Source organism: Onychomys torridus, chromosome X (assembly GCF_903995425.1).
Source record: "Onychomys torridus chromosome X, mOncTor1.1, whole genome shotgun sequence".
Taxonomy (NCBI): domain Eukaryota; kingdom Metazoa; phylum Chordata; class Mammalia; order Rodentia; family Cricetidae; genus Onychomys; species Onychomys torridus.
In genome coordinates this window covers 20362727-20497727 of record NC_050466.1, presented here as the reverse complement: position 1 = coordinate 20497727, position 135001 = coordinate 20362727, and the positions used below count along the sequence as shown (strand labels likewise).

General features: G+C 40.7%; 3 protein-coding genes and 1 pseudogene across 6 annotated transcripts; 2 read left to right on the top strand and 2 right to left on the bottom strand.

The window, feature by feature from the left end:
- Positions 1-4231: 4231 nt before the first annotated feature.
- Atp1b4 (ATPase Na+/K+ transporting family member beta 4) lies at positions 4232-21103 on the bottom strand. 2 transcript variants are annotated; one of them, XM_036175720.1, is made up of 8 exons: positions 21041-21103; positions 16768-17026; positions 12969-13097; positions 12608-12712; positions 8766-8962; positions 7620-7676; positions 5092-5187; positions 4232-4393 (listed from the first exon to the last, which is right to left on the bottom strand). In XM_036175720.1, exons 1-8 carry the CDS (start codon positions 21101-21103, stop codon positions 4232-4234), a joined length of 1068 nt encoding a protein of 355 aa, XP_036031613.1. The 2 variants fall into 2 exon arrangements, with proteins under 2 accessions (XP_036031613.1, XP_036031614.1); XM_036175721.1 differs by having other exon boundaries at positions 16780-17026.
- A 9784-nt stretch (positions 21104-30887) lies between these two features.
- Positions 30888-52525, top strand: LOC118574034 (annotated as a pseudogene).
- A 19825-nt stretch (positions 52526-72350) lies between these two features.
- On the top strand, positions 72351-126240 carry Tmem255a (transmembrane protein 255A). 3 transcript variants are annotated; one of them, XM_036174449.1, is made up of 10 exons: positions 72351-72585; positions 79203-79345; positions 88403-88465; positions 90880-90969; positions 98000-98068; positions 99793-99864; positions 100273-100361; positions 108455-108617; positions 115736-115879; positions 126121-126240. In XM_036174449.1, the coding sequence occupies exons 1-10, from the start codon at positions 72528-72530 to the stop codon at positions 126223-126225; spliced, it is 996 nt and encodes a 331-aa protein (XP_036030342.1). In that variant the 5' UTR covers positions 72351-72527; the 3' UTR covers positions 126226-126240. The 3 variants fall into 3 exon arrangements, with proteins under 3 accessions (XP_036030342.1, XP_036030340.1, XP_036030341.1); XM_036174447.1 differs by lacking the exon at positions 126121-126240 and adding an exon at positions 123975-126113 and having other exon boundaries at positions 72356-72585; XM_036174448.1 differs by lacking the exons at positions 98000-98068; positions 126121-126240 and adding an exon at positions 123975-126113 and having other exon boundaries at positions 72356-72585.
- Positions 126241-127475: 1235 nt separating this feature from the next.
- Positions 127476-133979, bottom strand: Zbtb33 (zinc finger and BTB domain containing 33). The gene is made up of 2 exons (XM_036175383.1): positions 133814-133979; positions 127476-131454 (listed from the first exon to the last, which is right to left on the bottom strand). The coding sequence occupies exon 2, from the start codon at positions 131450-131452 to the stop codon at positions 129440-129442; it is 2013 nt and encodes a 670-aa protein (XP_036031276.1). The 5' UTR covers positions 131453-131454; positions 133814-133979; the 3' UTR covers positions 127476-129439.
- Positions 133980-135001: the final 1022 nt, after the last annotated feature.

Genomic DNA, 135001 nt, shown 5'->3' with positions numbered 1-135001 from the left:
CACATTCATCAATCTTGTCTACCTTCATTGGCCCTAACACACATTCTCATTCTCCCTCTCCCTCTGTCTCTCCCTTCCCCAAACTTTTCTGCCTGGAGAAATGCAAGTATAAATCACATTTCTGCATGATTTGAATTACTTTAATATATACAGATATTGTAAGGGAAACTCAGTAAAAGAACAGACTCTAATGAAGAGACAAGAACAGGAAAATGTGTTTTCCCTTTCCTGGATACACCCCAAATCAAACCAGATCAACCCAAGAGATCTTTGACCAGGGAAGCTTCCAAATCAATAATGTATCCATGCTGCAGCCCAGCCTCTAAGTTGAATAAAACTCTGGGACTATTTGTCTTTAATTGTTATGTCCATGAAAGATTTGCTTTGAGAGACACTTTGTGTGGTTAGATATACATGGAAGACACTTATCCAGTGTAGTCAGATTTTTCTTTGGCCACCAGCTCATAAATAATGACATAGAAACTTATTATTAATCATGAGAGCTTGGCCTTTAGCTTAGGCTTGTTTCAACTAGCCCTTATAACTTAAATTAACCTATTTCTATTATCCATGTTCTGCCATGTAGTGTTACCTTTCTTCCATCTTGCATCTCCTGTTTTCTCCCCAAGTCTGGTTGGTGACTCCACTTTTCTTCTTCCCAGAGTCCTCTCTGTGCCTGGAAGTTCCACCTATACCCCCTGCCTAGCTGTTGGATGTTTAGCTCTTTATTAAACCAATCAGAAGGCACCTTGGCAAAGACATCTTCACAGTGTACAAAATGATTATTGCATAATAATCTACGCTTCCACTGAGCATTTGCAGAGTTTCTATTTAGATCTTGTTTCCATCCCCCTATCTCAAAGCATCATTCAGTGTGCCCATGTCCTATATAAACAAACAGAACAATTTATTTCAGGATTCAACTTTGATAAAGGAAGATGCTGGCCATGATGGGGGACAAGGCAGGAAGATTGTGACTTCAAGACCAGCCTAGGGGTACAGAGCAAGTTCCTGTTTAGAAAAATAAAGTGACAAGGTAAGGCTGCTATGACAAAGTGTTCTTTTGAGAAAATGGAGAAGGGATAGAAAAAAGAGAAATGCCCTTAAATAAAACAGCTTTTAGCTTCATGTCCCTATAGATGAAACCCTAAGAGTTAAAAACAATATTAAGAAGAAAACTAGTCTTGAATGACTAGGTTATCAGCTGTCAAGCTTCCCCCACATATGGCTTCCTGCCCAGTATCCCTGTGGTGGAAAAACCAATGATAAGATCCAGAAAGAAAAATTCATACATTGCTTTTTAATTTCATTTATTGTTGTCACCAATTCCCCAAGACAATATTAATATTTTCTACATGAAGACCCCGAGTAAATGGATGCCTAAGAAAGATTACTTTAGAATAATCATTTTAGAGGAGTGGAAAGTGAAAAATTACACACAAAGTACAGCAAGAACAAAACCATGAAGCCATGTGGAAGTACTATTTCTCGTTGACAATCAAGTAAAACCAAGTGCATTGCAACAGATGGTATACAAATCAAACCCTGGTACAGCACAGTATGGGAGCCTGGTTAAATTAATCAACTAGAAGTTTATTGAACAGTTAGACTCTCACATGAATGAATACACCCATTAATCCAGTTCTGTATAATATCCAGTTTTGTATAAGAAAGCTATCTTTCCATGTTCCAGCTGACAGCCCAAACTGTCTAAATTCTTTTCAATACTTCTTTGAAACTGTAGACATGATATCTGCCACTGAATGAGAAACACACATGACAAAATCGTTTCTAATTTCTTATCTAATTGTTAAACATATTCAACAGGACCATGTATTATGTATAAAATATAGCACCAGTAGTTGGATTCCTGTAAAATGTTAACTATCTTAACTCAAGTTTGACATATTTCAGAATGTTTGGGATATGATTTTTCAAAAGATGGTACTTCCTGGTAAGCAGTGGCTCTGAGTGGAAAGAGCACTGGACCTGGAGTCAGATGCAATGCAGGTTGCTTTCCTTAAAGAGCCTTTCCAGATCTGATGGTGTGTACTCTTTTGTTATTAAATCTTGAGAATTTGATAGAGGTCACTTTGAAATGGTCTCAAGTTGTTGTCTAGGAAACTTGAACCTGTTGAGGAAGTAGGTCTGGAGGAGTCAGTTTCTTTGTGTCTCTGTGTTATGTAGCCCTGCTGTCCTGCTCACCTTCAGTTGCTTGTTAAATTCGGTTGGCCCCTCTCTAGTCTATGGAGAAGATTTAGATGGGGTCTGGAAGGGACGTCTCCAAGAGCAGTAGCAGTCCATTCTTCCATGAAACCCCGAGAAAAGCATCATGTTAGGAGCTAGATCCGTGTCTTCTAGTTCCCAAGCTCAACTGGCTCAAGTTCCCAAGATTAAATACTTCCTAATGAGTTCGCTTAACCAAATGTTGCTTTTCTTCTCAGCTTTCCTTCCCTTCTACTCTACATGTGTTTATATCTCCACATCAGTGTCTGACCAGAGGAAACCATAAGCTAAATCTGTCCCAAAGTGATCTCAACAACTTCCTCTCCAATCTCTTTCTCTGTTATATCCAGTCACAGTAACAAAATCACTATGCCATTGTTTTTAGCCAAGCTCAATACCCTTCCCCCAATTCCAGTCTTGGTCTTGTCTCCCCTGTCTTCAATTCACCCCTTGTGTTATTACTGCCCAAGGGCTCTTGATAAAATGCAAATGTTCTCCCAGAGATTCCCTGATTGAAACACTTTAAAGACTCTCTGTCACTCAGCATCCCTGAACATTCATGCAATTCTCTCTCCCAGCCTTTCCTCTGAGCTCTCATGTGAACTATTCAGAATTACCAAAGCATGAGATTTCTTCAAACTTGTGGCTCTGAATGTGTAATTTTCTCTGTTACTTTCTCAGTCGGAGAGAGCTTGTCCTTCACATTCCTCATAGCACTTCATCTCTTGTCTTCCCTCATCAGTCTTCCAGCTCCCCGTTTTTGGAGACACTAAACATTGTAGTGTAGATTCAGACTCTGCAGGCTTCAAGTAGAATTTTAGTTTGCTTTGGACCCTGAGACACTCTGCTGTTCTGTAATGCTTGCCTCCTCTTTTTGTTCCAGCCCTCCCCCTGGTGGAGGCATTAAGAAGCAATTGGAATGGTCACATGGCCAAAGAAAAAACAAAGCAACTTGGCTGATCCACAACCTGGATAAACATCTGCCTCAAGTGATTTTTAAAGTAAATGCAAAACTGGCTAACGAGCATTGGCTTCAGGGAGGCCTGGCAGGAGCTTTCTCTCTTGCCATTTGTTGGTTGGAGAATGCTAATTTCAATCCCCAAGGTTGTAGCTGGGGAGTCAAGGCACCCATCCCTGCTGATCTCATTGAAAAACCACACAACTGTCAAGCAAATGGGCCAAGAGGATCTGACCAAAGAAGGTTTTTCATGTTTTCTCTTCTGCTAGGAGTTGAGAAAAACTTGTTTGCAAGAATTTTTTGCCTTTGGTTGGTTATACTACAAAGCAATCAACAATCAGCACACCCTTATACTAACAGTTCTCCTCAGTTCCCCCCCAAAAAAAAGTCTCACAGAAGCTCTTCATTTTTGGCCTCCCCCACCCAGATCAATAACCTGTCAGCATCGCCTGCTGTCCTGGTGGGAAATAATGGAGTCTTGAATCAGTACTGAGTTGCCTATGGGAGACAGCCAAATTTTCAAGAGCCCTTCCCCCCATATAAAGTTCTGTAGGGAGAGTGGCTTTAGGTATAGTATAGTATAGTCTGGGTTCGTCTGGTGTTGGTTTCTGAGGAAAGACCTTAGAAGGCAGTTTTGAAAGTGAGGTAGGGGGCAGTGTTTATAATATCCACCTGGCTGGGAATAATATCACCTCTAAAACCAACATGTTTTTAGAAAACATGATAGATATTGTCCTGACAATGGTGAAGGCTATCAGATACTGTTTGTGTATATAGTGAGACTTTTAGCAGCAAGAATAGGTTTGAATTTGAGGGAAGGAGAGGAAATTAATATAGTCTATTTGTCATCGGGAGAGATGACCTTCAAGAAAAAGCCAAGCAGGTCCCACAATATCACTTCATACACACGTCAAAGGCAAGGAAAGATGATCTGCTGTCTTAGGCGTCCATCTGGCTGTGTCTTAACTGAAGAAAAAGGAATCGAGGGGGCTATCAGGGCTAACAAAAACCAGAATCATAACTGCTGGGAGTGGCCCCCCGGAGTACCTAGGTTTTTATGTTCAGGGTAAAGATTATCTTCCCCACAAAGCGATCATTGATGACATCATTTATGATGCCTTTGCCCTTCAGTTGGCACTGGACAGGCACTGCCTGGTTCTTCACCACATCCGTAAAATGCATTGCCACCAGGGGGGAGGTGTAGTTAACCTGCAGGCAAAAGAACAATGAATTCTAAATGGGCCAAGATGGCAGCAAGGTGGGGTGGTGGTCAGCGACTCAAGGCAGGTTAGGATAACCTCAGCAAAGGGAATTGTGCGGACTTCATGATGCCATGTCACAAATTATCACAGCAACCAACATGCTTTCCCTGCTTCAGACAAATTACATGGCTCTCTCATAAGTCAGTGTCAAGATGTCTGACTACCCTCTGGGGGGAAGCCAATTCTGACTCAGAAGGATTTGATTTTATGGCTATCAGACCATAAATCAAACTAGAAGTAGTATATGTCAAGATCCTATACTGGAGATGAAGCCCTCACTGGCCCACAGGTATGTATGATCCCTTGGACATTAAACACACTGTTAATAATCTGCCTTCTCTTGGCTTTGTTGCTAATTAGATGTGTGATTTTGGGAAAGTCTCTTTCCCATTCTGAGCTCCAATTTTCTCATCTGAAAACTGAAGTGCTTAGATGAGACTGTATATGACAGTCTTTTGTATTTGGAAAGATCTGTAGTTGTTAGGAATGTGTGTGTGTGGGGTTCCCTCCCCCACTCCCATTATAGTTTACAGCTACTCATCTGTCTGTTACTACCACTGCTCTCTAATTCTCTCAAATCCCAGGCAGCCCTTCCTTTGTCTCTGAGCCCTTTATGAAAGAGAGAGAAAGAAGGATACAGCTTACGTGAGTCAGTTTGCCATAGTAAGGGTAGTAGCGGAGGTCAAAAGAAGCCGACTCTGGGTAGTAATTGATGGATCGAATGTCGTTTTCATCACCTTTCTGTAAGAAAAAGCAGATAGATGTAAGATGTTGGGTTACAGAGTAAGTTAGAATCTAGCTTAAATGGATTTGGGCTCAGGTAAAATTAGTAAATGGGGTGGTGGTGGCGCACGCCTTTAGTCCCAGCACTCGGGAGGCAGAGCCAGGTGGGTCTGTGAGTTCGAGGCCAGCCTGGTCTACAGAGCAAGTTCCAGGACAGGCTCCAAAGCTACACAGAGAAACCCTGTCTTGAAAAAATTACTACATGACTCTCAACCAGTTGTCCCAAACCTAAACTCAGAATTGGGTAGAGCTCAACACTGACTTGTCTGCAGAGAAACATTTCCAGGATGTGATTATGCCTTGGCTTTACAGTTCAAAGAAAATCATGTAGAAAGCCTGGGTTATTGAGGGCAAAGTTACTTTGTATGGCTCTGTTCTGGTTTCTTGGGAGAAGGGCTTGAAAGGCCTTTGGGTACTTGGTGCTGTTCTAGAAAGAGCCTATGATTGTAGCCCATCTCCAAAAAAAAAAAAAAAAAAAAAAAAAAATCAGTGTAGCACCCCTCCTCCGCCCCCCTTGAATTTTGCAGCTGAAGCAGATATACATTAGGGAGCATTTCCTAAGTCCTCATTGTAGGTTCAGTTCTATTGGAAGTCAATTCCACAGGAACCTGATGTATAGCCATACAGTCTGTAGATAGCTCACCTGGAATAATGCTTCACAGAATTCAGACAGTAAGCCAGAGGAACGAAATAGTGGAAAACACTAAACAGGGCTACCCTTAATCACATCACACCAGGAAATGGAGGGCCCAGGAACCCTGGCTGTTAAAGGCAGGGGCAGTCTGGGGGCTCATATGGACAAAGGGTGTATCTCTACTACCCAATTACTCATTAGGGCCATAGGATCACTTCTGTCAATATATATATTATAGACAATATGCTGTAGTAGTTTTTGGTACAAACTGTGCACCCTGTAGTTCAATTTTGGTTATCATCACATCCTGCTTGATTGCTACAAGTGTTTATGGATTTGGCCAGTATTAATTATTTTTAAAAAGTGTATTGAAGTTAATATTTCTATTTTTTAAAAGGACCATTCTCAGTAAGGCTCAGTATATAATAACTTGGAAAATGAACAGCTTACATTAGGGAAATGCAAATAGAATTTGGCCCAATTAATGTGTTAGATTAAGAGCTAGGGATATGGCTCAGTGGCACAGCACTTGCTGTTACTTTAGACTGCATTGCTCTCTATGACTTATTCATATATTCAAAAGCGAGTGAATTTATCTTTAATGATGGCCTGTGGGATCAATTCCATTAGTTTGTAGTCATATCCCACATGTGACTTTATGCACACACACGTACATCTGAACAGAATGAATGCTCTTCTCTTCTTACCTTGTTCTGCTGGCAAATGTTGTCTGACCTGATGAAGCTCATCTTCCTTATGATCACTTCCCACATGGAACTGACTGGTTCTCTCTTCTGTGTCCCCATGGTTCCTTTCAATCTGCCTGGTAATATTTCTTGGCCCTGATTTCAGTTATGTTTACCTCGACATTCCCAACAGCTAGTTAAACACTTGTATATAATAAGTGACCAATAAACACTTGCTGAGTGTGGCTGAGTGGCTGCTGTCTTTGGCTGTTTTCTGATCTGCTCCCCTGAAGACTAGAGTTGTCTGCTAGTTCTGACAATGGCTATTACTGCAATGTTTGCAAGACAACTGTCCAAGGCTAGGGGATACAGATGATGTCACTGAACAGAAGGGAGCTACTGCCTGTTTAAGAAGCAATGCCAAGATCGAGGGCTTTTGCCTACAAAGGAGCTAATTGGTGCAGATGAGATAGAGATAACGGTCCCTTGAAGGACAGTTAATTAGCATATTAATGGACTTCTGTTTATACTTCCCTTGTAGTCATTTGTTATTGCAACACCCAGTGCCACTGGTCATTGCTGTAAAATGTGAAATTCAGTTTTAAAATCAGGAACTAATGACTCTAATGAAAGCTGCTTGTTTAGTTCAAAGAAACAAGCCATTAGAGCTAAAAGCAAGAGTGTAAACAGAATCCCAATTAATGTCTTGGCACAGTGTTGTTCCCTGCTGTGGCCTCTAGCTGCGGTTCAGTCTCTGGCTTTCACAGGTGTAAATCACACACACACACACACACACACACACACACACACACACACACAGAGAGAGAGAGAGAGAGAGAGAGAGAGAGAGAGAGAGAGAGAGAGAGAGAGAGAGAGAGAGAGAGAGAGGCACAGACACACACACTGAATGCTTTTTGGAAATAAGTTCTTAATGCATTAAAAGGAGGAATAATTATGAAAAACACTAATGCTTTTCCTACTCATCACCCATGTAAAAGTCTATGGAATAAAAGAACTATCCCGGTTTGCCTGAAACAAAAGTCCTAACCATACTTAAAAGGATAGTTTACCTGAACTTTGCAGGACACCTTCACAGGATCTCCAAGCTCAGGACGAAAGCCTACAATCTGGTGAAAGAAAACCAGTGTTTGCTTAATTAATTAATTAGTTAGTTTGTTTGTTTGTTCGTTCATTTATACTTATTTATAATTATTGGGTTTTTCAAGACGGGGTTTCTCTGTGTAGCAGCTCTGGCTGTCATGGATCTCGCTCTGTAGACCAGACTGGCCTCGAACTCAAAGAGATCCACCTGCCTCTGCCTTCCAAGTGCTGGGATTAAAGGCATGCACCACCATCACCCAGCCTATTTATTTATTTTTAAAGAAACAAATTTCACAGCAAAAGTGGAATTTTTCTTCCTGCTTTTGATCATCACTCCTCACACATAAATTTCATCTACTCCCCCTTTCAGAAATGTTACAAACAACTTCAAAGTTGCATAGCCCAGCTTGCTCCTTGATATATTTGTGTCTTAGGTCCCAAAACAGAAAAAACTGCAAAATAACCAAAAGTATATCAAGAACTAAGGAGGGCATGATTAAAAAAGGTGCATTTAGTGCTCCCTTTGGCAGCACATATACTAAAAAAGGTACATTTAAAACATTAATTATTATTTTATTTTTATGTGTATGTGTGTTTGGGTTGCATGCATGATGCCTGCAGAGGTCAGAAGAAAATGTTGGTTCCCCTGAGACTGGAGGTACAGACAGTTGTGAGCTGCCAGTGCTTTTAACTACTGATCCATCTCTATGCCCTGGAACAGTGCATTTTTAAGTGACAATTGCTTTCCATCATGTCCCCACGTCAACCCTGTGTTCCAAACGTCTCAGGACACTCCCATTTCATTTTTGAGACACAGTCTGACCTGCATCTTGAGACTCTCTTGCCTCCTGAGTGCTGAGATTAGAGACACACTCTATTACATTCAACTAGTGTCCCTCAAGGGGCAGCTTTGTGTATGGGAAAGAAGGATGACAATAGGAAATGCTCAGGAAAAAAATTAATTGGTCAGTTTGTCTGGTTGTTTTCATGTTTGATGCTGTGGATAAAAACGACTAAACCTGCAGTGTGTGAATACCAGAGTTCAACAGACATGTGTTTTCTACACTCTCCTACCCTACTCATCCATCACCAACAGATCCCAAGGGCTGAGATACCCGGTTCATCTTGAGGAGGATGCAAGGCTGTCCAGTAGAGTATCCAAAAGTAGGGTCCTCCAGCCCAGAGCAATTCTTCAGGAAGGAGCGTTTAAATTGGCAGGCCTTCTTGTCCTCATCTTCATCTCCATCTTGGATGAAGTATTGTCCCGGAGGACAATCTACATTCATTTCCTCTTGAAGACTGTCATTATAGCCTACAGCATATGTGGGTGGCAAAGGGTCATGTTAGAGAGGTGCTAGAAGGGAAGCCCACGTTTCCAGTGCTTTTCTCTAAGTCCCTTTCCTCCCATACACTTGTGCTCCTTCAGAAGTCCTCTTGTTCTGCCTTAATCCTTGCATACTGGTATTAGGTACCGAAGGGCTATTCCTAGCATCATCCCTCCAGGTAAGTGGTTCTCAACTTTCCTAATGCTGTGACCCTTTAATATAGTTCCTCATGTTGTGGTGACCTCCAACTATAAAATTATTTTCGTTGCCTCTTCATAAGTGTAATTTTGCTATTGTTGTAAGTCATAATGTAAATATCTGATATATAGGATATCTTATATACTATACCTAAAGGGGTTGTGACCCACAGGTTGAGAACCACTGCTCTAGGAAGCCTTCTTGCCTCTCAGCCAACCTGATGATATAATCCATTGCTTCTCTTTTCCTCGGAACTTTCAAATGTCCATTTCAGGATTATAGTTATTTTATAACTTTTCTCTATTTCCCATTATTTCTTTGTGGATATGGCAAACAGCAAAGTTGGAGTGGCCATCTCTTCTATTCTGAGAGAAGAATGGACCTCTATTAGTAGATTTTGGAAGAGGGGGTATATCATATCAAGGCATAGTATATGTCAACTTAGGAAATGTCTCCCTTTGAGGTCACTAGTGTGATCACTATTTGAGCCCTCAGATTCCCTAAAATTGGGCTTTGGGAATTTACTGCATCATTCTAGATGGTGGATCTTGGTGAACCCTCTTGCACCCAGACATGCTGTCATGTCTAAAGTTGCTCACTTTTTCAGAAAAGATTGTACCTGTGACCCACCAGAGGTAAAACTCAGAAAAGACTGCAGCCTCCACATCTAGACAGGTTGTGACTTGGATATAATGTTATTGAGATGTAACGGTCATTTCATTTTATTTCTTAAAATTCCTTGACTTTTAAACACTGAATTTCATTCAAGTTATTATACAAAAATAGGTATCATTATAGTATTTTCACACGTAGATACTATTTTGTCTTTGTTTATCTCCCTCTATTGGGAATTTTACTTGCAGTCCTGGGTCTTGTACATAATAGGAAAATACTCTACCACTAAGCTGTGTTCCCAGCGTAGAGAATTTTAGATGTACACCAAGTATGACTACATTTTTATTTTTATCTCGATGAAACTACATTTAATTCAAGGATTTGTTTTAATCTTTTTAAAGGAATAAGAGCTATGCTCAAATGATAACTTTTAAAATAGGAACTGCACTCACATGGCTCAGCATTTTTCTCGAGGTACTTCCATTAAAAATGTGACGTGGGTATTGCATTTACTGCAGCATTCCCATCCTCATAGGAGTGAAACTGATGCTCTGGTCCTTTGGGGAAAGACATATCTATTATGTTTTCTTATTTTTCATGTGTATGTATTATGTACATGGTGTGTGTGTGTGTATAGCATGTGTGGGCACACCCATGTGCCTGTGGAGGCCCATGACTGATGTTGGGAATCTTTCTGGATTGTTCTTCCACCTGATCTACTGAGGTAGGGGTATGTCAATGAAACACTGAGTTCAACAATATGGCCAGTCTCACTAGGCAGTCTCCCATGTCTCTTCCTTCTGAGGCTGGAGTTATAGGTTCTTTCCCATATCCATATAGCATATGTGGATTCTGGAGAGCTGAACTCTGGTCTTCTTGCTTGCTTGGCAAGTGGCAAGTGCTTAACTGCTGAGCCATCTTCCTAGTCACATGGCATCTATTCTTTAGAAGTAAGCCAGTGCCTTCCTGTTGTTCGCTGCCTTCACTGTCGGGTCAAATTTGGTATTTCCCCATCTGCTATCTTATTGCAGGGATTTCCTCTGGCAATATGCAAACTTGAAATAGCTCATAAGCATTTTTAAAGAAAGACATTATGCTGACTAAGACGCCCAAAATACTTTTGTGGCCCAAAATAGAACTACATGGATCAGAAAGAACCCAGCTCTGTCATTCTACAGGTGCCAACTCTGAAGCTGTTTCATCTAAATAGCAGTGAGCATTACTAATACAAGGCTGAATTTTTAAATAAATATTTTTATTTTATAATTAATTTAATTTTACATATCAGCCATGGATTTCCCTGTCCTCCCTCCTCCTACCCTCCTGCCTTTTCCCCCAACCCCCCCCCCATTCCCACCACCTCCAAGGCAAGGTCTCCCCTTGGGAGTCAGCCCATTTTAACTCCCACTTAGATGGCACCAGTATAGTTAGGAAACATGACATTTCTCAATCTTAAAAGTTCATACAAATCACTTGAAAAAATTTAAATGGAGACTGGTTCAATAGCTATGGGGTATGGTCTGAGATTCTACCAACACCTGTGTGATGCCCATGCTGCAGACCCCAGGCAAGCAACATGTGGGTTCACAAACCAACTCCACTGCCAGGAGTTATGGCGGACAAAGGATTCTATCATGCCTGGTGAAAGGTGAAGGACAAAATGTACATGTTTAAGACTAACACTTCAGGCTCATACTAAGAGGCTGTTCCCCTAAATGAGTGTATATTCTACTAGCTACCTTCACCCCTCCATCCCATTTCAGCCAGGCCAGGCTACCCAAAGCAGCCTAACTAAGTGTCCCTAGCCACAATATTTAGGTGCAATAATGCAAACTTCAAGATGGTATTCATTTATGTACTTATTATTGTGAGATGGTTATCTTCCTATATAGCTCATGCTGGTCTGGAACTCCCAAGTCCAAGTTATCTTTCTACCTCAAACTCCTGAATGTTGATTTTACAGGCATGCGCTATCATGTCCAAGTTGGGGTTCTTAGTTACTTATTTGTAGCAGTGATAAAATACCCTGGCAGAAACAAATTCTGGAAGAAAGGTGTTTTAGCTTACAGTTCTGGAGGGATACAGTCCACATGGCTGGGTGGCCATACTACATCCATACTTAGGAAGCAGAAGAGAATGAATGGGAGTGAGGGCTGGCTATTAAAGCCTCAAGGGTTGCTTCCCGTGACTCTCTTCCTCCAGAGCTGCTCTCTCTCCTAAAGGTTCCACAGACTTCCCAAACTACCATTGTCTTAGCTTCCAAAGAGTGAAAGACAAAGCCATCCATTTGTCATGGAAAGTGTACCTGAGAACATCACAGACACAGGAATTCTTGAAATACTTGAGATCAAAATGCTAGAGATTTAGTCCTGTGACTCCTTTTTAAATTGCTGCTACAAAAAGGACACCTACTTTCCCTCTTGAAGATATCTCATCCCCAGACTTCTCTTACCCTGAGAAAGGACAGGAGGCGGGGGATCTTGCAGGTCTTGGAGGACATTCTCCTTCCCTCACCATTCTCTCCCTCCAGAATTAGCTTTTACATGAGATCACTTAGAAAGATGGCCACCTGGATGTGCTCAAGATCTAACTAAGTGCTGTTTGGTGTTCATGAAGAGAAAACAAGCTCTGTGCCTTAAAGAGCTCACATTGGACAACCCTCAATCAGAGTATTTTAAAAAATGTTACAAAGGGTGCTGGCAGGCATGCAGAACAACACAGGACCATGATGGGTAGGAGTGACTGAATCTGATTTCCAGGCCACATGGAGTTTGAATTTTGGATTCCCACCCACTACTTTTCTACTCAGGGGAACTTACCCTGAAGAAAGCCATTTAGGCTAATCACATAATGCTGCCAAGTTTCAGGTTCGGAAACATTGAAGTTGAAGTTAAGGCTATGAGCGAAGGGTCTGATCATAACTCCTGGCAAGGAAAACAGGTCTTGGATATATTAACCCATTCTTGAATTTTTTCTGTATACATTCCCATGACACCACCCCCTAGGCAATCAAAATGAAAAGGACCATGATTTGCCAAGTGCCATTTCACTTTTCCTCTTAATAATTGAATCTCTAAGTCATTACCGGGAAGAACCAAAGTTAATTGAGGCTGAACACGCTGTGCAAGCAGCTTTCTGTCCAGAGAGTTCTGACAATGCAGGGCATTTGGGCACACTCACCAGGAGGTTTCACCTGCTCAGTGAAGGTTGGCATGTAGGGACTGATGGCTAGGAACAGCATGTACAAGAATAGGGTGATCACAGCTGCCAGGGAGGCATAGAAGAAGAAGTAAATGACTAAAATCAGACCTGTGGAGCAATTGAAGATGACAGTAGTCAGTGCCTGCCAATAAGGCCCACCTTCCCACTGAACTACTGAACCATAATCAACCCAGGCAGATTCAGGATATCCTTTCTTTTTGGACTTTGTCAATCTGGAATTGGTAAAGACTGACTGTGTCAGGGGTCTGAATGCAGCTTCCCTTTACAGTGTCTCCAGTGGAAAATCTTGTTGAGCACATGATGACTATGAACAAGATTATAGGGAGTGGACTTCAACAGGGGAAATTGCTTGGGAGTCTTCTGGGCCATGGCTGATGTCCCGAGTACAGACCATTCTTTGCTATTCATTATGGCAGGTGTCCTGAAGAAACCTAGCAACTTGATTTAAGTGATTACAGATATTTTCAAGGGGTTGAAAAAACAGCATTTTTTCCCCCACATGATCTAGAATCCAAAGCTTTGACTCATTTCCACTGGACTTATTTCTAATCAAGGCTTATCCCTGACTACTTATTTAAAGTCTTATTCATCCTTGGCAAAGTTTAAGTGGCTCTTCTTTCCAAAGAGAACACTAATGAAGGATGGGGAGACAGTAGGAGGAAATGATACTTAATCACTGATACTTGCTGTATGTGAACTTGGGAAAGTTGTAGACTCTACAACATATATTTATCTGTATCCCTGACAATATCTGAAATTCAGTCTTTTCATAATCTTATCCTGGTTCTACCACTTCTGGCTGTTTAATCTTGGATATGATGTTCACTATTTGAAACCTTGGTGTCCTCATCTAGTAAACAAGGACAGTAGCATAGTACTTGCTATATTAAATAAGCATTAAATAATGCATATCAATAGTGTGGCACATTGCCTAGCAGACCCTAAGTGCTCTATAAATGGCATCCATCATTATTGCTATATTAATATTGTTATTATTGCTATAAGCTCAGATGCAGTTGGATGAATTGCCCTTCTGTGGGTTGTATTAGGATTATGTTTGTCCCAGGACTATGTAGCACAGGGTGAGGCAAATGAGCATGAGCTAGCTGCCCAGAGCTCTTTTCTAGCCTTCCTTGGGGACCTCTCAGGCAAACATATTTGGCTTCACTCATTGAAGTGCCATGATTTGAACGGAATCGTGAGCCAGAAACTGGGATAAACCACACAACTTTACTGTACCCCAAAAGTAGTTCAAATGTTAGTCTTTAGATTGAATCATGGACCAAATAAAATTGGGGAAGGGAGAGAAAGAGAGAGACTGACTGTAGTAATCCAGCTGGAAATGGAACTGACCCTTTATGTTTGTGTAAGAGGAACTAAAGCAGAACTGGAACGTGGCCACATTGATTGAGCTGGAGACCCCAGAGAAGAAACAATCATGTCTGTGTGCCTATGGTTGCTCACTAGCTATCCTAAAGGGGCATGTCCTGCCCCCACTTCTCCACTCCCATTCCCATCCTGTGAGTGGACCAACAGCCCAGAGCTATCCTAGAGGGTCAAGAAATCCAGTTGCATGCATGAAAGGGAGTCAGTGGAACACAGGTTTATTCCCTTGGCAATATCACTAGTAATGAGTTCCCCTGGCTCTGCTTGGGGAGAGGTGACCTTGAGACTGTGATAGTTTAGTCTCTCACCTCCCCTCAGGCAAAAGCAAGTACTGCCCCCATTTAAACTCACCAATCTCTCTAATCCTTCCTCCTCCAGATAGAGAGTTTCTTTCACCTGGGGCCTCCTCTCAGTTTCCGTCCTGAATAGCCCCACTCAGGCTTGGGCAGACCACTAAGGGCTCATTTTCCCAACTCTTTACCCAGCAAAGCAAGCACCCAATCTACTGAGACCTTACAAATCAGGGAGGGCCTTGTTCACTGTTCAAATTCATGAAGATAGCTTGCATTCTGGCAAGAGGATGCATTCTGGTATTTGAATCCTAGAACTGTCATTTACTTAGTTACTGTGTGATTTTAGGCAAGTTACTCAGCCTCTCTAAGCTTGTTTTTGCATTTGTAAAGTGGGATAGTAATATCTTGTATGAGTCTGGTCAGTATTCTGGTCACTTAAACTGTCAGTAATGCATGCACTTCATGACGTAGGCATCTTGTGAACATTCGCCCTTTGCCCTGGGACAATCTGACAGGTGTCTGAATTGCTGGGCTAGCCTAAGACCTGTAAACCATGGGTCTGGCTGCAGCCCACAATGAAGCATCCCCATGACTATATCTTCCCTTTCTGCCTCATTGCTCTTTGTTGGCCCACAGCTTGTCATCCACCAGAGCAATTTAGATGGATGATAGCTGGTGAAGTTCCAATGGTTGCTTAAGGGTTAAAGTATGGGGCCCCCTCCCAGAATCGTACATGCATTTCCCAAGGCCTGTTTTTTCTCCAGTCTTCTTTAAGCAAGGAAGAAACAGCTGTGCCCCTCTGAAGCTCCAATGAGAGGCCAGCATTTGTCTGGAGCTTCCAGAACATTGGAATGTCCCTTAAATGGTACATTAGTTACAGTTCCAGGGATGGGCAGGGGTGGGGCTCGGAACTGAGGAAGAGCAACGGGAGATGGGTGTTGTTCAGAGCCTTCACACCTGCTCTTCCTAATTCCAAGAAATAGAGCTGGCTACTTCACACAAACTGAGCTGAATTAGCAGCATTGACTACAAAACAGATGATTCTTAGCCAGAGGGGCCTGTGGAAGGAATGGCCATCAAATTCAACAACCTAGACCTTGGCAGCAGGGCACTAGTACTTTATCCATGGCACCCACTGTTTTTTTTTTATTTGCTCCTATGGATTTACTGAGTTAGGGATCAGCAGCTGTTTTCTTTTCTTTTTTTTTTTCTGGGCTATGCAAAAATGTGGCAAGTATGATTTTTACTACCCACAAAATCTTCTGAGGAGAAGGCTCCATAATAATAGTTTAAGAAGTGAGTAGAACCCTGGGAAGGGAGTTCTGGGCAATTTGTGAAGTAAAAATGGTGACATGTGATATACAGAGAAAGAGCTAAGATATGAAATTCTATTAATGATCAATCAACAAGGAAACTCAACCTTAGACCCTAGCAATGTTCTCTTTTAAGCCAATTCTTCTGTATCTACCACGGACGCATAAAGCATTCACAAGCTGGGGTCTGGACAGGCTTCTGGGTTCGCCTTCTCGAACACTGGTAAGTGAACTGATAAGACTTTATATGCCCGTGGTCAGGTTAGCAGGGGCTTGGTCTCATAGTCTAGAAATTGTCTTCTACACATTCCTCTCAACCTTACGGTTTTCACCCTGTACTGGAGTCTTATGCTGATTCTGTTAAAGAGGCAAAGCATAATTTCCCACCTTCCCATTTGGCATGTGGGAAGACCGGGCCTATGGGAGAGAGGGTCAATGATGAGCTTATAGTCACATGTGTAGAAAGCGACAGGACTGGGACATGAAAAACAATCCTGTGCTCTTTCAACCCATTCTCAGTGTTATTTTATATTGCATATTGAGACTAGTAGATTTCAGTCACTCTTGTTCATCTATTTAGTGGCTTTTCTGATGGATCTGATCTGTCCTTGGTCCAAGGATGTCAACAGTAATTGGTGTCTTTCTGTGAAATGTTCAGAGACGTTTGTAACAAACAAACCCATCCAGGGTACAGAAGAGGAGCTCTGGATACCACATCAAAAGCCAAGGACAGCAGACTGGGGCATTGGGATGAATGGGACTTACTGAGACTCTGACCTGTTCGGGCCAGAGACATCCTTTTCTCTGGGTCCCACAGATATTCAGTCACGATCTGCAATTTCTGCCTCCAGACATTGCCTGTCGGCTGACCCTGACCTTCTTCTTCCCTTTCTTCCTCCTCTTCTTTTCCTTCCTCCTCTTCTTCCTCTTCCTCCAGACCAGGCACCATCATCACCTGAGCCTCTTCTTCTGCGTCCTCCTCCTCATCTGCTAAGTAGTTCTGATTTACTTCATCCTGATCATCCTGGAGCAGGGACAAGACACAAACCTCTCTGTGAAAAAAAAAAGTCTTAATGGCATTTCACACCAGCCAGAAAGAAATGGAAACAACTCAATACTTGGAGGTCTTTCAAATTGCCACATCCCCAGAAAAATGCCCATTGTCGTAAGGGGCGGATTTTCTTTCTTTATTCTTTTGGAGGAAGCATCCTTTCTACAGCTCATATCAAATCACTATTATTTCCACAGCAGTGCTAAATTTTCCTTTCAATGTTGGGGAGGTAGGTTCGTCCTCTGTGATATCTCATGTCACGGCTCTGTCCTGGGCCTTGGCCTCCCACTTAACTTTGACCTATCAGGACTGAGCTGAGTTCACACTGAAGGACTAAGGAGTCTTGGACGTTTAGGCCTATGATGGCAACTTCCCAGCCCAAGCCAGCTTTGACCTCACCATCCTAAGTTGCATCTAAAAATAGGCTCTGGCAGATATCAAGAGAAGCCACCCTCTGTCCCCTCCTCAAAACTTCCAAGGCCTTCCTAACACAAACAAGGACTTAGATCCTGCTTCCTGTCTTAAGTTAGATGGACAGACCCCCTGAGAGATGAGATCCCAACATATACTTCCTTTGTTTTCCCCTGTAGCTTAGTTAAAAAGTTGGGCACATCTATACACACATAGTAACACTAAATAGACTGAGCAGGTTTTGTGTGTGTGTGTGTGTGTGTGTGTGTGTGTGTGTATAATTAAAGTAAGAAAGAGAGGCCATTAATTTGAGAGGGAGTGGGGGAGTAAATAGGAGAGGTTGGAGGGAGGAAAGGGAATGGGGAAAGGATGTAGTTATATTTTAATTTTAAATATTAAATAAAAATATAAAAACAAAAGTTGGGCACAAAGTGAGTACTCAGCATATATTTGTTGATTGATTACAGCCGGTACTTGAGATTTGAAACAGTAATCTTTGAATTGTTTTAAGAAAGTTAAACGAACCAGAACGAGACGAAGAAAGAAAAAAAGGAAAACCCACATGTCGCCAGTGGTATTTCATATGCCTCTGACATAAAGGCTGGAGGCTTGTACCCTTGCTCTTTGGGAGTTTGCCAAGGCTTACTGCAACAGCAGAAAACCAGGCCACCCTCCCTTCTCTGTGCTGTCCAAGTCTGAAGAGTGTTAGGGCTCATGCACCTGTTGGGGTTGGATGTGTCAAATGCTAGAGGCCATGGACTCTGTGCTGCCCCCTTCCTGCCCGATTCCTCAAAGGCCACTTAGAGGGCACTCAGCTACCCATGCTGTCTTTAACAAAGAGTTGAGCATATTGGATTGTTCAGAATCAGTAAAAATGTTACAGACTGACAAATCTCTGCTCTCTGCATTTAGTCTGCCCAGAGCTCTCTAGCTCATGATTACAAGCACCCTTGAATTGTTCACTAATATGTTCAAACGTACAGCTCCACATCACATACCATATTAGAACTTACGGGGGCTTCCAAATTATGATTGTCCAAATGAGCTCCAGGGAGGGGAGAAGATCTGGCCAAAGCCACACAGCAAATCCATGACAGAGTTGACAGTCTCGGAACGTGTGTCTCTTGATACTCTGCACAGTTTCTCCTCCATCACAATGAACACAAGTGGCTAGAAGTGGCTTAGCAGATTTATGAACATGATAATGTCTTAGAGTCTGTGTTCCCGAAATGTAGGTGCTTATAATCAAGGAATTCTCACTTTGACATGGATTCACAGTAGAAGGCTTAGGAAAATCAACCTTGCCTATCATTCAATGCTAAATGAATCGATGCATGTTCTTAAATGATTCACTAGTGTGAGAACTTATGTTCATATTTATCTCCCAAATCAGGTTTTCAGCACACAGGTAGAAGGTCCATATTTCCTAACATTTTGTGGTCTACTCACAGTGTGAAGCCCACAGAAAGTACTCAGGGGATACTCTCGGCCCTACTGCCTGGATTCTGGAAGAATATTCTCACAGACTTTATCGTCCTTAACCTCAGAAGTCAAACATACTAGTCATCATGGTCCCTGGAAAACCCATGCACCAAATTCTCACAGGATTTGAAATGTGACATTTCATCAGGAAGAGTTTCCAATCCCCTTATATTTCTGGAATGACTTTCTCTTCTTGCTTGTGCCTGATTACCAACTCTTCTACAGAGGAAGCAGCTGACCATGGTCACAGCCTTATTTTATTTGTAGCTATGTGCTCTCACAATAATCTTATTAAAATGGCTGTCATTAAAGTTTTATCCTCGCAGGAAGAATTAATCTTCTTGGAGCTTATTTTCCCTTCACAGATTCCCACCTGAGCTTTATTTTAGGAATCCAAAATATCTTTTTCCTCTTCCCTGCTTCCAGGGATAGGGAAATGTCACGCTGTGCAAGGCAGGCTTTTCCCAGAGGCTCCTCGTAAATGAAATCCTGTGTAAAATGCACTTCCAAGCAATTATTTGTCACACTATGGTAGGAAATGCTTTAGTGATGAGGACGTTCATCTCCAAGGTTCTGTTTCTGTCAGTTCCTAAAGTGGCACCACCTCATGTGATAGTGAGTATGAGCATGCTCAGATATGGTAGTGGGTGTGTGCTGGGGCCCTCATGCTTCCCTAAAAGGGAAGCCTGAAGGACAGAAGGTAGCTCCATTTTAAGCAATCTAAATATATAAACATATAAACAAATATACAAACAAGCAGTATGACCCAAAGGATAAATTTAGTAACATCATGCAAACATCTAAATGCCTGATTAATTCAAAAGGAAAAAAATTGCACATACAATTGCAACAAATGATTTATTTTAATTTGATCAGCTATTATAAAGAGCAAGATCCCCTGTGGCACTTAAATCCAAACTTCTGGACGAACAGTTGAAATTAAACACAGCAATTTTACCAATTGAACATAGAAAAAAAGAAACCAAGTAATATGCAGCTATATATACTCCATAGACCCTGACTGGTCTTAAGAGGGAAGAAACTGCAGGCATTGAAACAAACATTCTATACCAGAGTGCTGAGAAATTCCCTTAGTGGTTTGACAATTTTCCCTTAATTCCTTAGGCATATAAATGACCATATGCAAAGAAAAAATGGTTCATGCTTTGCTTTCTTTGGAGTTCATCTAATCATCTTCTTGGGTTTCAGAATACCCATCCTGAGAGTGGTGTATATACACAAACGCATTGATGATTTAGAGCAAAGTAAACGGAGACACGTTTGGACCAAATGCATTTGTAAGGGAAGCTGGAAGTAAACAGTGATAGGGAAGGGATGTGCAGGTGTATGTGGATGAATGTGTCTGTATGTGTTTGATGTGGTGAGGTGGCAGACAAGGTGATGGAATGGGTCATGGCGGACCGGAGCTTCAAGAGGTTGTATACCAGAAACACAGTGGAAAGAGCACAAGTTACAAACAAGATGCACATTCTCATGTTGGGGTTCCCACTAACTTGTAAGTCAATCTGGCACTCTGCTACCTTCAGACCGAGGCTACCACCAGCAGCTTCCTTCAGCAAAACGAGGGGTTCTGGGGACATGACGTCTAGGCTTCCTTCTAGTTCCTGTCAAGGATTCTGTGATTTTAGCTATAGTTTGAATTTCTGCCTTAGAAAAAGAGCAGCTGGTTCCCCAAAGCCACCACCCAAAGGGACTGGGACAGCTGGCCAGGCAGCGCCTTACATTTCCTCTTCTTGTTCCCTTTTCTCCTGGCCAAATTTCTTGCAGTGAAGCCTCTACTACGGTCTGCCAAAGGTCTATTCATATTCTAGACTTCTAAGATAAAACTTATTCCCTGGTATATTCCCATTACTTTATCTCTGTTTCCCAACAAAGAGAGGAGCCCTCCTTCCATTCAGCAATTTAGGCTGCCCTGGGATGCTGGGAGTCACTTTCCTCCAAAGTCTGGGCTTTCCTAAACTTCGTTTATTCCTGTTTATCTCGAGGCAAGGCAGCCAGAATCCAAGGTCTACACAGCACCCAACCCAACCAATTAAAAAAGGGCAGCAAAATATTCGGCTCCCCGAGACTTACAAGTCTGTAGCGATAACCATAAGGAAAGGCTGGAGCCCTTCTGGAGCGGAGTTGCCTTCTCATGGCTGTTCAGTGGGCGAAGACGCCGCAGAGGCAGGCGAGTAGGGCAGAGCTCTGGAGCTTGTGCTGGTACAGGAGACACTGGTTGCTGGGGACACTTGGCGCCTACTAAAAGTGAACCTTGCTGGCACGAGCCCTTCCCCAAAATAATCTAACATGCTCCGCTCTCATTGGTTGGCCCCTTCCTGGAATCAAAGGAAAGCCCTTTTGGAAAAGCAAGCTCATCATTACAGAGGGAGGGGGAGATATTCTGGGTCACGAGGATGAGCAACTCACCGCCCCCTTCATGTGTCTTTCCACCCCTTGCCCTTCTCCAGCACCCGAAATATGATGGGCTCAATGGAAATCTTAAGTCATATTTTTCTCAATTGAGAGTTGGATATCAGTGTGTTTGCAAGGGGGTGGGGCGTGGGTGGGAGTTAGGGTGAGGGGAGATGTCCAAGAATAACTTGCTTTTTTCGTAAGGCTGATCTCATGCAAAAGGATCTAGGGTGTCAGGGAAGATTCCCTTTGCTCTCCCTACCCACTTCTCACACACTCTAAGCCACCTATAAAATATTCCTTACCAGACCAGTTCATGAACTCCTGAAAATGTGTATTATGCCTTTTAATTTTAGATGTAATGCTTCTGCTTTAACACTCCCTATTCCAAAGAGGGTCTTGGATATAAACAAGCATTTTTCTAGGCCACATGTCACAGTGGCCCCATCAGTCACTGCCCCTCATACACACACCCTTGGAATCCTGGCCAAATTTCTGTAGTGGTTGAGATCTATATTTATCCCTTAGCATCAGGGCAGGGAACAAGGCAGAACTTTGCAGTGTCAGTTTCCCAGACATATGTAACTCTTGAAGCCAAAATGGGATCCAGCAAAAGAAAATGAATAGAAACTGCTAAGAACATTGTAGAGCACTTTGGGTCACTTTGGTCCACCACTCTGGGGTCTGGGTGAAATTTGTGATCCTTTCTCTAAAAATTGCTCCCTACCTTCATTTCACCCGGGTGGCTGAGAATATTGCAGAGGCTAAGGTAAACAGCACAACCACTTAGTTAAATTTAATCATAATCCTAAGTCTATGCTGTTCTGGTGACAATAGCTTTAGTTATGGTTAATTTTAACTAAAGACTTCATTTCTTTTAATGTCATTCATCAGGACTCTGCCAAGACACCCTGGCCCCCATGTTTTTAAAGAGAAGCCACTTACAAAAAAGAGAAACCCACTTTTCTCTTTGAATTTTAATAAAATTAAGATATGTTTCAGGAATGATCATCACTGGACACATGTCTAGCTCTATTTCTTATACTTTCTCCACACCAGTGTTTTGTGTTATCCCTAGTGTTGAATATGATACATCTAAGGCCCATGGAAGCCTCAAAACTAAACACAGGATCCATTAACTGGCCCTATCTTCCTAGAGGCTGGAGGGATGGCCCAGCAGTAAAAGCACTTTCTGCTTTTGCAGAAGACCTGAGTTCAATTCCCAGAATCCACATCAGGTGGCTCACAACCACCTTTCACTCCAGCTCTAGATAAAGTGATGCCCTCTTCTGGCCTCCATGGATACCTACACTCACTTGTGCACCAGCATACATACAGAATAAAATACTTAACAAAAGACAATATGATCATTTTAATTACATTTCAAGAATCAAGAGTAGGGAGACAGAAGATTTGAAGTGCCAAGAATTCAAGTAACAAAATACTGCATTCTCCAGAATCTTTTACCCCAATTAGCTTAATACATACTTCGTGTATTTGCAATGTATTTCAACTACAGTCCATACTGCCTTCTGTAGTGCCAACTGCTGGGTGGGTTGGTGGAGGGACCCCAAGTCCTGTAGTATGTCAAAACCAAAAAAATCTGAATATCTTTACACTCGTCTCTAGTTAAAAGAGAAGTTGTCAGAGTTGGAGGCATGGTTCCACAGTTAAGAATACTGGATGCTCTCCCAGAAGATCCAGGTTCAATTCCCAGCACCCACGTGGTAGCTCAAAAGCATCTATAACTCTAGTCCCAGGGAATAGAACACTATCTCTGGCCTCCACAAACACAGCATGCATATGGTGTACAGATATACATGCAGGCAAAAACACCCATACTAAGAAATAAGTAAGAAACCATTTCTGTCTGTGTAGCAGAATGGAGCCAGAACTGGTTAGTAGAACAGTGGCTGCAAAGGCAAGGGAGGAAGAATAAAAAGAGGCCTTGAATATGACTACACATTCAAAGACAAATTATTCAAGTCCTAAAACTTGACAAAGCATTAACATCCCCCCCTCATCCCATAAGATTTCCTGGTTGTCTGCTCTGGTAAAATTCTATGGCCATTGACAACTGACAATTGGGAACAGAAATAGTCTTCTAGATTGTTCTTTTTTTTTCCTGCTAATGGAAGGAAGAGATGAAAGAGCAGTTTAGAGAATTTTTGACACTACCATGTGACATAGGCTAATGTGACATAGGCTAATCTGTTCTTATGGACCATTTCCATGTAGGGGTGTGTGTGTGTGTGTGTGTGTGTGTGTGTGTGTGTGTGTGTGTGCAGTGTGTGTCAGAGTCATCAAAGATCAGCTATGAATCTTCTCTATCCAGGGAGTAGCCAGTTCCTCAGACTAGGGCTGAGGAGTAGGATGAGGGCAGTGGAGCTTAAGAGGTGCTTGGTGTTAGTCACCCAGGCACTGTGGAGCATGCTTTAGAATCCCTTGTTTCTCTTAGCATTAGTCACCTGTGGACTCACTAGACAGGTCACTTGAGCAAGGAAGTGATAGGCCAAATTAGGGCCTGAGGCTGCCCATAAACACTTCCTAACAAAGGGTGTCCTTCTTGAAGTGAAACAAAGAGGGAGAATTCACTTGGGGCTGCTATGGTCAAGGGAGGGTTTCCAGAATAGGCAGGCCTCAGGCCAGACCTTGAAGGGCAGTACTTCAGACTGGAATAGTTACGGCCTGACTTTGATGGTGTCAGCCTAGTTTCTGGTGTCCAATGTTCACCCCCCTCCTGAACAGCTAGCCTCTGAGAAATGGCCAGTAGGCAAAGCCAGCAGGCTCACTGGCTAAGATCAGAGGGTTTCCAGATTATGGCCCCAGATCCCTATTTCACTGGGTTCCAGGGAAATCCCTTAGCACATCACATTCCAAAGCAGTTTCCATCTGTCGAGTACAGTTGTAAAGTAAGAGATGCTTTCATTTCGAGGGACTGAAGGCCATGGGTTTGTGACTATATAAGACTAGACCCCTAGGGGAAAAATGAAGGCTTGGGAAATTGTGAAGTCCTTGTGGAAATTCAATCCTATTTCTATTGGCTAAAAGGCATTAATGAGTATAATACAGATGAGAGATGTTGGTTCAAACAAACAACTAATTGGAATTAAGGAAAGAAGTGTGCAGAGGCCCATAATGAATGGATATGCTAATTGGTCTTCTTTGCTAGCCCCTTGGGCTTTGACTGTGACATAGACTAGCCTATTAGATGCCTGCTCTGTAATAGCTGCTGAACGCTGGGGCCCTTTATTGCCATGGTAACATTGATGTCTAGAGTCTAGCTGAGCCCTGGATCTCTTAATTTACTACTCAGGCGGCTACAATTCTTTGGGTTTTATTATTCTTCGTGCCCCGGGTGCCAGAGTGGCAGTGAATCATGCTTATTCATCCTCTGCACCACCCACGGTGCCTTTGAATAAGTCAGGGTGTCTCTTACTGTGTGTGATGAGCAGATTATTAAGTTAGAGCCTATTTCTGCCTTAGCTAGGCTGGTACCTCTCAGGAACCCAATGTGCCTTCATAACTGAGTACTTACCTGCTGCCTCAAATGGATTTTGGCAAGCAGAATGATGGCGCTGCAGTGGACCCATAGTGGTCCAGCCTTCCGGCAAGTTTTGCTTGCTTGATGAGCAAGGTGGAGAGGTGCAATGTAGGTGGGGCCGCACTGACTGTGAAAATGGGCTTCAGAAACACAGAGAGAAGAAATCATTTCAGAATCCCTGCTGGGAACTGATGCCAGAAGTTTAAGTTTCTATGTGGGAAAGCACATCCCTTGTTCTGAGTGACTCCAAAGGAAAACAGTCGCTTCTAAAGGCAAAAAGCTACAGGGGTAACAGATTTTATTTTTGTTAAACAAATCTAGTTGGAGAGATCAGTTCCCTCTGCAGGTTTGTAAGCGACTTGTCATTGGAGCTGCTTAAACGTTGGTGTCATAGGACAGAGGTGTCCTAAGCATTCACTGTCAGGACTGAGAAGTAGGAAGGAGAGTTTTGTTGCATGACCTCTTAGTACTTGCCTAAGCTTGAAATGTGCTGTGTCTATATCTAATGCTGACAGCTTTTATTAGGGCATATGCTAAACTTGGATGATACTTTATATGCACATGCACTTTATTCAAGAGTACATATGCTAAAATTGGGGTGATATTCTATATGTGTGTGTCTGTGTCTGTGTCCAGCAGTGAGAACTTTGCAACAGGTGCAGACATGCTTTCCTGTCATCTCTATCCCTAAGAAATGGGTACCCTCAAATTAAGTGTTCAAGGAAACCCCACATTACAAATGACCCTTATGAGCATAAAAGAGTCTTTGAATTGTTGTTGTTGTGTGTATATGTGTGTGTTGGTGTATATGTATGTATTTGTGTGTGTGTTTGTGTATGTGCATGTTTCTGTGTGTGGTTCTGTAGGTATGTGTGTTGTTGTGTATTTGTGTGTGCATGTGTGTTTGTGTTTGCATACATTTCTGTGTGTGCATGCATTGGTAATATGTGTGTTTGTGTGTTTATGTGCGTGTGTTGCTACATATTTGTATGTATGGATGTGCTGTTGCTCATTTGTGTATATATGTATGTGTTTGTATATATTTGTGTTTATGTGTGTGTTGATGTATATGTATGTTAGTGTCTGTGTGTACATATGCATGCATGTGTATATGCATGTATATGAGTTGTGTGTGTTTTACTGCCTCCTTTTCTTTGCAATCTCAAGCAAAAATTGGTACATAAAGAGGGAAACCATGGACTGAATTCATTTTGCATGCATTGCAAGGCTTCTTTCCTATCTGCAGAGGATGGACGGTGTAGGGTGAGTGTGAGAGATCTCCTTGAAGTAGTTATATCTAAAGAGGAGAATTTCTCCTGCAACAGGCAGGAGAGAGAGAGCTGTGAGCCTAAGGAGAGCCAATCAGATATGCCAAACATAGAAGGGGTGGTTAGATAACACTGGGATTTCCCACGAAATCCTGCAAACCTGTTTATGATCAAACAGCTGCATTTTATCACATCGAGGGCAGTGCCATCCATTCAATATGAACTCATTCTAGATTCAGCAAGCTGTCGTCAGAAATCAAAGGGGTGCTCTCAGCGGTCTCTTAAATCAAAGTCAAACTCCTGTGCAAGATCTAAAGGTCTCACCATCAGCATCGGTGTTCATTTATTCATTTGCTGTAGGACCACAGGAATGCCAATTGATTTCTCAATGGCATCATCTACCAAGCCCCCCCCCTCCCCCGGAAAGCTCAGTGTCCCTGCTCTCTCACTCTCAGGAATGTCACGAATCTGGAACTCTTTAAAAGAAACTGCCAAGAGTTTCTCAAGTCAGGTGAAATTATTTATTAAGTAGTATACTGTACTATGTAAACATGGATCCTAGAATTGAAACTGGGTCTTAATCTAGTATCCGTTTCTATTTTTTTTTGCAGTGCTGGTATCAAATCCAGGGCATTATGTATGCTATAAAGTATTCTACCTCTAAGCTAATTTTTTTTATCCTTTTGGAGAGGGGCTTGCTAGGTAGCTGAGGCTAACCTGAAAATCATGATCCTCCTGCCTCTATCTCTTGAGTGCTAAGAATATTGGCAAGTGCCACTATGCCCAAACAGTTTCTTCCATCTCCCTCTTACTCCATTCCCGCTCTGTTCTCTCTCCCCCTCCACCTGTGTGTGTGTGTGTGTGTGTGTGTGTGTGTGTGTGTGTGTGTGTGAGAGAGAGAGAGAGAGAGAGAGAGAGAGAGAGAGAGAGAGAGAGAGAGAGAGGGGGGGGGGGGAGGGAGAGGGTGAGAAAGAGAGAGAGAGAGAGAGGTGTTATATTCACCCGAGAATGTGAGTGTGCATGTCCATGCCCAAGGACATAGAGGCCTCTTCTATTGCTGTGTACCTATTGCCTTGAGGCAGGGTTTCTCACTGAGTTGGAGGTTTGCTGTTTTGGCTAGGCTGCTTGGCTCTTGGGATCCACCTGTCTTTGCTCCTCAATGCTGGGGTTGCAGCCATGCCCAGATTTTCAAGTGGGTGCTGGGGATTTGAACTTAGGTTCTCATGTTTGCAGAGCAAACACTCTTAAACATTGTGCCATCTCCCTAGCCTCATTTCTGCTCATGACAACTCTATAACCTTTACCTCTCTGACTTTCAGTTTTCCTAAGTGGACAACCATTAGATTGGTATAAAGAAAAATGATTTAACTTAAATAAAGTGCCTGGCTTGGTTCACTATTATATCTTTTAGTGAAGTCTTACGCAGCTCTGGCTGGCCTGGATCTCTCTTCATAGACCAGGGTGGCCTACAAGTCATAGAGATCTGCCTGCCTCTGCCTCTCAAGTGCTGCAACAAAAAGTGAGTGCCATAATATCATATCTTGTGTGGCTGCTGTTGGTAACTCCCTCAAAGAACATGTGATTTCTTAGGGTTCTTTTCTGTTTTTTATCAATACAGCCATTGAATCTATAGATTGGTGAACTTTTTCAGGGCAAACCTGATAGTCATTTCAGTCTCTAAGATTACTTACTATTTTCAAAGAAAAATGCAACATTACAATGAAGAATTTCAGAAAACATACATCTTAGCTGAATCATCAAATTTACTGCAGCTAATAATAGGGTCATTGTTAATAACATATGAATCTCTAACTGATGTACTTGTGTCTCAGTTAGGATTACTATTGCTGACATGAAACACCATGACCAAAAGCAAGTCTGGGAGGAAAGGGTTTATTTGGCTTACACTTCACTTTTCAAAGGAAGTTAGGACAAGAATTCAAACAGGGCAGGAACCTGGTGGCAGGAGCTGATGCAGAGGCCATGGAGGGGTGCTGTTTACTGGCTTGCTCCCCATGGCTTGCTCGGCCTGCTTTATTATAGAACCCAGGACCATTAACCCAGGCATGGCACCACCCAACAACTGGCTGGGCCCTCCCCCATCAATCACTAATTAAGAAAAACGCTTTGGGCATGGTAGAGCACTTGCCTAGCAAGCACAAGGCCCTGGGTTCAGTTCTCAGCTCTGAAAAAAAGAGAAAAAAATGCTTTACAGCCAATCTTATGGAGGCATTTACTTAATTGAGGGTCCCTCCTTTCAGATGACTCTAGCCTGTGTTAAGTTGACATAAAATTAAGCAGCAGAAGCAGGATATCAAATAATATTAATTCTGTGGGATACTTGCTCCAAATATTCAGTCTGAATGTGATCATGAGGAAAACATCAGAATTATTCAGATGGTTTATGAGACACTTTTTCTGGACTCTCCAAAAATATTAGTATTAATAAAAGGTGAAAAAAACAGAAGTATTCTTTCAGAACCCATATTAAAGAAGTCTTAAAAAGACAACAAAAGGAAACCTATATTTCTTGATTGAATCCTGTTAATACAAACCACTAGGATATTTTGGAGGCAATTTTAGAACACTGATTTGATGGTATTCTATTCTATTAAAATAATTATCATATTTGGATTTGGTAATGCTATAGGACTATGCAAAGAGGAGAGAAACCTCTTATTCTTAGAAGATAATAGAAGTATTTAATTGTGAATTGGTATGATTGTAATTTCATTTCTAATGCTGTAGTTAAATACATGCATGTGTGTATTATCTATATATGTTTATAAGAGAGTGCATATATGCAAATGTCAGATGTTATCAATTTACACATGATGGGTATGTTGGTATTTATCAAGGTTATTATCAGTTTGTAATATTTTTCCAACAAAAAATTTGGAGCTAAATGTTAACTCCCCCTTCATTTAATATGCACCTTCTCATATCCCAATAGATACCTATATCACACTTTATATACCCCTAGTATCCTTCACCTCTCCTAACTGAAGAATATTGGAGTTGAGGAGACATGCAATCAAGAAATGTTTCATGAAGGCAGGTATATATGATCTTAGTTAGTCTCTAGGGATAGAACAAACTTTTCCCCAGTGAGCATAAAATGGTGGGGGCAGGAGGAACTTCCTAAGGATAGGAAGAGTGAGTTCCAGGACAGCCAGGGCTGTTACACAGAGAAAACTTTTCTTGGGAAACAACAACAACAAAGAAAACCAAAAGCAAATGGCGATAAACATCAGCATGCCCTTTATCTATAAATTGTTAACATTTGACAACATTTGCATATATGCTTTCTGTTATAGACACATATAGGAAATATATACACACATATATTTGGCTATCGAATTTGGCTATGTCAGTAATGAGCCACACAATTTGATAACAGATAAAGGTACACAGAAGACCCTACCCAATTGGACAGATAGTAGCAAGCTGAGACAGCAAGAGTAACACCCTGTGGAATTATTTCTATCTACTGTGAGTTTTTCTAGTTAGTGGTAAGAATAGAAAAATAAGAGGAAAGCACAAAAATTACATATGAGGAAAAGAGGGTCTGGGAATTGCCTGACACCCACATATGTGGAAAACAGCATATTGCTGCCTAGAGATAGTTTGGGATCTCTGGTGGTTTCCTAAGATGATATGTGCATGTTCCCCATAACCACTTTTTCTTGTGGCATCCTAAGAGAACCTCTGTTATCTATGATGGAAGTATTAAATTAATGCACCCTTGATGAAATTCCAGTCCTTAAAGAGTTCCCTGTTGTTTTTGTACTTTTGTGTTGTTCTCTCTCTCTCTCTCTCTCTCTCTCTCTCTCTCTCTCTCTGTGTGTGTGTGTGTGTGTGTGTGTGTATTGGGAACCAAACCTGGGGAATTGTGTTTTTTATGTAAGCACTTTACCATAGAGCTAAATGCCCTGCCCTTACAGAATTCTTAATTTTCAGACCATGAACAAAAGGTATTTCTATGGCATGTTGCTGTCCACCAGAGGAGTGGGTAGGGCAGAAATAAGCTATTTTACTTTCTCTTGCATCTTCAAGCAGGCACACAAATCAAGAAAATGAACCTGGAGTCAACTTGCTCAAGACCCCCCTTACTGTGCAGATTAGCTGTTCTTAACCTGTGGGTTGCAACCCTTTGGAGGGGTCAATCGACCCTTTCACAGGGGTCGCATATTAGATATCCTGCATAACAGATATTTACATTATGATTCATAACAGTAGCAAACATACAGTGAAGATGTAGCAACAAAATAGTTTTATGGTTGGGAGTCACCACAAAATGAGGAACTGTGTTAAAGGGTCGCAGTATTAGGAAGGTTGAGAAACATTGGTGTAGATGCTTGTAACCCAAGGGTCTACCTTTCATGCTTGGTTTAAGGTGGAGGAAAGCTTATTCCCTTTCTGAACTTCTTTTTTCCTACATCTCTGGCTTCAACCTTTAGAGCCCAGTGTGGAGAATCCATGTTCCCAATGACTCAGTTGTCCTCTTTGGATGCAGTGTACTAGCTGATGGAGGAGCTCAAGGAGAGAATCGTGAAGGTCAGGGGAAATTCTTTAATCCCCACATTTTTGCAGTACTCCAGTCCTTTAACTACCCAAATGTTCCTTCTACCCCATCTTTCTATAAGGAAGCATTGCACAGCATAGAAGTGATTTATCTTGCTCTTTGTCCCTGTGCTTCTGACTTCTGGAAAGCATGGCCAAAATCTGTCAGAATCAAAGAGTCTTTGTCCTGAGGCTCTTACCCTCTACCTCCTTGGATGTCCCCTCGGAACTTGCCAACATCCAGGATAGGGAAAGGAATCCTAGCACATTGCTGCTATCACTGCACTGTAATTTTGGCCCAGTCACTTAATCTCTTCAGGCCTCAATGTCCTCAGAGGCTCTTGTGAGGGTGGCATGCAATCATTTTGATGAAAATCCTAAACAAATCATCAGGCCTTCTGGTGGAACAGTCCTTTGGGAACATGATAAATGAAAATGGCCTCATTTCTCCACGGCCTCCTGTTTCCTCTCTCTCCAGCCCCAGGATGGCAGCTGTTTTTCCAGCTCTAGTGAACAAAGAGAATAGATTGCCGGCCACCTCAACGTCACTGGACATAAAAAGAGTCTGTAAACAATGAGCGGAAAAAAACTAAATGAACAATAGGTCTGCTTGGGACACCTGAGATTAGAAATAGTTACTGGAACTCTTTTACACAACTAATCTAAGGGTTAGAAATCAGTGGGGAAATGTAATCATGGGATCCTACCAACTCAGGTGGCCCAGGACAGAGGAACAAAGGCTACTGTTTTCAATGTAGGGTTTAGCCAGCATTCCTCAAACAGCGAAAACCAACTCTTTATTTATGGAGTGTCTAAGGTATTCTAGTTTTCTCCTCCGGGGTTTCTTTCTAGTCATATAACTTTACCTGGTAAAATCCTGATTCTTATGTGAACCATAGTCCTGGAAAGAGCATGGCTAAGAAAACAGGAAAAATTGTCACACTAACCTAGAATATAGAGGAGAACCAATCAGATAATTTAAACTTGCTCTGTTTGTTTTCAATGGACCATCCATTCTGCAAACTTGAAAACTAAGGTCAGGTCTAGTGGCCCATAGGTACGAGGAAAAGCTCATGGTAGAATGCAATCATATGCAACACCAATAACTCCCGAAGCAATACCACCCTGGGGAAAGTATGTGAATGACAGAGCTAAAGAACTCTGGTGTGATTCTTATACATTTCATCTGCAACAGAGAAGACCTGTGAAGATATTGAGTTTTTTTTTTAATATGACTCGCATGGTAACAAGGTAATTTATCACATTTTTCTAGATGCTGGCAGAAGACAGGAAACTCCTGACTTAATATCCTGAGAGATAAGGGACTCTTCTCACAGCAATAGCACTGGCTAGAACATAAATATTCTCTTAGATTAGTATCTCATATCCCTAAGTCCTGTCTCAGTTACTCAAAGAGGAAATAAATACCTGAACACACTGGATTTTTTTTCGAGACAGGGTTTCTCTGTGTAGCCCTGGCTGTCCTGGAACTCACCCTGCAGACCAGGAAGGCCTGGATCTCAGAGATCTGCTTGCCTCTGCCTCCTGAGTGCTGGGATTAAAGACATGCATCTGTTCTTGTAGTCATTCCCTGACTCCCAACGAAGACCTCACTTTATTTTCACTGTCTTTCCTCACTTATTTGTTACTTTTCATCTATGCCCTGTCAGGTTGGAAATCTAGTTTAATTAATTTGTTAAGTAATGAACTCATCATCCATAAACTAAATGGTTAATATAACACATTATATCAGATAGTGCTACTAGATGTAGAGAATGGAAAAGACGTAGTGATCACCACTCCCATGATATTTGCTCTTTTGTTTGGGGGACAAATAAAGAAATCACATGGAACTACTGTTAATAAGGAAAGCAGAACATTTAGACTAGAAGACTGCCCCTATTTCCTAATTAGATATGTACTGCCTCACCATGCCTAAGGTCACATCCATGTAGGTCACATCTTTCACCACTTTTCCTTGATGGAGTCAAACTTCACTCCTGGCCCTTAACTAGATGAAAGGTCAGTCTAAACTTGTAGGGCAGCTGAGATGTAGCATGCTGTCCAAGGAGTGGAGTCCGATTTCTTTCTAACACAGGCAGCAACACTGGTCATAGAAATGAAGGTCAAGGAAATAGGCTTCTAGAATCTGCTAATATCTCTAATGAACAGATCCAAGAAAGCTTTGGAAGAGCCATTCTTTCTCTATTTGTCTGTCTGTCTGTCTTTCCTTCTCTTTCTCCCTTCTGTCATTACTTCGACAGGATCTCACTGTGTAGCTCAGGCTGGTCTCCTCAAATGTGTAATTCTCTTACCCTGCCTTAATCTTCAAGTGCTAGGATTTCAGGCCTGTGTTACCACACCTGGCTTAGCAGAGCCATTCGTTAAAAGAAAGCAACAAATTATCAAAGGGATAAAGCCATTCTTTAAGGGAAAACAACGACTTATCAAATATTTTGTCTTTCATTCTTAAGGAACATATAGAGTACTCTCACTTTTTAAAAATTGGATTTTATGTAGCCCAAGCTGGCCTTGAACTCATAATCATTCTTCCTTAGTCTCTCATATGCTTTATAGGCATATGCTACCTTGTCTGGCTAGTGTCCTCATTTTTCACAGTTTATTAGCCACACAAAACTTCCTCTCATAAAAACTCAGCCTCCCTCCTGATAGAAAGGACCATACACTATGAATTGTTAGGATATTCACTAGTCTATTACCACCCATGCTCCCCAGTGAATGCTTTCTCTCTCAACTAAGAGTATAAGAACTTTGAAGGCAATAAATATACCTTATAAATCCTTTGAACTTCTGCTCCTCCCATTCCCAGCCAAGCCTGTATCTATTCAATGATAAAAAAAAAAAAAAACAATCTGTTCCTTAAAAAAATCTGGCTAAAAAAAGAAATGATGCTGTGGAATGGCATGGTGTTTACAGGCAGAATCATGGTTATTTTATTTATAAAAATTCCCAGACTTCTTTGGTCAGTCACCCTTATGGTAGCAACAGAAACACTTTCCCCCAAGTAATTTGTGAGCGCAGACAGATTGGTTTCCCTGTTTTCACAGATAGAAAGTCAAGTGTTAAATTTGGGCCAATCACATGCTAGTACAGTACTGCTAGGAATAGCAGCAAAGAAACAGTATCCCCAACTCTCACTTTAATCATTAGCTTGTCTTCTCTCTTGGTCTAATCCCTTTGATCCCGCTTCAGGAAACTTTCCAAGTGTGATGTCAAAACTTCTTCCACACTTCATCCCGGGAGATGAGTAGGAGGCAGGTGCTTATTGACTTCTAGCAAGGGGTGGGAGAGGGGCGCTCATCTTCCAGCTACTGTAAGTTTGGGGGTCAAGGGGAGAAGCCGACTCTTTAGCAAGGTCAGGAAGACAGGGATGACAACAGTAAATATTAGCCTGCTTACTCAATCTTACTATTCATTGTTGGCATTGGAACTAAGAGCATTTGGGAAACCAAGACTTCCTAACTTGATTCTAGATAAGGACAGTATAATGGAGAAAGACAGACTGGGAAAGTACATTTAATTTGGATGGAGACATCTCAGTGTGCATAGCTAGGTCCAAACTGAACTACCAACATCTATGAAAAATAAAAGAACCTGGCCATGATGCAGGCCTTTAATCTCTCAGCATTTTTGGAAGATAGAGACAGGCAGATTTCTGTGATTTCAAGGCCAGCCTGGTTTAAATAGCAAGTTCCAGGCATCCAGGGCTAAAAAGAAAGACTCTATGTCAAAAGAAAAGAAAGGAACCTTAAAGGACTATAGCTACAGTAACTTCTCAGGCATCCATCCCTTTCAAAAACATGAAAGAAACACACACAACAATCTTCTTTACAGTCTGGAGGTGAAACTCAGGGTCACACACATACCATGCCAAAGTTCTGCTACTGAGCTGCACCTCCAGCCCTGATAACAATACATTTTAATTGGCTTTATTTAGAGCAGTTTTGGGTCACAGCAAAGTGGAGCATAAATATAAACACTCCCTGCTTCCATCCATACCAATATCCTCCATCAGTGCACTTAGTCCAATTGATGAGCCCACATAGCTTTCACCCAAAGCCCATAGTTTACATTAGGATTTACTCTGTGTGGCAAATGTATAGTGACACATGTCAGTTATTACAGCATCATTCACAATAGTTTCATAGTTCTCAAAATCCTCTGTATTCTATGGTTCATTCATTTTTTTTTTACTAACACTTGGCAACCACTGACATTTTTATAGTACTCAGTTTTACCTTTTTGACAGTGTTTTATAATTAGAACCATACAGTATGTAACCTTTTCATATTGTACAAGAAGATATTTGTTAGTGAAACATTTTTTTAATCCATAGTCATAGGAGATATTTTTCAATATGGGACTATCATCTATATTTCACTGTGAACTATTTAATAGATTTCTGAAAGTTGATAGTATGAATATGCCAAGCCTATAACAGCACTAGGAAAATAAAAGTATAAATAAATTTTAAAAATTAAAATTTGCATTTAAAATCTACTTAATATAAAAATATCAGTAAAGGAATACTACAGGAACCAAGGAAACAGACATGACATACAGAAAACAAAAAAACAGATGGGCATAAATGCAAATACACCAGCAATGATATTGAAGCTGGGCGTGGTGGTACATGCCTGGAATCCCAGCACTTGGGAGGACAGCTTGGACTTTAGGCTTACCTCCAAAACAACGACATAGATGGTATTAAATGAGCTGTCTGACGGGCAGAGGTTCCAAGAATGGACTACAAGACATATCCAATATACACTACTTTAAAGACCGTTTAGATTCAAAAATAGAAAATATATAGAAAGTAAAAGAAAGGGAGAAGATATGCAAAAAGCAACCACAAGAAAGCCAGGAAAACATGGAAATAGGAAAGGGACATGCTGGGAAGAAGAAGGGGGGGTCCAGAGAGAGTGGGAGTGAGATAAAAGAGGGAAACAGGGATGTTTATGAGCAGAATATATTACACACATGTATAAAATTATTACTGAATAAATAGAATATTTTTTAAAGAAAGCAGAACAAGGTACATTTTAAGAAAAAAATACTAGAACATGAAAGACACATTTTGTAATGAGAAAAGTTCAGCCCCACTGTAGTATATGGAAACCAATTTGAAGTTCAGGGTCGTAGTCCCCCTCACTCTTGAACAGCAGTCCAGAAGAAGCAGGTCCAGTGACTGCCTCTGGATACTTCTGTCTTCTATGCTATTGCTGTGAGCATTTGTGCTTGGGCAACGGCTCAGGGCCACAGGAGCAGAGGATGAGAGTGGCCGAGACACCTAACATGGTGATGGTTGCCAGTGACTTCTTTGATGGATGTTAACATTTCAACCAGGGAGTCATGTAGTAAAACTTCCCTTCATCAACTTCATGAAAATATACAGCACCTCCTTTCTGAATACCGATGCAAACTCCTATCTGGTGCCCATCACATGCAGTGTGGAGTGGGCTCTTCAGAGTCTCCATCCAAATTATACAATGTGGATGGAGGACATGGAGAAGCATGACCATCAGACACACACATTTGGGAAACTAGATTGTACTTCAGGTTATCACTCCATCAGTGAGTGTCAGAAGCATGGACAAGAGATGTTGCAGTCTTGCTCAGACCAAAAGTCAGGCCTTTGGTTAATCTTATCTCCAATAAAAATAAAAGGGCATGTATTGGTGAAGTTATTAAGGCCACTCCAAGTAGTTAAAAGGGAGGTTTATTTTGTGGGGTAACTTACAAGTGAAGGGATAGTTTACAGGGTCTGGGAAAGGTGGGGCACAATCTGGCAGTGTTCTCTGGAGAGCTCTGCTCACACAGTTATCTCCAGCGTCCAGAGTCCAGGAACCAAGAGAGCTGGTGCATCTGGATCTTGGGTGTTCAGCATCCTCTCTCCGCCCGCCTTGTAGGCGTGACAGTTTACCAAAACCTCAATGGGGGTTGGAAGCTCCAGATCAAAGCTGGAATGGCTACCCACTAGAGGCGTGTTGGAAGGGAACTGTTAGAATACTTACAAAGTGGTCAAGACAGGATGCAGTTAACTACACTAAACCATTTGTCCTTTACATGGGGTTGAATTTACCACTCCCTTACCCTTCACCGTCTTCAGGAGAAAAATTTGGCTCTTCAACATTTCACACAACCTCTTCTTTGGCTTGAAAAAGTAGCTTGTGGTGTCATTAAAATCCCAAAGTGCTTGCCTTTGTCAGAAATGCACCCTGTGGATTATTATTCTTCCTATACAAAAAGCTTCACTGGGAAGTTTACTGAAAAGGAAATTAAGAGCATTAGAGTTTTTTGTTATACTGTCTGTGTTGAGAAAGATGCCATGATAGCTGAAATTATTTTGGCTCTTCACAAGTTTTCTTCTTCAGGAAAACTATTATTATATATACAGAGAGGGTGGAGGAACACTGTCAGTTTTATAAAATGAGTATGTATGAAGCTTGTGCCCATGTTCTACTTTTGATGATGGGACCAAGAATTAAGGCCAAACTACAAGTACCAAACATGGTTTCTCTCGGGGATATTCACTGTATTATGATGTTTGATATTATTACTGGGATTCCTCTGCCTCAGGACAGGAGTGGATACTTTTTGTTGCCATTGTCATTAGAACCATCTGCAAAAAAACATACATACAAAAATTTCTGTCTGCCTTGGATTCTGGACAAATTCCACAGATTCAATGTAAATGCTTCTACCTACACATTGTGAATTGGTAGTGGAAGTCCATAGCCTACTATGATGGTGCTTCTGTGGGGCCTGAACTTCTTGATCTTTCCTCAGATGTGGATGAACTAACAAATATTGCAACAGAATTTCCAGAAACTACTTATTCTATGAACCAGAAGCTTCATTCTATTATAAACTACCCCAAAGTGTCTGCTTCTGTCCACCAAATACAATAAAGAGCAGTTATCATGTGAAAACAAAGTATAGGACAAAATTATTCAATGTTATGGCACCTTAGGTGACATCAAGAGTGGCCAAAAGATGGCTGGAGAGATGGCTCAGTGGTTAAGGGCACCAACTGCTCTTCCAGAGGTCCTGAGTTCAATTCCCAGCAACCACACAGTGGCTCACAACCACATGCAATGAGATCTGGCACCCTCTTCTGGCCTGCAGGGACACATGCAGGCAGAATACTGTATACATAATAAATAAAAATAAATCTTAAAAAAATAGTGGCCAAAAGAACCAAGGAAATATGAAAATATAATCGACTAGTGGCTTAAAACTCACTATTCTCTAGTAGTAGTGGGCGATAATAAAACAGGGTTCTCAGGGTATGTATAAATATGCTGATGCATATTAAACAGAAACAACATTCGTAATTTACTTACTTTTAAAATATATACGATAAGCTTTAATCAATAGCTCAGTTGGTAAAGAAGGGGGACTGTAGGTTGAGGTAATATAATAGTCATTGTATCTTAAGACCAATGATTACAGAACTATATATATTTTAAAAAATGATTACTACTAAGACTTCTTTGTAGCAGATCTCTGACAGCTTAATAGTGGAAGTTTCTTTGGATAATATAGAATGTGAAGCATTTTAATAGCTGTTGGCTATTATTTATGAATCATGATGTTTCGTGACTTACTTATATTTGATGAGACTATTTGGTTGTATTTGATATATTAGAACTACTTAGTGGAACATAAACCCTGGATGTAGCTTATTTCATTATTCCTTTTTTCTTTTTAAAAAATAGATAGCATCTGCAGAAGGGAAAGCTTCAAAAGGTACAAAGAGGACGCAAAGTCTCCTTCCTTGTCTAGCCAGGCCCCCTTCCAAAAGGCAACTACTAAAACCACCTTGTTTGGATTTTTTGTAGACAAGTTGCACATTTGCCACCAAATGGACATATTCTTTACACACACATACAAGCACACACACAATTGATAATATGCCATACTGTTTCTTCTTGCATATTGCATTCTGGTTTATTTATTTTTTTCCAATTAACAGTAGATACTGAGAAGTGAAATTGCTGAATCAGGAATATCAATAAAATTTCTCTAGACTTTGTCAAGTTACTTCTAAAGAAATTTGGATAGTTGTTATTCTCATCAGCCTGATAACAAATATTTTACTTTTATTCATTGTAAGTACTGAACTTTTTTCATAGATCCAATAGCCATTAGAATTTGCATTATGATGACTGTGGTGGTTTGATAGAAATGGCTCCCAAAGGGAGTGACACTATTAGGAAGTGTGGCCTTGTTGAAGGAAGTGTGTCACTATGGGAGCAGGCATTGAGGTCTCATATATGCTTGAGCCACATCCAGTGGGACAGTTCGTTTCCTGTTGCCTGTGGGATCAAGATGTAGCTCCTTCTCCATTCTTAGCTCCTTCTCCAGCACCATGTTTGCCTGCATGCTGTCATGTCTTGCTATGATAATAATGGACTAAACCTCTGAAATTGTAAGCCACCCCAATTAAATGTTTTCCTTTATAAGAGCTGCCATGGCCATGGTGTCTCTTCACAGCAATAGATACCCTAACTAATACGATGACATTCCCAGTTTCTATTATTAGCCAATTTCTCTGTTGGTTGTCAGCCTTGTGTTTTGTTTCATGCATGATTTAGGTATTAACTTTAGAGGGGAAAAGGAGAGATGGCTCAGTGATAAGGAACACTGGCTACTTTTCCAGAAGACTCAAGTTCAATTTCCAGCATCTACATGGTGGCTCACATCTGTCTGTAACTCCAGTTTTAGTGGATCAATGACCTCTTCTGGCCTCTAAGGCACCATGCAGTGCACAGATATAAATGCAGGTTAAATACCCATACACATAACATAAAAAAATAATAACAATCAAAGAAATGTATGTTTGAAAACACTGGAAATAACATTTTGTTAAAGTTTGTTTTTTGATACTGATCTGAATTTTTTGACATGTAGGAATTTGTATTTTTCTTGTAACATGTTTAAAGATCACTGTACTAAATAATTATTATGAGTTTTTCTTTTTTATTATATTTGTGTTTTAATTTAACATATCAGCCATGGGTTGCCCTGTCCTCCCCCCTCCCGCCCCCACTCCCGCCTTACCCCCAACCCCTCCCCTCCATTCCCATGTCCTCCAGGGCCAAGACTCCCCTGGGGATTCATTTAAACCTGGTGGATTCAGTACAGGCAGGTCCAGTCCACTCCTTCCAGGCTGAGCAAAGTGTCCCTGTGTAAGCCCCAGGTTCCAAACAGCCAGCTCATGCACTAAGGACAGGTCCGGGTCCCACTGCCTGGGTGCCTCCCAAATAGTTCAAGCTATTCAGTTGTCTCACTTATCCAGAGGGCCTGATCCAGTTGGGGGCTCCACAGCTTTTGGTTCATAATTCATGTGTTTCCATTAGTTTGGCTATTTGTTCCTGTGCTTTTCCAATCTTGCTCTCAAAAATTCACACTCTTACAGTCCCTACTCTTTCTTGACAATTGAACTCCTGGAGCTCCACCTGGGGCCTGGCCAAGGATCTCTGCATCCACTTCCATCAGTTATTAGATGAGAGTTCCAGCACGACTGTTAGGGTGTTTGGCCATCTGATCACCAGACTAGGTCAGATCAGGCTTTCTCTCCACCATTGCCAGTAGTCTACAGTGGATGTATCATTGTGGATTTCTGGGGACTTCTCCAGCACTCTGCCTATTCCTGTTCTTATGTGGTCTTCATTTATCATGGTCTGTTATTCCTTGTTCTCCCTCTCTGTTATTGATCCAGCTGGGATCTAATATTCTTTAAAATGTTAAAAAACAGTTTAACCCATCTAAAAAACATAACATCAAATATATTTTCACTTAACAACAGTCACTAAAATGCATAAGGCAAAATTAGACAACTAAACGGACAAATAGACAAATCAACTAATATCCTATTCTTGGGAATGAATAGGACAATACACAAGAAAAATGGAGGACTTGACCAGTAATAGAAATGTTATGTGTAACATTCTTCCCTACAGCAACAAAGCCCATATTCTTCTCAAGTGAACACAGAGGTAAGTAAATTATATGCTAGTCTAAAAACCAAGCAACAGCACACTTAGGGTGTGAGAAATAATATAAAATATTAAATCACTCTACAAATATAATGAAGTTAGAGATTGACAACAAAATTTCAGAAATTCATGAATAAATGTAAATTAATGAACTAATTTATGGATCTATGAGTAAATTATAAGGGAAACTAGAGCATAACTTGAGATGAATGAAAAGAAAGGCTTGGTATATCAAAACTTACAAGATGCAGCCAGTACAAAAAAGCAGTGAAATTTCTAATTGTAAACACCTATATTTACACGTGAGGAAAGGACTCTTGCCCTAGGCTCAGTACCCAGCATGTAAAAGAAGAAAAAGGATGGGAAGAGAACGGGGAGGAGGAGGAAGATGAGGAAGAATCTGTGTTGTTGGTACATGCCTGGATTACCAGCACTTGGAAGGCACAGGTGAAAGACTCACTTGAGTCCAGGCACAGTGCTCAGACTCTTTTGGACAGGAAGCCAGGAGGCAGAAGGCCACAAGTTATTAAATTAAGCTTTGTAGTGAGGAAGCTAGAAAAATAGAGCAAATTAAACATTAAGCAAGCAAGAAGAAGCAAAATGAGAAGAATGAAATGAATGAACTATGCCATAAAAGCAGAGACTATGAGCAAAATCATAACCTTGTTCTTTGAAAGGATCAACAGTGCCAATAAACATCTACTATGTTGACCAAGAGAAAAAAAAGGCTCCAGATTACTGAAATCACTTGCTAACTAGATTTACAAAGGAAAGAAGTAATTGATGTTTTTTAAAAAAAATTCTTAGAATGCTTCATTTATTTCCTTATTTATTATTTTTATGCATATGGGTGCTTTGCCTGCATGTATGTCTATGCACCATGTGCATGCAGTGTCCACAGAGGCCAGAAGAGGGCAGAGAATCCCCTGGGACTGGAGTTACAGACGGTTGTGAGAAGACTTGGTGGATGGGAAAGAATATGATCAAAATACATTATATGAAAAAAACTAAAATAAAAATTTTTAGAAATGAAGTGGGAGAGGATATTTCTTTTCTTTCTATTCCCCCAAAGCAAGAATGGGGCTAGGCATATTTCCTTGACCTCTAATGCACCATTGTCAGTAAGGAACTCCCGTTGAAATCAAATCAGAAGGTAATGAAAATCAACCTTCCTTTCTTTGAAAGAGGACAGGCTACTCTTCCAGAGGACTCAGATTCAGTTCCCAGAAGCCACATGGTGGCCCACAACTGCCTGCCAATTTTTTGAGGTTTATTTGTTTTTAATCCTATGTGTATGGATGTTTTGCTTGTATATTTGTGTGCCACGAGTGGTATACATGGAGGCCAGAAGAGGGTGTTTGATCCCCCACTTGGAACTGGAGTTAAGGGCAGTTCTTAATCACATTTGGTGCTGGAAATGGAACTCAGGACTTCTGAAAGAGCAGACAGTGCTTTTAACAGTTGAGCCATCTCTTCAGCCCTACCACAGGTCTTAAAATGACATGCCATCTCCTCTCCATTTTGACACAGTACTAAATCTGTCATCATCTATCAAGTCTCCATATTCTAAGAATTTGTTTGGAAGAACTCTTTTTTGTTTCTTCTGGCCTACTTCTGCCAATATTACACTGTCTTGTTTACTGTGGCTTTACAAGAAGCCTCTGGTCTTGGGCCGAGGAGCTGGCTCAGTCAGTAAAGTGCCTGCTGTACAAACATGAGAACCTGAGTTGGGACCATGTAAGGAGATGGGCAAGGTGGTGCACATATGTTTTTAGTGCTGGTGGTGTGGAAGGAGATAGGAGGATCCCTAAAACTCATTAGCAAGCCAATCAACCCAATTGGTGAGCTCCACATTAAGTGATAGCCCGTGCTTGCGCGCGCACACACACACACATTTACATGCATACATACATGAACACATGTGTAGATAAATAAATAAAATATTTGTTTTAAAAAATAAATCTCATATTTGAGAAAGTAAGTCTTTTTATTTTTTGCTTCTTCAGAAATGTCTTAGTTAATGCTTGCTTTTTTCACATATATTGCAATATTAGGGTTTTTTTTTTGGTAAAAACACCTGTATATCATTATATTGAAAATGACTGAGTGGAAACAACAAAATCACATTTAATGTGAAATATTAATAATTTATTCCTACAAATTGTGAATGTGAACTTCCTTCCTATTCTGAATTTAATAGTCTAAAACTAAGTCTGGAATTTTGTTTTGCTTCATTTTTGTGGTGCTGAGGATGGAATCCAGGTCTTCCACAATGCTGGGTAAACCTTTGTTGCCTTTCCACTAGTAAATTCAGCTTTGTGCACAGTTATGCCTTTATACATATTCTTGCATCTAATGTATCTAACAGATTGAATGCATCGTAACAGACTGAACTGTGGGTAAAGATGGTTTCTAAAAATGCTTCTGTCTATTCCAGGAAGGAGATCACTCCAGACTGCCCCGAGGGTGGGCAAGGGGAGGAGAAATGGTAGGTTAGTACTAATGAGTCCGGATATTAGAGGCAGCCCTTTGCTGTTGTTGCTCTGCGTGGTGCTCCCTCTTCCCTGGAGGGTGTGTTTACTTTGTTTTTCTTGTCTGCTGGAATAAACCTTGATTACTTGCTTGCTTTACCTGACCTCCAGTATGAATTCTTCTTTAGAAGCAGGAATACAGAGCGTGCTGCGGTTGGGATCAGAGGGAATGTAAGAATAGGCATCTTTCCCCCCAGCCTTTTCTATTTGGGCCCTATCTAACCTCTCAGTTTTTTGTCACCCCCAACACACTGCTTTCCAGACACCTCAAACTCTTCACCATTCTCCTCACATGACAAGGACTTTCATGATGCTGAGGCACTCATATGCCATATTTAATGCTCTTTGCTCTGTCCATACTTGTTTGTTCTCCCAAATCACCCATGATGCAACTTGAACTTCCTCAAGACTATTTTGAAAAAGATTCATTTCTTTTAAGTTGATGAGGATGAGTGTTTTGCTTGCACGTATCTCTGTGCCTCTGAGGAGCTCTGACAAGAATGACAACTCCTGATGGTTGCGAGCTGCTATGTGGGTGCTATGTGGGTGCTGGGAACCAAACCTGGGTCCTCTGGAAAGCAGTCATTACTCTTAACCACTAAGCCATCTCTTCAGCCCCTTCTCAAGATTCTTGAAGGCACAGTTTATCTTTCTGAGGCTCTGTACTCTGGATTTTTGTTGTTGTTGTTTTATGTGTGCTATAGGATTTGCATATTCATTTACAAGTTTGTGTTCCATACTAGGCTGTGAATCTATCTGGGGTGGAGTAGATGGGATATCTACATTTTTAAATCACTAGTAACTAGCACACACTAATCTACTCAAGGGGCCAGAGATATGACACAAGAGTTAAGGGCATGTACTGCTCTTCCAGGGGACCTGCATTCAACTCCCAGTACCCATATAACTTGACTCACAAACACCTGTAACTCCACCTCCTCAGGGACCCAACACCTCTGGCATCTTCAAGCACCTGCACTTGTGTGCACACACCCACACACAGACACATAATTAAATATAATTTTTTACAAGTTTAAGTAGACTACTTAATAAATACTAAACTAGTTTTAAATTTACCTCCCATCCAAAAATAGAATCAAAGAGGAAAAAAAAGAGAATCAATCAAGCATTGAAATAAAGGCTGTAGTGATGAAGTTGATGACCAGGAACGAAATCTGTGGTCTTTAGCACCTATGCCCAGAAAAGGAATGTATGACATTAGGAGGCAGTGCTTTTGTAGAGCTATTACATGAGCCTTGAAAATGCCAGAACTTTAGAAATACCAATGAAGATTGCCCCCAAATTGTGTGTCTTTGGGATTCAGAATCCTGTGCATTGCTGCATAGCAATGTCAAGAACTACAAAGGGTCTAAGGTTTCATTTTATTCTATTTACCAAAGTTAGCAAGTTACATACGGTTGTTTTGTAAGTTTGTGGTATTACATAGGTATTTTTAAAAACAAAGATATTCTCTTAATGTTAGAACAATTATCAAACTCAGAAATGAACACTGATACAATAATATTATTAGATGTGCCAAAGTTTTATTTTAAATTAAGTTTCAACAGTGTTGAACTAGTGACATTTGTAACAAAGGAAAAAAAATAGTCCAGGATTTGATCCAAGACTATACACAGTATTTAATTACTATAACCTTTTAGATTCCTTTAAATCTTTCACAGTTCCCCAGTCTCTGTCTGGATGTGATTTTTTTCAACAACTAAAGGTCTGCTATTTTTAGAATGTCTCTTAATTTGGTATTTTCTGCTGATTCCTCATTATTAAATTTTGTTTATACATCCTGGACAGGAGTGTCATGGACTGCTGTTGTTTCTTTCTCTTTTCAAAGATTGATTTATTTCTCTGCATGTCTGTTTGTGCACCACTTGCATACCCAGTGCCCATGGAGGCCAGAAGAGGAAGTTGGAACCCCTGGAACTGGAGTTGCAGATGGTTGAGTCCTCTTGGGAGTCCTGGGAACTGAACCCACGTCCTCCACAAGAATATCAAGTGCTCCTAACTGCTGAGCCATCTTGCCAGTACTGATGTTTCTGTACAGTGCATCATACTGGAGACTGCTTTATTCTTTAGTTCATAATTTCAGCTTTGTTTATTCCTTAACATGGCCCCAAATAGGTGACTCCTTCCTTTCACTGTAAAGTTACACACCACATTGCAATCAATACACATAATTGAATAAAATCATTATTTCACTGAAATAAATACATATTTATGGATTCTTTGAGACTTAAGAAAGCACTTTTTTCCATCCATAATTTCACTTGCTAGTTTCAGCAATTGTTCATGGTTCTTGCCCAAAACAAATATTATTATGGTGGTTGCCAAATGGTAATTTTTGAATTCCATCATTCCTCTTAAATTTATTAACTGGTATTTTACCATATGAAAGTGTTTTATTTAGTATGTACTTGTGAACATTTGTTGTCTATGGATTATTGTTTATTATTATCTCTATGCTGTTCATGAATTTGTCATGTATTTGGGCAGTTGGTATCATTTCAGGTCAGCTTCTGTGTCCCTTTGACATTTATCTATCATGTCTTCAGTATCTCCTTATTTTCCAGTAGTGTAAGCAATATACTTTATTCCACCCTGGATTCAGTGATTTCTCCAAGTTTTCTGTTCCTTTACTTAAGGATGATTATCTAGATATCAGAATACATGCCATAGATGTGCTTATTGCTACTGGGGCTTATTAGTTGTCAGGAGAAGCCACACAGTTCAATAGTCATGAATTCACATTGACTACAGTGCTCCAGATCCCAAACAACAAGGCTACCTTCTAACCATCCTTCTTTCTATTTTGTGAATCCCTGCTTTGACACCAAGGAACCTCATGTTTGTTATTCTCAAGTGTATTTTCAGCAACTTTCAGACCTATTGAACTCTATTAGTGCATAAAAATATACCTAGTAAGTACTATTTCTTACAATTTCTTTGTGTTTAACTTGATGACATTCAGTCAAAATGGTGTGTTAAAACATTTCTTTTCATAATTTTCCTCTATGCATAATTCCCAAAATTATTGTTATGTATATGAAATATTGCTAGGTTTGTTAGCTTCTGCTATATTCCATTTTAGGTTCCCATCTCACCCTCTTACTTATGGAATTTATTTAGTGAAATCATGTCGCTGTATAATTAGCAAATTTTTAAAGCCCTTACACATTTTTGGGCAAATATTGCCTAGTATTTTCATCGTATTGCTTCTGTACAGGACCAAACATACAGCATCGCTTTACTTTGCTTTTTTCAGATGCCCCCCAACACACTTAAGAGCACTTTCCTACTGTTCCTTTTTGTGACTGTGACTTCTTTCTGAAATGCATTTCTTTTCTTGAAGTATAACCTTTTCATTTTTTTTTTACTGTGCTTGCATATATGAAAGTATTTTGATTTTACTACTGTGCATGCAAAATAACTTTCCTGTTCATCAGTTCAAAGTTAACAGACTTATTAGGCCTTTCAGGAAATTCTTGTACTGCCTTCTGACTTCCATTGTTGCTATTGAGAAGTCTCCTGACAAACTCTTTCCCTTGTAGGGTCTCATCTTTTCTCTCTTACTGCCTTTTTTTTGGGGGGGGTGTTGAAACAGGGTTTCTCTGTAGCTTTGGAGCCTGTCCTGGAACTTGCTTTGTAGACCAGGCTGGTCTCGAACTCACAGAGATCTGCCTGCCTCTGCCTCCTGAGTGCTGGGATTAAAGGCATGTGCAACCACAGCCTGGCTCTTACTAAGCTTTTTTAAAATTAATTTTTATGGATATAGTTTTTGTATCTATATTTTTGTGGAAATAATACAAAGATATACTTTGCCTACTATTGACCACTTCTGAATCATTGAGGGGCCCACATTCAGAACATAACATTCAGGAGCAAAGCAAAATATTTTAGATAGGTACATGTATAAATAAAGATTTACTGGTAGAAAGATAAAAAGAGCTTTATGTACCCAGAATTAGGATTATACATTGATTCTGTTTAAATCATGTTAGAAGGCTTTAGAAGGAAGCCTAGATTTGAGCAAGTGTTCTAAAGATTAGTGAAACAGACACATTTTTGTCTGGTGGATACAACAAATGTCCTGAAGTCTCTATCATTGAATGAAAAATAGAGCAGCTGCCAGGCCAGATAGACACAGCCGTGATTCCATATCAGCAAGAAAGATGGGGACTGTACTGCCTTCAAACTATGGATGACTGTCAAGAAGAAGCCCATTAAAAAGCCAAGGTTTTCTGGTTCATTTCCCCTTTTGATCATGCTTTCTTCACCTCAAGTTTCTCTAACTCTTAAGTATTTCTGTTCCTTAGAGTTCTGTACTAAGACCTTCAAATCCTCAAATCCACTTGAATGACATCTACATTTTTGTCTTTGTACTGACTAGATTGCTTCCTTTCAAACTTCACATTTTAATACACAGCTTCCCTGTATTACAAAATGATCTAAACTATCAGAGTGATGTCAGAGATAATGATGTGTTAAGGAAGAAAAAAAATGTTCCACAGAAGGAACAGGGTAGTGGTTAAAATGGTAGCAATCAGGTTTTTTTTTTTTTTTCTGTCATCTAGATTGTGATAAGAATAAGCTTGGGGAATGGGGAAATGGCACTTGTTCCCCAGCGTTCACATGGTGTCTCATAACTCTAGTTCCAGGGAATCCAACACCCTCTTCTGACCTCTGTAGACACCAGGAAAACCTATGGTGAAAATAAATGCATACACGCAGGGAAAACACTCAGAAACACACACACATATGTGTATATGTATATGTATATGTATATATATATATATATATATATATATATATATATATGTATATATGAAGTTCTTTGCTGTTTTAACTTGTGACATGACTATTCCCTTCTCTCCAGCTCTGGAGTGTTTGAAAACTGACATTCTAGAATTGCGTGGAAACACAAGTACTAACAACTGTTAGAAGAGGCAGAGTGGAGCTGTAGCTCCTATAAAGCCCTGTGCCATTATTATGGTCATTAATTGACCTGTCTCATCATTTTCTGGAAGAACCTATTCAAAAATCTGTCTTTATTTGAACTAATTCAGTTTGTCTTTTCATTGAGTTGAAAATAACAAGTGGTAATTGTATGAAACCAAGGCCATTTGATTAAACAAAGATTGGTACAAACAATGTAGGATGACCAAAAAAAAGAAGACCCCAAAATGAAAAATTTGAAAATAAAGGTCCATAGGGTGTTAGACATGGTGAACCCAAATCTCCACTTCAAGCTGTGCTGAGGTACACAGAAACAGATATGAAGAAGTTTCTAAATGTGAAACCAAATGTTGAATGCCTCTGAGTGAACACAGAGCACCTCACATAAGACAATCAAACTTCCTGGTTCCAGCATTTCAAAAATGATCTCTCTAATCATTAATTGACCACCAAATTAAACAGAGACTTCAGTTATCACATGTGACAAAGAGTATGAACATCACAGAATTGCTTCAGCAGGCCATCACATAAACAAACAGGAATAATAACAAAATAATTAGTGATTGAAATATACCCCAGGCTTATGAAAGAATCTAATTTCTGTGATTGCCATATTACATGACTTATAATGTCATTTTTAAGAAACAAAGTTGAGACATATAAAACAGCAAAGGATGGGTGATATGCTGATGGAGAAAAATAATAAATAGGAACAGTCCCTGAGAATGCCCAGACATAGTACTTATTATATTAAGTTTATGAGTGCTGAAATAGAGGAACTCAAATCTACAGAAGCAGTATATGATATCATCAACTAGAAATTATCAGTAAAGAGGTGACAATTATAAAGTAGAAAGTGTGGAGTTGAGCTGGGTGGTGGTGGCACACACCTTTAATCCCAGGACAGCAAGGGCTACATAAAAGAGACCCTATCTCAAAAAAATGAATAAAAATTTAAAATAAAAAAAGAAGAAAAGAGTGTGGAGTTGAAAAGTAAAATAAGTGATGTAAACTAGTCACTATAGGAACTTGTTATTAGAATTGAGCAGGCACAAGAAAGAATCAATGAACTCAAAGATAAGCTAGTTAATATTATTAAGCACAATGGATACAGAGAATAAAATAAAGCATAATGAACAGAGACCCAGGCCTGCTGGCCATGACCAAGCATACCAACATAAGCGCAATGGGAGGCCGAGAAGGAGAAGGGAGAAAACATGGGGGAAGCATATGTGAAAGAATGTAAAAACAAACTTGAATTTCATTATAGTTGCATGATAACATGACTCTACACATCCAAGACATGAAATGAACTCCAAATAGTATTGTGGTGGTATTGCTTTCCCCAAAATATTGTGCACCCTAGTAAATTTATCTGGTGTCAGAGAACAGACAGCCACTAGATACAGAGCCAAAAATGGTGGCTAGAAAATGGGTCAGAGCAAGCCATAGCAGAAGTTGGGCAGTGGTGGTGCATGCCTTTAATCCCAGCACTTGGGTGGCAAAGCTAGGCAGATCTCTGTGTGTTCAAGGATATAGCCAGCATAGAGACACATGCCTTTAATCCCAGAAAGCGAGCCTTTAATCCCAGGGAGTGATGGCAGAAAGAGAAAGATATATAAGGCGTGAAGACCAGAAACTAGCAGCATTTGACTGGTTAAGCATTCAGGTTTTGGAGCAGCACAGTTCAGCTGAGATTCATTCTGGATGAGGGCTCAGAAGCTTCCAGTCTGAGGGAATAAGACCAGCTGAGGAACTGGTGAGGTGAGGTAGCTGTGGCTTGTTCTGTCTCTCTGATTTTCCAGCATTCACCCCCAATAACTGCCCTCAGGTTTGATTTTATTAATAAGACCTATTAAGATTCCAGCTACATAGTATAAATTCAGAGTTCTATGCCTAATTATATCATAACCATACCATTGAAAGACAATGAAGTTTGCAAGCAGAAAGGGAAAAGCAACTCATTACATACAAGGGATTTTCATCAAAATTAAAAGTTACATTTCTTATGAGAAACTGCAGCGGCTAGAAGGCAGTAAAATGGCATTAGATATATTCAAATAAAAAGATTGTACCCTAAAAACTCTGTATCTAAGTTGAAAGAGATGGTGCATACCTAAAATCCCAGCTCCTGGGCATCTGATGCAGGATAATCACCAGTTCAGGGCCAGCCTGGGCAACATAGTGAAAGGATGTGATTAGCTTGTCTGAATAATTTCCTGGGCTCTTCAAGGACTGATGCCTTCTCTCATGTAGGGATAAGCAAGAACTGTGCTAAGTTCATATATTAAAGATTGGAGGTTGGCTAGGGATTTTCTCTATAGGAGCATAGGGGAGGAGGGGATTTATGGTTAAAATAAAGCCTGTCTTACAAAAAGCAAGACTATTCATTAAAATGTAAAAGAAGAAGCTGAGTAAAGTAGCACATGGCTGTGATCCCAGCACTCGAGGAGCTGAGGTAGAAGAATCACAAGGTTCAGGCCATCCTGAGCTAAAAGAAGATATTATCTCAAAGAAAAAAAGTAAAAAGAAATTAAGACATTTCCAGATTAACAAATAGATATATTGCTGTTAGACCTGCCTTACAAGAAATGAGAAACTGGGAGTATTCATGCTGAAATGAAAGGACACTGGTAACTTAGATCCACATGAAAAAAGCCAAGAACTTTGTAAGTACGCATAAATGGCAAGATGTTTTTTCCCCTTTGCATTTCCTTATGTGGGTCACATCTTTAATTCATTGGTGAAGGATGGATGCATCCTCACAGGTTTATCAAGATAGTTGAACACATGACACTTGATATTGGTCAGATAAGACTGACAGTAGCTTTTAAGTAAAAAAATATTGACAGCCCAAAGGAGGAGAACACTTTGTGACATGCAAGGCCACAAGAAATTGCATTTGATAACAGAGTGAACAGCAGGGTTTGTGGGAGACAGACCTTGTAGGATCATGATTTTTATGTGCTCCCTGGTTCCCACATAAAGATGTGATTAGCTTGTTTGAATAACTTCCTGGGCTCTTCAAGGACTGATGCCTCCTCCCACATAGAGATAAGCAAGAACTGTGCTACTAAGTTCACATATTAAAGATTGGGGGTTGGCTAGGGATTTTCTCTACAGGAGCATAGTGGAGGAGGGAATTTATGGTTAAGCTATTTTATACCCATGTGATTTTTCTGGATGTCAAAGAAGTGCTTAATTTTAGGACTTGTGGCAGGGTTGACCCCTTAGTATCATCACACTGATTTAAATTGGTGACAACTGAGACTTGTGGAGGAGTAGAAGCATCTTCCTAATAAGTGAAGGAGGTATTTAATTAGGAGCATGAGGGTCATGTGGTTAGGTGGTCTTTGAAACGCATGAACATTATAGGATCTCACATATAGCTAATAATAATATGATGTTGATGTATACAATACTTGCCTTCCTATGCATGAATTTAGATTTATCAGTGCCTATGGCAAAAGTGACATTCAGTGGGGTCCATTTGTCACCTTTCAACTTAAGAGTATCTGAAGAGCCCATTATGCTTTCAATTAAAGCAGCTGCCCATGGGGTGGGAATTCTGCTGAATGCCTTCTTCAAGAGCCTGGTATTTTTTTCTCTGAAAATCAAATTGGTGCTTTTCCTGCTATCAGGGCTTGAAACTGCAAAAGGGATAAAAACTATCTTGGTAAGTGCATTTACTGTGACCTTAGTATATGCAGAGATATGTATTATATTGATTTACATTTTGAGTATCTATAAAATAAAATTCAAGAGTCCTTTCTTCCAAAAGAGACAATTTTAGTGCAATAGTTCAAGAGCTTATACAAAGTGTATGTATTTGTTGGCCAAGGACCATTTGTTGGCCAAGGAATCCAGTTGACTGTCTAAAGTGTGACCAATTATGCTAACTCTTGGTCATGTTCTTCTCAGAGAATTTCTGGCAAACAGAAAAATATCAGCATTCTATTGAACCCTATATTGTGTGATGGTGAGATGTTGTCTATAGTGAATGAATTCCTACCTAGCCAAGGGCTTATGAAAAGTTTGACTTCCCTCAGTACCCTGACATCTAGCAAATGATGGAGGACAAGAAAGTCTAGTCTCTCCTGTTGATAGGACTTACTAGAGGGCCTAGATTTAGTGAAAAAGGAGGCCTCAGTGACTTGTCAATGTAATGTGTAATGGCAAAGCCTTGTAAAGGCTTATTGTGTCCTTGTCCTTTAGGAGATGATGGCAAGCTACACTCAGAGGCTGTTGAAGTAGACATTGGCTAGAAATACAATCCAACCCTATAATGACCTAGTATTTACTGGTTGCTAACTGGATAGCATCATCAATTTCAGTAATGTTGGCTATCGGGCATAAGGCCCTTAATGGATGTGACTTGTATCGAAGTGCAGCTACCTACTGAGGCACCATCTTTTCAGATTTAAGAAGAGGCAAATTTAGGATGTTAAGTAGAAAAGCAGTTGGAATAGTTGCCCCTTTGCTGCTTAAGTCTTTAATTTTTAATTTTTTCTTTTTTTCATTTTTCTTTATTAAGAAATTTTCTACTTACTCCACATACTATCCACAGATCCCCCTCCTCCAACCCCCAGCCTTCTTTCCCAAGCCACCCCACATCCCCACCTCCCCCAAATCGAGGTCTCCCATGGAGAGTCAGCAGAGCCCAGCACACTGAGCCTAGGCAGGTCCAAGCCCCTTCCCACTGCACCAAAGCTGTGCAAGGCATCACAACTCAGGCACTGGATTCCCAGAAGCCTGCCCATAGACCAGGGACAGATCCTGATCCCCCTGCCTGGGTGCCCCCCAAACAGTTTGAGCCAAACAACCATCTTCTGTATCTAGAAGGCCTAGTCCAGTCCCATGGGGGCTCCACAGCCACCAGTCCACAGTTCATGGGCTTCCAGTAGTGTGGCCAGTCATCTCTGCACGTCCTCCCAACATGATCTCGACATCCATCCCCTGCAGTATCTCTCCTCTCTCTCATCAGTTGGATTCCCGGAGCTCAGCCTGGTGTCTGGCCATGGATCTCTGCATCTGTCTCCATCAGTCACTAGACAAAGGCTCTGCAGTGACAGCTAGGTTATTTGCTAGGCTGGTCACCAGAGTAAACCAGTCCAGGCGCATCCTCTGGACCACTGCCAGCAGACCAAGGTACGGTCAACCTTGTGGATTCCTGAGATCCTCCCCAGTACCCTGCCTCTTCCTGTTCCCATGATATCCTCATCTATCATGGTATCTTCCTCCCTGTCCTCCCACTCTGTCCCTGTTCCAGGTTGACCTTCCCATTTCCCTATGTTCTCATCCCCCACTCCTCGCTCTCTGCCACCACCACCCCCAGCCAGTCCACTCATGTACTTCTCCTGCACAGGGTCATCCATGTGTCCCCCCTAGGGTCTTTTTCTGTCAGCTAGCCTCTCTGGAGTCTTGGGTGGCAGTCTGGCCATCCCTTCCCTCCCATTTAGTATCCACTTATGAGTGAGTACATACTATGTTTGTCCTTCTGAGTCTGTGTTACCTCACTCAAGATGATATTTTCTAGTTCCATCTATTTGCTTGCAAATTTCATGATATCATTGTCTTTCGCTGCTGAGTAGTACTCCATTGTGTATATGTGCCACATTTTCTTTATTCATTCTTTAGTTGAGGGGCATCTAGGTTGTTTCCAGGTTCTTGCTATTACGAATAATGCTGATATGAACATAGTTGAGCATTTGGACATGTGGTAAGATTGAGCATTCCTTGGGTATATGCCCAAGAATGGTATAACTGGGTCTTGAGGAAGACTTATTCTCGATTTTCTGAGAAACTGCCATACTGATTTCCAGAGTGGCTGTACAAGTTTGCATTCCCACCAACAGTGCAGTGTTCCCCTTGCACCACATCCTCTCCAACATAAGCTGTCCTCAGTGTTTTTGATCTTAGCCATTCTGACAGGTATAAGATGGTATCTCAGAGTTGTTTTGATTTGCATTTCCCTGATGACTAAGGATGTTGAGCAATTCCTTAAGTGTCTTTCAGCCACTTGAAATTCTTCTGTTGAGAATTCTCTGTTAAGCTCTGTAGCCCATTTTTTAATTGGATTGTTCAGTATTTTGAAGTCCAACTTTTTGAGTTTATATATATATATATATATATATATATATATATATATATATATATATAATCAGCCCTCTGTCAGATGTGGGGTTGGTGAAGATCTTTTCCCTTTCTGTAGGCTGTCGCTTTGTCTTGTTGACTGTGTCCTTTGCTCTACAAAAGCTTCTCAGTTTCAGGAGGTCCATTTATTAATTGTCACTCTCAGTGTCTGTGCTACTGCTGTTATATTTAGGAAGTGGTCTCCTGCACCAATGCGTTCCAGACTACTTCCTACTTTCTCTTCTATCAATTTCAGTGTAACTGGATTTATGTTGAGGTCCTTGATCCACTTGGACTTGAGTTTTGTGCATGGCAACAGATATGGATCTATTTGCAATCTTCTTCATGTTGACATCCAATTATGCCAACACCATTTATTGAAGATGCTTTCTATTTTCCATGGTACAGTTTTGGCTTCTTTGTCAAAAATCATATGTTCATAGTTGTGTGGATTAATGTCAGGGTCTTCAATTTGATTTCATTGGTCCACACGTCAGTTTTTATGCCAGTACCAAGCTGTTTTTATTACTATAGCTCTATATTAGAGTTTGAAGTCAGGGATCATGATGCCTCAAGAAGTTGCTTTATTATACAGGATTCTTTTAGCTATCCTAGGTTTTTTGTTTTTCCACATAAAGTTAAGTATTGTTCTTTCCAAATCTGTGAAGAATTGTGTTGTGATTTTGATGGGTATTGCATTGAATCTGTAGATTGCTTTTGGTAAGATTGCCATTTTTAGTATGTTGATTCTACCTATCCATGAGCATGAGCAATCTTTCCATTTTCTGATATCTTCTTCGATTTCTTTCTTTCTATTTTGTTTTTTTGAGGCTTGAACCCAGGGCCTTGCACTTGTTAAGCAAGCGCTCTACCACTGAGCTAAATCCCCAACTCAATTTCTTTCTTCAGAGACTTAAAGTTCTTATCCTACAGGTCTTTCATTTGCTTAGTTAGAGTTATGCCAAGACATTTTATATTATTTGTGGCTATTGTAAATGGTGATGTTTCTCTGACTTCTTTCTCAGCCCCTTTTTCATTTGTATATAGGAGGACTACTGATTTTTTTTTTTTTTTGGAGTTAATCTTGTATTGTGTCACCTTACTGAAGGAGTTTATCAGCTGTAGGAATTCCCTGGAAGAATTTTTGGGGTCACTCATGTATATTCTTTTATCATCTATAAATAATGAAAGTTTGACTTCTTCCTTTCCAATTTGTATCTCCTTGATCTCCTTTTGTTTTTTTATTGCTCTAGCTAGAACTTCAAGTACTATGTTGAATAAGTATGGGGAGAGTGGACAGCCTTGTCTTGTTTCTGATTTTAGTGGAATCGCTTTGATGTTCTCTCCTTTTCATTTGATGTTGGCTGTTGGCTTGCTGTAAATTGCCTTTATTATGTCTAGGTATGTTCCTTGTATTGCTGATCTCTCTAGAACCTTTATCATGAAGCAGTGTTGGGTTTTGTCAAAGGCTTTGTCAGCATCCAATGATATGATCATGTGTTGTTTTTTTCTTTCAGTTTGTTTATATGATGTATTACATTGACAGATTTTTGTATGTTGAACCATCCTTGCACTCCTGGGATGAAGCCTACTTTGTCATGGTGGATAATTTTTTTTGATGTGTTCCTGGATTAAGTTAGCCAGTATTTTATTGAGTACTTTTGCATCAATGTTCATGAGGGAGATTGGTCTGTAATTCTCTTTCTTTGTTGCATCTTTGTGTGGTTTGGGAATCAGGGTATCTGTAACCTCATAAAAAGAAGTTGGTAATGTTCCTTCTGTTTCTATTGTATGGAACATTTTGAAGAGTATTAGTATTAGCTTTTTTTGAAAATCTGATAGAATTCTGTGCTGAAACCATCGGGTCCTGGGCTTTTTTTTTTTTTTTTTAATATTGGGAGACTTTTAATGACTAGATCTATTTCCTTAGGGGTTATTGGTCTATTGAAATAGTTTATCTGATCTTGATTTAACTTTGGTATGGGGTACCTATCCAGAAAATCGTCCATTTCTTTCAGATTTTCCAATTTTGTGGAGTAGAGGTATTTAAAGTATGACCTGATGATTTCTGGATTTCCTCATTGTCTGTTGTTATGTCTCCCTTTTCATTTCTGATTTTGTTAATTTGGATGCTCTCTCTCTGCTTTTTGGTTAATGTGGATAAGGGCTTATCTATCTTGTTGATTTTCTCAAATAACCAACTCTTTATTTCATTGATTCTTTGTATTGTTCTCTTTGTTTCTATTTTATTGATGTCAGCCTTCGATTTGATTATTTCGTGGCTTCTGTTTCTCTTGGGTGAGTTTACTTCTTCTTGTTCTAGAGCTTTCAGGTGTGCTGTTAAGTCACTAGTGTGAGATTTCTCTAACTTCTTTATGTGGGCATTTAGAACTATGAATTTTCCTCTTAGCGCTGCTTTCACGGTGTCCCATAAGTTTGGGTATGTTGTATATTCATTTCATTGAATTCTAGGAAATTTTTAATTTCTTTCTTTACCCATTGGTGATTCAATTGGGCATTACTCAGTTTCCTTGAGATTGTAGGCTTCCTGTAATATTTGTTGTTGTTGAAATCTAACTTTAACTCATGGTGGTCTGATAAGAAACAGGAGGTTATTCCAATGTTTTTGTATCTGTTGAGAATTGCTTTGTGACCAAGCATGTGGTCAATTTCAGAGAAGGTTCCATGGGGTGCTGAAAAGAAGGTATATTCTTTTGTGTTAGGGTGGAATATTCTGTAGATAACTATTAAGTCTATTTGAGTCGTAATGTCTGTTAGTTCCCTTAATTCTCTGTTAAGTTTCTGTTTGGCAGACCTGACCATTGGTGAGAATGGGGTATTGAAGTCTCCCACTACTAATGTATGGGGTTTGATTTGTAATTTAAGCTTTAGTAATGTTTCTCTTATAAATGTTGGTGCCCTTGTATTTGCGGCATAAATATTCAGAATTGAGACTTCATCTTGTCAGATTTTCCCTGTGATAAACATGTAGTGTCCTTCCTGATCTCTTTTGATTGATTTTGGTTTGAAGTCTATTTTATTAGATAGTAGCATAGCTACACCAGCTTGCTTCTTAAATCCATTTGATTGGAAAGTCTTTTCCCAGCCTTTTAATCTGAGGTAGTGTCTGTCTTTGAAGTTGAGGTGTGTTTCTTGTATGCAGCAAATGGATGGATCTTGTTTTTGTGTCCATTGTGTTAGCTTGTGTCTTTTTATAGGTGAATTGAGACCACAGATATTGACGGATGTTAATCACCAGTTACTGTTAATTCCTGTTATATTTTGGTGGTAGTGTTTTATGTTTCCCTTCTTTGGTATTTGTTGGTATGGGACTATCTATTGCCTGTGTTTTCATGGGTGTATCTAACTTCCTTAGGTTGGATTTTTCCTTCAAGTGCTTTCTGTAGTGCTGGATTTGTGGAGCGATATTGCTTAAATCTGGTTTTATCATGGAATATTTTGTTTACTCCGTCTATGTTGATTGAGAGTTTTGCTGGGTTTAATAGTCTGGATTGGCATCCATGCTCTCCTAGTATCTGCATAACATCTGACCAGGACCTTCTGTCTTTTAGAGTCTCCATTGAGAAATCAGGTGTTATTCTTATGGGTCTGCCTTTATATACTACTTGGCCTTTTTCCTTTGCATCTCAATATTTTTTTCTTTATTCTGTATGTTTAGTGGTTTGATTATTATATGGTGAGGGGACTTTTTTTGGATCCAGTCTATTTGGTGTTCTGTAAACTTCTTGAATTTTTATATGCATTTCCTTCTTTAGGTTGGGAAAGTTTTCTTCTATGATCTTGTTAAATATATTTTCTGTGCCTTTGAGTTGGTATTCTTATCCTTCTTCTATCCCTACTATTCTTAGGTTTTGTCTTTTCATGGTGTCCCAAATTTTCTGGACATCTTGGGTTGTGACTTTGTTGGCTTAGTGTTTTCTTTGACTGATGAATCTATTCCCTCTACCGCATCTTCAGTGCCAGAGATCTACTCTTCCATCTCATGCATTCTGTTGGTTATACTTGCATCTGTAGTTCCTGTTTGTTTACTCAGATTTTCCACTTCCAGCATTAACTCAGTTTGTGTCTTCTTTATTGTCTCCATTTCAGTTTTGAAATCTTGAACTGTTTCCCTCACTTATTTAATTGCTTTCTCTTTGCTTTCAAGGGACTTACTGATTTCTTCCCATTTTTTGTTTGACTTTTCATAGATTTCTTTAAGGGAATTTTTCATTTCCTCTTTTAAGAACTCTAATATCTTCTTCAAGTCATTTTTATGGTAGATATCTTCTGTTTCTTCTGTTTTGGGATGTTCAGGTCTTGCTGATATAGGTCCTGATGGAGCCATATTGGTTTTTATGTTGTTGACTGTAATTTTGCACTGACATCTACCCATTTCTTTCTCCATTTGATGCAAGTGGTGTCTGTGTCTGAGGGAGCCTCTCTTGGTCTGATTGATACTCTTGATCCGGTGGGAGCTCTTGGTCTAGTCAGCTGATGGATTTTTTGTCTCAGGGAATAGCTGTTAGTCCAACTGGCACTAGTGGGCTCCAACTCAGGGAGTAGCTGCAGTCTTAGCATGTGGTAGATGGTGGCACTCTGTCCTGTCTGCAGGAGGTCTTCCTGCCAACTGGCCTCTTAGTCCAGTCGGGTGCTGGCAGGCTCTGTCTCAGAGAATAGTTGCAGTCTCCAAGGGTGGGTGGGATTTGGGGGAGGTGGGGCTTGGGTTACCTGGTCTGATGGGGGATGGTGGTAGTCTGACCTGTGTGCAGGAGTCTGCCTGCCAACTGGCCTGAAACTGGAACTGCAATGGGTGATGGTGTAGGTGTGCAGGGTTGTGCCCCTGGGCCCAAAGCCTAGGGGCTGGGGTGTCTGGGTATGAGGATAAAGACTCACCTCTTAGTCTAGTCGGGTGCTGACAGTCTCTGTCTCAGGGAATAGTTGCAGTCTTCCTCTGGTTAAGTCTTATACAGTAATTTTTCATTATTGAAGACCTTGCTATAAGTCACACTGTGCCATATTAATTATTTTAATGAAACTATTGCATCTCATTTAACTGAGCCAAGTTTAAAGTGCCAAACATTTAATTTTAATTTATTACTCAGAATGTCCATGCCAATTTAGAGGATTTTTCAGTATAATGAGAATGATGACCATGGGGAATTTAGGCCAAATAATGATTCTGATAGTTGAGTTGGGGCACATCTATGTGCCCTCTCTGCTTAATAACTTCCTTACCATGGAAGGAGGGAGGAGAGTGGGATCTGTGATTGGTATGTAAAATGAATAAAAAAATTTCTTAAGAAAAAAAGAAAAGAAAACTTCTTTACCATTGTGGGGAGTACCTTGTTTAAAATTCATGGGCCTCTAGATATAGCTATAATTTGATCCTCTACATTGATTCAATATATAAAGCTCTACTAATTGGTGCATTTCAGCAAAAGATGATGTCACTTCAGAATCTATGTTGTATATGGAGGTACAAAGGCTAGTCTGCCCCATTTTGTGCTTCACTGTATAAATCATCTTAATAAATTTTGGATTTCCAGTTTTGTCCTATTCTGCATTCACATTTCAATCTTTCTTTTTTTAAAAAAAGATTTATTTATTTATTATAAATACAGAAGAGGGCACCAGATCTCATTATGGGTGGTTGTGAGTCACTATGTGGTTGCTGGGAATTGAACTCAGGACCTCTGGAAGAGCAGTCAGTGCTCTTAACCTCTGAGCCATCTCTCCAGCCCTCAATCTTTCTTTTTTACATCCCTGAAAGCTGGATCCTTTGTTGCAATGGCAACATTAGTGACAGAGTCAGAAGGCATTAGGCCTGCCATTCTGCCATGGTTCTATTACAGGTTCCCAGTTTCTTCCCCCTTTTCCCCAGAAAACTTCACTCACAATAACTTAGTGGTGATCATCTTTTTACACAAATCATACCACATGCTTTTTTTTCTGATTTAAGAGACAAGTGCAGAAAGCAATCATAACAAATCTACATTGCTACACATCTGGTGTATAAAGATGTGATTTGTAATTTATATGACAAGCGTGAAAGGAGGAGAAATGAATGGAGTAGACTGGACTAAAGTTCTTTTTCCCTCTTTCCCTAGTATTTTTCTTTTTAAAGTTATTTTTAAGTTAACATAGAAAGAAACAGGCTTCATTACAACAGAAAATGTCTGTTAAAAATGATCCAATGGATCTTATCCATATGTTAACCTTACAAACTTCAATATCAGCCATCCAAGCAAGATTTTTCTATTTGTGCCATAGTGCCTCAACTGTTATGGGGACAGTTAATCACTCTGTGACTAAATTTGAGGCCCACTCTACAGGATGGAATCAATACCTGGTAGTGTAATCCAGACAAAACACAAATGGCTCGGGAAGTCAGGCCCTAAAGGAAAACTTACTTTTGTTGTTTAGTTAAATTGACATAGACTCAAACAGCCTTCTAAATCCTTATGTTCATGTCCATAGATAAATGTTGCTCTCAGCCTTGATCAGAGAAGCTTCTCTTTGTAGTGAATAGCAGTGAATGCAGAGACTCTCAAATGCTGAGAGTGCTGAATTCTCAGCCTTGAATAAGACATTTGTAACAGCCCCTAAGACTCGTGGAACATTATGGAAGAAGAAACAGAAAGAATGTCAGTTTCAGAGGACAGTGAGAAGGGAAGTGGTATGCCGCTGTTTTATAGCTACTGTCTCAGCCAGAACTGTGACAGGAAAGGAACAATTCAGTAGTAACAGTTGAAGACCTCAATATCCTACTTTAATACAGTTACATATAGATCAAAAAAGAAAGAAGCAGTCTGAGTGATATAAACCTGTTAGTCTTTTTTGTTTGTTTGTTTTCCAGACAGGGTTTCTCTGTTTGGTTTGATGCCTGTTCTGGATCTCCCTCTGTAGACAAGGCTGGCCTTGAACTCACAGAGATCCACCTGGCTCTGCCTCCCCAGTGCTGGGATTAAAGATGTGCACCACCGCCCAGCCTGTTAGTCTTTTTAAAGTTTCATTTTATCATTGATTTTATGTGTGTGTGTGTAGTGTGTGTGTGTGTGTGTGTGTGTGTGTGTGTGTGTGTGTGTGTGTGTGTCTGTACAGGCATGGAGGCCAGAAGAAAAAAATTGGGTTTTTTGAAGTCAGAGTTACAGGATGCCCAGCTTTTTATGTGGGTACTGGGATCTGAACTGGGGTTCTCATGATGGCGTAGCAAGTATTCTCAACCACTGAGACATCTCTCCAACCTCTCAACCATCTAGTCTTGACTGAAATCTATATAAATACTCTTCCTCATGTATCTCAAGTGTTTAGCACATAGGTTGGGACATATAAGCAGGTATCCATTTGTTCAATGAACATTTATTGAGCTATAATACTTCTGGTACTATCCTCAGCATTAGACATACAATAATGAACAAAACCAGTCCCTGACTACACTCATAGAGAATGCATGAATGAATAAATTCTTTAATAATTATGTCAGTAACACTTCCTTCACACCCCCAGCCTATGACCTTTCCCCCAATCATTTCTAAGTAGCCAACACACACCTTTTTCAATATTCTTAAGTGTTTATATTGATAAAAATTGAAACAGAGTCTTGTCATGCAATTCAGAGAAGTCTCCAACCTGTGATCCTTCTACTTCAGGTCTTATGGGTGCTAGAATTACAGGTATGTGCTGTTAACCCTGGCTGAAATAATCTTTCAAAATATGACTTCCCTATTTCAGAGAGCAGGATCTGCATTTTCCTTATTTCTAGTCCCTAGAAAATACCAAGTGCTCACTGAGGGTCTTTTCTATACTATTTGCAGTGTCTTAAATATTTCACACTTATTTCATACACAAGACCCTTGGTTAGTACATCAGGAGAAGTGTATGAATCTTGAATTATTCTCATTGTTTCACAGAACACTAGAATGTTCAGTCTTTGATGTTAGAGAAGACAAGGGTTGTATTCACTTTGACCCTGCACAGCTCTCTTCTAACTGTGGACTGTGGACTTCCTAGTTTCAAGTAGTACACTTATTACACTTATTCAGACTCTGGTACTTGTTATTCGGGGGACACTCTTGAGAGATTCAGTGAAAAAAAATTCAACTAGGGAAATAAAGTCCAGCAAAGAAATTGTGACCAGCTCAACTGTATTATCTCTTCTATTAGGAAAAACATCTTCCACTACAGAGCCATACATCCTGGTGAAGAATGCCTCATGCACTCAGCTTGAATACAGAATACATTATTTGAGTGGTAAGAGATGTCAGTCACATAGGTCTATGTTGAATTTTCTATGTATTACAGAGTATAATAGTGAGCACAGAATTTCTGCAAGTCAGTATGATCACCTCTGTGCTTCTGATGGGAAAATAGGGCAAGAAGGGTTAATTAGGCCTGAATACTCCCATCATGTTCTGTGAGGAGAGGCTGTTTTTTGTTTGTTTGTTTGTTTTGTTTTGTTTTGTTTTTCCACTTCATTTAAACCTTGAGAATATCTATGAGGGGAGGGGAGGGAGATGTGTTTGTGTGTGTGTTCAAGTGTGTTGTGAGGAAGCTGTCAGTGAAAGCCTTGAAACCGCAGAGTGCTGAGAATGATGGATCTGAGGGCACTCTGGGAGAGGATAATGATGGGGGGCTGATGACAAGGAAGGAAGCTGACAGTAAAGGTCTTTGGAGTGAGGAGGAACTGACAGTCTGACTGTTATGACCCTATGCATAGCCATGGAAGGGCCGTTGGTGTTTGCTACATTTCCCTACTAGTTGATCTAGTTAGTATCCTAGTTGGGGCCCCTGTGGTTGAACTAATAATGTACGTGCCCTAGTACAATGCCAACACATCCAACAAGCCACCATTAGAACAGGATCATTTTCCTTCAGGCAGCTGCTTGCTGCAATCATTCTGCTGATTAAATTTCATTCTGGAAAGTACTGCACAGACATTAATCAGGTGTCACAGCCACTCCATCCTATAGAGCCAAAGCCTCTCTGACCTTTAAAAATACACTAAACAGTTGCTAGAACACATCTTCAGGGAAGACAGAGCCTCAGGCTGACCGACAGCAATCTATGCTATCCTGCCCTCTTCCTACCAACCTTCCTCTCATTTGTTGAGAATAAAGACTACCAGAGATCTTACTGACAATTGTACTTAGGGGTCTCTGTTAGCTTCTTTCTTGATGATAACATCATCTTCTACATATGTGGATTTGAAGGCCTGGAGAGGTTCCCCATCACAATCTGATATTTTCACTGTAGTAAGAAGTCTTCTTATACTCTATTACTCAAAAATTCAACTGAAATAGTGTAAGATGAAACTAGTTTATCTGGAACAAATAATTCATAAGGGATATTGACATCGTATAATCAGAGAACCCTTCCTTACACCTGTGATATACATTATCATATAATATTGCATTTCTTTACATCAATCCCGTGAGATAAGATATTATGAAATATCGCACAGATTTGCATGGTTCCCATTTTACAGGCATTAAAACAGAGGCTCAGAGGCATTTGCTGATTTGGCCAAATCCATATAGATAGAAAGTGGTTTTCTGATCCTAAGATTGCCAATACAAATGAATACTAGTAGCTAGGTGTTATGACAAGAATAAGTTTTGATGGGGGTGTCACACAATGGTTAAGGAGTTCACCTCCAAGTAGGCTATGAAGATGAGGGCCTATAGACAGCCTAAGAGCATGTTTGAAACAATGAGTAATTGTTTCACTTTGGGTAAGGGGAGGCAGATAGGATGGTAAATAACAGAAAGCAGCAGATCTCCTTTACCAGTTCCAATGTTCTTTCTTCCTTTCCTGTCAACCAATAGGTGGCAAATAAATGCCAGAAGCTGGAGAGATGCTGGGTGTGACTTGAGGAGCAACAATCATGCATCTGTATTTGTGCTACCCTGGGTTGGGCTGCCCTTCATCATAGGTACCATCAGCCTCCCTCTGCCCCTCTCTTCAGACAGTGCTCATTCAAGTTCAGGATATTAATACCAAGATAGGACATTATAACACTGTATCAATAATGTAAGACAGCTCCCTGTCCTTAAAGCACAATGTAATTTAAAATGCAGTGTGTAGTAGACTGCAACTTAATTGGAAAGGATGCCTTGGACTATTCGGGATGCTACAGAACATTTGGCATAGCCATTAAAAACTGTTCTCCAGAGCCCAGGAAACTAATTGCAAATGGTTAGGTAATGCATATCTGATGGAAGGAAGATTTTCCCTTAAATTGATTTTGTGGTGTGCACACAGGCATGTTTACCACATTGCTTATAGGTATGAAAAACTGGAACTAAATTAAATGTCCAATCATTGAGGGGTTTGTTTTTAAACAAACAAACAAACACCCTATGGAATAATATGCATCAGGTAATAAATGAGGTAAATTTATATACAGTGACATAGAAAACAGATCCATGAAAAAGTGTTGGGTTTCTTTAAGTATGCTACAGAATAATATTTATAGTATGGTTCAATTTTTGTTTGCTACATTTATAAATATGTGTGAACCTATGTGCTTGTTATAATATATACATCAGACTTTCAATAGAAGTTACCATTGGAGAGTGAAATTGTGGCAGAGAAAATAATTTTTAATGCAATTTTTTTGTATTATTTAAGATTTGCTCGTGGATTCTATTTCTGTCATTTGGGAATTTTTGTTAAAGGAAGGCAGCCTTTCCTCAACACTTCCTTCCTTGGTATAGCAAGATTCTGGGTTCCTGACAGAGAGAGCAGACAGGCATGGATTTCGGTGTGTTTCACCTCCAATAGGATTTCTTACAGGCTCAGTTCTATTTCTTTTAAACAGTAACACACCAAAATGCAGTCTTGCAGGGAAATCCTGTCTAGCAAACATAGTTGTATCACTTCCCTATTCTGTTTGTCCTCAAATTTCTGTTCCCCTTCTCAAGGTTTCTGCAGAAAGGTCCTTTTGTCTTCCCAGACCAGCCAGTTTTCTAGCAAACTGCTCCTTCCAGACAATCCCCAGAGTAGGCAGCCCTCTACCGGTGTAAATTCAGGGGCATAAACAGCAGTACCAGGATAAGTACATGCCCACCTGCCAGCACCAACAAGCATTAATCACACCAATGAGAACTACAAATTCCCTTGAAAGAGGTGTCACATTTTCTAAAACTTGTACAAAGGCAAAGGAGACTGAAAAAGGAGGTGTGTGTGTGTGTGTGTGTGTGTGTGTGTGTGTGTGCGCGCGCGCGTGTGTTGGGGAATCAAACAGTACATCCAGAGTAACTCCTGGCATACACTGCTTGGCTGAGAGTATAATTAACACCCACTCATTTATTTAATTTGTTTATTGAACAGAATTGGTTGGTTGGTGGTAATTTTATTAGGGTGATTTTTTTTTGTATATATTTGAAAAATACAGGAAAGCATAAAAAATTAGCTGTTTTCCTATTCAGATCCAGTTAAAGTTGTGAATGTCCTTTGAGTCATTTAAATTTAAACAAAACTGGGATCAAAGGACACATGCACATATTAGCCTACCCTTTCACTCATTCTATATGTTTCTGGGTTGTTAAATATTTGAAGACATGATTTTCCTAGGTGTATTACAAATTCATCACGTGGCTGTGGCATCATCTCCTTAATCATTCCCCTAATTTTGAGCATTTCAGGTTTTTTCCCTTCAATTTTTAGGCTGTAAATAACATTGCCATTGCTGTCCTTGCACATAAATCTTAGTCCAAATTTCTCTTTCCCTAGCACAGATTCCGAGAAGTGGCATTACTGGGTCACAGAGTGTAAATATTTTTCAGGTTTCTGTGGAGCAGTTTTAACTGGTAGCAAATCTGTTGATCCCCAGAAACTACTGAACACAGACATCCTCTCCAGGCTAAACCTGAATGAAGCACTTGGACTCATACACCCCTGCCTGTGACAATGCCACATGTAATTAGGAGTTTAATATTTTTTTTATGAGAAAAAGGGAAAAGGATGTACTGAGCTCAGTAATTAATTAGAGGAAGGAAACAGCGTAGTTATGGCTTAGCTGAATTCTGTTGTACGTACTAACCCCACCAACTGCCACCGCCATCAGGTAAACCAGGGTATTTAAATGATGAGATACCCTTAAATGTTCCCCCAAAATAGTTCCTGTGAGTTTAAAGCTGCCCCCTTCATCATCTTCCCTCTTTCCTCAATGAAAGAGTAATAAGCATGGGGAATTTTTCAGCATGGTTGTTTCTCTTTAATAAATATCTACTCTACAAAATACTTTCATTAAATTTACTCCTTGACTGATCTCACTCTGATTTTGACATTATTATTAGTATTAGAGTCTATTGCATTTATTCTAAAACTCAAGCATTGTCTAGCTCTTTTAATATCACACCGTCTTCAGCGTACCCATTGTTTTATGCCTCATTGTTGTCTGTTGCACTTTTGTGCCTTCACATTAGGGAGACGTGAAATTCTGTGGGAAAACAAATACTTTGACCTTACAAAGTAACTCTCTCCTTCCTGTAGTAGGAAACAGATTGCTCATTCTTCAGAACACTCCTACAAGAATTCAGTAGATGTATGTATCCTTGTATCATTGTGATGTTTGCCTAATGTTTGCAAAAAGAGTCATTTGAAATAACAATGATTCTGTTTTCTTAATTTTCACAGAATTCCCCTGATGCTCTTCACCACATATTAGTGATAAGAACGGAGATGGAATTTCCACTCCCTGCCTGTAACAAGTCAATATGTATCATAAAGTTAGAGGATGTTTGGTTAGTAGAAGATGGACTTCCATGTGAAGCATTTGTGAACTGTTAAATATATCACAATGATTAATAAAAGATTTACTGTTTTGTTAGTTCAAAGTAAAAATATTCACAGAAAAATTCTGGAAAAATGAAAACCAACCTGTGGACTCTTATTTTTATTGTAATCAGAACCGTGGGGAGCTGGGAATCTGCTGCTCTGTGTAACTAATCAGCTAAGGAAAGTTTTACAATGTCTCCATTTATTTTAATAAGCAGAAAAAAATCATAACTACAAAGTGTTATATTCAACAAGTATTTAAATGCCAGCTCCATAGCAGGTACAGCTGAGTAATTAGTGTGGAAAAAGTGAAAGCTACATGTAAAGACTAGGTGTGTGCAAAGGAGAGCAACACAGAATATAACAAGTAAAGTGAGGATTTAACAAGGCAACTCCATGTAGTTTATCTGGTAGTTAAAAGAGGTTTATTTCAGGGTCACTCACAACCAGTAAAGGGGTCGGTTACAGGATCCAGGAGAGGTGAGGTGAAGTCCAGTGTGGTTCTTTGGAGAACTCTGACTTGGTCTGTAATCCAGCATCCAGGATCATGAGGAGCCAAGAGGGCTGGCACATATGGATCACAGGTCTTAAAGGCTCCTGTCTTGGCCATGCCCCAGGGGCAGGTCATAGGCAGGTGTGGCAGTTACCTGATGTCTCACTAGGGGAAGTGCTTCAAGCTGGAACAGCTACCCACTACAAACAAGAGGACCTGGGTTCAATTCCCAGCACCCACATGGTGGCTCCCAACTGTCTGCATCTCCAGGCCCAGGGAATCTGACATCCTCTTCTGGCTTCTTTGGGCACCAGGCAAAACACCCAAAACATTTAAAAAAGAATACAATGATGGAAACATGAGTAGTTGGAGGATTCTAAGATATTTGTGGGCTGTGACCATGCTGTCTGTCTCCTGGGACTGACTTCAGCATCTGTATTCTTCATCTGTGGTGCCTACTGGGTGTGTTTTGCTCAGTAGAACCCCAATTTAGCTTCTTGACAGTATATTTATGACTCTATCTTGATGGATCTTCAGCTAAGTATCTCCTTTCCTATGACAAAACCAAATGGTATGGGAACTCAGGCACTTTCATGTGCTTTGCTATTAATGTTTTGAAGGAAAATCTGACAATATGTACCTAAAGGTATTTGGGATTCAGGAGTCCTCAGTTCTACACAAAGAACTACAGGCAACTGAGGAAAGCTTAGAGCTGAAGAGGTAGTCCTCCTCAGGGAAGACCACACCAGTTGGTTGTCTGGTACCAAATGGTCTGCTTGGAAAACATACATACAAGTATGGGATTAGCAGGTTATATTTAGGAATATATATGTATATACAAATACATATATGCATGCAATAACAATTGATGGAAAGAGAAACCATGAATTTGAAGAAGAGATGGGGTGGGGTATACAAGAGAGATTAGATGGAGGAAAGGGAAGGGAGAAATATTGTAATCAAACTACATTACAAAAATAGAAAAAGTATTTGGGTTTGATGATAAATATTAGAGTAATGATAATTTCTTGGAAGATAACTGAGAAAGGGCATCCATGTCAATGTATGTGTGTGTAACTGTATCAGCATGTGCACTTTATGTATGAGGATATTCATTTTGGAACTTTTGAATTAATAATTCCATTGTAGTACTGTAGCTTCTACTAAAAGGACAATTCAATATTTAGTTCATTATGCTACTTAGAAGTTTGAAAACTGGAAACCTCTAAAATGCCCCATAGTAGTAGAGTGATAAGTAAATGATGGCCCATCCACTTATATATCACATTATGATAAATTGCTTAATGCTGTTAAAAAATAGTGTTTGATAATCAATGCTCATTATAAAATGGAAAACAACAACAAAGAAGAGACAAAAGCAGTACCACTGTTGTCCCCTGGTGCTATAGTTGTTTTCCTGGTACCCAAAGAAAATGACCAGCTGACAATGAGAACCACTCAAGTTTCATGGTTGAAATGAAACCTTCAACTATGGTTCTCCTGAATAAAGACTCATCTTGTGTAAACACTGAGTACTAGTCATTGACCTAAAGTAGTCTGGTAGATACAATACCTAAACTCAATTAGAAATGTGTGGACTCTGAAGTCTGAAAGTTGAGAAGTAGGTGGTAATAATCAGTGTATAGAGATAATAGTTTAGATGCCCATACATATAGGCATGTGTGTATGTATGATTATGATATGAATATGTGTGTGACCATCCCTTTTAAATATACATACATAATAAGTTTGTTTGTTTGTGTGTGTGTGTGTGTGTGTGTGTGTGTGTGTGTGTGTGTGTGTGTAGATATGTTCCTTCTGGTCCACAGTTCCAAATTTGGAGTTTGGAACATACTACATTAATTTAACTAAGTCAATTGATCATCAAAATAAGGAGGTGATTGTTTTGAGTATTCCCAGGGTGAATGTGTTAGAGACAGAGCACCATCTGGCATTTTTCTAGTCTGAAGGCTTCTGGAAAGAGTCTTCATTATTGGCTTCAAGAAGATAGAGAGAATTGGGCTGTAGCTTCATTGGCAAAGTTTCCTGATGCTGTAAAATAGTTTGCAACCTAGGGCAGCACTGTATGCCTGATTAAGCTTGCAATGAAAAGGATTTATTTTAAGCCACTATAATAATTTCTTTTTTTAATCAGAAACTAACCAAGCAGTTTTACAGTAGCCTCCATTGCATGAAATACCTGTTCCTTCATCTGGATGGTTTGTCTATTGGTAAAATTTATAAGAGTCTATTTATGCATAAAATCTGCACATGTTTTGAATGGAAAAAAATCGGGATGAATTCCGTGAAAAATTGCCCTTTGCTTTTAATTGTCCAGCTCATTCTGAATTCAGATAAACTTTATTTTGATGAGAAAGAAATTTATATACCTAAAGTAAGGCCCTCGTGGTGTCTCCCTACTCACTAGTTATCATTCTAGCCCCTTTCCTTTTCCCAGATGCAAACAAGTACATCATTTCTGGGGAGGAGACTGCCACTACTCCATGCCCTGTCTCTGCTAGTGGTCTTGAAGACATTTTTAACTTGACTGAGTGCTGTGTTCCATGTTCCATACCGCTCCTCCCCCACCAAGAGATAGTATGGAAGACATATACAGAACTCAAGCCCTTTAAACAGCTGGCTCCTCTAGTTCTTTTAGAAATTATGTTCAGTTTTCATACAAGACTCAGGAATACAGATACTGCAGAAGGCAAAGCTTTGCCCTGCCCTCATTAAGCGTTCCTCACTGATTTGTGGCTCTTTTTATAAAGGTCCAATATCATATGCTCTTTGTCTCACTTGATGGGTAGGTGCATTTCTTTCTAGAATGAAAAAGCTTCCTTGAGTCCACTTAAGGCAGCATGCTACAGTAACAAGCTTGTGTTTGGCATTTTTTTCAGGCTCTCTGGCTGTATGGTTGCCATAGGGCAACACATTGCTAAAGAAGGTGGTGCTGAATAGTCTTCTAGACTGTATAAAAATTTACTTTCACAGAAGCAAAATAAGCTAATTATGAAGCACTCCTGAGAAATCAGTGCTGGTTGCAGGAGTTCCTCACATTAAATATGAGATATTCAGAAGGAAGAGCTAAGCAAATAGGACTGAAAGACAATCATTGCTACAGTATAAACACAAGTTTTCTTTCTGCCTTCATGGAGCTTCTGGAGAATGACCCACACGCCAAGCTTGATTAAGACACACATCTTTACAAGAGTGGCCATCTTGTCTCTATCTAGGACATATGCCACAGATCTTTAAACCATGTCTGTAGTGTAGGACTGCTAATAATACTTGACACAGCATTCAACCTGGCCCCTGGGGCACCCAAGTTCTTTACAAAAGCCTTCCTTTTTAACCTTCCGGAAGAATCTTTTCTTCCTTTGGAAGGTGAGAAAGGGCAAGAATCTTTGGTTCCATTTCCTGGGTAAGGAAACAATGTTTGTCCAGAGTCTTCCTTAATCACTCTATGCATCATATGTTTTGAGACAGGATTTCTCACTGGACCTGGGACTAGCCAGCGGCCCCTGGGATTTTCCAGGCTCTGCCTCTCCAAGGCTGGATTTCCAAGCAAGTGCTGCTGCACCTGACTTTTAACTTGGGTTCTGGGGCGTGGGACTCAGTCTTCAGGCTTGCAGGGTAGACACTTTACACATTGACCTATCTCCCAGACTATCTGGGGAATTTTATACTTAACTTGGATTGAGTTGTGGGAGCAGGGATCTGGACACACTTTCATAGCGAAAGCACTTGACTTGAGACCCAGGTGTGAATCACATCTCTGTTACTTAGTAGTTGCAAAGTCACAGAGATTTTTCAACTTATATTCAGTTTCTTTATCTATAAAATGGGGTTACTAATAATTCTTCTTTCTCCCTTGCATGGCTTCTATGGTCTAAAGAGCCTACCTGGATATAAAATTGTCTTGAACAAAAATGCAAACGGGAATACTGACATAGTGTCCTGTTTTCTTTAGCAGAACCTCCTTCTAGCTCTTAGGGGGCTGTTGGTTCTAGAATTCTCAGTTGTGATGAATAAGGCTGTGTTCTCTGTCTCTAACAGCATAATTTTATACACTCTGGTCACATCCCTTCCCAGCCTTCATCATTCTAGACTGAAGAGTAGGAATTTGTTTAATCTATCTTCATAAGGCATTCTGCTCCCCCCCCCATCACCATCGTTTTGATTATAGAGTGGCCCTTCTCTGGATCATCTCCAGCTCCATTATGTCATTCTGGAAGCTGTAAGATCAGACCTGCATAAGTGTGTGTGTGTGTGTGTGTGTGTGTGTGTGTGTGTGTGTGTGTGTGTTCTGTGTGTCTGTGTGTGTGTGTGTGTCTGTGTCCCTGTGAGTGTTCTCCAGCTCTGAACCTCTGACTCTGCCCCCCTCCCCAATTAAATCTTGTAACAGGTTTATTGCCCAAGACCCTCTCTTCAAACTACAGAGGCCACTTGGCCCCAGGCTGAAGCCTTCTTTTTTTTTTTTTTTTTTTCTCTGCGTAGCTTTGGCCCCAAGGGGCGAAACAGTCTCCCTGTCTGGCTTGGGAGGCTGGGAGGTGGATAACTAGGATGGGGAGGCCGAGGGGGAGGGAGGAGGGGGGTCTTGCGCAAGCGCACGGTGCTGCAAGGACGCCAATGCTGCTGCCTCCCGGAGCGGAGGGAGGCAGAAGAGGAGGGAGGGAGAGGAGGGGAAGGGAGGGGGAGGCAGCACTTGGGCTGCAGCTCTCAACCCGAGGCAGTCAGTCTCTCTCAGCGCTCAGGAAGACCGAGAGGCAGCAACGGAGTAGGATGCTCCGAGGGGCGCTCTGAGCCAGGGGCTCTTGAAGTAGATTCGGGGACGGGGCAACTGGATAGCTTTCACCATGCATCAGTCCCTGACTCAGCAACGGTCCAGCGACATGTCCCTGCCCGATTCCATGGGTAAGTCTAGCCGCTAGTCCTGTCCTCTGGGCGGGCAGCGGCAGCAAGGGGGTAAGTGCGTTGTCCTCCGGACAGCCAGCTCCTGGCTGCCCCAGAACCAGAGAGAGGGCAACCGGGATGGGGGTCCACAAACTCCAGTGTCTGGGAGGCGGACTAGAGCCCCAAGGGAGCGGCCCAGATGTGATAAGGGTGACGGAGATTGGAGCGCCAAGCTAGGGTCGGAGTAGCCCTCCCTACCTAGCCCGGAGTGTGAGTGTGTGCGTGTATATGTGTGCGTGTGTACAGACTTGCAGCCAGTGGTAAATCCCAGCTGTTTGGGCATCAAAAACACTTCCTTCAACCTGCGACTTCGCTTTCGATTCAATTCTTCTTTGCAAAGTCCTCATCACTTCTAAGATCACGACTAATGATAATTAGAAGAAGCAGGGTTTTCACCCGCCTCTCAACTCTCTAGGTGCTATCCTCAAATTCAGACCTGCAGTAGTGGGGGGGGGGCGCTGATTTACACTTCGCAGACGGGGGTAGGGGTGCAACCCCAGGGAATGGGGGGGGGGGAAGAAAAAAGGGGATGCTGGCGGGACGGGAATTCCTGTGGAATCACTCAGACAGCCCAGCCCTGACATACGCAGCAGAAAGATCAACAGTCCTTGAATTTGATTCCTCCTCTGCTCCAAATACACAGAATGTGTGCGAGTGTGTGTGAAGGGGGGGGGGGGGTTAGAGCACAAGAAAAGAAGATCCAGCGCAAACCCGCGTATCTTCTGAAGTCCCGCTTTTCCTCTTCAGCAGAACGAAGGGGGAGGGGCACCTTTCAACACCTTTCTAAAAACTAGGGGATTGCTGCCGTCTTGCACCAACTTGGTGGCTCCTTGAGGGTGCTTTTCGGTAGCTACAAACGAATTAAAACAAAACAAACAAAAACAAAAACAGAAACAGTTTCCTTTAGCTGTTAGGCACCTTCATCCCAAGCCCTGTGATTTCGCTGGGAGAGATTAATTTGAAGCCTGGGAAAGCGGGAGGGTATTCCACCTAATCTTAAAATTTGCCTTGGATACACTTCAACAAAATTCAATTCGCATTACACTTCACATCCTGCAAAACTCCTCTGTCCCGAATTTCTGCCATTGAGTTCTTCTCAGATCTTCTCCGATGAATTTGCTGGAACATCCACAGGGGAGGGGCCAGGAGAAGACTGAACCCAGTGTGAGCTCTCTGCTGCCTGCAAAAGACTCAGTCGCAACAAATTTCGTTCAAGGAAGGGGCCCCCGAAAGTGTTATCACCTGGATGGTGGAAATATTCTCATTTCCAGTGTTTTGGCATACTTACTATAAGCCGTGCTTTTCATTTTTAAGGTCATAGTTATTTGGAACCAGGTACAAAATGAAGCCAAGAACTGGGGTCCAAATCCAGAGCCTAGCAGTACCAGACTCTCCAGTACCCCCGCCTCACATGCCACCCCACGCATACACAGGCACACAGAACACCAAACGCACTCCTTGCCTTGGCCAGCTGTGGCGCTAACATAGCCCAGGCTCCCAGACATCAAGCTACAGCGCGAGAGAGAGCTGGACACAAGAGGGCGAGGGTTCCGCAGAAGCCATTCTAACTGCGTGCAACAACCACCTGCAAACCAACCCCCTCCCCCCACAGTCGTGTGGCTGCAGGGACTGAGCAGACTGGAGGCCTAGGGCTCAAAGGCTTGCTACTTGACACTGCTCTGGGGGTTTCAGAACAAGATGAAGAGAATTCTTTCTTTTATTCTCAGGGGCATCCAGCCTGTCTTGCATTTCTTTAAAGGTCTGCGCAACACGAAGCCCAGTGGGCTTGCCAAGCTCAGGTTTGCCACTGCAGGGAAGGGAATCATAGATCTCACATAGACAAGGAACCATCGCCATGAATCGCGTTTTGGTAAAATAGAGTGATAACTCTAGGCTCCCACAGTTTGGACAGGGATTCTCCTCGGAGTTCCCTGGCGTTGATCCCACAGCTCAGGCCTGAATCAGCATCTAGGGTACTCTCACTTAACTAAGCTCTGGCAAAGCCACCTTCTTGTGCCAACGGGAGGAGGAGAAGTGGTGGGTTTGTGTTTCTGCCTCAAAGGGCAACATTTCTGAGGGGATTCCTTTGCAGACACAGCTGCAGCCAATATATAAACAAACAAATAAATAAATAAAATAAAATGTAACACGCACCCCACACTACACACACACACACACACACACACACACACACACACACACACACACACACACACACACACACCTCTGCACCAAGGTGCTTGCAATACTTTTGCTGGTTGCTTTGGGAAGCAGGTACTTGGGAATTATGAAGACAGTAATTTAACTGCTGCGCCCCTCCATCATCTCCCAGCAAACCCCTCCTCCACTTTGGCAACAGCGCCCTCAGGTGCTAGTGCACCTCTACTACACCAGGGAATTCTCTCCACCCTCAACACCACATTTGTAACTTACTGAGCCATCTTCGATATCTCCTTGTCTTGAATAATTTACTAAAGAGGGTGCAGGTAGTAGATTTCAGTGCCTTTAGGTAAGTGTTCGGGAGAGCATTAAGGCTCTTGTGTGGGCAGCCACCTGTTTCCAGGGATGCTCAAGTCTGGGACTTCTGAGACCCTCTTTGCTGCAAAGCTGACTCAGGTAAGCAAATCCTAATCCATTCAAACATGCAAGCCCAAGAATTACCCTGTCACCAACACGTCAGTATACAGAGCAGGATACTGAGCGTCTTTGCTACGTCCCAATAAAGATTACATGGCCTCTTTTCGGAGGGGGCTATCAAGAAATACACACAAGGTCAAGCACAAGTGTGCTGAGGCAGCAACTCACTGCTTGGCTCCCGTCAGATACACAGCCCTGGAACCGGTGGACATCACATGAGTTGAAGAAGAAACCGGCTGCCACAATTCATATACTACTGAGTAAACCCTCTAGGACATTAGAAACTGAGCTAATGGGTGATTGGAGTAGGGGGAGCTTGATTAAGATACATTTCATGGTGGAGGAAGTTTTGAGCTTGCTTCAAATGAAGAGAGGGATTCAGATGCAAATACAGATGGGGGCGGGGGCCTTTGATTAGAGGGACCAGAGGAGGGAGAAGCTGGTCCTATCTGGAAGGATGAAGCCAGCAAATAATTGGATGCCTCTAGAGCTGGTCCTCTGGTATCTGGGGTGGAGGTGGGGCACTGCAGAGAGGGAGGGCTGCAGTAGCTCTGCAGGGAGACTGCGGGGGGAGTTGGAAATGCCATTGCTATTGGTACCAAGTAGATATGGTGGTGAGGATCTTACAATTGTGACACTAGTTAGCCATAAAGCTTTTCATTTTGGGGAGCCAAAAAGTGTACCCAACTTCAAAAAGTTAATTCTATGAGCACGACCAGATTTCTTCGCACAACTCCCCCAATGAATGTCTTCACTAGAAGGGAAACAATTCAGCTACTTATTTACTGTGTATCTGACACACAGCAAAAGGCTCTGTTCTCTAGCCCCTGAGGCTATTTTTAAAGTAGCTCATGGTGTCTGAGCTTTTTTATATGTTGATTTTTTGTTGTTGTTGTTTTTTCAAGACAGGGTTTCTCTGTGTATCCCTGGTTGTCCTGGAACTCTCTTTGTTAACCAGGCTGTCCTTGAACTCACAAAGATCCATCTGCCTCTGCCTTTTGAGTGCTGGGATTACAGGTCTGCATCACCACTGCCTGGCTTTATATGTTAATTTGTTAAACAAAACCTGAACAAGATGGTACTGTATTTACAGAATCTTCTAAGGCTAGCCTCAAATTGTACCCTAGTAAGAACAGGGTTCTCTTGCCTTTTAAAATCAACAATTAGCTGCCTTTTAGGATCCCTGGCCACAACTTCTGAGTGCCTTAAGGTATGTCTTGCTCCAAGTAGAAATGGACTTTATTAAGTCAAATTGAAACCACAGGTAAATTGGGGGAGGGGAGAGGAGGTGTCTATTCATTTAAGAAGAATTTACCCAGAAGTTCTTTAAAGTGGTCACTTCTCAGCCAGGTGGTGGTGGCGCATGCCTTTATTCTCAGCACTTGGGAAGCAGAGGCAGGTGGATCTCTGTGAGTTTGAGGCCAGCCTGGGCTACAGAGTGAGTTGCAGGATAGCCAGGACAGTTTCACAGAGAAACCCTGCCTTGAAAAGGCAAAACAAAACAAAACAAAACAAAACAAAACAAACCCCCCAAAACAAACAAACAAAAAACCCAAAATAGTCACTTCTCCAAGTGCAATTAAAATCATTTGACTTTATGTAGTTAAGGTCTTTATAATATAAATAAAAAGTGACTGGCAGAGCAGAGAATAGCTAGTCAATCTAGTGCCCTAAGAGTTGTCTTAGCAATTTGGTCCAAAAACAATCTTATCCAGAGATAAACCCCCTGTAGGGTGGTAGGATCTTTGGGTTTTTAAAAAGACGGAATTTCATTTCAGATTCTAAAGCAAAGGGAAAAAAGGATTTTCAAATGACACCATGTGGCTTGCTGAGTCACTTTTCTGACCTGGCTCCTGTGCTTTTAAGAGTTAGAGTGACTTGCAAAGGAGACTCCAGGGCTGTGGATAATATTAAAGGTCACTTGGTAAGAATGAGCGGGTCAGGGAGACAACAAATTAGTAAGATCATGCAGCCATACATACTCCTCCAATTTAGTCTCTAAGGTTACACAGTCTCTGTGTAAGATGCTCTTGCTTTATTCTAGGGCAGAGAAAGGCTAGAGTTCTCGTGTGCATGACAAACAGGAGATCAAGATAAGAATTGGAGGCTGTACTGGTAAATTTATGTTAGAGCCCCAAAGTGGAACTGAGAGACTCACCAAGTATGTATCATGAAATAAAATTAGGAACCCTGGTTTACAGACTCCTATGGGTACTCTGAAGTCAACAAGAAGGATAAGGAACCTGCAGGTAGATGACAGAAATAAATCCTGTCCACTCTATCACTACCCCTCTACTAGTCTCTTCCCAGAACTTGGCAGTACAAATTGCCAGCCTTTGTTCATTAGTTTAGCCACAATCCCTGATAGCTACCCCAAACAAAGGACCATGATGTCACAAGTGTCTAGGGGCCCTTCTGTTTTTCTGCATGAGGGCTGGCTTCCTATTTCCTTGCAGAGCACTCTCCTTTACAACTCCCCTTGCCTCTGAGACCTGAGCTTTAGTGGATGACAGGGCCTGGCTGGCTCAAACCACCTTTACATTTTGATATAAAACAGTCTTAGAATAGTATTGTATTAGACTTGTACCTGATGAGTCACATCCCTTAGTTTCAAGGATGACGTCAGGGGAGACCGCCAGCCTCTCCTGATTCCCTCAGAGCCTTCAGCAGAGATCACGCTGGGAAGCCCAGGGTGGCATTTTTGACAGTGTTCTTTTAGATGGAAAGATAGCTTCAGGAGGCTGTGAGAGCATCCCTAACCCCTGCTCCCTGTTAGCTCTCAATATCAACTCTCTTGGTCTCTGGACTGGTTTTCACCCCTCCTTCTACTGTCCTCTTTCCCTCGACTCCCAGGAGTGCCAAGGGAGCAGTGAGGCTTCTCAGAATGCTGGGTCTTATGAACAGGCAGAACCAAAGGTTCTCTTTAGGGCCATTCATGATGTTTAAAGCATACAGGTCATATAGCTACCTACCGCTTCTTGTATCTATCCCTATCTTCCTTATGGCTTCAAGAGAACTGGATCCTAATAGTGTTGCGAATTTGGTTATTTTTTTCTGAGAACTCTTAGGTGGTATTTCCTGTTGAGGGCCCCTTCCTTGTGCCAGAGAAATGCCTGTATAGTGTAAGGCAGTGCTTGGTTCCTTAAAACATTTAAAATTGAAAACTGGGTCTAGATACCATTTTTCTACCTGACTTAATAAGCTTGGTTTGGAAAAAAAAAATATTGGTTGGTGCTATCATGTCTTATGAGCCCTGAGAAGGAAGGAGCATGTATTTCTTGCCATTTGTATTTATGTCATCCTCACATAAGCATAAATGTGTGTAAGTTATAACCCTTCTGATCTACCGCCCCGATTCAAATCTTTGTGGACTAATAGCCTTCAAACATTTACTTTATTAAGCACATTTGTTACGTGGCAAATCTGGCCAACACACCATTTTTAAGTTTATGCATAAGGCAGCAAATGTCAGAAATAAATGAAAAATAAAATGCCAGTACCTGGCTCAGTTCTGATATTTACACTAAAAATTAAATTTCGTATCTCTAGCTTCTAAGAAAAAATGTCCTTGGTTACCTCCTGGCTTTAAAAATATTTTCATTTAATACCCTCATAAAATACTTCTCATTCATCATATGCTTTTATAATCTGCCCTAAAAAACCCTCCACTAAGTGGGTATGACACATCTTTTATAGAATGTCAAAAACACAAAATTGTTTTGCTGTTATGTAACTGGAAAGTTTTCTCCTGTTGTTTATTTTCAAAGAAGCAACATATGTTTATTGGGAAAGTGGCAAAACAGAAAGCTCCATTCCTTCCCTGCAATCCCACTCCCTAGAGATGTCCCCGCTTCCCAATAGGGAGAGGAAGAAAACGCTTACTAGTAAATTGTCTCTTCTCCCAGATGAAATGAGCAATTTCAGTGTTTCTCTTCTTACAGGAGCCTTCAATAGGAGGAAGCGGAACTCCATCTATGTCACTGTGACTTTGCTTATTGTGTCCGTGTTAATTCTCACGGTGGGCCTCGCTGCAACTACCAGGACCCAGAACGTGACTGTGGGAGGTTACTACCCTGGAGTCATTGTAAGTACAGAGAGCACAGGCCAGTCTCTGGAGCTTGCTGGCTACAGAGTTCATGACTCTCCTGTGATGGCTTTCAGTTCTGGTTGAGTTTCTAGTGTGTGCTCTAATTCCCTCTCTTTTTCTCTGTAACTGCATGGATAGGCAAGTCTCCTTAGAAAAAAACGGGACTGACGGAGACGAGTCCCAGCGTCTCCCCTAACCAGGACTGAGATCTTAATCATGGCATTTGATTGTCTAGGGCTTTGGTTTTCTGGTTTAGGAGATGGTCCTTTCTAGCAGCATCAATTTTAGCTAAGGGTCCGCTTTTCAGTGTCTCTCTTTTCCTATATGTGATAGAGGCCACCTGATCTTGCCTGGAGGCTGAGGACACTGGCACCTCCACTTTTTATGGCCAACAGCATTCATTCATTTGCAAAGTGGTCCTCCTAGGAAAAGGTATGGGAGAAATATTCTTAATACATGTGTATTTATTCATTTGTAAATAACATACACACTCACACAATGTATGTAAAATGGAAATTCAAACCTTAGAAGAAAATGAAATTCCAATTTTAGTATCTTATTATACAAACACTAAAATGTTACAGGATGTTATGCACTTAGTGTGAAGTTTGTCATTAAAGATAAGGCCTAGAAGCCCTTATTTCAAATGACCCATGAGCTATTTGTGAATATTTTTGGCTGGATTCTTATCAAACATGATAAGTTGTCATTGGAGCCACTGGTCTTTAAAAAATTCTTTAAAATATGGCTCTTACAATGTATATGAGTAAAAGCTTGTGTAGAAGGTAGAAGTAGCAAAGCTGCCATTTTTCATTGGTCATTTGTTATCAGGATCAACTCCAATTTGTAATTCCCCAATTAGGATTTCCAAATCTCACATCCATCTTGTTAGTACTAACTTGGTTAAAAACTGATAATATAATCTGCTCATACATAATGCCCTATCATTAACAATTGACTGTTTGGAACTTGCTCTCTTCACAAAGGATAGCACCCGTGATAGAGAGATGCCAGTGACAGTCCATTTGTGGAAAATTAGTAATAACTTCTCTTTTTTATTTCAGATAACAATAAATAAGAATCAAAGTTCTAATGGTTTCTTTTCTTAGTCTAGTGGATTGTTTACTCTCTCCTGCAGTGCAATCCATTTTTTCAAAAGTGGAATTTGCTACAGCAAAATAATCTCATTTACTAGCTTGGTAACATAGTGAGACACTGTCAAAACAAACAAAATCCCCTCTATGAATAATGCCATTGAACCCCTAAATCTTCAGTCTAGAGATTGAATCTTATTTTAATACCAGTTAAGTGATTCCTGAATTGTAATTGCTAGAGAGTAGAAAGACATTAAAAATGGTATTTTTTAAAATATATTTTTAAAATAAATTTTTTTAACTGAGCAAACAGATCAGGCATGGTTTTAGGTCTCTGTCTGTCTTTCTCACTCTCTCACTCAGAAGAGAAGGGGTTAAAGATGATGCCTTTAACAAGCCTTCACTATGAGTGACCAGCTTGGAGCCTGTTGCCTAGGTCACCAATTCTATTCCACAGTCTCACTCCTCAAGAGCCCTTTCAAAGACCAGGCTTGATGTTGGGGCTGACATAAGCTGAACCTCCTTCAAGCCCAAGGCTGCTGAGGAAAGGGAAGGTACGGCTCCCCCAACTTAGGGCAGGTGTCTCACAGACACCAGTTGGCACCCAGTGCCCTTTGTTAAACATGTGATGTGAGAACTCACCATGTCCACTTCCTGTGGTGAGGCAAGAAAATCATCTGTCAGCAGGATTGGGTTTTATTTTTAAAAGCAAGCAAAGAGGAGGGGAAGAAAGTGGGGGAGAGCATTTTGGTGGCTTGGAAAGGAATTGATAGGCTCTGTGTGACTTTGTGTGCTTCAGGTAAGCTGCATTAGTGAAATATCTCCAACTGAAGAGCAAATGCTCAAGCCGAGATCCAGAGTAGCTGCAGGCGAAGGGAGGGTATTTTTCATGTTAGTACAAACCTTTTCGGTAGAATATCTGGCTGTGGGAGGCTAGGTTGGAATACATTAACAAAGGAATAAGGACTCATGAATCCTGTTATTCAAGTACTTGATGTTCAGCTAGCACTGGAAATTGAAGCAGTGGGTCTCTCTCTCTCTCTCTCTCTCTCTCTCTCTCTCTCTCTCTCTCTCTCTCTGTGTGTGTGTGTGTGTGTTTCACAAAAAGAAAACTTAATAAGAGAGCCACCCTGAGAGGATTGTATTTCCCCCGCCTCCCCACACTTATTGGTTTAACTTTTACAAATTTGATCTCTGAATGTCTGTGGATCATTTCTTCAAAATGGGTTTTAATTATAGAGTGAAGCAGAGAAGATAGCAGTTTGAACAGTCAAAAATCCATTTACGTTTATAGGTCAGATAGTGTTATAGCAAATACAATTAGGACTCCTACCTCTGCAGCAGTAAATGCCTGGGAATGGAGTGCTTCACTAATTGAATAGTTTTGGTTATTAGGGAATAACTATATAAACTCTTAAACCTGTGATTTCCCCACCCAGGTATGAGCAAGAATGATGTGGTGAGCCTGTGAAAACTGCAGATCTCTCTTCCATATCCCCAGAGATTCTGATTCTGATGGACTCTATGAATGTGATTTCTTTTCATAAGCTAATCTTTGACCAAAAAAGTAATACAAGCTAAATATACATTTTACTAGTCACCTCAGGGAAATCTAATTTAGGTGCACCAGCAGCAAGATGGAGAACTAAACACACTAAAACAGACTCAGCAGTCAAACCAGGTAGAGCACAGACTGGAAAGAGGATTTTCCGCTGACAAATAGGTCATTTTGAATACACGTTATAATTGTATGGATATGTGAAAACATTTCAAGTTATCCTCAACTCAGCCATTTTGTTCTCTACTTCAACTAAGTGTGTTAACAGTACATGCAAACTTGAATATTAAAAACAGATAAATTATGTAGAGAATATTCGATTAAAAGAAAATTTGACACACATTTCATTTAAATACTATGACCTTTGGCATTTCAAATACAGCAGGTTTTAATATGCAGTGAGGTACATTATAATAGCATGTTAGTCTACCTGAGCTATAATGTAGTATTGGCATTCTAAGGAATGTATATACACATGCCTCTTTCAGGATGAGCTAACCTGTACAGGCTGAAATGTAAGGTTTTTAAACATAAACTGATAAAGATGAACTGGCTTGTGATTTTTTTACTGTCCTCCAATGTTTGAGGCGTCTTCCGTTTCAGAAGAGTTCTGAGGGGCTACTTTGAAAGCCTAAAAAAACCCACGAGCCTTGGTTATTGAAAGAGGCCAGGGGAGAGGTTGCCCCTTGATCAGTGAGGAAAACCTTTCTGGCACTCTAGTCTCAGGGTTATTGTCCTGTGAGGCCCTGTGTTTTCTTTCAGCATAGAAACTGAGAAGTTCAGATCCATTTCGTGGAGAGTGTTAGTTGATTGAAAACCATCTAGAGGCACAATGGGATTTTAGCAGACAGGGACAATGGGAACAGTCAGTAGAAGCCTTCTCCAGGCCCACATTGCTTTCTTTCCCTACACACATAAAGACTATGTAAAGAAACATAAGGACGTTGAACACAGGAGCCCTGGAGAGTTGGGTTTTGTGATTATTGTAAATGAAACAGACATTCAGAAAGTTCAAGTTTGTTCTATATAGTACATTTGAAGGATGAAATTTGAATCCTGATGTGTTGAACAAAACTTGTGTAATGGCACAAGTATCTAACCTCCATTGTCTCCTTCTTGGCCCCATAGCATACCACTCAGCTCTCTGAAGAAGCACTCAGCCTGGCCTCCCATTACTTCTGTTTTCCCAGCATTACCTGCTTATAATTTGGGCTTTTCTGCTTTGATACTACCACTTACAAAGTTTTCCAAATGTTCTCTCTGTTGTCTCCACTAAATCCTGTCTATCATTCTACTTAATAGGAGTATTTCTAAGCTGATGGGGTCTACAGTGTTGTCTACTATCTTTGAACTCTCTACTATTGAAGCCTCTTACTGCTGGTTCCTGGAAGACTCATCTTGCTTTGTGTTCTCTGTTGGACTACATTCCCATTTACCTTTGTTTGTACAGGTCCACAGTTTCTTAGGCAAGATACACTTCCCGATTTAGACTTTAATTTTGGAGAAAATTATAGTGATATACCTTCTAGCATTCTAGTAGGGAGGTCTTTGGAAAGCACAAATGATCAAGTTCCTTCATAGTTCTATCATAAAATATGAATTTTAATATAAAGTATGGTGAAGATTATAAAAAAATCTCACATTAGTTCAAGATCAAGCTGAATTAGGTATCAGAAAATTCTTTCAGTTTCCAGAGATATTTGAATTTCATAGTTATAGAAAAGGGTTGTGGACTACTTCAGCTAACTTGAGCCTAAATCTCACTGTTCTTGGCATCACATCCCACCTCAACACCCAACTCCAAACCATAAATCAAACACAAGATATGCCACAGAGTACATGCCCAGTTAATATTTTTTGAGCCTCTGTCTTGGGTGACTGGTTCAGGGCGTGGGAATATGAATAGGCAATAAGGTCCTTCAGTTAGGTGTGATGGCTCATTCCTGTAATCTCAGTGCCTGACAGCCTAAGGCATGAGGAATGACAAGTTTGAGGCCACCTGAGTTACAAAATGAAGGTTTGTCTAAAAAAATAAAAGATAAAAACCTCAAACTAGAAATCCATAAAAAACCTTTCAATCTGATTCCAATTTCTAGTAAGTTGTCTTTTTTACTTGACAAATGGAGGGCAGCCAAAACAAAGAAAATGAGTTATTTGTTCAGTTAGTGGGAAACAGCTATGAATGCCCAAAGGTCTAGACCTTTCTTGATTCTATGAAACCCTTGAGGAGGAGCCACAAAGTACCTTGCCTTTTGGAAGTCTCGCAAGCTACTATTACCATTTTAAAAAAGTTTCTCTTTATTTTATGTGCATGGGATTTTCTTGCATGTTACTTATTTCTTGAACAACACCAGAAGGGGGCCTTGGATCCCCTGGGATTGGAGGTACAGGTGGTTGTGAGCCACAACTTGGGGGCTGGGAACCATACTCAGGTCCTCTGGAAGAGCAGCCAAAGCTCATAACCATTGAGCCATCTCTCTGGCTCTGTGAGAGCTAGCATTTAATTAGAAGGCAGCTGCCCATTTTCAGGAACCTGGTAGCTTTTTTCTTTTCACCCCCTGAGCTCTCCCTCAAATAGGATGTCTTACTCTATCCCTGCAGAGAGCACTTTCCCTAAGGAATAGTAATGCCCTCTTACTTTAAGGCCACTATTCTGTAAACACTGGCCTGGATGTGATAGCACTTGCTTTTAATCTCGGCACTGAGGATGCAGAGGCAGGAGGATCTTTGTGAGTTCAAGGCCAGCCTGGTCTACAGAGTGAGTTCCAGAACAGCCAGAGAGACCATATCTTAAAAACAACAAAAACCCACCAACAGCTGCTGACCTCTAAGGCCTCAAGATGTGGCTGTTGTTAATTAGATAATCTGAGGGCTAGTCCTGGCTTTGAGATTTAGGTGCTGTAAGAGGGAATGAGTTGTTACAATTCTCCAGGCTTCTGCTTTCCCTCTGTCAAATGAGAATGATAGTAACACTACCAAACTCTGTATCATTCCTACAATCAAAGATGGGACACAAGTACACATTTAATGGAAAGTTCTTCAAACATAAGGTTTTTCAACAATATTGAAGAGCTTATCCACCTACCATCTAGGTAAGTGATTTCTTTCACTCATCACTCAACAGATGTTATTTTTTTGCCCACTGACCTCCACACATCCTATGAGCCCGGATAAAATATCTCCTCTTCTATGGAAATTTAGCAGTACCTTTTACTTAGCAGCCCACCTGGTACAAGTAGTACTACATACTTCATCTCCTTTGATCTTTACAACAACACTGTCTCATAAATACTTTTATGATTCCCATTTTAAATTTTTTTGGATTACATTTATTTATTTAATTTTTAATTTTGTGCCAGGGGTAGGGTGGGGAACATGAGCAGACATGTCACAGCGCAGGTGTGGAAGTCATAGGATGATTTGGAGAAGTTGTTTCTCTCTTTACACCATATGGATCCTGGAGATTGAACTCAGATTATCAGGCTTGGCATCAAGGGTCCTTCCCTGCTACATTATCTCATTAGTCCCATGATTCCCATTTTACAGATGAGAAAGTTGAAGCATGGAGTGTTTAAGGGACTGACCCAAGGTCACATGGTTTATGAGTAGTAGCAGAGCAATGGTCTGGAATGAATTACTCTGAGCTCGCAGAGTGCTTTGCTTTTTATATCCTGTGGCCCTTAACTTACAGTCTGGGTCTCTCACTAGACTGTGAGCTCTTGGGCGGGGGGGGGGGGTGGGGGGGGGTGGGGGAGTGAGGCGTGATGTCTCTTTATAGATTTGACATATAATTTTTGTTGAGTTTTACAAAGTTGAATAGATTGGACTGAATTACACTGGGATGAGAAGACGGGATGAGGCAGGAAAGGAATGGCAGCAGGTGCGAGAGGCAGCTGGTCACATGGCATTTGGAGGCAGGAAGCAGAGTGATTTATGCCCATGCTTAGCTAGCTTTCCCCAGCCAATGAAATAGTCATGCCCACACTCAAATTGGGTCTTTCCCCCTCAGTGAAACCTCTCTGGAGACACCCATACAGGTGTGTTTCCATGGCGATTGTAAGTTTTGTTTTGTTTTGTTTTTTGAGGCAAGGTCTCACTATGTTGCTCGGGCTGTCCTGGAACTTACTTTTTAGACTAGGCTGGCTCTGAACTCATGCTTCTCAATTCTGTCAAATTGACAAGCATTATTAACCATCATACTGTCTTAGGGAAAATATTGTTGTTTGGGTTCAGAAGATAGTCTATGAATATCTGTGGAAACAGAGAAGCTTTTTGATTAAAGGATGTATTTTCCCTCTAAGAAGTTACATTCTGAATTTCTATAGTCTCCACAAGTGGCTCAGAATGCCACAACATAACATAATACTGCAAAGAATTCCTCTGTAAAAATAAAGCTATGGAACATATTGGAGGAGGAATGAGACAAAACATGGAAATGCTTATGGAATAAACAGTGATATCAGGGTGGTTCGAAAGTTAAATGACTTTTGGGTCAGTGATATGCCTCAGCAGGTGAAGGCACCTGTCACCAAGTCTAACAAGCCGAGTTTAATCCCTAGGACCCAGGTGATAGAAGGAAAGAACTGACTCTTTGAAGTTTTCCTCTGACCTCCACTCACACACCATGGCACTTGTGTGTGTGTGTGTGTGTGTGTGTGTGTGTGTGTGTGTGTGTGCATGTATGCATATAAATAAATGTAATAATAAGTCTTAAAAATTTAAATATCTTTAAAAATGTAATACTGAGGACAGAATGGCTCAATGGTTAAGAGCACTGGCTGCTCTTCTGGAAGATCAGGGTTGGATTATTTCCAGTATCCACTTGCTCACAACCATCTGTAACACCAGTGTTAGAGAATATTGCACCATCTTCCAGCCTCAAGGGCACTGCACACACATGGTGCATAGACATACATGAAGGAAAAATAGCCATACACATAAAAATTACTAGAACAAATATTTTCTCAGTACTTACTATATAGCAGGTGCAGTTATTTGAATGTACTGTTTGCGTTAATCCTTACAAAACTATAAGATAACATTACTGCGGTCCCTTCTGCTTTACAGACAAGTAAAGAGGCTGAATGGTTAGTCAGTTCTAAACTGCATAGACATTAGTAGAAGATCTGGGTTTGCAAGCCAGACTAGCATGATGAACATGCTTACACTTGTATACTCTGAGGCAACACATTTTAGTTATACTTCTAAGAAGATTGGGAGGGAAAAAAAGTATATGTCAGTTGTGGCATGAGGCTAATCTCAGTAGCCTGGATGGGGTGGGCTATCATTCATACATATCAGCTTTGGTTTCCTAAGAATGATTGCTGGTCCTGCAGAAGGAATCATTGCTTCCCTTTAGTCTCTTCCATTTTGGGGATCCCAAGGCAAACAGTTCCCCAATTGTTGGGTTCATTAGATTTCGCAGCCTAGGTGGAAAGCTTAGGAGTCAGGTTGAAACAGATGCCCCTGTGAGCCAAGGTAAAGCTGAAGGTATAAACTAAGGCTGTTAGTGAGGCTAAAGAGAAATGTAACTACATCACTGAACTTGTGTTAAGATTTATTGGTCCATTCTCACCACTTTTTACTTCTTCCATTTCCATATCCATCAATAGCTATTGGTTAGCGATCATTTTCAGCTGAGACCAGCAGGCTCAATCCACTAATGGCAGAGCCGAGAGGGCAGTGGGATCTTCTACACTGAGCCATAATCCCAGCCACTTAGACAGGGAAATTGTTTTTCAGGGTTTTACACTGCCATTTCTGTTCACCCTTTAATGAATGCTTTCTGTCCATAAATGAAGCAGAGATGGAAAAAGAGGTGAATAAGTGCTAACATAAATTGCAGTAGGTCAACCACAAATATAGGCTTTCAAAAAAAAGTTCTTTTACATTTCTATTTTTTTTTTAGTGTGGGTTAAGGTGCTTGCTGATTCCTAAAGTACTTCCTGAGTTTGATTAGTATGCCCGATGCATCAAAAATTGCCTTTGCAAACCTTTATTCTGTAATCCATGCTTCAGAGTGCAAGGTCCTTTTCAAAACCAGATACAGATCAAGCGATAATGTGGGCTTTCCACCATTATATGTCTCTTATTGAATCACCAGTCATATGCTAGGTAATGGATATTAAAATTGAAACAGCCAGGCTCTAAAAAGCTATAGTTGACCTTTCCTTTTAGTTTGAGGGCATATGAGTTTCTTTTTCAGTGTGAGTCATACCTACAAGAGAAAACTGCAAATAATAGAATATACTTTCTTTGTACATAGTGTGTTTGTGTAAGAAGCTACATGTGGCTTTGACATTTACACTCCAGTTCTTTTCCACTATCCTGAATCATGGCCAGGGACTAGAATTACTGTGTGGGCAGGTTGATTGTCTTCTTAAATGCTATGTTGCCTTACAGCTTGGCTTTGGATCATTCCTTGGAATCATCGGATCAAACCTTATTGAGAACAAGCGGCAGATGGTAAGTTTTCATCCTTCTAGTAAGCTCAATGTTTATGTGGATAAAGTAACACATATCTTAAGCTTGTGCAAATTTGGCCACGAAAGAAATTGTTACTTCACCTTTTCCCCTAACCATCAGAGAACTGATATGGGACTGGTTTGCATCTTGCCCAGTGTCTCCTCACTGACCTACCCAATCTCTAAGCTTTCTCCTTCATTCTCAAAAGAATACTTCAGGCTGTTCAATCAGACTTCTGTTTTGGCCTAGAATGCCCATGGTTCTGTGGCATATAGTACTGCAGCCCTGAATTATTGTTACTTTTGTAGCTTCCTTATAGGTTATATAATCTTTTGGAAAAGTTTTCACAAAGGGTTTTTACCTTTTAGGAGATTTTAGTCTAGGGGACTTCAATTAAGAAAACAAGTGTAAACTGGGCATGGTGATGCATGCCTCTAGTCCTGACACTCAGGAGGTTGAGAAAGGAGGGTCAAGAGCTCAGTTCAAGATCACCTTTGAATATTCTTGAGTTCAAGGCCAGCATGAGCTACTTGAGACCTTATCTCAAAACCAAAAACCAAAACCAAAAAAATAGAAAGTAAATGCACTTGAGACATAGATCAGACAAATTAAAATTATGAAGTTAATCTACAGTATCTTTGAGTCTTTGCCATCCACAGTTAAAAGCCAAGTGTAAAGCTGAGAGGAAATATCAGCATTTAACAGGAGGTGAGGTTCACTGTCCTAATGGAATCCCCCAAATGCAAGCTGATGTATTCTCCCGGATGAATTTTGAGAAGGCAAGGGGTAGAATGGATAGGCTGAATTGCAAGCATAGCACAGTTTTACAGAATTACAAATCAGGAAGCCTGGTGAGTGGTCAGACGTTGGACTGATCAGACTCCCTGTGGACAAGTCTTTGTGGCATCCAAACTTTGGCAATGGGGTCTGTTTAATATCAAGCTTAATCAAATGATGTAATAGCTCTAGGGACAGAACTCTAACCATGCATTGTCCCTAGCTGCCAGGGGACTTCTAATAGTTTCTTCTTCCATTTTACCTGGACTTCATCCCTTGCCAGTTGCGTTTGCACTTTGGGCTTGACTTATTCAAAATAATGGGGGGAGTTTTAATTGTAGAGATGATCATAGCATAGCTAATAATGCCAATTTCATGACATCGTTCATCCATTATTTACCAATTATCTGCAGTGCTGTGAAGTGAGATTTATGGAGAGAGGTTTCTGAACAACTCCCCAAGGAGATAAGTATTTCCTCTCAGCCTGCTGAAGTAGGTGAACCCTAGGGTACCCTTGGCTTTGATTTTTTTCCCTTCCCCCTGGGGAATAGCTTGATGCCATGTTATTTCCTCCTCTTTCTCCCCAAAAGCCTCAAGAAAGAAAAATGCTGATTCCAAGTAGTTCAGAGGGTCAACCATGGCAGATTGTGGGTTCATATATTATGTCTCATTGTCCTTGGAGACATTCTAAAATTGTGATGCCCCTACACCTTGGGTTGAAGCATTGTCTTGGTATTAGAAGACATACTTAGGAAAATTTGTTATCTAATGTGATTAATGAATTTGACAATCTGGTTTTGTTTTTTAAAATTTTTCTAGCTAGGTATGGTGGAGCATGCCTGTATTCCTAGCATTTGGGTGACTGGATCAGGAGTTTAAGGCCAGACTTACCCATAAAATAAATTTGAGGCCAGCCTGGGCTTCATGAGGCCATGCCTCATAAAAGAGAAAAAAAATTCATATACCACACAGAATGTATCCATTTCAGAGACTTCAATCCTTGCAAAATTTCTCTGGCATTTAAGTGTTAGTAAATTGAATGTCCCCTTTCTTCAATGACATAGAAGGGATGTAGAGTTATGCAGGACCCAAGCATCACTCTTGTTATCATCAGTGTCCACCGTGTCATCAAGCAGCAGAGTTAGGGGGTACAAAAGCAAAGGACTAGGAGTTGCTGGGCACTAGTTCTTCTGTAGACTAAGTAGAGACATTGGACACACTGTTTCCCCTCACTGTGCCTCCATTCCCACATAAATAAAATATAGGGTTGGATTACATGATGTCCAAGGTCCAACATTTTTCTAAATCTGAGGATGGAAGGGCTATGCAGTCAAATTCCTTTCTGGACAGCATGCTGGATACCAGCAAGCTTCTTGGTTTGGTGCTCACAGAATGAATTTATTAGCTTACCCTGAGAATTTATACAAATATTGCTTCAGTTGCCCCTTCTCTCCCTCCCTGCCTATGCCATGCCCACTCATCCTGCATGACTTTAAAAAAAAAAAAAAAGCATTCCCCATCAGTGAGTGACAGACTAGAGTTCTGCTTTGCCTGGCAGTCTCTGGGGGATTACCTAGTCTCCAAAAGCAGCAACAGTGGAAGGCTAACAGACATGTTTCTTTTATTCCTTTCTGCAGCTGGTGGCTTCTATCGTGTTTATCAGCTTTGGCGTGATTGCAGCTTTCTGTTGTGCCATAGTTGATGGGGTCTTTGCTGCCAGACACATTGTGAGTATTATTAGCCTCAAGTTGAAGTAATTGTGCAATGCTACAAACTCTCAGTGAATGTGTACTGAATGCTTTGAGGGACACACATGTACAAGGGAGAAGGAAGTTCTTCTTTCTTCAGTAGCTGGTAGTCAAGGTGAAAACATCAACGAACAGTTCAAGCATCTAGAAAACTGGGTGTAAACTGGTAGAACACACCCTGGGTGCCATAGTGCAGTTTATAGTGTCTTGGATTCCAGAGCACAGAGAAGGCTTCCCAGTGGCAATAGGGATGGGTGTAGCCTTTCGGCATGTGCAATTTGGAAAGGCAAAGACAAGGGCATGGGGTTAGGGGAGGGTTTGGAATTAGTCGTGAAGGTAGGGATAGAGAAGCAGTAAGTCATATGACTTCCTAGAAGCAATAAAAGTATCCAACCTCCTACCCCCATTCAACAGCTACAAGAACAGACCACGAGGACAAAGTTACCTTTCTCAGATACCCAAATCGTGCTGTTCCTGTAACAGTGGTTGGAATGTAGTGGTGTACTTGGATGTCTGGAGAAAGATTAGTGCGAAAGCCTCTACCCTGAGTTCAGTCCTTCAGTCCAAGTGTTAAATGTTTCCCACTCGGTAGAAGCTATGTAAGGGTCATTTTTACTCCTGAACCCTAAATGTGTGCTTCTTATCTGGAGAACTCTGGACTAGGAGCATGCTCTCTATAAAGGACCTTGCCCCCTTTTAAACTCAGTTCTTTGACAACTCCAGGCATGTATATAAATGCATCCTTTAATGGATGATTACTGTCTCCATCCCTCCTCTTTTTATCCCCTATTAACAGCCTATTAACACCTATTAACAGCCTCTCCTCCTTCCCTGTCTCTTTCCCAGATTCATGATTTTTGATCTTGTTTGTGACTTTGTTTAATTTGTCCAGGGCCGTCTGTGTGACCATTTTATTGGGATTATGCATTGTAACCTGGTGGTGGAATCAGAAATCACCAATGGGCACATAACTGTAGGCAATGACATCCCTTTTACTGAATTTAACAGTAGGACATAGTTCAGGAATATGCCAGGGCTTCCTGGGACCCTGTTGTATCGATGCTTGGCTGTTAATGGGCCCACTCTTGTATATACCCAGAAAAGTCATCCATAATTGTTGGAAAATGTGTATTTTCCCTGAAGATGGCATTTTGCAGCCCCTTTCCATAGCTTCTAGCTCTTACATTCTTTCTGACCCATGTTCTACACTATTTCCTGAGCCTTGGAGGGAATGGCATAAATGTCATGTTTGGGGCTGAGCACTCAACTGTCACTGATTCTCAACACCTTTTTCAACTGTAAGTCTCTGCATTTATCACAGTTCACTAGAAAGAAAAGCTTCTGTGATTAAGGCTGAGAGTGATAATTGTCTATTTGTATCAACATATATATTTAGAAGCTGGTTCAATGCTATGTCAGTTCAGCTAAACAATGGAATTAAGGTCTCCCCTAGGGCCCATGACTTTCCTCACCATGCACTTTTAAGCAGATCACAGTACTAGGTATAGATTCTCTCCTATGGGTTGGGCTTCAAATCCAACTAGTGAGTGCTTGATTACCACGCTTAACAGTTCTCACTAGTGGGTACGACATGCCTGGCAGGTTGGTATTATAGTTCATAGTGTTCAAATCTGGGTAGGACTATTACCTCCCCCCAGCAGCTTACATAGTGCCTTCTGGCCCTTGACCTTCTTACCTGTTCTGTTTCACACTGTTCCCGATTTCTGGCCCAGGAACAACTTTTCCATTAATCACAGTAAGCATGTTTAGTGCCTAGAACACATCATAATTTTAGGGCCCCACAAAATGCAATTATTTCTTCTCAAATAAGAAGAAAAATGGTGAACTTTTAGGTTGAGACAAAAAAGACTGGCACATACCATAAATATATTTGTTTTTATACCAATGCAGTCATAAAACATACTTTAAAAATACTTTTCAGTGGAAGAAGGGGACTAGAAACAAAAGAGCCTTGGACATAAGAAGACCAAAATCAAGAGTGAGATGCAGCAACTCCTAAGCCTCCAGAACAAACTCAGTTTTTCAACTGAATTAAACTTGAAAATGAAAGTGTTTCATGAAGTATTGGAAATTATGTTTTCTAAAATAGTTGAATTAGAGCAAAATTAGCTTATCAGAATTTTCTGTGAATCAAATGGCATGTTGCTATGCTTTTGTCATTGGCTAATTGTTAAGGTCATTCAAAGACATGTGAAAGGTATGACTAATTCTGGGTTAGAATGATATGAGACATCATTATTTCAATTGGAGCTCTTTCTTGAACTCTTCTTGCAGACAGAAGAACCAGCACATTATTTGCCAAGATCAAAGGATCTCATTATTGTTAATGCCATCACCAGCCTCTGAAATACTAGCTTAGGAAATAATCTGGGTAGGGAGAAAAATAAGGCATGGGAAAGAGATGCCCTTCCTTTGATTTGTTTTGAGAGCCAAGAATATAAAATATTATCCCTTCTACCAGACTTAAACATTTTGGTTTCAGCTGAGAGGTGTCATCTTTTTTTCCAACCATTTTTTGATTCCTAAATGGTATATCAGTAATTATTAACGGTTACAATTTTGTCGCCTAACAGCAATTATTGTGGTCTTTGCATATTACTCACTGCATATATACATGATTTTGTAGCATTGGTTGTAGTCAATCATAGTGTGCATGCTATTTTTTATTCAATAGGAACCATCTTAATAACACTAATTCCTTGTTTTTATGTAGTACATTAAGGTTTTCAATGTGTCTTCACATCTATTATCTTACTTGAGACCTACAGCAATCCTGTGAGATATGTAGGGCAGGCATTATTATTCCCATTTGACAAGCATTACTCACTCTGAAACAGTCTCCATGGCAACATAGGCCTAGTGGCTCAGAAGCCTATAGTAGATTTTGATGACATCATGAGCTAAAATGGCTTCCTTTTTTTTCTTCCACTCATAATGAAAATTGATTTACTAAAATGTACTTTATATGCTGTAAAACTCACCTATTTGAAGATTATAATGTGATATTTTTTAGTATATTTGCAGTTACATGGAAATACCACACAGTTTTAGTTTTTTTCATATCAAAAAGAAACCTTATATCCTTTGCCCATCATATCTCTCCATCCTCCCCAGCCCTAAGCAACACTTCTAATAGCTATTTCTATTTTAGAAATTTCATACTAAAGGAACTCTATAATACATGGACTTTATGATTGGCTTCTTTTATTTAGTAATGTTTTCAAGGTCCATCCAAGTTACATCATGGATCAGTGCTTCATTCCTTTTTATGGTGCAATAATGGTACACTGTATGAATATTATAGGGGGAATTTTCTCAGTCCTGCCTAGCCCCACGGTCCAGATGAATCTCTTCCACCCAAGCTCTTGCAGCCTCTTATAAAATAATCACTCAGAGGCCTCTATTAATTATAAATACTCAAGCTTGTTACTAACTAGCTTTTACATTTAAATTAACCCATTTCTATTAATGTAAGTATTGCCACGTGGCTGTGGTGTTACTGGTCTACTGGCATGTTGCTCCTTGGGCAGATGGATGGCGTCTCTTCTTCCCACCTGTCTTTTTCCTGTATCTCTGCTTGGATTTCCCACCTGCTTCTAAGCTCCCTTGCCATAGGCCAAAGCAGCTTATTTATTAACCAGTGGGAACAACGTACATCCACAGCGTACAGAAAGACATTCCACAGCAGGATATACCACATTTATTTTTGTCCATTCACCAGTAATGGACATTTAGGTTGTTTCTATCACTTTACTATTATATACGATGATGTAGTTAACATTTGAGCATGTTTCTGAATGGTCTTATTTGCATTTTCATTTCCTTTCCACTTAGGAATGAAACTGCTAGGACATATGATAACTGTGTTTAATTGTTTGAGGAACTGCCAGGCTGTTTTCCAAAGTGGCTGTACTGCGTTATACTCACCAGCAATGTATTAGAATTCTGATTTCTTCACAGCCTCACCAATTTTCATTATTATCATCTAATTGTGCTAGTGAGTGTGAAGAAGTACATCATTATGGTTTTTATTTATATTTCCCTTATGGGCTTTTAACATTTTGGATTATTGGTTCAATGAAAGGCAATGTTGAAAAAAAAAATTCCAAGCTCTATTGACTGAGAAGTTCCTGTGAGTACAGTTTTAGTGACTTTTCCCTTGGATGTAATGATACCTTGGCAATAGCAAGTTAAGGATGGGCTTAGTTTTGCTTCCAGTTGGTGACACAGCCCATCTGGCAGGGAAGGCATTGCAGCAGGGCCCTAGGAAGCAGGAAGGAGAAATGCTAGATCTCAGCTCACTTTCTACTTTTTCAGTGAGGGACACTAGCCCAGGGAATGGTGCCACTGTCATTCAGGGTGGCTTTTCTCACTCCATTTAACCCAACCAAGATCATGACTCTCAGTCGTGATTGTATGCTAACCCAATCTAAATGATTTCTCACGAATATGCCCAGAGGCTTGTCTCCAAAGGGATTCCAGAGCCTGTCAAGTTGATAATCATTAACTATCACAACAACCCACTCATCTCTAAGTCTTACAGCCTTTTGTAAGTTCTGAAATTGGTTAGTTGTATTGCAGCTTTATATACAACAAATTGTGATGGCATCACAGTGCTGTTAAATCACAGATCCTCTAGCTGCCCTTCTGTCCCAGAAGTCAGGTCACACTCCCCTGCAGTCTCTTCCTCTCTCTACCTGGGCAGAAAGTTGGTAAGAAGGTGTACTGTAATCTTTCTGAGTTACTCCTCTCTCCCTTTCAGCTGCCAACGAGTCCAGCTCCCCCTGATTCCAAGACCTAAGACAACTCAGATTATAACTTTACTTTTATCAGTGCTTATGACTTCTAGCATAGTTCACATGATGTGTAATTTATCCCCACCCACCAGAAAACCTGTAAGAGTCAGAAACTCTTTATCCTACAGAATCTAATGATCTGTGTCCCCATAGGACCCCATCATGGCTGCCTAAGACTATGACACTACCCTTACTAATGAACATCTCTTTTGAAGGATAGTCACAGCTTCCTTTCTACAAAGCTGCCTTCTTTTAATATATGTCATAAGGTAAGGCTGGATACATCTTCAAGAAAATAATTCTTCTAACACTGAACCTGCCCAAGGTTCATTTGGCAGTTGTCATTGGCACCCAAATCATTTTGGGGGAAGCGGATTATTCCACAGTCACATTTATTGGACTACTTAATGAAAGTCACATTTAGGTTCTAGCCAACCTGAGTGGGTTAAAAGTCAGCCTGCCCTGTTGGTAAGACCCTTTAATATCATCTCACCGTATTTCTTTGACTTGAGTGAATCTAAACTTTTCAAAGACCTAATACTTTCGAATGCATCCCTCTAAAGTGTGTTGTTCTTTCTTTTTCTTGTTTTGGATTCCCTTTCCTTCTCCAACTCCCCACCTATGGTCATTCATTAGCTGGAGAAGTCACTTTGCTCTCTTGTGTCACAGTCTCTTTCTCTTCCCAGGATATATAATAGAAATGTACCTTTCAGGGTTAGAAAGTGAAATTAAGCAGTAGGTATGAGCATGCCATTTAACATATAGCAGTAGCCTTTCCCAAAGTTGACAGTCCTTCAGGCTAAAGAGGTTGCAAGCTCAGGCTCAGTGACCTCTTCTTACCCCTGAATTGCCTGTTCTTGACCTTCCTCTGGGAGATTAAGTGGAGAATAGCAGCCAGACATAGCTAGTTGGCAATCATCTTGCATGCCTGTCTTCATTTAAGGGCAGTAGCTGAATGGCTTCTGCAAAGCCGGTCACAAGGCTATGGCCAGCACCATGGTCAAACCTTTCCTTGAGCACAATAATAATGACTCTGCTGTTACTCCAACATAGAAAATAAATCCTGCCAGTTGTGAGCATGAGAGTCCAAATTCCTTTCTAGTCTGACTCCAGACTGAATTAACAGCAATGCATTTTTGTAACACTGAACAGCAAAGAGAATTATGGAGCATGAGCTAATGGAAAGCCCAAGGTCATTGATGGGGGTCACAGAATAAAAGGCAAGAGGTACTCAATGCCAAGTAAAGGGGATTCTAAATCACAGGTATAGGGAAAATAACCATCAGGATTGGAACTACAAAGTGAAGTGAGGGCAGAAGGGGAAAGGCAAAAGATAAATTCATTCTGCCTGGGCACTTTGAACTAAACCCCTAAGGCCATTTTGTATAAATTGTTGTCTTATGCCAGTGTGACTTTGTCCAAAGACCCCTACTATACAGGGATGCTTAGCATTAGTTCTGGAAATGACTGCATCTTCTGGTTACAACTTTCCAGGCATCTCTGGCTTCGTTCTTGTGAGCTTCATCAGAAAGCTGGCCACGCAGAGTAAATCAACCATCCTTAATTTTTTTGTCTTTGCCTAAAAGTACATTTTGAGTTCCCTGACTTTATCTAAGTTGTGTAGGTGCGTGAAAATGACTTGTAGTTCAGTTGAATTAAAATCTCCAGCTGACTAGGTAGCTGCCCATCCTCCAGCTTCTGGCTTCTTCACCTCTTCCTTCTGAAAAGGCTGTGGAAATACTTGCAGGGAGCACAAGTCAACCAGCTCTATCTAGTCTCCAGGTGATAATGAGACTTCATAGTTGAAGCTGCGCTCTCTCTATTTAGAAGTGTAATATTGCAATAACCTGGAGTTTTGAATCTTGCTCCCTAGGGACTGTTTGCAAGAAGACAAAGCCTAGAAGTAAAGGAAAACCAGAGAGGAAATTTCAAGGAACTCATTTTTCAATCAATCTTCCTGGTTTCTCATTAAGTGAAGTAGTCCAACAGAAAGCAGTTATTAGAATGATTTTGTCTGATCCATACATTCTCAGGCCTTCTCACAGACAACTTTAAGAATTTAACCCAACCTACTGCCTCCCCCTCTTTGTGTGTGTGTGTATGTGTGTTCAAATCTTTTATTAGCAGGCAGGGCTCTTGGTATTTTATTTTACAAAACCAAAACCCTTTCGGTTTGGTGTTTCCCTTTATAGGATTTGAAACCACTCTATGCTAACCGGTGCCACTATGTTCCCAAGACATCCCAGAGGGAAGCTGAGGAGGTGAGCCACAATGACGCTGCATGTCTTTACCTCATGGGAAAGTCCCTTGTTTTATCTGAAACGACCTTTCTTAAAAACTAGATTTATTCATTTTATTATTTTACATGTATGAGTGTTTTGCCTGCATGTATGTATGTGCACCACATGTGTACTGGAGTTACACATAGTTAGTTATGAGACACCATGTGGATGCTGGGAATCGAACCCTGTCCTCTGCAAGAACAAAGGCTCTTAACCGCTGAGACAACTCTCCAGCCACGAAACACTCTTTCTATATTATTTCTTCCCACAGGCCTAAGGCTTACTGCTAGATGTCTTGAGCTGTTTGTTCAGTGGGTCAAAATACAGTGGTACTGAGGACATGTCATAGATTGGAGCCTCATGAGGCCTAATCAGATCAATTTTGTTCCATGGCCACAGGCCGCCTCTCTGACCCCAGTCAGTAGTCTCTCAGTGTGTGTCACTTCCCTATCTCTGCGGATGATGATTCAGTTGTCTGGTGCTCAGCTCAAAGACGATACGAAGCCCACCAGGACGCTAGGCCTGTGCTGAGAAGGCGAAGCATGAACCGCACATGTGGGAAGGGTCTGGAGGCCAAATCAGGATAACTCAGCACTCTATTCTATCTCAAGGTTCTAAGGAGACCCAGATTGTTAGTCTGGCCTTCTCATGACACCACTGAGAGGCCGGCTGAATAATCTTTGAGTAGGCTCAAGAGAGTAGTTTTTCCTGTCTCATACTTCCTTGTGTTCCATGTTGCATTAACAGTGGCAACATTGGGGGTGGGGCACTTTGATTTCAGCGCGTCATAATCCCATCCTAACCAATGGATTCCAGCATATGAAATTCTACCTGTTTCTGGGAACTCTGACAATTTGGTACTCTGTTAACCTCAAAATGAAAGCCACTCACTGTGAGGACACACCTCAGAGTACATTAGCAGCACAAATTGGACTCTATAGGGGGAAAAAATAAAGGATACAAAGTTGGGGTGGTAGGGAAGTGGGGAGGGATCTAAGAAGAGTTAGAAAAGGGGATTAACAGGATCAAAATGAAATTATGACATTCTCAGAGAACTAAAACAAATTATAAAAATAACATTAAAAGATAGCACACGTGATTGAAAAAGAAAAAAAGAAGATGAATGGGGGCAAAATGGCCCCTACATCATACAAACTCATGGGGAGCCACTTTACATAAAACACATCATGAATGGCATTCTTGTAGTTAGACAAAGTCATAGTCTTGCTCACAAGGATGTTTTTATTATGGTAGTACCATTCACTTCTCTCTATTTTCTGTTAGCAACCACAAAGTTGCCATTTTTCTAATTGTTCCTGGGTTAGAAGGAGGAATAAAATGTGTGTGGCAAAAAGGCAATAGGCACTTGGATGAAGGGCCCAGTATAAAGAAAAGCGCCTATTTCCTATGACTATTTCTGCAACAGCGCCAAACAAATGTGAAAGTACTTTACTACACCCTTAGAGGGAAGGGAACTTGAAAATTTTCTTGTAAGCAAGAGAAGGTAAATGCAGATTATTCCTTATATTTTTAGATTTGCAAAATGTTTTTGTAAACTCTGAAAGTGTAAGACTGTTACAGCTATCCTCTTGATTTCATTGCAATAGCTTTGCGTTAATTTGCCGACTGCACAGATATTCGTAACGGTTTCCATAAGTTTGCTTGTAATCCTGTTTCTCTTAACTTGATTTTTCCTGTATAAGGTCATAACTTCCTCAGCCAAAATTGCTCCTTCTACAAGGGCTTTGAGGAACCTTACCCAGGCAGTTAAAGAGGTACTGTTATACTTCAATGTTCATGTAATGACCCCTCTGCATTCACTTCTACCAGATCCTTTTTTTAACTCATGTCCTGATTTGCTCACCCTTCATATCCTCATCCTCTAATACCCACTTAGTATTCCATTTACTGTTCCATCTGTTCTTCCTCTTGTCTACTGCTTCCTTTATGAGTGGGGCACTAGGGACTGTGCCTGGGGTTGGACACAATCCCAGCTCTATAGGTGCTTGCTTTATGCACAAATGGAGCTACCCCTCTGCTTAGCTTTATCTTTCTTTTGCATGGGTATGTTTATGTCCCAGCCGTCATTTCTGTCTCAATCAGTCACTAACTCACGTTTCAACCCAGAGGACCACCCCTCCCACCCAGTTCTAGCTTCTCCTATTGTTGTTTTGTGTCTTCAGGTGAACTGCCCTCAACTTAGCCGTGGACTTTGCACACCTCGAATCCGGGGCAATACCTGCTTCTGCTGTGACCTCTACAACTGTGGCAAGTGAGTGTGCTGCCATAGACACAGTAGTAATAGTTTGGCTATGTTGGGTGCTAGCAGAGTCAAAGCTGGTGAAGGGTGTATGGTGGGAATCATAGAATTAAGGGCTATGGGTCTGCCACAGATGCCACCTAACCTGCCTTCTCTGCGCAAGGCATCACGCTGGCTACTTTTGAAAATGTCATCTCATTGAACTTTCTTTACATTTCAGTTTTGCCTATAAAGTCTGTAGAGTCATCAGCACATCAAAAATGAGGAGAGACATAATTGACTAAATACAATATAGAATTTGAAAATAGAAATAGGCCTCAAATCCAGCACTATATCTACATTCAACCGCATCCAACAAATAGTGATTGAGTACCTTCTTGGGACCTGGACCTGTTCTACACACTAAGAATTATGCAGTGATTAAAACAATCTTTGTCCCGCAGAGCTTATATTATAGCAGGGAAGAGAATATAAACACACGTAATACCTAATATAATGTTGAGTGTGATTAGAGTGCTAAAGAAAAATGAATCAGGAAAGGTAGATGCCAATGAGGGAGAAACTGTGTACACAAAATAGGTATGGGATGCCTCTTTGTGAAGGTGACATTTGTGAAGGGACCTGAATAAATCTGGAGAGCAAAACAAGAAGATACCCATGAAAAGAATTTTCAAGCAGAGGGGACAGCAAACTATAGAGGCTCTGAAGCAGGGTTGGTACCTGTAATACTACATCCATTTCAACTCTCTGTCTTCCAGTTATGTCTCCACCAGTTCTTCTTCCTTTCAAAACATTAGGTGATAAGAATACAGAGTTCATGCTTGTAGGAAAGACAAATCAATGAACAACTGATATGCAAACATAATTTTTTTTTTACAAAATCTTTTTTTAAAGATTTATTTATTATGTATACATTGCAGAATACCAGAAGAGGGCACCAGATCTCATTACAGATGGTTGTGAGCCACCATGTGGTTGCTGGGAATTGAACTCAGGACCTCTGGAAGAGCAGCCAGTGCTCTTAACCTCTGAGCCATCTTGCCAGCTCACGAACATAATTTAATAATGTAGTGAGGATCAGTGGGCATAGCAAGGACCCTGGTGCCCTAAGCGAATGAGGGACACATGATAAGGAGGAATTTAGGACACAAACTAAACACAGGTAAAGGTGGATAAAATATGCTTGCAAGTTGTCAGGAGGTAAGAAGTGCAGGCAGCTATAGAAAAATGCAGTGGGTGGTGAAGGGAAAGCAGGAGCCAAAGTCAAATATTAAAGAACCCTTTGGCCTTGACCATGTAAGCAACTGGGAGCTATTGAAAGTATACAGCATAGACAATGAAGTTGAACTGGTAGACACTCCAGACAGCTGGAGAGAATGAGACCTAGACCAAGTTGGTTTAGTGGCAATGGAAAGCAGGAAGTATTTTTTGTTTGTTTGTTTTTCAAGACAGGCTTCTCTGTGTGTATTCCTGGTTGTCCCGAAACTCGATTTGTAGACTAGGCTGGCCTTGAACTCACAGAAATCCACCTGCCTCTGTCTCCCAAGTATGGGCCTAAAGGAGTGCGCGACCACTGCCTGGCAACAGGGAGTATATTTTAAAGAACAATTTAGAAGGTAGAATTGGCAGGGATGTGTGAGTATGTGATAAAGATTATGAGTGACTAGCCCTACATAAAGGGTGTTGTTAGATAATGCTTCTCTATGCATGGCTGTTTTCAGACTTTGTGTAGGAGAGCTGAAGGCCAAAGGAGGAAGGGAGGGAAGTAGCAGAGGAGGGCTAGAGGGATCTAGATGGAGAGGCCTTAGAGGGTAATGGTGTACTCCTACACATTCCCTTCCTGTTGATATTCAGAGACCAGTTTCTCTGGTCTGAGGATTGAAAACTGACAGGCTGGAAGTGGAAAGAAGCATGGGAGAGCTCACCCTAGACCTTTATGATTTTGGCTAATACCAGTCTCATTTCTTTGAAATATCTGGCAATAGAGAACGAGAAATTTGAAGGCACAAATGAGGTGTAAGGATTATCTGGGGTGGATGGGAGATGCATAATTATTCATGTTGTAATAATAACCAGCAAATATAAAGGTAGTCCCTCCTTAATAGGGATGATTGAGAGTATGCTATCATTATACTTTTTGAGCTCATTTTTCTGAAAGTAATCAAAGGAACATAAGAATTGGGATTATTTCTGTTCACGCCCTTCTTATCTCTCCACTCTCTTTGCTGCTGTCCTTTCCACCTACCTCTCCCATGCCTCTCCCTTCCTGCTCCATGACCTCATGAAATAGGGCTGGAGGACGCCAGGAACTGAACAGGGTCTGGAGACTCTTAGAGATAAGAAGTGATCTCTCATGTGCGCGCGTGTGCGCGCGCGTGCGCGCGCACACACACACACACACACACACACTCACACAGAGAGAGAGAGAGAGAGAGAGAGAGAGAGAGAGAGAGAGAGAGAGAGAGAGAGAGCTTTGTCTCTACAGTGGATATGTTTCAGAAAAAGGATTGGATACATAAAAGGTTACTTAAATCCCATTTATCTGAGCCTGTGGGTGAATATTGTCTCCCTATTTTTTTCTAGTGGAGACACAAACCCAACTTATTTTTTTATTAATCTAAATTTCACAATAGCTGACTTTTGTAAAGCAACTCATGCCAGCGTTGTTTTTAAGAAAGGGATTTATTAAAAAGTTGTACTAGACTGAACTTCCAAAGGCCAGGGGCTATGATTCCACTTCATCAGTATCCCCTGCCTCCAGCACAGGCATGACTAAAGAAAAGAACTGATGAAAGCAGTGGCACATGCCTTTAATCCCAGCACTTGGGAGGTAGAGGCAGGCAGAACTCTGTGAGTTCAAGGCCAGCCTGGTCTACAGAGTGAGTTTCAGGACAGCCAGAGCTGTTACACAGAGAAACCCTGTCACAAACAAACAAACAAACAATCCACTCCAAAATAAGACAAAACCTTCTTTTCAACAGAGAAAGAAAATATTACATGCAGCAACTGACACAGGTCATGGCGTTCCTAAAGATCTTCAAGCTCGGGAGTAGCTTTAGTCTGCCATGTATCTAGAAGGCAGACCCAAGTCTGTGTTGCCAGGATCCCAAGGACAAAACCGATAGAAAATGACTTGCTTACATTTCCATCAGTTCAGAAAGTAACTATAAGACTAAATAGAGGACAGACTCGCAATGAAGGCAAAGCTTTTTCCTTGACCTAGGTTTTTTTTTTTTTCAGCCAGAGCCAATGAGAGTTAAATTCAAGGCCTAAATATAGCTAGCAACCAGCATTCTGAGGCTTGGAGACTTTAATTTTGCCGAATGCATATTTGTTTTCCTCACACGAAGCCTATTTTTAATCAATTGCCAGCTCCTCTAGTCCATTTCCTGGAAAGGAGGCCAAGAAAAAAAAAAGTGGGAACAAAAACATCAGGCAGTCATTTGTACAGTGCTACAGAAACAGAGTGTCTACTGTCCCCTCGAACCCACAGACCTTCACTGACGTCATGGGTGGTGAGGTTTAATACCAAACATAGATTATTCCATTTAGCTTAGTGCAGGAAGGTGGCTTTCTCTAGGACACAGCTTCTCTGCAGTGGCCTTTTAGAATGTCTCTTCCTTTCATCTAGTCACTCCTCTTTGGAGAGGTCAAGTCAATATCGCTGGTGTTCACTGTGTGACCTAAAGGAAATGGAGTGGTTTGTGACCTGTCTCAGCTAGGAACATAGGGATAGAGGACAGCTTCCTTCCATTCCTCATTCCCGTTAACAAACCTTCATGACATTCCTACTATGTGCTTCATAGAAACTCAGTTTGCCAGAAGGGGAATTTAAAAATAGGGTGAATGAGAGAGACAGGGAGGGAAGGAGGGAGGGAGGGAGGGAGGCAAATAGAGAGAGATAGAAGGATGAAGAGAGAAGAAGAGAGTAGAAGATAAATTACCACTCCAAGCCGACTTTCTCTTAGTGAAGAACAGAAAGACACCTTCTTGCTTTCCCCAAGATCAGCTGCTAGTGCCTGTGTTAAGTAGTAATTTGAACACAGGTTGTCTATTTCTTTAGGCCCACCCAGTGAGTGGAGTGCAAGGGAAAGCGAGCCCATATCTAATGAGCACTGTCCTGATCAATGCAATGATAAGGCTTTGCACTCAGTTCCTCATTCACTGTGTATTCATCCATGGTCTTTAATATTTCTAGCACTGTTCTAGGCAGCAAGAGAGACACAAAAACGATGTAATGTGAGAGACGGCTGTCTCTTCCAAGAAGTTACAAGTTTAACAGAGACAGACATCATGGTGGCCTTGGACTTGGTTATACTGTACTACTCATCATGGAGCAGCCTCTCAATACATATTAGCTTAGATGGAAAACTAATAACAGATGAACAAAAAAGAAAAGACTGTCTGAGGCTGTGAGTGTTCAGGGGAAAATCTCATGAATGGGCCGTGGAATCCTTGAGAAGGCCCTGTTGAAACTTTGAGCCAATGGGGGATCTAGACAGGCCGGGAACTGAAGACAGTACCTTCTAGAAGGGAAAAATCTGAACAAAGGTTTTGAGTAAGCTCCAGCATTTCCTGAGAACTACAGTCTAGCTGGAGTGTGCACTGCATTCTTAACCTAGATTGTAGCAGATGGAAATTTGGACAATTTTTCATTTCATTTTTTCTTATGATATATTTATGTATTTGTATGTGTGTGTGTGTACACATGCCACAGTGCACACGTACACATCAGAGAACAACTTGTGGAAGTCATCAGGTTTGCAGCAAGTGTCTTTTCCCAATAAGCATTTTCATCAGCCCTGGATCATTTTTTGTCTTACTGATAGTGAACAGCCATGAACAAGTTTTGAACAAATGAATGACTTTAAGTTTTAGAAAACTTTTAGGAAGATTAACCAAACATCCCTAGAGTATGGTGGGAGTGCCTGACAGTTATGGAGGCCCAAGGGTAAGGGTAATAGGAAGGCAAAAGATAGAATTTTAGGGTACATTTTTTTCCCAGAAAGTGGACCAAATGAAATCATGACTCCCAGATAGAAGCAAACCACATTAATTTGCTAAAACCTGTACTATGATTAAGCATTAAATTTCTTTTGCTTCATGGTTCACTCAAATTGAAACCAACTATACTCTGGAAAATGGACTACTTTTTTCTCTTTATGAAGTGCCAAAGATGGAACCAGGGGACTGGTACATGCTAGACAAATGCTCCATATCAAGTCCCAAATTATTATAGATTTAAATGAACTACTCACAACTCCATGTTGAGGCATGTGCACTTAAAACATTAGTGTCTTTAAAAATGTGGTTCAAAAGTCTGAATTATGTTTCCAGACAGTGGGTCTCATAAGAAAAAAAATTTTTTTCTACTTGTTATGTGCTAGAATACTGCTTTATACACAGCCTTTTAAATTTTAATGTGTGTGTGTGTGTGTGTGTGTGTGTGTGTGTGTGTGTGTGTGTGTGTGTGTAAGCATGAGCATGTGCCACACATGTGTGGAGGGGTCAGTTCTCACCTTCCATCTTAGTAAGGCAGGGTCTCCTGCCTTATTTCTGCTTCTGCTAGCTGGCCACAAGCTTCTAGACAATTCTGGCTCTCCTCTTTCCATCTTGCCATAGGAGTACTGGGATTACAGATGCTCCCACATCTGACTTTTAAAATGTGAGTTCTGCGGATAGCACTCAGGTCATCAAGCTTACAAGGCAAGCCTTTTTTGTACATCAAGCCATCTATCAGGCTTGGTCATGCAACATTCTAATTAGATCTACCAGGCTCAGAGAAGTTAAAAATGTTTTTGTCAGTCAGGATTCAAATGCAGCTTGACTCCTGAGTTTACTAGGGTATACTGCCTTCCTATATGTACTATTCACTTACTCTCAGTAGCCTAGAAAGTAGGCAAAGATAATTGGGAGGATGTCAGGTGGCTTTGAAGCCACTAACGTGCTCTTACAACCCCACACTCACCATTATACATATACCTGCCCTTTTCAAAGGGATTGAACCTGTACAGATGCATCTTTTGGGGGTAATAAGTAATGTGTACACTCTCCTTCCCCACCACCAGTGCCAATTCATAGGAGACACTCAAGGTATGCTGATGAATGGGCTCTTCAGATATGTTCTTAAAGATGTTGAAATTCAATTCAAATTCAGATGACTTTAAGTACTCTTAAAATTCTACTCTGAGGGGCTGGAGACACAGCTCAGTGGTTAACTGGAGTTACAGGCAGTTGTGAGCTGCATGATATGGATGCTTTGGAAACCAAGGTCAGTCTTTTGCCTGTAACTCCAGTTTCTGGGGATCCAATGCCCTCTGGTGTGCTTCTGTAAGCTTGCACACAGATTCATAGCCACACACAAAGAATACAGTTGTTACACACAGGCAGACACATGTAAATACACACATTGGTGATTCTGATATAGTCTGCCCTGTAACCACACTGATTTCAATTCCTTAGAGAAATTGTTTTCAAAGAATCCTAAGTTAAATTTATTTGTAAACTTAAAGGGAAGTCTCATGTAATAGCCTTCAGATGCTAGGGCATTTCATTGTATGTTTAATTGTAAGCACCATGTTTCACGTTAGCTGCCTTGCATTATCCAAAAGGACAGGATTTCCATTTAATTCCTTTACCAGGTATTTATGCAGCACCAAATGTGTGTCATGCATGGCAATTGAGTGAGTTTTTTTCCTGAGATATGAACATGTGTCTCTTCACTCTAGAAAGAGCAGAGATAGACCAAAGAAATTATTCTACCCAAGTTTAGCCTAGTAAACCAGTGAGTTTGTCACTCATCTATCAGCACGAGGGAGATGATTGGTTCTATCTCCTTCTCCCCCACTGAGACAAAAATCTGTAGATGCTGAAGTTTTTTGCATAAATGGATACTATAACCTACACAACCTACATACAGATTTCTATATATTTTAAATCACCTTTACATTAAATATAATTCCTAATCCAATGTAAATGTCATGATACGAGATATTATATCATTTATGGAATAACAACAGGAAACGGTCTATATATGTTCATACAGACCCACACTTTAAATTTTTAATCCATGGCTGATTGAATTTGTAGATGCAGAACCTGCGGGGATTATGTCTTCCCTATATGTATTTGTGGACAGGGAGTACACATCAGTCCGTTTCAAATAATGTGACTCATGAGTGTGAGCATCTTTAGACAAGGTAGCCAAGGAAGACCTCTCCAAGGACATGAAGTCTTTGAAGCCTCACTTGGAGTTCAGCTACTACTTATGACTTGACCAAGGTCCCTCCCTGTGCTTCACTTCTTTCATTTGAAAAGTGGGAGTGTAATGACATCTACCTCAGTGGTTCTCAAGCTTCCTAATGCTGCAAATCTTTAACACAGTTCCTCATGTTGTGGTGACTCCCCAACCATAAAATCTTTTTGTTGCTATTTCATAACTGTAATTTTGCTACTGTTAGGAATCATAATGTCAATATCTGTGTTTTCTGTTGGTCTTAGGTGACCCCTGTAAAAGGGTCATTTGACCCCTAAGGGGTCTTTATCTGGAGGTTGAGAACTGCTTTTCTACCTTATAAAATATTGTAAGCATTTGCAGTGCTGATGGGCATTGCTGTGATAATAGAAATGCTTTATAATATGCTCTGTCCAGTCCAATAACCACTATCTACATATGGCTAGGAAACACTTGAAACATGAGAAGACCAAATGCCTGAACTTTAAATTTTACTTACTAAGTTGTCACATATGGCTAGTAACTACCATATTGGACAGCCCAGATTTACTGAATTGACATATGTGAAATGCTAAGCACTGTGCCTGATAGATAATATGCATCAATGAATGTCATTTAGTCAGTGTTAGTGATGGTTACAAGAGTCTCTCCAACAGGCAACATTTTTAGACCCACACCAATCACACTTAGGTTTATTGTTTTGTTGCACACTCCACGCCAACTGCAATGATACCCCTTACAACAGATCCCCACCTTCCTAGGCATCTTTTTTACCCTGAGCTACACAGTAGTCAGATACTAATGGTGGCAGCAAGGGAGGGAGATTTTCTGCTCCTAGGAGACTGACTGTAGTGTGCTTCTCCCCATGCAGCAGGGTGGAAATCACTGGTGGGTACTATGAATACATTGATGTCAGCAGCTGCCAGGACATCATCCACCTGTACCACCTACTCTGGTCTGCCACCATCCTCAACATCGTTGGCCTGTTCCTGGGTATCATCACTGCTGCAGTCCTTGGAGGATTTAAAGATATGGTAAGAGAGAAAACAACTTTGCACTTAGCAGTGCCTTCTGTTTGGAGATGGGGAACGAGGCTAGGATGTTTGGGGCCACGGAGATACATAATTTCAAGGGAGGAATCAGAATGTAGCACATGCAGCTGCCTTCAACTATCTCAAGTTGGAGTGAAAATGCCATCAATCTGTATATATTTCTTGTTAACATGAACTTCCTGTTATCTTGAGGCACACTTGGGGAGAGAAATGAGTGGGAGGGGGGTTTCAGACTTCCCATTCACTCTGCTTGTGCAAACAATATATTATACCTTTTCCACACTTTCAGCTTCCCTAGTTAGTTTTCTCCTTAATGATCTTTGGGAGACAATGAAGGAAAGAGAGTTTATGTTTAGCTGTAGGTAAGATTAATGCTAGTCTCCTACAGGAATTCCACCATGCAGTTTCTCCAGTAAAGGCATCGAGGCTTTTCTCTTGTACCTGAAGACTCAGCCCCAGGCTTAAGCTGCTTGCCAAATCTTGCCTTCAACCCCAGTTGCCTACCCACATTCCTGTTCCTCTCTTTCAAGTCTTCTCCATATTCGTGTGCATGGCTGCAAATGCACACCAGCACTCAGAATCCTCAATAACGTATGCTCCCTCGATAACAGAGGATGCCCCATTCTTTTGCTTTCAAAACATTTCTAATAATTTATTTGCTATGCTGGTAAACTTTGATCTCCAATTATGGAGCTGTTAGTTTTAAACCATGGTTATTAATCTGGCTTCATATTAGAATCACCTGGAGTATTAGAAAACAAAGCAAAACAAAATAAAATACATTCACATGCTTGGGCCCTTTCTGCAGACATTCTGATTCAGTTGGTGTAAATGGAAATCCATCTCTGAATGGTTTCTTGAGAGCTCCCCTGGTGATTCTGATCTGTAGGCGGGGTTGAGGACCACCGCTTCACATATCCTTAGAAAATTATTTTCTGCATAAAAGGGACTTTCTCTTGACCCAAGGAAGTAAGAAAGGCAATTTCTAGACCCTTGGCTGTTTATATTCTTTTTGGGATCCCCCTCCCCCAAAACAGGATTTTGAATAGCAGTCTCTAATCTGACCCCAGATAGATAGTCAAAAAGGTAGTGATGGTAAAATGAAAGGCACCTAGGGTAAGAGAAACAATCGAGTTCTGGCTACAAAGTCCCCAGTAGAACTGACCGCATTAGGAATATTGGGTATCCCGCTGGTGAATCAGTCATGAGAAATCTTTCTTGGTCCATCCCCAGTCTATCATTCTCTCTTCTCTCCATCTCCCGTGCATACATTTCTCATTCCCTCTGTTCTTGCTTTAGAAAACCCAAGCACAAAGGAGTAAGGTAAGCATTGATACAGCTGTCATCCTAGGAAAGAGAAGGATTTCCTGTCCCCTGGGGTCCAAGGAAGGAAGTGTTTAGGAGACATAGCTGTTTCTGGCTTGAAGCTTTTTTGGAGAAAAAGAATTGCCATTGTCCTTGGATGCTTTTCCCAGAAGAATCTCATAGTGGTGGGGATTGCCTGAATGGGAAGGGCTTTCCTGCCCAGTGGAGGGGTGGGAAAGGCTGCATTGATGCATGAATGCTGCTTTACCTGCAAGGTGTCCTATTGGTGAAATTATTAAGGCCACTCCATGTAGTTAAAAGGGAGGTTTATTTTGTGGGGTAGCTTACAAATGAAGGGATAGGTTGCAGGGTCTGGGAAAGGGATGGCACAGTCTGGCGGTGTTCTCTGGAGAACTCTGCTCGGTCTACCTCCAGCGTCCAGGGTCCTGGAACCAAGAGAAGCCTCTCTTCTTGATCCTGGGTCTTCAGCTTCCTCTCTCAGCCCCGCCTTGTAGGCGTGACCATTACTGAAGCCTCAATGGGGGTTGGAACTTCCAGGCCAAGGCTGGAATGGCTATCCACTACAGTGTCCCTCACTCTGATTTTACCCCATAAAGTCATGGTGCTAAAAATTCTACTTTGTTTTTTTTCCTTCCATATTTTTGGATAGGCATTGCCCCCATTTTTTTCTTGTCTGTTTTCAAAATTAAGGTAGTAACATTTATTTTTTATATTTTTATTATTGTTTATTTATGTGTTTTATATATGTGTTTGTCTGTATATGTGCATGTGCCTAGGTTAGGGGCATCCTCTGGGGCTGGGGTTACAAGCATCTGTAAGATGCCTGATGTGGGTGCTGGGAATTGAACTCAGGTCCTCTCTAAGAACAATACATGTTCTTTACCACCAAGCCACCTCTCCAGCCCCAGATAGTAACATCTTAAATAGGTTGGCTAATATGCCACAGAGGTGTTAAAACCTTGTATTAACTAATCTCTCTGAGTGAAGGATTTGATAATTTTCCATGGTGGCAGAGGAATTGGGATGTTAAGTCAAAGTGTGCCTAAGAAAGACAACTTTCTTCAAGAAAGTTCTGCAAGTTGGGAAGAAGGAAGGATTTAGAAGGTGGTGTTCCAAGAAATAAAGCCCTTCCAAGGTTGATTTCCCTCAGTTTAAAAAAAAATTCAGGAGGACATCTCAATGACAACATCAGCCTCTTTTAAGTGTACAATTCAGTGATTCACTCAAAATGCCACACGGTTATCACCTCTACTTAGTCCTGTGGCACTTTCATTACATGAAATCTGTAACCATTAGTCAGCTACTCCTTATTCCTCTTGTCCTGAACCATCAGAAGCCACTAGTCTGTTGTCACTGTGGACATGTCTCTTCTGGATGTTCCCACAAATGGACTAATACATGAAGTTCTGTATGACTCCTTTCACTCACCGTCATTTGAAGATGCCTCTACCTTTCAGCATATGCCAGCACTTCATTTCTTTTAATGGCTGAATAATATTTCATTCTATGAATGTGCCACATTTTATTTCCCTTTTTAAATTTATTGATGGACATTTGTTCCCACCTTTTGGCCATAGGCAAATGCTGTTACAAACATTCATATAAATGTCCAGGTTTTTTCATGTAAACTTGAAGTGGAAGTTTTGGGTTGTATGGTGCTTTTATGTTTAGCTTCCAGAGAAAGAGATAATCTATTTTCCTCATCAGATATTTCATATTCCTGCCATTAGTACACAAGGATTCCAACTCCTTTACATCCTCATTCACAAAAGATTCTAGTAGGTACACCATTGTAGTTTTCACTGGCCTTTCTATAATAGCAACAATGGCAGGCCTAACAATGTATATATGTTCTTTGGAAAAATTGTCCATCTTAGTTTTTACATCTATCTGTCTGTCCATCCATCATCTATCTATCTATCTATCTATCTATCTATCTATCTATCTATTAATCAATCAATCATCTATCTATCTTTTTTTTAGAGACAGCCCAGGCTAGCCTCAAATGCATAATCCTTTCACTATACAATTAAAAAAAATGCACAAGCCTCCTGCCTCAGCATCTTGTGCACTGGGATCTAGGCTTGTGCCACCATGCCTGGCTTTGCCTGCCTTTTTTTAAAAAAGTTTAATGCTTCTTCTTTTTGCTGTTGAGTTATAAGCATTCTTCTCCTGTTAGGGATACTAAACCTTTATCAGATGTATGATTTACTGCAGCACATATGTTTAAGAGACTGCTCTGTCCCCATTTAGCTCTTAGTTTTCTTGTCAAAAATAAGTTAATGTCAAACATAGGTCTATCTCTGAATTCTTCACTTCAGTTGTTTTTTATGTGCAGAAGATAAGGGACTCTGTTGATGGTTCTGATACTGGCCATGTGCCCTTCCCAAAGGCCTTTGTATATCTACTGTTGTTTAATCTTCATTAGACACCTTCAACATTCACTTTGAGGAGATCTTTACTAGAACCACTTGACAAATGAGAAAACAGATCAAGCAGGCTCAAGTGGTTTGTCCAGAACTAAGTAGCAAAATGTGGACTAGAGCCCAGATTGACTCTTTCTTGCTCCTTCTACTCCATCCCTTCTTCCCCAACTGACATTTGTCCAGATCTTTCTGCTTCTTCAAGTTTTGTAACAAACACTACATGCAGTTTGCTTGGGAGCTTCCTTAACAGTAAGGGTGGAGAGCAAGGGAAATTCTAAATGTCATTAAACCATAAGCCTGGAAGCTCTGTCAGAGACCCACAGGGGAAATGAGAAGATGAAAGCAAAGATAGTTGGTTCACAGAATAAGAGAATTATAGTGGGGGACATAAGGCCACCAAGGAGATGATGTCATCAAAATGAGAACATGATGGAGAAAGTCTTAGAATACAAATGTGTGAGCCAAAACAAAATCCTTGACCTACGTCCAAATGCAGTTGGTAACTGGCATGTCTGCTCCCTTATTAAAGTGCCCTGGAGTCTGTAGAGAGGCTCAGGGGTGCTGGCTGATGGAAGGATAGGAACCAAGTGCTGTGAGCTGGCAGCACTTCCAATGGGCTAGCAGCCACTGTTTGCATAGTTGTTGCAGAATCCTGAAATGAAAAAGGATGTCTTCACATCCTAACCATGAATGCTTGAGAGAGATCCTAAGGAAACGTTCAATGCAATGTTTGTTGATCAAAGATAGGAGCATTTCAGAGGAATCTTTAAAAAGTGAGCAAAGCTGTCCATTCTGTTCCCGAGTGGTGTCTCTGGTTTAGAATAAGTTAGAGAAGAATACAAGCGGCACTTTTTCCAAAGTCCATGACCATTGTCTCAGTAGACACAGTTTCATCAGGGAAGATTGCTTTCACCATTTCCTGTGCCTCTGAGTAACCTTTGGTTTGACGAGCTCAGAAAGTTACTGATCAACAATGGGGAGTGGAATCTTAAAATTTGAGTTCTAGAATTATTTCAGCTGACACACACACACACACACACACACACACACACACACTCCTATGTGAACATATGAATACCGACAAGCATGTTTTAAAATCCTATTATCTATTTGAACTATAACCAGATCATATGGCTATCTATGTTGCTTCATCCCTGCCCATCTATTTCACCGTTGCTGCCCTGCCCATTTTCTTTCTCCCCTTTGGCCTAGACTGTTGAGCATCTTTCTGGTGCTCACTCACTCTTCCTCTTGTGTTCTTCTGTGCTTCTTTCTCTGTAACAGTTCACTTTCTTTCAGACATGATCCTGGACCCCTTTTACAGATGTAGTTACATTGTTGGATTGCACTCCTATGGTTAGGCTTGATTTATCTGAATAAATAGTTTTATTTTGTAACAGCTGGCAGGGTAGGTTCTAGTGCACAGGAGATCAAAGAAACATATTTTCTGGTACTTCCTCAGGGGTGAAATGCCTTCTTAGAATTTTGGGCGAGAAAGAAGGGCACTTCCCAGAGATCTTCCTCTGTAAAGTAAGCCACGATCTCAGGCCTCTCCCACATAAGAGGCATCTGTGTGGTGCACTAACCCACCCCAAGCAAAAGAACAACAGAACTGTGCTGCAACTTTCTGTAATGGACTATCCCTGTCAACACCTTGCCATGCTTGCCTGTGCTGCTGCCAAATCCTACCCACATGTTTTCATGGCTTTGGAGGAAGCTCCTGCTTGGTGTTAACGTGGGGTAGATACATGCTGGAAGGAAGAAATCCATCTTGAAGACAGTTGTTGCCTGTCCACACAAATGGAAGAGGGTTCTATGACATGGGAAATGGAAAAAAACAAAACAAAAACATTTCCCCTGCACTTTGCGCCATGTGGTACAAAGCACAGTTCTACTTGGGAACTAATGAGCAAGTCTCTAACCTGGATGACAGTGGCTTTAACTCTGAAAGGGCTACACCTGCCAGCAGATTATAGCAAAGATAGAAAGCATTCATACACTGCTTTATTTGCAAAAATAATGAAAGCGTTACCAAAATGATTTCAACATTTCTGTAGATTTGGATTTCCAGGCTAAAAAGTTGTGGGGTGTAGACAGTGGCCCACTGGCTCAAAGGTTAAGGGTACTTGGTGCTCTTGCAGAAGACTGAAGTTCAGTTTTACTACCTACATGATAGCTCACAACCATCTGTAAGTCCATCTCCAGGGGATCCAATGCCATCCTCTGATCTTCACAAACACTGTCCTCACATATTCACATATAGACACATGCACATACATGCATGCATGTACACATATACACATAAATAAATATAAATCCTTTTTTAAAGGGGGGGAGATTGCTCAGTGGTTAAGAGCACTTGTTGTTACTGCAGAGGACCAAGGTTGGGCTTCCAGAACCCACATGGTAGCTCACAACCATCTGTAATTCTAGTTCTAGGGAATCTGATGCCCTCTTCTGACCTCTGTGGGCACCAGGCACACATGTGGTGCACATACACACATGCAGGCAAAACAATCATACACCTAAAATAAAATACATAAATCTAAGACAAATATAAAGCTTAAGAAAAAATGACCCAATATGTATTAATTGCAAAAATATTGGCATATATAATAGAATGTTAAGAGTTTCATTTTCCTCCTAATATTACTTCCCTCTGCAGAAGTAACTTTAAATAACAGTTTTCTATGAATATTTCCAAATTAATTTCTTTGCATTCACACACATAAATATGTAACTGGGGTTTTTAAACATAATGAGAGCACACTACATTCATTTATCCCAGTAGCCTTTTGGGGATTGACTCCAAGGCCTTCACATACTAGGCAAATGCTCTACCACTGAGCTATATTTCTAGCTCCATAGTAGCTAAAAAATAACAACAGGGGTTGCAGAGATGGCGCAGTGCTTAAGAGGACTGGCTGCTCTTCCAGAGGACCTGGAATTCCCAGCACCCACAGAGAGGCTCACAATCATCTGTAACTCCAGTTCCAGGGAACCTGACATTTTCTTCCAGCCACATGTGTGGGTGCAGACATACATATAGGCAAAAACCCCATAAATAGAAAACAAATAACAGGATACTCTGGACAGCTTTCTCTGTCACTAAATATAGGTCTTTGTTTACCTAAATATAAGCATTTTTTATCAGTAAATACCACTATTTTTTATAATATCACTATTATATACAAATATCAGGAATATTTGTTTATATCACTAAATACAAATCTTTGTTTATCAATAGCTGGGTGATATGCTATAATATGCCTGTAATATGGCTTAATTTAACCATTCATGCAATGATGCTGGTATGTAATATATTGTTTCTAATTTGTTTTTCTGCAGAACCCTACTCTTCCAGCACTGAATTGCTCTGTTGAAAACGCCCATCCAACTGTTTCTTACTATGCTCGCCCCCAAGTGGCATCATACAATACCTACTACCATAGCCCTCCTCACCTGCCACCTTATTCTGCTTATGACTTTCAGGTATGTTTGGAGAGAGAAAAAAACACTCTTTGCTCCTTTTGCTGTAACTCAGTCCTTGTTATTGTCCTTGACTAATTTATAGACCCTTTCCATTGCTTTTGGAATTGATAGGAATTAGCCAGGCATTCTACCCCAATGGACTTTATCATCCTGGAGGAACCAGTGACTAGATTAAGGACCTGCAGGGAAGTGGGAGGAGCATGAGAGAAGAAATAGAATGGGAGGAAAACAGAGGAGGATGGTAGGAGTGAAGTATCCCAGATTGTACTTAAACACACAAAGAGAAGATAATTTGGCTGCGAGATGGCAGCTTGAGTAAGTTACCTTGGATTCCTGTTCAACAGTGGCTTTTGTCATGGGGAGAGGCATAGCCCTGATGCTTGACACAAGTGTGTTCTCAGCCATACAGAGGTATGAATCAGACCTCTAGTGAGGAAGTCCCTTTGTTTTTTTTAAAAACATGCTAACTAGAGCTACATAGAGAAAATACTTTTACAACACTTCCCCCCATCTTTTTGCCTTATTACATAGGTCAGAAATAGTGTTACCAAATTTACATTTCACCAGGCAATAGTGGCATGCACCTTTAATCCCAGCACTTGGGAGGCAGAGGCAGGCGGATCTCTGTGAGTTCGAGGCCAGCCTGGGCTACTGAGTGAGTTCCAGGACAGGCACCAAAACTACACAGAGAAACCCTGTCTTGAAAAACCAAAAAAACTTTTACATTTTCAACATTTTCTTTTGAGATGTGACTAACTGTAGAGAAATGGAGGCATAAAAAGGGCAAAAGAAACTCACTGTGTGCAGTGAGGAGGTGCTTTGGAAAAACATGTCAAATGGGTCTTTGTATATGAACAGTGATTGTGCTAGTAGCTTTCCTTCAGTATGACAAAACACACAAGACCATAATCAACTCTTAAACGAGAGAGGATAATTTTTGCTCACAGTTTTGGACAGTCTGTGACCAACTGGCCATATTGTGTAGGCTTGTAAATGTTGCATTACCCCTCAGAGTGCTTGGGGACTAGACCTTCAACATCTGAACCTTTAAGGGATACTTCTAAACCATGCAAGTCATTGTAAACCATTGGCCAAGTATGGCACTAAAACCTGGCCAACCAAAAACTGAGATAGGAAAATCCTTTTATTATTTTTTTAAAAAGATTTATTTATGTATTATGTATATAGTGTTCTGCCTGCATGTATGCCTTTATTCAGGAAAAGGGCATCAGATCTCATTATAGATGATTGTGAAGCACCATGTGGTTGCTGGGAATTGAACTCAGGATCTCTGGGAGAGCAGTCAGTGCTCTTAACCACTGAGCCATCCCTCCAGCCCCCAGAAAATCCCTTAAAGGAAAGAAACTCCAAATGATTTTTGCTTCAGTTGATTACAGCCCTTAAGTGACACAAGGGGATATAAAGCATCACTTTCTTAGCTAATGTTTGCTAAGCTGAAATCCTTGGAGAACCTAATTTCAGCTTTAGTTTAACGAAATGATTGAAACTTTAAAATTATTAGTTGCATTTGGTTTGAAGTGGTCTATGGCTTTATAGTAATATAATATGAATATAGACTTGTTCACTCCTGTTAAATACAGTATCACTACCAGCAGAGAGCATTAAGGCTTAGAAAAATTATATTAGAATTTGACTAAAGTCTTATTAGCCACAGGAAGATGGCTCTAATACTTCTTATCCAATCCTTTTTGTTCAAAAAGGCAACTATAAAGAAGAGCATAATTTCAGCAGTAAAAGAGGCAACATATTTCTCTTTTAAGAGAATTAAGGCCTGTTGAAATTTACACAGGGATGGTACCATTCCCTTGGGGCCTCAATAATGAAACAAACCATCCTAGGATGGAGAGGTTGTGGGCCCAACACAAGAAGAGTCTTCTATTTTTCCTTTCCTTTCCTTTCCTTTTCCATTCCTTCCATTCCTTCCTTCCTTCCTTCCTTCCTTCCTTCCTTTTTTCCTTCCTTCCTCCCTCCCTCCCTCCCTCCCTTCCTTCCTTTATTCCTTCCTTCCTCCCTCCCTCCCTCCCTTCCTTCTTTCCTCTTTCTTTTGTTCTAAAAAAAAAACAGTTATTTAGTGTGTGTGTATGTGTGGTGTCTGTGTGTGTGCTATAGCATATGTGTGGAGGTCAGAGGACTTGGAGGCAAGCACCTTTGTTTGTTGAACCATTTCACAGATTCCTATGGTTCCTTTTGAGACAAGGTTTCACTAGCTAGAAAAGCCGGCCTTGAATTTGTAGCAGTACTTATGATTCAACCTCCTAAATGCTGGGAATATAGGTGTGAGCCTCCATGATGAGCTATTTTTATTTTCATATCAAAGTAAATTCTATTGACTTTAGGAATTTAAGCTTCATGATGAACCTTCTAACTAGGAATAGTAATATCCCATGTGACAGTTACCACAAACTCTTTTTTTCAGTTTTTCAAGATAGGGTTTCTCTGGGTAGCTTTGGAGTCTGTCCTGGATCTCACTCTAGATCCACAGAGATCCACCTGCCTCTGCCTTCTGAGTTCTGGGATTAAAGGTGTGCAACACCACCACCCAGCTTACCCACAAACTCTTAATAGGAAATTCCTCTTTAAGGTACTCAGACATTGGTGTTTTTACCTACATGTATGTCTGTGTGAGCGTATCAGGTCCCCTTTAACTGGAGTTATTGTAGATGTATCCAGCTTGTTAAATAAGAAACACAGAACCGATTGCAGAGTTAAAAACCACGAGGTCAGAGCAAAAGCGGAAAACCTTACCCTTCACTGCTTCTGCTGTTCTTCCTCTCCGCAAGAGACCTACTTCTATGCGTCCTGTCTATTTAAAGACTTTCTGTTCTGTTTTCTCATTGGTTGTAAACCCAGCCACATGACCTCCTTGTCACTGCCTGTTTGTACAGAACTCCAGGTCTTCTATGGTTGGTATTGAGATTAAAGGCCTGTGTCTGCCATGCTGGCTGTGTCCTTGAACACACAGAGATCCACCTAGCTCTGCCTCCCAAGTGCTGGGATTAAAGGCGTGCACCACTACTGCTCAGCTTCTGCTCTGGCTTGCTCTGACCTCAAGGCAACTTTATTGACATACAAATAAAATCACATTTCAATACAAATAAAATATCATTATAAGTTATAGACAGTTGTAAGCTGCCATGTGGGTACTGGGAATTGAACTCAGGTCCTCTGGAAGAACAGCCAGTACTCTTAACCTCTGAGCCCCTATTTTGTTCATTTTTAAGTAAAATTATCTCTGTGACTCTCTGTCCTTCTCTTTACTATGGTTAATAGAAAAATGAGATTCATGGTTTTAATCAACTAATTAATTAATTTTGTGTGTGTGTGTGTGTGTGTGTGTGTGTGTGTGTGTGTGTGTGTACATGTATGCCATGAGGACAACTTGCAGGAGGTGGTTTTCTCCTTCCACCATGTGGGTCCCAAGCCAAATTCAGGTCAAGCTTGGTGGCAAGTGCCTTTACTGGATCAGCCATCTCACCAGCCCCTCACAGGGGTTTGTTTGAGTCCCTCAAAATCATGTCTTCATTGTGTAATGATCCAGTTAGGAAGTCTGGGAAACATTTCTTGTGGTCAGAAATGGGCAAGGATTTGTTGTGGGTCACTTAGCCCTGAGGAAGTTGTGAGACCTGAGTGTGAGGCAACAGATTATTTCAGTCTTGCATTCCAATTTCTCACTTCTAATGAACTTCCCATACGTCAGAACAGGAAGGCTATATGCTGAGACGGCACTACTTCTCTTGCCCTTTGAGATCATTTCCCCATGACCCCTTCAGTTTCAGCTAAGCCCAAATTCTATAGGCATTATCACTTCCTACTTCTGCTCGGAAACTGAACTCCATGCAGTTTTATCTAAAACAATGAAGGTTCCTGGCCATATTTCCCAGTCTGGAATGCTAGGTTAGTTCCTCTACTTTACTCATGGACTTGTCCCTTTCCTGTCCATTTGGTGAATTGCCAAGTTTAAGCTAAAAAATCTCAGCCCATGAAAAATGCAAACAGCGCTGCTTATGTTCTTTATTCAGTACCTGAAAGTACACGATGTTTCACTGAACCCATTAAAAGTGACTCATTATAAATTGAGCCCATTTAATAAAAGGATTGCTTCAACCCTGTGGGGGTGGGAGGAGTTAATGGTGAGGTTACCTTGAAGCTCAGAAAACCATTTCTGCTTTTTCTTTATTTGCCCATCCCTTCCTTCTCAACTTTTCCCTTTCTTCCTCATTTTTCTTCTTCCTTTTGTCTGCTCCTCTTCCATTTCTTTCCTTTTCTTTCTATGGCAGAATGTAGGGGGGATGCTTTTTAAGAATCAACAAATCCTGTAATTTCACCCCTTTTGGACACAACTTCTCTAACTAGTCATTGTCACTAGCCAGTGGCAGGGCACCTTTTGGAGTAAAAGATTCATGGACCTCATGAAGAGAGGTGTGCACACATTCACAGAATGTGCATAGATATTAAAGAACGTGGACAGGCATGGGGCAGGTGAGGGGGTAGGTGGTAGAGAGACATTTGTGTTCATGAAGGGTGGCTCCCTCCATAGCACCATTAGAGTACATTATGTTCCCTCTTAAGTACATCAGAGGGTGGCCTGTAGGCCACCCAGACCTTGGAGGCAGCTCAGGAAGCCAGAGCTGACAAGGCTGGCAGTGGGATGGCTACTTAGATGTTTCTTGTTCTTTGTGGTGTGCAGAGATTCAAAGCATTAGTAAAGCTCAACTCTCAAGCAGGAACCAAAATGCATCAAGCCAGCTCTCTAGCTGCAACAAAGCCAAGTATTTCTCAAGGTGCTTGCCTGTTGCTAGGAAACTATGCACTGGTACTGTGGGCCTTTTCCCTCTCCAATCCCCAAGGGTATGTGGACTGCAGCCAGTTAGCTCCCTGGCTCTGCCAGGAACCTTCAAATTTATCCTTTAGTTTTCCAATTCTGACCTCAGAGGGGAATGAGAATCACCTCTTCTCTGCTACCCACCCCCTAATATTTACCAAACATGAGACTGAGAAGCAAAAATCCAGAGGCTGTTGTTCTGCCTCCTCTATTATCACAGCGTACAACTGCCACCCACAGCAGCCTTTGTATGGCTCTCAGGACACAACCGACTTCAGCTCTACTGCAGGGAATTGTCCTTCCCTCCTGTGGCTGTGAACACCTCAAACTGCCCTGCTGCCTCTTGCCATCCCAAGAGTGGGATTTAGAAGGGCCGAGTGCCACATACATGCTCAGGCACAGAGATCCTCGGCCCTGTGGCTTTTCCTTTCCTCTCTGGTTAAGAGAAACTCTCTCTCTCTCTCTCTCTCTCTCTCTCTCTCTCTCTCTCTCTCTCCCTCCCTCCCTTTCTCTCTCTCCCTCTCTTTTTTAAAAAGATTTATTTATTTATTAAGTATACAATGTCTGCCTGTATGTATGTCTGCACACCAGAAGAGGGCACCAGATCTCACTCTAGATGGTTGTGAGCCACCATGTGGTTGCTGGGAATTGAATTCAGGACCTCTGGAAGAACAGCCAGTGCTCTTAACCTCTGAGCCCCAAGAGAAACACTCTTAATAGAAGAAAGCAACATGAGAGGAGAAGGGAAAGAAAAGGAAGATGTATTACTCACTTTTCTTCTTGTCAGTGTGATAAAAAAAGGGTAATTTTATTTATTTATTTATTTTTTTAGATATGGTCACACTATGCAGTCTTGACTGGCCTGGGACTTTTTATATAGACCAGGCTGACAGTTGGCTCACAGAGATCCACCTGCCTGTGCCTCTAGCTCCTCAGATTAAAGGCCTGGGTTACCATACCCAGCCTAGGAAGGTGTTATTTAACTCAGATCAGAGGGTACAGTTCATCATGATGAGGACAGGATAGTGGCAGGAGTGAACAAGTTTGCTCAATGAGCTAGTAGTGCATTTTCCCCTTCAGAACATAGCCCTGTTATTAAACAATGCATAACTGGACTATTTTAATAAAGAATATCTTCTTGGAGCGAGGGGGCAGTTTAGACTTAGGAAGACATCCTGCTTTTCTTGGGTCCAATCTCAAGTTGTATTGTCTTTAAAGGTCACCTAAGTTCTTTAACCCAGTCATTCTTAAGCTCAGAAAATTGCAAAGCAGGTATTTCACTGTCTCATATAGGACCTTGACATCTAGACATTGCTCTCCCAGGAGGATAGAGGTCTAGTGTGGGGATGAGACTCTGCCAATTCGTCTCAGGCTTTGGAAGGCTCATGCCAGGGCTGGCCCAAGATTGCTACAAGCATGGAAAAATGATGTGATCTACTCCAACCCTGGCTAGACCAAGTAAACATTGTGACCCCCCTCCACCCACATCCATGTTGAAATAGCACTTGAGCTCTTGAGAAAATTTAGTATAAGTGGCTCTAAAAAACCCATATCCTCATGGAGCCCAGATATACTAGAATATCGACAATCCTCCTATTCCGTGTGCTGACTAGCCTTGTTCTGAGACCCTGAATTTGTTTTCTAACTTTTACTGTCCTTGTATTTCTCTCCATATGTCAGACCTCATCTTAGCCTTGCTCTAGAATGATCATAGACTCTGAAAACAGACTGTAGTTTTAAAAGGCATGCCAAGGTTACCTAATATATTCTCTTTGAAGTAACAGTCAGTCATTCAAGATTTATTGAGCATTTACTATTTCCTAAGCACTGTTCTGAGCTCTGGGGAATAGAAAAGTGAAAAAAAAGAAAAAGATCAACTTTCTCTGAGCAGGAAAACTATTAGGGTTATGGGTGGTCATAGGCCAGGGAAGAGAGAGACACGTGATTCTTATTACAGCAATTCACTGGTTATTTTAATATATTTCTAAATACTGAGTTTTTACTATGTGATGAGGACTGTTTTCTTGCTTAGCTAATGCTCACTCATCTCATCACATATCAAATATTAATTAAAGGCAAAACAATGGGCATAAACAGATTCATTAACTGTGCCGAGTGAGATCTCTTGCTCAGTGACAGGCAAACTTCTGACTGAGCCCATGGAACCAGGACTCCACACTGGACTTGTTGACAGCTAGCTGTACCATGCCCCTCCCTTCAGAAGTCAGTTCCCTTGAGAGCAAATTACATGGGAAGACACAGGAAGAGACATGGGCAAAATACCCTTGGCTAACCTGCCCCACATTTTCCCTTGGTTTCATGTTCTATGTGTCTGTCTTCACACTCATCCTTCTTTGCCCCCTATTTTTATCCTCGCTTGGTCTCCTACTTTTCATGCTTTACCTGCACTTCCCCTCCCACCCCCATATTCTTTACAGGTTAGCATCCACATATGAGATAGAGTATGAGGTTTTTGTCTTTCTGAGTTTGGGACACCTTGCTTAATATACTTTTTCTGTCTCACTAGGTTAATTAAAAAAAATCCACATCTGCTCCTTTCCCAAAGTTAGACAACAAAAAAGGGAAAATTGAAGCCCCAGTCTCTGCAAACTGACATACTGCTCCTCATTCTTATCATTGGTTTTCTCACCCCCATGCATTTGTTAATCATTGTTTTCTGATCTACAGTGAGTTTGTGTGTAATAAAGTGGATGGTAATTCATATGGAACAGGCCTTCACAACTTGAGAGCCAAGCAAGCCAATTGATTTGTCTAACCTCAGTTTTAGTCTGTGACATGGGCCCAAGCCCTGGACTGCCCAATGATATATTCATACAGAAGGTTTTCTGAGGGATCAATTACTTAACCTCATTAATCATCCTTAAGCTGCAGACTTTTTGAAAGACTAGTTGTAATGCTTTGAGCATAGGTTAGGAGAGAGTACTGATGGTTGAGTGACACATGCAGAAAATCGAGTGAAGTCTTCAAGAGACCACACATCAGAAGCAACAGGATTGAATAACTGTCTAGATGTAGAGGTCAAGGGGGAAGAGGAGGATCCCCAAAACTTTCAGCATGAAGTTTGCAGCCTGAGTGACCTGATGTGGAGCTGTCATGTCCCTTACTTACACCATAAGATTGAACAACTATTTTTCTAAACAGAAAGAGATTTGGCCTATACTCATTTTAAAGTCTGTTGAATTGCAAATTCACTGCCTAAGCTGCTGTTTTTTTTTTTTCTTCATTACGCAGCATTCCAGTGTCTTTCCATCCTCCCCTCCCTCTGGACTCTCTGACGAGCCAGAGGCCCAGTCCGCCTCTCCTTCGCCCAGCTACATGTGGTCCTCCAGCGCACCGCCCCGTTATTCTCCACCCTACTACCCACCTTTTGAAAAGCCACCACCTTACAGTCCTTAAAGAGGAACACCTGTCGGCTATTGAGATTATTGTGGCTTTTGTATTTCTGCTTTAGTGGAAGTGTGTAGGGCACAACATCTATAGTGTGACTCTTACGCACAAAGTTTTACAACAGCTTGCCAAACTAGTGAAGGATAGGGAAGAAGCTTAATCATTATCAGGGAAGGGCAGGATTGGCTAGGCCAAACCCAGTACTTCCAAGAAGGGAAGTAGTTGTACTAAGTAAAATTCTGGCTAAGATTTTTGTTTGCTCATGTCTGGATATTGAAAAAAGCTGCCCATATCTTACTCTGTTCTTCTTCAAGTCTTGTAAAAATGGCTGTTGTGATCATTCAGCTCAGCTTTTGTTACTGGTACCTCCTAAGGGGAAAAGTGTGATAGTCCCTCATCTTGAGTGGTGGGAGAACAGGACTGGCTGATCCAGAAGCACTGAAATACAGAGCAAGCAAGCGTGTGCTGTTTTCAGTAGATCTCGGTATATATCTGACAACTTAGGAGACAGTGTTTCTAATATATGTTGCATTATGACAAAACACATTTGTTACTGGAGATATAAATCTTACGGTTGAAATTCAGAGTTTAAAAATGCTAGATTAGATTGGGTCGTGATATGAATTGTTACTTATCTTTGTGACTATTTAATCTTTGGATATTGTGCTTTAACCCCAGCAAACCGCACGATCCTGCACCCCTCCCCTGAAAACTCATCTGTATTTTAATGCCACTGCTCTTATTGGTCCTTTTTTCCTCCGTTGATATCAATTGTGACAGCATTCAATTCAAAATTATGAAAGTGTTACAATGTCATTTCAAGTCTTCAAGACCTCAAATGTAGCCAACTTGACAAATTCTTAAGTGTTACACATTTAAAATCCATCTGGCATATTGTGATAGTTACACAGTTGTTTTAATTATACAGAGCTTTAAACCTTCAAGCTGTTGAGTTAAAAACAATTTGGTACCCATGCCCTCACTCCAGCATGAACATGATCATTGGGATTTTATTTTAACCTGAGAACTGGTTTAAAGGAAGATTGATAATCCTACACTTGTATTATGTCAAAGTACAGGAGCTACAGAGGACCCCTAATTAAACAGTTGTGCAAACCCAGGACCCACACTGGAAACATTTCCAGCCCATTTCACTGCCTCCCATCTTTGATGGTTAGAGGCAGCAGACAAATGCTGGTGCTTCCATCTACCTTGTAGACACCTGGTCATCAAGAATCAGGGCACGACAAGTACACTCACTGTTCACAGGAAATGTCAGCAAAATATTCAGTTTAACCTTCAGCATCAGATTGTCCTAGCCAGACTTCCAATCCAAATGACCACAACCCTTTTATGTTACAAAAAATTATGGTTAGTTTTAGTTTTGAACATAATAAAATTCTATTGGATTTCAAAAAAGGACTAATCACCAATTGACTTCTTATACAAATACCACCTTGTACTATCTAACAGTATTTTTGTCATTTACACTTTACCCCTTGCTTTGGTGAATGTGTATATTTTTAAAGGCACCATTACAAAGTATATCTTCAATGATCACATTTCTTAAACTATTAAGATTCTATGACTCATTTCTATGTATTTTTCTTACTTTACAAAATAACTTGAAACAGTATAGATTTTGTAACACTTAATTTGAGCAGCTTTTTTTAAATTACATTGAATTATATAAACTGCATGTTACTTTAGGAAAGATTAATATTTGCTGCTTCACTATTCTGCAAAACATTTGCTGTAATGATGGAATTTGTATTTCCAATGTATCTTGACTGCATTTTATAACATTTACTGCTTTCCTCCTAATTCTGCTTTAAAGTATTGAACTGGGCATGAAGTATTAAAATATTAATTCAGAACCTGTATAAACTAGATATTGCTTAAAATCTGTATCACTGCCATGTTGGAAACCCAGACGGCTTTTGTGATGTTTCAAATTAATAAAACTATCTTCCTCCCTATCCACTTACAGGCATTCTCATGGTATGTACATAAGTACAGTGGATACGCTAAAACAACTGGCAATGCCAGCTCACTTTTGACTGTGATGATTCGAGAAACAATGGGACATGCTTAACCAATACACAACACCTAATGACAATTTCTGCTATGCTGTCATCAGAAAGACAGCTTCTCTCCTGCTATGAAAAAAACAAACAAAACCCAGACAAAACGATAGAAAGCCTGTGGAATTCATTCACAAGAACTTGTAAAAAATGCACTCAAAAATTAGAACGAATACACTTTATTTCATCCTAAGAAACTCTATGAACTGGTATCAAGTATGGTTAATGAAAAGCAGAACTTAAGTCATGATAAGGGAGACTGTACAAATATGAACATTGTAGTATGGGGGGCGGAAATGAACAAGGATTTATATGCCTAACATAGGTAAGGAAGCCAGTGCTGTTGAATTTGCATTAATTCCTCAGAATACACATACCATGATGATACTTTCAAATTCCTAGATCAGTGTTCACTTATTTTAGGAACAAATTCTTCAGTGACTCTATGGAAGATAGTCACCACAAAAAACGATAACCAGATATCTTAGTTAATCTTGCAAGACTGCTACTGACTTTCAAAAGTTTGTTTCTTTCAACAAACTTACTATTTCAAACAGATTCTATCCAGAATAGCTATAGGTAAATCTAGCATTTGAGCAAAACTGAAGCCAACTTGAAAGAAAAATAGGAAATTCAGTAGTCAGAAGTAAAAAAAAAAAAAAAAAAAAAAAGAAAGAAAGAAAATCTTCACAGTGGGTTTTAAATAGTATCTTGCTACAAATTTCTAATCCAATAATGCCTAAGAGTAAAGAGTTTTTGTCCAAAGGGGTATTCCACAAAGACTCTGAACTGTGAGCTAGGCAGTGGGGGTGCATGCCTTTAATCCCAGTACTAGGGAGTCAGAGGCAGGTGGACCCCACAAAACTCTGAACTTTTGACATCAAAACTTATTTTTTAAAAAAACCCCAAAGACCCCAAAACACGTGTAAGAGTCTTCTTGGCAAAATTACAATTGAACTTTCTAGATCTCCTCCTCCCTGCAAACTCCAGAAGCTACGTTCAGTAGGCACGACATTTCTAAGTTCTTATTCAAAATTTAGAGTACAGCAGCAGTGGCAAATAATTTTACTAATGTTATTCAGAACGGAGGTTTTTTTTTTTTATTATTATTCCCAGTTTGTTATAAGAGGCTTGTAGGGAGCTGGGTGGTGGTGATGCGTGCCTTTAATCCCAGCACTCAAGAGGCAGAGGCAGGAGGGTCCCTGTGAGTTCAAAGCCGGCCTGGTCTACAGAGTGAGTTCCAGGACAAGTTCCAAAGGTATACAGAGAAACCCTGTCTCGAAAAAACAAAATAAAACAAAAAACCATAATAGGCTTGTAGGAACTAGCAAGTTTCATCATAGCAAACCTAGCAGCTGAGACTGAAACATCATTGTTGCTCACACAGGTAGAAAAAAATTATGTCTAACTGCTGAAACTGCATTCATGAAACTCAAATTTCAATGGGGAATATTTTTAAGCATACCCTATATTCAAAAAGCAGTAACATCGATATCTACAGAGAAAGGAAATAGATACTGTGATCACAGAGATCAGAGTCTAGAGTTTTTCTAAGAGTTAGTTTATGAAAATGGGTTGAAGGCCTAATCTTACGAAACAGAAAACATAAATGTATAGCACTCTACTACTCTGTAAGTGGGAGCTATCCTTCTTTGTATTATTGCAAACACTGATTCTTCATACCCTCAGCTACCAACTTAAGAAACACTTAAACTTTTATCTTCACACTTAGCTACCACCAGAAGAATGACCTATGCATAAAAATTATGATTAAAGCTTTAAGTTCAAAGTCAAGAAATAGATAAGAATACACTGTAAGGAGAATGAAAATACCTATGTTGAACTAAGAAATATAAGCAATGTCACAAATGACTAATAACTATGCAATGCAATCATTTTCAGTATCTATTATTTTTTCCATTGCAAAAAAAATTAGGTTAAATTTTTACAGAATTGTGTTAAATCTGTTATAAATGCTAAGCTATATATCTGTTCCACCCTGCTTCCTTTTATTACTACTCTTGATAAGTTTTAAATTCTAAGTATTTAAATATGTGCCATCTTAAAAGGAAGAAAGGTGATATTGTTGTCAAAATAAACAGGAACCGATATGCCTGCAGTATTCCACATGTAGTTTCTGCTATAATATAACAGAAGTTTGCACATAGATCAGAACTTATTTTAAGGGGTTAAAAAAAACACAAAAAACAAAAGACCTTGTTGAAAGAACAATGTTAGATTGCCATTAAAACTACCTAAAATGAAAACTTCCTACCGGAGATTCTAACATGAGCTTTTAAAAATGTATGTCAGGAGCCTTCTACCCCAATACACAAGTCTCATCGACGGAATCTCAACATTTACTAGCACTACATATAAAGATGCATTTGGTGGCTTTCACATAGTAAATTCACAACATTTTGTGGGAACATTTTTAACCATAATTAACAAAAATCTCCATATAAAAGCAGAAGATTAAAGATAAGCAAAAAAAGAACTTTGTATTACCTCCTGTTTGCACTACATGCATGCCTGCTAGCTCATTTTCATTTTGCTCAGGGTCATTTTAAAGGTATACAGTGGCCTTGCCATCAAAATCTCTTACAGACTATGGCAATGAAAGCAATGGTTGATCCCAATTAGCTAGAACTCATTCTTCATAGGAGAGACCTGTTCGCATGGCTATTTTATAGTGGGAGGGAGGCAGGAGGCTGATCTCCATTTGGACCTGACAGAAAAAAATCACCAAGTTAGGACTTACTCTGAAATTTACTAGAACAAGTTTGGAAGTTCATGACCTTTTATGCTGTATACAAGACACAACACACTTAGGCTTAACATTAAGAAAATTGAAAATTCAGCAGTAAAGTGCTAACATGGAAGGGGGAACAGTATAAGCTGTACCAGGGTATATTAGTAACTCCAATAATTCTCAAGGAACCTTTAGATTGCTTCAAATTCTATTCAGAAAACTCTCTCTGTGTACCTTTAAAAAGTCACATCTTTTAAATGAGCTAAAAGCTAAACTATACAGATACTTCAGGGGGTATTCAATCTCTACTCAAAACTTTTAGAAAAAAATTGCCTCTAAAAATTAACAATGCAACTAGACTACTTTCAGATGACATGGCAGATCAAATTAACACGTTTTCACCTTAATTTGTTTCACAGGTCTTCTGAAATTCCTGCCCCTTAATCTAGCCCTTTCTGGTATTTCAAAAGAGTTCAGTAAGATTCTGGTATTATAAATTCAAACTCAGTACTGCCATCTGTTACATTCTGTTTAAAAATGGAATCATTTTCCCTTTGAATAAAAATATCTTCCCAGTTCATTGGCTTGTTTTGAGGAGTAGATGTGGTCCCTACTGGAGGCTCTTTTCCAGCATCAACCTTATACCCAATGGCATCAGCCTTCATGACAGGCATAGCACTTGATTTATCAGAAAGATATGCATACTGTCTGATCTGTAAAGACTTGCATGGATGTAAGCGATAAAGCTTTGAGTCCCCAGAAGGATCTTGACTATGAACTGACTTTATGTGTGAAGACATAAACTGATAGTTGATGAAAGACTTGCCACATGCTAAACACTGATACCTTCGCTCCCCTGTGTGATGAATTTCATGCTTTGTGCGATATTCTGCAAGAGGAAATACCTTCTCACAGTAACGGCATGGATACTTCTTCTCCCAAGAATGAATATTAAAATGTCTTCGCAAGCTTGTCAGACAGACATATGACCTTTTGCATACAATGCAGATATAATAGACCCTTCCATCTACTATTAACTCATAGTGATCATCATGTTTTACTTTCATACGCTTGTTTGATGGCTCACTTCCAGATGTTTTTGGTAGCTCATTTTCAAGTTTGGCCTCCCCTTCATCAGGGTCATCTTTGACAGGAATCACTATGTCATAGGTATCTTCACCGATATTTGCATAAACCTTGCAACCAGTTGATAAGCCTTCAATTTCAGTAGCTGTATCTAAAGTAATGATCTTCTGACCCTCCATTAGATGCTTTGATCCTAAACCTGGATCATTAGTGTTTCTAGTAATTACATCTGAAACTTTTAAAGAATTGGAAGGTGGCTCTTGAAGAAGTACAGGAGTCTGCATCTTCTGTGTCAATGAACCATCAAAAGTGGTACTTTTGGAGGTATCAGCCTGAGGGACCAAAGATGTATTACTGACTGCTGAGTCTGGACTGGAGCTGATGGTGACATCATCATCATCTATAATTTCTTCCTCTTCCTCTTCATTGGCCTTGTTTCCTGTTAAAACAGCATTGTTTGGTGTCTGCTGATTCTGTACAAGTAAATTGATTGAAGAGGACATATGATTTGGAAGTGAAGAACTGACACTGGGTGGTGTAGTAAGTGGAGCCTGATTTAATAAGATAATGTTTGGAGTCAGATGTGTTGAAGCTGAAGACACCAGCAATTCTTCACTTCCTTGTGTCTGGCTAAGAGTTGCCTGATTTACAGGAGTGGGAAGCGTCTGAGCAGGTGTGATGTTTGTTAAAGGGGGGGAGTTATTGCTAGCACAAGGTGTCACTTCTGAAATAGCAACAGGGGCTGGATTAGGCTGGGCCTGTGTCATCGTGTTGTTACTTGGCAAATTCTCCTTTGCAGGCAAAATCTCAGAGCAGAAAATGATATCATCATCATCATCATCTGAATCAGTAACAATGATCTTTTTCATTTCATAATCTTCAGCAGATAATGAAAAAGACTCTGTTATAATGGGCATTACAGCAGCCCCAGTATCTTGGGCTTCATCCTTTGATTTTTGTATGTCAATGTTTTTGTCACTAGAGTCAGGAGGTAAGGTCTCAGCAGTACCATCTTGTGCTGATATGCTTTTAACCTGTGACAGTGGGACACCAAGCTCTGCTATAAATTTCACTCCTAGTAATTGCCCTGATTTAATCAACTCATCAAGTAAATCTGCTCTAACACGGACAATTTTAGAACTATAGATATAATTCAGAATTTCTGCAAAAATCTCTGCTCTTATAAAGCTCAGTTCAACAACTTGCCCAGCAACTGAGAAGAGCTGATGGAAGTATGTACTTGAAGCTGAAAGAATGTTCCTATGGGCCCGGAATTTTCGGTCTTCCACAATAACAGTAACATCACAGAAGAGTCCATGGCCACGCTGTTCATTCAAGGAGTTCAGCAGACTGCCAGAGTATTGAATGTCTGTAGCAGAAATCAGTTTTCTACTCTCCATGCCTAGAAGGGGAGGAAGGGAAGAGGGTGGATTAGGAAGGGAAAAACCAAAACTACTTAATTATTTAGAATTTAAGGAACAAAAATATTAAACAGTTTACTTAAATGTAAATCCAAGTTTGGTTTAACATCTTGACTTTTAAATATGCTGCTTCCGTACACAAGCTTTGGACCATGTGACAAACCTCATAACTTATTCTGAGAAAAGTCAAGACAATTTTAAATTGCTGTGCAGAGCTGAACAATAATCCCCTTTGTCACCTTCTTTTGAAATTCAGCAAAACATATTGTCACTAATTACCCTTTTAAAATTAGAAGCCACTTTCTTAGCCCCAATTTTTTTTTCTTTAAGAGATAAGAATTAATATTTAATTTTAAGAAAATCTTCATCATAAAGTATACAAGTTACTTCTTCTGCGAATGAATGATTAAAATGCCAAAACAGTTTAGTGTGTTTAGTATTAAGTCTGAAATTTATAGTCTCTTTAATTTCAGCTAATCTTATTAGTAAGATCATATTCAAAGGTTTACAATAACAAACAAGGACAATAACAAACACTGGCAATTCTTATCTCACAATTTCCCATCTTTTTCGTTACCTACCCCTTGCCCTTCTATGCCCACCCCTCTATGCTTTCCAGAAGGGCAGTGTTAGAGCCCCAAGTGAAGGCAGCATATACTCTCTTGAAGGAACAAGAAAATGGAAAGGAAAAGCATTCCATTTCTTAGTGCTTACTTACATTAAAAACTGGAAACATCATACTTAGTTGGTAAAAAATTATGTGCACTAGTATAAGAACTTATTTCTCTTCAAATATGTTAGTTAAAACAAAAACAGCAACTTATTGGAACACAGGCAGTATTACTACACAGAAAGTAGGGAGTATCTCTGTTGTGTGACTTGTTTTGCATTTCACAGAAGATATCATAGTAACAGTGTAGTCAGAGTGTGTAACAGTATGGTCAGAGTGCAAAAAAGCCATATGCATATCTTAAAACATTTATAAGCACAAACACATGTTATATGCAAATATTATGCACTAATCATTACTTGCTAAGTAGCATTGGTAAAGAATTATTTTGCCATTAGTATGCTTTACTTTTAAAGTTACCAAAGAATATTACAAAGTACTTATGATACACAAACACACACGTGGCAGGCAGAGTATTTTAAAAAAAAAATTTCCAACATCATAACTTAAAATCAATCTATAGGCAAAAGCTTAAAAGTCAGGAGTTTTTAAAAACATATTAGCTGTTCCATTTTAACAGAACCAAGGAATTATAGGCTATCATAAAGGCATTCATCATCAAGTGTGACATTTGGACAATGTACCAACAATCCAAAATATGAATATTTTGACAGAAAACACCTTTAAGTGGAGAGGGTTCTGTATATGGCCACCTTATTTTTATCATTTGCAATTATTTTTTTCCAATGTCGGAATGTATCAATGCAGGTGTCCAGGTGACACTGGGATTTGGTTTCATTTTGTTTAGGTATCCAACCTGCTTGTCAGGGTTGGCCCAGGATCAACCCAAGTGGGTCTCAAACCTCTCCTCCCCACAGATTTATAACCTGACTGTGGAAAAGACATCCCATTACCATTGTGTGACAAACCTTTGACTGTGGGCAGGTTTAGGGTGCTGATGAAAGTAGGGAAGAGAGAAAAACCACCCGCCAAAGAGTGAAACAAACCAACACAGGGCTCCCTGCAGCAGCTGAACACTATTTTTCTTCCACCACCTCCCTCTTCTCCCTTTGAACTTAGAGGCGATCGAGTTTTTAAAGGCCAATTTACATGCAAAGGCTAGCTTCTTGAAAATAGAGATGGAGGTGCAAATAGCAGAGCGAAGGCGGGAGGGATGGGGGCTGGTGCTGGAGAAAGTAGAAGGCCTAGATCTGAAAGGTACAGTGTTGCGGGGGAGGGGGTCAGGCGAAGCAGTAGGTATTGTTACCTCCTGAGCTGGGGACAGAAGAGGACGATGGGCCCTGTATCAAAGCTTAGTCTAGTCAAATTAGGAGGTAGGTGGAAAAAGAGCACCCCACCCCCAACCCCAAAGGCTGGCAGAAGGGAAAGGGGAAAGTCAAGTGGGTAGCTGTGGTGGGGTCCCCTATGCTCCAAGGCCTAGCCTAGGGTGCCAACGGCTCGGCCTCCAGACAGCTCAGGGGACCACGCCGCGCCCTCCGGGTTCTTCCCCGGGCGCTCCTGGGCCCACACAAAGAAAGAGCCGAGGAGCCGAGCCTCCGACTCTGCTGCTTCCTGGTTCAAGTGAGGCGAATGCAAACGTAGGCGCGGCCAGGGCATGAAGGCGCAGGCGGGCTCCTACTCTTCAGCCCGGACCCCAGCCCTTTCCTCACCTGCTCCGCGGCGCGGCCGCTTTCTCTTCTTCCGGCTGAGGAAGGGTCAGAGTCCTCCCACAAGAAAAAGCCGGACTCCCAGGCGCTTCTGCTGCCTCTTTAAATGTCGCTCCAGTCTCCGTCGACGTCGAAGCGACTACCACCGCCGCCGCTACGGACGCCCCCACTCTGCCGACAGAGGGCGCAGCGCGGGCGAGCCGCCCTGCTCTTCCGAGAGCTGTCCGGGGCTGTCCGGAAGAACCCGAGTCCTTGGCGGCTAAGCTTCAGCGCCACGCTCTGCCTTCGGCTTTTTCCGTAACTGGGAAGCTCTTAAAGTGCTCTGCTCTTTTCAGAGCGCAATGCGGTGTGGGAAAGGGATTACGCTCTGAAAAGAACATCTAGCATTGCTCCCAGTGGGAAGGAAGCTAGTCTTGTTTGTTCAAACTCTGTGTAAGCCCCCAGGGCTTAAAAACTTTCAGAGTTTCACTTCTCCAAATTCGAAATCTGTTGTGTTAGCCTATTGCTTGGATGATAAGCCAATTTGAAATATAAACTGTGTGTTAACAATTCTTAAGTCATACTTCAAATTGTAGGATAACAAGATAACCAAACTGCACTGTCTACTTTTAAGAAGAAACCTGTATTCGGATAACTCTTGTTAAGCAAATATTAAATGGTACAGTACCTTATTAACATGAATATTAAATGGACCAGTACCTTATTAACTCCATTTCTATTAACAGTGATCACATCAGGTCTGCAGCAAATACAAAACAGGTAAGCTAAGTTTCTCCCTTTTCAGAGGGCTCAGTAGGTCCATAAACACAGATGAAAGTATTTTACAAGAAGGGAAAAACAAACCAGTATCAAATGAGCCCTATCTGAAAGGTAATAATATTTATGTTGTTTATCATTATTTCATCCTTAGAAGCACTAAGAATCTTACATGTAATTGTTAGTGATTGCTTAATGAATAGGTTATATACCTGAGTAAAATCCCATTGCATATAGTTAATACATTTTCATTATCCATTCACCAGTTGATGGACATCTAGGCTGATTCCATGTCTTAGCTATTGTGAACAGAATAGCTACAAACATGGATATGCATGTGTCTTTATAGTAGGAAATATTGTCCTTCAGATATATGCCCAGGAGTGGTAGAGTTGTGTCATATGATAGATCTATTTCTATTTTTCTGAGGCAACC

Coding starts and splice junctions, on each gene's coding strand:
- Atp1b4 (XM_036175720.1), bottom strand. CDS start 21,103: ATGAGAAGGCAACTCCGCTCCAGAAGGGCTCCAGCCTTTCCTTATGGT. Junction 12,713..12,968: donor TGAGCAGGTGAAACCTCCTG/GTGAGTGTGCCC, acceptor TTTCCTTGCCAG/GAGTTATGATCAGACCCTTC. Junction 8,963..12,607: donor CCTAAATGGCTTTCTTCAGG/GTAAGTTCCCCT, acceptor CATATGCTGTAG/GCTATAATGACAGTCTTCAA.
- Tmem255a (XM_036174447.1), top strand. CDS start 72,528: ATGCATCAGTCCCTGACTCAGCAACGGTCCAGCGACATGTCCCTGCCC. Junction 98,069..99,792: donor CCCAGAGGGAAGCTGAGGAG/GTGAGCCACAAT, acceptor TTCCTGTATAAG/GTCATAACTTCCTCAGCCAA. Junction 100,362..108,454: donor GACCTCTACAACTGTGGCAA/GTGAGTGTGCTG, acceptor CTCCCCATGCAG/CAGGGTGGAAATCACTGGTG.
- Zbtb33 (XM_036175383.1), bottom strand. CDS start 131,452: ATGGAGAGTAGAAAACTGATTTCTGCTACAGACATTCAATACTCTGGC.